Raw genomic sequence first — 104168 nt, 5'->3', positions numbered from 1 at the left:
ACTTAGGAAATCAGTAAATGCTTATTAATATGAGAAATCACCCAGTGCTTGTGTAAGAAATGCTTGTATAACAGCAAGCAATACTTTGTTCAGGGAGTTGTGCTGATGAAGTCTGTGTGGACACCATCAAAAGAAACCAAGGTGGGCACAACAATGATCAGAATCAAGGGAAACTGCGAGGCGGCTCTTTGGAAAACTGATCAAAGGGAGACAGTACACAACTCTAACCGAACGGTTGGCAACTCTGTATTGACATGTGCTTATACACTTTGACGTGGAGGGATTTAAAAAAAGATTCTGTTCTATCAATAGCAAATCAATTCTATCGCGAAAAATCTTCAAGCTGAGTTGAAAGGGATAACCATGTCCTGATTTCCTTTAAAATAATTTTTAACAAATGAATCACCAAACTGTGTAAACTTTTACGTATTTTAATTAAATGATCTTTTCAAGAAAATATATATTAATTCTGCACTGAGGAAGTAATTGTTCGCGAAATACGTGTTGGTAGGCTTGAAGATGACTTGTTAACTATATATTGATTTTGCTTTTGACAAAAAAGAATAATAAACAATTGATGACTGAACACTAACTTATGACTAAGGCCCCCAGTTTTCAGTTTTTACGGATTTTCACAGATAAATACAAACCGAAAGCAATGTTCTGTCTGCGTTTATTTTTAAAAAGAGGATAAATACAGAAAACTGGGCTTCTTTTAACCCCTTGCATGCTTGTGACGGAACCATTCCGTCACGAGCCACGGTGGTGCTGTGCTGGGGACCGAATGGTTCCGTCACGGCCCGGCCACCGCGCCTGCGTGGTGCTGAATACGCACCTGCGCTGAGCGTTCTATTAGGCGGGCGGGCCGTGACGGAACCATTCAGTCACAAGCACAGCGCCAACGCGGCTCGTGACGGAGCGGTTCCCTAACGAGCATGGAGGCGCCACACGGCCCCCCCCTAGCGCTGCGGCAGAATTACCGCCGCGGCCAAGGGGTTAAGTGACTTTCCGTGCTGTCTTTCATGTATCATAGCCCAACAGCTGAGCAGAAGTACATCATGGAAAGTAAAAAAAAGTGATGACATTTCTGTAAATAACGGCATTTGTCAACATACATTTGTAGTGTAATGCTAATATTTACCTGTTGATGTATTGTTATGTAATATTTGGCGGCTTAAGTAGCTAAAAGTATGACTGCGTTGCTATCGATTAAATATGGAAATGTACAGTTTTACAACTTCATTTCTCCGCAAAACACTAAATAAATATGGATAAATACAGATAAAATGGGCCAAAAATAAATATGGATAAATACAGACAGAAAGGTTAAAAAATAAATGCCATAAAACCTGGGAGCCCTACTTATGATACACCTAATGATTAAGGCACTACAAGGGCGTCAACTTTGAGTATGAGACTATAGGGGTAGTCTTAAAGGAGGAAACTGTGACTGCCAATGTGCAAGGCAGGGTTTGACGGCAGTAGTCTCTGAAGTAGACATGGTACTCTTATTTATGTAGAACATTACTGTTACACTACAGCAACCTATTAAACTTCGGTCAATCAAAATAGATTAACACTGAATAAACAGCAGTGTAATCGCAGATCGTGAAAAAACGTAAAAGACCCACATGGCGGTATAATGTTCACCAATGCTCGTGCACTGGAAGCTGAATGTGGAGAAAGCATCAAGGAAAAGCAAATACAAAAAGTAAGACGTGTACATGGAATTGTGAAATAGCAACTGTACCCGAGCCACATGTAAAGTACAACACACTACACATCTATGAATAGTGAATAGACCACTAAAGGCATGTGAATAATTTTAGCAGAAAAACAAGTATTCTATAAAACGGAAAGAAGGAAAAGCAGTTTAATGAACTTATAAAGATTTTAAAGTAAGCGAAATAACTTTAAGCGGTAAACCACAAATACAACTAGGCAACAAAACATGAGAAACAGTGTGTTGTTCAAAATCATCCACATCCAACAGTCAATGGCCAGTAGGTTTAGCAAAAGCACGTTCAGGCTAACACCGTGCTCTGCACAAATGAACTGAAATAACAAATCTACGATACAACAGGACATGTACAGGGCATACGCACAGTCACGTAAATAAAAGGGTGTGACAGACAAAATAAACTTGAGTAAAGAACTAACTGTTGGAAAATGAGGAATGTTGATGACTGTGTCACTTGTCATCTCATCAGGTTGTCTCTGTCTAGATCTTTGATTGACTTCTGTGATGAGGTCTCGTAGGCGCTCGGTTGTTTCTGGGTCTTCGCAGTGACTAACATCAACTATGGTAATCCTCGTAGGGTCCCAAACACAATCCTCCTCTCGCCCGCTCCTTATAGTTGTAATGTTACTGTTGGGAGGTACCCAAGCAGTGTCGTACCCATTCTGATGCCAAGTCTTCTGCATTGGGTGGTTGTCGCAGTCAATCTTCTTGACTTTGCCGATCTTTACCCTAACCTTGAATACTACCCTGTCCTGGTCGCTGGTATTCAGTGGGTAACACATAGCCTTCTTCTTATCCCTACTCACATAGATCCCTGGACCCAGAAGACCATCTGCAGATTGTTGAAAACCAGATGTAATGATGCCCCGAGCTTTACTCCTGTGAGTTCCGTGATACATAGTATATTCCCTGCCACTTTCAGGTTCCTGGTTTGTCCTTAAACTTTGGCAAATGTGTGCCGCCCCATCCATAATCACACAAAAAAGGTGTAACACAGACGTGAGTATCCTGTGAAAACAAAAGTACAATAATGTCAATACCACTGGATTTTAATATACAAGGGAACACACTTCTGGCCTACAAACACAACTCAACCACAAACATGAATTGTTGCATCGTACTGCTCTCGGTACTTATGGTTCTCATGTTATGATACACTGAACTATGTGCTTATAACTATTTGTGTAACCTGTATTCCAAAATGCGTGTGCAACCCTGATCCACGTTTTAAGTGGCATGAGGTCTCCTGTACCTGGGGATCAAATGACGGAAGTTAAGCTCTTTCTGTCAGATAAACATTTACTAGGACTACTAAATTCAACCAAATAATCCCATATAAGACCTCATGACACTGAAAACAGTGGGTCAAGAGCACATATACATATGCGCATACAGGGTAGCATGTGAACTGTATATTGAATTTATATGAAGATGGTGTGGAGTACAAACCTACAACTTAATTAAACATATACTAGGAGTTAGTAAGGTGAAGCAAGTGCTTATACATGTAAGGAAAATTACACCATTGGAATTTTGGGAGCTCCATTGAAAACAATGGAGTGCTCAGGACTTCTAACACCCGGCAGAGGCCCAGAGCTCCAACATTCCAATGTTGTAGTTCACAGCTGTTGCTGTGAACAAAGGCCTCATGGAGCCTGAGGGGATTTCAATCCTCTCGGACTCAGTTGAGGTCTTTGTTTTATTTGATGGAACAATCTGCTTTCTAGTGGCATAATGTTCTAATAGCCTTATTGCCCTCCATAGCTGGGTTAAACCAGCATTAAAGTCCTGTTCCCTTGTTAAATGCCCGAGCTGAGGTATCGACCACTGAGGCAGGCTATAAGGCCATTGTACTTTACTTCTAGCACACAAAGCAATAAAGTCAAAGAATTCATATATTGGAAATATGGTGCACCATCAGTAACTGGAGGGAGCAAGCAGGATTATCTTAGGCTGCTATCCCAATGGCAAAGTAGTGCATCAAACTACAGTCAGTAGAGGATTAGGCACACTACCCTCTGTGGGAATGGATGTTCTATCAATGCCCCTCTGGGTTCCCACATTCCTTCCACAAGGTTAATTATGGTCACATTCTTGGTAGGGCGTAAAATGGTCCCAGAGATTCTTGGTGCAACCTGCAAAGCCACACTATACCTTTGTTACATGGAACGTAGCCAGTAGGTCCACTTCTGCCAGTTAAAGGTAATGCTGGTGCCCAGTGGTGTGCAGTCCTGCATGGCCCACCAAGAACAACTGCACTCACTCACTGTCTGTGTTTCCAAAAACTTGAAGCCAACTTCCATCACAGACACTTTCATGTCTGATCCTTCTTCTAGTCACTGTTTAAAACGTCGGATATCCTTTGTCCATGATGCAAGTCTGCTCAAGTTTCCACAAACACGTTTTCTTTATAAACACTCTTCTTTCCGCATAATAGACACCAGGATTGGTGGACCATCTGCGTAATGGTCATACAAGAGATAACTGACTGTTGGGGGTTTGAGGTTTTGGAAACAATAAAAATTCTTTTAAAAAAAACCACTTCTTTCCACCACTTATTGTTCTTGTCTCCATCCTCGCTTTCCTCATCTGGCTTATTCCTGTGTTTCTAAAACCATCCCCATGTTCTTTGATTTCTTTAATTCGATCTGCCCACATTTCCACCCCACACAATTTCACGCTATACAATTCCACTCTACATCACAATTCTGCAACACAATTCCACTCCATGACACAAAATTCCACACGTAATTGTACTTACGGCTACATAATTCCACTCTACTCAATGCAACACATTTCCATGCTCCACATACTTTCACTCCATGCCACAGGATTTCACTAAACTTCACACAATTTCATGCCAGACAATTCCACTACACACTACATAATTCCATTCCATGCCACTTCCACTCCATGCTACAAAACACATTGCCACAATTCCAGGCCATGCCACATAATTCCACTCCATGCCACATAATTCCACTCAAAGCCTGACAGTTCCACTCCACACAATTCCAGAGCACGCCACATAATTCCACAACACATTTTTCTACTCCATGCTACACCACACAATGCCAGTCAACAACAAAAAATCTAATAGATCTCATATATGCGAGACCTACTGGCATTGACAATTAGTCTATCATGTGAGAGCTATGTTTTGTAGCCATACTGTACAGCAGCACAAATGCTTTGAAGCATGGCTAAAACTAATGAAAAAAAGCGCTAGGACTAATGCGCTTTTTAAAAATTAAAAGTACATTACCGCTGGATGCATTATGGTTCGTTTTTATTATTATTATTAGTCATACTGCTATACAGCATGGATACAAAACAATGCCCATGCTGTACAGCAGGAACAAAAGGCAATGTCAGAGGCAATAGTCTCAAAGGTACAACCTATTGGCTTTGCCAATGGTTGTCTAACTAGTGTGTTGTTCATGATAGGGCACATTCAGCACCCCTTCTCCGCAGTCTGTCGGCTCCTTGGCTGAAGCAGGTTGAAGGCAGATCTTCCTAGCACTTTGCAGAGCTTCTATGCAGTGAGTAACTCTTAGCATCGAGCACCCAAGTGCTTCTTGGTTTTCAGCAGCTTGGGACGTCCGATTCTGGTAAGGACCTCTCGGCACCCTAAGCTGTACTTTACGACCCATACACTTGCACTGAGCTTGCAGCCAGGTTGTGTATTCTGGGAGGCTGGTTTGACAGTTCCCGATTTTGAAAATTCTTGAAAGGTTCAGCCATATCCTGTGTCTCACAATGTCAGCAGGAAGGTGGGTGGCGTTTAGAGACTCCGGTCAAGGGAGATACAAAACAAAGACACAAGAGAGGGTCTTTCCTACTTAACCACCTCTCTAGTTCTTGCACTGTGCCACAGGTCTATGAGCACACACATACACACATAATTGTCTTGCATACGGATGCAAAAAGCATAAACAAACAAACTTGCTAAGGGGAACTTGAGGTAAGGGTGAACACTCTCCAGAACTATGCAAGGGACCGTATCCTTCCCAAAGAACTCTACAGAAACATAATTTTGTGCCAGAGAGCCACATACTAAATTCGGCTCTGTTGAGATAGGTCCCACTTGTAAAAAGATGAGTTCTTCTTCCCTATCTGTGAGTTCACCAAGAGTTCTCACAGTTAAAGGTTTTCATTACTGTTGTGATGATATGATCTGAAGGGTAGAATGACATCCCTCTTCAAATCTAACCTTGACAATCACAGGTAACTAGTAGTGTATGAGTTGCCTCCAGGGCTCATTGGGCAGTTGATTAAAGTTTCATATTCCTGTACACGTTTATCAAGCTGATCAGCTCTCCATCTGCTCAAATCTTTTCTGGAAAATAGGACACAATTTGTAGCCATGGATTCCTATAAGTCCACACCTTTTCAGCTCCCTTGTGGAGAACCACACAGCTCTTCAATAAGCCAAACCCTCTTTAAAATACATATTGCAGCTCTAGCTCCAGTTGTAAGATCTTTTGGTTTTTCCCTAACCTCTTACACTGATGATTCACAAATAGTCATAGCAGTTACAAATCAACCCTACGCTATTGGAAACAATTTAACGATTGCATGTCAGAACTAAGCTCATGGATGAGTTTTAACTGTCTTAAGCTAACTTTCAATAAAACGGAGGTTATGCTTTTTGGTAATGATCCATCTTTCTGGTCCCCTAGTTGGTGGCCAACGGATTTAGGCCTGAGCCAGTCGAAAAAGCGAAAAACCTTGGGATAATTGAAAACAACAAGCTCTCTTTTGCCAACCAGATCAATGCCTTGATGTCATCTATTTTGTCCTAAGAAAAATCTGAAAGATTTTGGCTGATATTCCTGAAAACCTTCAAAAATTGGCCACATTGGCTTTGGTACTGGCAAGACTAGACTATTGCAATGACCTATACCTTAATCTCCGGGGTCAGCATCTTAGGAAGCTTTAGATATTACAGAATACAACAGCTAGAGTTGTAACTCGTACCCCTAAACATGTTTCAGTCAGTAAAACTATCAAGCAGCTGCACTGGCTACCAAAGCCTTGCAAGAACTAGGACCACAATATTTAGGCCAGAAACTCAGATGGTACACACCTATTAAAACTCTTAGATCGTCCAACTCCAACACCAAGTTGGTACCAAAATATAATGGAAATACCAGGGACGGCAGAAGTTTCAATCTAGGAACTTCAACAATCTGGAACAAACTTCTGCTACACATTCGATCTGCTCCTTCTCTTCTTAAATACAGACGTGAGCTGAAAACTTGGCTTTTCGGCCTATCAGACTTTTGGTAAGATACTGGTTCTCCTGTCCGATCACTGGTTAGCACCAGAACACCATTTGGTAAAAGTGCACTTTACAAATCTCCCACATTAACATCCTCACTAGTAGCTATGACTAGCCACTTCCCTTATGCTAACTCTAGCCTATAACCGAAATGTAGTAAAACAGATTGTCTCTGAACTACACCACTTATGTAGAATATACCTATATTACATATATATATACATATATACACACACACACACACACACACACACACGTCGCTCCTTAACACTCACCCTATCTTACCCTTACCACATATTCTAACCCATTATTCACCTGACCTTCACATAAATTACTTAGTTATGGTACACAGTGTAATGCCACACAAGGTTATGTTATGGCTTGAAGCAACAATAGAGGTGAAAAAACCCCAAGGTAAACTAATCCCGATACGACGAGCCTCCTCCTTCCCTCCAAATTGCAGCAATTTCACACATTATTTGCTCATGCAGTGTTTCTTTTTAGGTCTTGCCTACTAGGCAGTGCTGTCTGTTGCAAGACATTGTTAACTTAAAGTTGACTTCGAGACCACTCATTGGTTGGCTTTATTGTCACTTTCATTTGCTTGCAACTTATTTGATAGTTTATGTTGGATTTTCTTCCTCTTATTGTGTTTTCCTTTCAATTGAGCATGGACACATTAGCTGTGTCCTTCTCTTCTACGTTTTTTCAAGCACTACTTTTTTTGGGGGGGGAATTTCTTCAGGAGCACGTTTTCCAGCTGTCTCCCTCGTATTCTACACCCCGCACTGCAAAGATCAGTGTTCCTCTCTTCTCTGGTTGGTTCTCTACCGCTACCTCTGCGTTGCTTTCTTACCCATGTGCTTCTTCCTGCCAGCTCTACATTGCTCTCTTGACTGTCTGCTCGCCCCACTTTACTTTCTGCCCACGCTGTGCCCTACCCCCACGTCCCATGTGCCCCCTTCCCCATGTTGCTTCTGGCTCCCTATGTTGCCTCCTTCCCTCCTACCGCTTTGCTCACCCCACCCACTCTAAAAACGCCATCACATATTTATTTTAGTTTCCGATCCAAACAAATCGGTAACTAAAAGATATATATTTTTTTTACTAAAACACAGGTGTATCATTTTGTAGCCGCACACTTGCACCTATAAAATACTGTAGCTTGCTGTGTCAAAGCTTTAAAAAATATATTTTGGCATAGTACAATACATCAGAGATGATGTGCAGGAAGGCTAAAGGCTCTGCCAATGCTGGTTTATAAGATGCAGTTTTCTGTAGTTTATGTGATGGCACAGTTAGCGATTCTTTTCTGCGACCAGTGGTCACAGTAGGACCAGGAAACATGTGTTACACATGCTCCTGCTTCATATGTTGCTGCACTTTGCTCTCTGTGTCAAACATAAATCTTCTTTAAAATATGAACAAGGGCCTATGTGCATGACAGGCCTTTGAGATGTTTGCTGCCTGGACCAATCTTAAGCGTGTCTTCACTTCAAAATGTTTATTTTTAGGATGGATGGTAAAGCTGTAGACATTATAGATGATACTTTGCACACCAACAGGAATATGGCGAAGGGGGGAATTGTCATCCCCTTCTCTGTGCCACAACCTGGACTGATTCAGAGGACCTAATTTAGAGGCCGGCGGATGCGATACCCGCCCGCCATATCCCAAGTGCCATAGGATACAACGCAATTGTAATACTGTGGACGGAATATCTGTCATGTTCGTGGCTGTGTATCCCATCTGCCAAGCTCTAAATCAGGCCCAGAGTCTAGAGTCACACCTTTCAATCCTTCATGGGATTGATAATATACACACCCTGAAGATGAATGTGCCTCAAAAGGAAAAGGGGGTGGCGGGGGCCAGCGTGGAGAATTTTTATTTTATTTTTAAAACATGCACTTACCTTTCACTGCCGTCTGCCGCGTTCTTCTGCTGACGCGCCTTGCTGCTCCAAAGAATAGCCTGGAGATATCGAAGAGCGCAGATCGAGTTGGCCGGCCATGGTCAGACGGCCAAACCGACATGCAAACTTTCAGTGCCTACCACCACTCCCCCTCACAGCGGAGGAGCCGCCCCTGCCACAAACATAAAATTCCACTTGGGGTACTCCATCTCATATAACCTCTCAACTCCACTTGTATTGCTCAACAGGCAGATTCACACTGAATAAAAATCATGTATGCAAACATATAAAGGTCTCTATATTTAAAAGATCTGTACTATATCCCGGCAAAAGTGTATACACACCAGAGACAGAGAGAGAGAGGGTGATGGGCTCACTACTACACATTGAGGAACCGGAGAAGTCACTGCTAGAAAAAGAATAGCTATAACTGGCAAGCCACCAAGCAAAATAGGTACATATAGGATAAATAGCTGTCATGGCCGTGCAGTTGGATATTGCAGATTTTATAAACACTGAAAGCAATTAATCTAATCTCCAGAACACTAAAATGAGCATGTCACTGATACGTCTCACCACTGCCACATGCCTTTTTCTGCTAACCTTCTCAAAAACTCAATGAGTAGCTGCTTAATTTCCTGATAAAGAGAGAGCAAGAGCTGTAACAGCCCAGAGGACATTGGAAGGAGGAGGAGGTATTGATTAGAACATGAGCAGGTCCTCAAGCAAAATAGCTCAAAGTTCCAATATGCAGATATTACGTTGTAATAGTCTTAGTACATGCTCTATATATTTACAATAATTTTTGCTGAACACCCATTTGACACTTGCCTCCATGGCAGAGGTTCATGAAGAATTCTTCTTGCTGTTCTGTCACGGGGTAAACTTTGATTACGTCTCACACAAGAAAGGGGAAAGGGTCAAATCACAACTCTACCACCCCGATCCCCCAAAAAGTCTACTCATGAACACAAAGAGTGGCGGAGAGGAAACAACCACAATTTAAGATTTAAGATGAAACATGCAGTGGCACACATAAATGTGTTGGAAAACTGCCCTCACTCACACGCAAAAGTGTGTGAAATGCTTCATCATCGGGTCTGCGTACAGAACGCCCTGGCGGAGCCACGCACAGGGCGGAGCATAGGGAGGGGGAACACTTAGAACACAGAACACACAAACGAAAACAAAAAGAAGGACGTGACAACAGTGTTCACAACCCAAATAGTGTTAACCCCGGACTGGGTAACGTGATAGAAAAAAAGTGCAGTCAGGTTAGTGAAGTAAAACTGGCTTATGGATACCCCTCATACCTTTATTCTTGGGTTCCAAGGTCAGGATTAAAAAATTGAATGAAGGATGGTGGTGTTGAGTGCGGAGATCAGGATCCTATAACACCCCTCCTTAAACTTCTATAGTCAACATGTTTCGACCTAAAGGTGCCCCCATTCAGCAGGTCACGTCGGTCTTCTTCAGGACATCTACCAGTCCCAGTCTTTTAAAAAAAAAAAACTTACCTTAATCAGGCGCTAAAGAGGTAACAGATATTCTAATCGAGCTCGCCCATGTGGAGGGAGTTCCGCCAACACGGTATCAACATACAGTGGAGAGATAAGCAAAATTCCATAGGAATGATCCAACAAAGAACCTATCTTTGTAAGAACGCTGAATCAGCGTATCCTCTATCCACATGTAATTTCCATACATGGAACCATATTCCTGAATAATTAGTCAGTATGCCCCCAACCATATTATGGTTTCAACTAATAAAAATAAAAATAGATGTGTTTCCTTAATCCCATTACAACTGTTATGGTATGATCTGCATCACTACAGCAGGCATACATAGCGTAAGACATACGCAACAAATATTTTAAAAGATCCACCGTCAAATACCCATGTAAAATATCATGCCAGCCCCTTTTACCCATCCCTGAAGAAACTCACCGAGTTTATTGGAAAATTAAACTCGAATTGGCGTCAGGTGGGACGCCACTTCGAAGCATACACGTCTTACGCTATGTATGCCTGCTGTAGTGATGCAGATCATACCATAACAGTGTGGATAGAGGATACGCTGATTCAACGTTCTTACAAAGATAGGTTCTTTGTTGGATCATTCCTCTGGAATTTTGCTTATCTCTCCACAGTATGAGTAAGGTATGAGGGGTATCCATGAGCCAGTTTTACTTCACTAGCCTGACTGCACTTTTTTCTATCACTTTACCCAGTCCGGGGTTAACACTATTTGGGTTGTGAACACTGTTGTGATGTCCTTTTTTGTTTTCGTTTGTGTGTTCTGTGTGTTCCCCCTCCCTATGCTCTGCCCTGTGCGTGGCTACGCCAGGGCGTTCTGTAAGCAGACCCAATGATGAAGCATGTCGCACACTTTTTTGTGTGAGTGAGGGCAGTTTTCCAAAACATTTATGTGTGCCACTGCATGTTTCATCTTAAATTGTGTTCGTAAACTTTGATCTACCATGTAAAACAGTGGAGGCAACCACCGAAAGGATAATGTCCCTATTGCATGACCCAGCAAGAATGGCTAAAGATAACATTGTTATTATAATTATCATTACATCACTAATTTTTAACCTATTAGACACACTGGGACTTTTTCTGCCTCTATGTCTCATTGTAGAGTAAATGAGTAATCAGTTACGCCTCTCCATTTTATTGCCATGAAATAGCGATCCATTACATCTACAATAAATCAGCAAAACTTAATTTCCAGCCATTTTCTTCTCAACTAATCTTGGATGACATGTGGTACTGGAACAGATTGAGTGATGGGGAAACCTTGTCAACCCCCTGGCAGATGTGGCAGCATAGAATGGGTAGGTAGGAAGCAGACTGCTCAGTTGTGGGAAGCCGATTTTCTGAAACACCACAGTTGAGGAGATTGGGGCAGGGGAAAGACACACATCTCAGGTTTTTAAGGTACCAGCGTGGCATCTGCCGCCATGACGGTAACACCAAGTAAGAAAGCGGATGGATTTGTAAAAGTGGAAGGATTAAAGGAGAGGACAGGCTCTTCCCCAAGCCCCTTGTAGGATTGGGAAGACCTTGAGGTGCAATAATAAGGAATTTATTCTATATGACAATTTAGAGCTCCCTACAAGGGGGCAAGATCTGTATAAAGTCCACATGTTTATCTGATCCACAGGTAAAGTGATATTGGAGATGGTGGAACTCGTTTGGTTAAGGGCAGGAAAAATGAAGGGGGGGCACCTCTTGGCAGGAAGGCATGAAATAATGCCCTACCTGGAAACTGCAACCAGTATGAGAGAAGGTACTCAAACCCCACTATTACCTCACTCAATGAGGTTTATCACACGGCGTAATAAAGGGCACTTGTAAGGCAGATTACAAAATCAAGAGCATTCTGGAGCAACCTGTGTGCATGCAAATATCCATATAGAAAGAAATGCAAAGAAAAGGGTTGAAAGAATGAATGAACGAATAGCAGATTTTACCAATGCAAATATACCCAAAGAGAACTGATTTTTCAGACATCTCACTTCGAGAGAAATTATGTTCTAAATTTTGGCACTGACCCTTTCAAAGCGGTACAAAAGGGGGTGGTGATGGACGGGGCATCTGAACCAATCAAACACTCACAACCAGTCACAGATCTGGGTTTAATCCATCACCGTTCTTTAGCCCACTCTGCCACCCCAGTTCAGACATGGCCATATGTAAATCAGTCTGACCCTGTGCCTCATGGGAACAGTCCAGCCCGAACTGCCAAGCCATGCCTTCCCTGGACCGGAAACAAGCTTCCTCGGATGGGTTTCTGGCATTACAGCCGTCTTCAGCCAGGCTTGCTTGAATCCAGTGGACGGAGCATCTGAACCAATCAAACAAGTTGGCAGGGTATGCTCAGACACGAGTCCCTTGCTCACTTTGGGCCCGATTCACAGAACTAACTTAAGACAAAATCCTTAACTTACTACCATTTTGGTATTCACAGAAGGCACTTACTCATTTTGGTATTCACAGAAGGCACTTACTCATTTCGGTATTCACAGAAGTTAGGAGTCCTAACTTTAGGACTCTTAAATGCCTTCTGTGAATACCGAAAGTCTTAAAGTTAGGATTTTTCTCAATTTAGTAGTAGTAAAGTTAGGACTCCTAACTTTAGGAATCCTAAATGCATTCTGTGAATACCGAAAGTCTTAAAATTAGGATTTTTCTCAATTTAGTGGTAGTAAAGTTAGGACTCCTAACTTTAGGAATCCTAAATGCATTCTGTGAATACCGAAAGTCTTAAAATTTGGATTTTTCTCAACTTAACTACTACTAAACTGGGAAAAATCCTAATGTTAAGACTTTCGGTATTCACAGAAGGCATTTAGGAGTCCTAAAGTTAGGAGTCCTAACTTTACTACTACTAAATTGAGAAAAATCCTAATTTTAAGACTTTCGGTATTCACAGAAGGCATTTAGGAGCCCTAAAGTTAGGACTCCTAACTTCTGTGAATACCGAAATGAGTAAGTGTTTTCTGTGAATACCAAAATGAGTGCCTTCTGTGAATACGAAAATGGTAGTAAGTTTAGGATTTTGTCTTAAGTTAGTTCTGTGAATCGGGCCCCTTTGCCACTGGATTCAAGCAAGCCTGGCTGAAGACGGCTGTAATGCCAGAAACCGGTCCTAGGAAGCTTGAATCCGGTCCGGGGAAGGCATGGCTTGGCAGTTCGGGCTGGACTGTTCCCATGAGGCACAGGGTCAGACTGATTTGCATATGGTATTGTCTGAACAGGGGTGGGAGAGTGGGCTAAAGAACGGTGATGGATTAAACCCAGATCTGTTGACTGGGTGTGAGTGTTTGATTGGTTCAGATGCTCCGTCCATCACCACCCCCTTTTGCACCGCTTTGTTCGCCATAAGTTGGCAGGGTATGCTCAGACGTGAGTCCCTTGCTCACTTTGCCACTGGATTCAAGCAAGCCTGGCTGAAGACGGCTGTAATGCCAGAAACCGGTCCTAGGAAGTTTGAAGCCGGTCCGGGGAAGGCATGGCTTGGCAGTTCGGGCTGTACTGTTCCCATGATGCACAGTGTCAGACTGATTTGCATATGGCCATGTCTGAACTGGGGTGGCAGAGTGGGCTAAAGAATGGTGATGGATTAAACCCAGATCTGTTGACTGGGTGTGAGCGTTTGATTGGTTCAGATGCTCCGTGCATCCCCACCCCCTTTTGTACCGCTTTGTTCGCCATAAGTTGGCAGGGTATGCTCAGACGTGAGTCCCTTGCTCACTTTGCCACTGGATTCAAGCAAGCCTGGCTGAAGACGGCTGTAATGCCAGAAACCGGTCCTAGGAAGCTTGAATCCGGTCCGGGGAAGGCATGGCTTGGCAGTTCCGGCTGGACTGTTCCTATGAGGCACAGGGTCAGACTGATTTGCATATGGCCATGTCTGAACTGGGGTGGCAGAGTGGGCTAAAGAACGGTGATGGATTAAACCCAGATCTGTTGACTGGGTGTGAGTGTTTGATTGGTTCAGATGCTCCGTCCACCACCACGCCCTTTTGTACTGACCCTTTCAAAGGCACGGCCTCTTGCTCGCACACACTTGACTCTTTTAATAGCAAAGGATTAGCCTTTGTTGACTGAATATGGCAAACTGGGTTATAGCAGGTAAACGTTCTTTACACACAGGCGAACAAAGTGTGACCATAACGTGCTTTGTGAAAAAGATAAAACACTTTCAAAGTGCAGCAGTTCTGCACCAGTAACCAATTAATTGCTTTAACGTGGACAGAACGTTGGTGTCTAGGTCTTTGCAGAGACCTTCTTTATGGGCATCTCCATGGCTGGTTTTAGACCACAGGAGGGCATCACTTTAGTCCACGGTTGATTTGTATTTATAGTTCAGGATTCTTACAAAATTATGGTCAGGAGGAACACTGTTTGTCATAAATAAAGCAGGTCATGCACACTGCATCTTTTTTACAGGTGGCAAGAGAAACCATGTCAGCTTACTGTTCACCATCCTGAGGTTGAGCATCGTACAAGGACCGCATTCTCAATAAGGGTTGGCCAAATTTTCATTCTTCTATAAAGCTTGGGAACAAAATGTCATCTGTGGTTGCAATACTTTGCAAAAATTATTTGACTTGTATTAGGAGCTGCCACTAATTATAAGGACACTGGCAAAGAGCTTGGATTTGCATGGAAATTGGCAAGCCTCAATAACCTTCAACAGATACTGCTGTCCTTGAGTGGTGGTTCAAACTTTGAAAAAAGTCAGAGGGTGCTTTATTCCCTGCCGAATGAATCCCACAAGGTGGCGCGAGGCATGCTACATTTCAACCTCTTTGCACCAGCTTCCCTCACCTTCTAACATAGAGACTACAATAGCACCATAATGCAGCCTCTGGGCCCACATTCAAGCTTAGGAACTAGGATCCCATCTCTCGCCTTACGATAGCCTTATACTGGCTTTTTTTGCATGGCAGAACTCTTTACAGACATGTTATTCAATCATTTACTAGGGCTTGGACCAGTTTATCAAGCCAATAGATTCAGCTGGTACATTATCTCTACATTCCTGTACACAAATCCTGCTCAGTAAACTATGAACAAAATGTACATTTTGTGGAAATAGTAGGTACTCAGTCTTGGGTTCCTAGACTGTGTTTCCGACCCATATTTAATCCTTAAGTTTATTACATAAATCCTATGTGTTTTAATCTTGTGTGAGGATCCACACTGACACTTCCTTAAAAAAAATAACCACACTCTCTCCTGTAAGAAATAGGTCCGGGAAAATAATTTAATTACTTTAGTAACCATCAGGTTCAACAGCGAATTGCCTAAACCCTTCAAGAACATTCACGACAAAAAACCTGCTTGCATCGTGTAGGATCTTTGGAGACATTATTCACGACTTTTTATGTTTCCTTGTGACCCCAGAAACAAAGACTCATGTCGAGTTTACGTATGGATAACCTTTATTAGTCCAAGTTCTGGTCTTCTTCGACACAATCCTCTTCCCTCCTTTATCTAATTTTCAGAATAATCTTGGAGGCAGTACTTGTTTTTTCAGCATTTGCAAGGTGATGTCCTGGATAAGTAAGGGGGTTATAAAGGGGAACTTGTGGGACAAAACGTTAGTATGTAAAATAAAAAATGATTTCTTTCAAACTATATCTATTGGTGGTAACCTGCCTCAAGGTGGACCATGAAGTAAGGATTGAGAAGAGGAATATCGATAGGGAGATATTTTAGCCTTATAGCCCGCCGTAGAGGGCTATAGCGGCTTTTTAAGGCCCGAGACGAAGGCGAGGGACTTTAACAAGGGACGGGACTTTAATAGCCGGTATAGCCCTGCTACAAAGGGCTATAAGCTATTAGAACATTCTGGCACTAGAGTGCAGAATATTCTAACAAATTAAACAAAGACTTCTCGAAGCTCGAGGGGATTTAAATCCCCTCAAGCTCCGAGAGGCCTTTGTAACACATTGGAACGTTGCTCTGCGGGCCTTTACCAGCCCGTAGAAGCATGGAGCACTCCATTGTCTACAATGGAGCTCCCAACCTTCCAATGCTCTAATTGTGAATGCATAGATGATTTGAATTTTTGATGAAGACAGAGGACATTCCCACCAGATTTTCTACTGTTCCTAGGTAGGAACACCTATTGTTAAATATCCTAAACTATGGAACCTGCTACCACTGAAAATTAGTCAAGAATAATCCTTGGTTGGCCTTTCAAATAGCAGCCAAAAATGGCTACTTCGCCTATTAGCGGGATGATGTGTCATTGATGGCATTCCCTCTCCTTTGCTGTATTACATCTTCATACTATTCAGAATGTTTTGTGCATAAAGCAGATAAATAGAAATCCATACAACAAAGACATTTCCTGTAGAAACCATTCTGCCAGATCTATATCTCTGCTACTGTAATTTCACTGAATATTCTTTCTTACATTTTTTAAAAACTTTACAGACTTTGTGAAGTATGCTTTAAGGAAAACGTCCAAACGTTCAAAGGGGAAAAACATTGCGACTCCAATAGCACTTACTACTCACCCAGAAGGGAGAATTGCTATCTCCATCTCGATATGACCGCGTCCTTGCTGGTTTACAGGTTGTGTTATCCCAGATCATTGAAACCTCTTCACATTCCATCTGTCTTTCATTTGCTGATCAGCTTTGTAGAGTTTCTACCTTAGTAGATTTCTCGTCAATAGAACAAGTCAATATAAATGTTGCTGAAAAGAAAGAATGATAGTTAATCGACTGGGGCATAACATCCGTCTTTGCTAGGTTCACCAACATCAACGGGCATAACATCCGTCTTTGCTAGGTTCACCAACATCAACATATCTTGTAAGCATGATGAATGGGGAAGGGGGACTTTAGAAAGTTGTTTATAGTAGAAAACCGTGGTGGAAATTTCAGTTGTACTGCTGCAAATTCTTGTACTGGATAGAGTTGCAGCTTATTTATTTCTTGCCACTGTACTACATGTTTCTAGTAGCAAAAACACAGATTTTATTAGTTTGAAATAAATAGCAACAGAAAACCAACAGACAACTTTGAGCACCAAAACCATATTATGTCAAAATACTGACCAACTTCTTATTGGACCCAATAAAAACCCTCTAGAACTGGTCAACTGTAATTTCTAACAGAGACAAGGGCCATATATGAGTTATGTTTCTGTTGTAAGCTCACATCCGGTGCATAGTTCCATCTCACCTCATGAAAAAAGCATTTAGCCAGTTCTGGATTTTCATCCAAGAGCAATGAGGAGGCCGAGACTTGCAGTCACCTTTCCCATTCAGGGCATGGGTGGGTAAATAAATCAGAAATGCCTGAAAGTAACAGTGGGCGCATCACTTTATGTGAAAGGGGCGTGCAATGGGTGTTGCTGTGGGTGTTCCACCACAACACCCATTTCTTTTTGACGCTGCTCCAGATTTACAAGGATGTGTAAATCTGAGGCAGTGCCAAAAAACGAATGCCATTGAAAAGCAGGCATTAGAGTGGGGCAACGAGGAGAAACACTTATTTCTCCTCGTTTTTTGCTCTTTCGATGTGTGCTGCATTCTGCAGCACACATAGAAGGAGCAAATCACCTTTAATAATTGTTTATGTGCAGGGAGGTGTCCCTTTGTGAGAGTTCCTGATTTTGTTGTGGGTGAGTGGGTCAAGATCAAGAAACCTGGGTTCACTCTCAAAGGTCTCTCTAAGTTCAGCAATCCCATTAAGATTGTTAAAGTCTTCAGAAACTCTGTCATTACTCAAGATGGTAGAGCCTGGAACATTAGGAAGGTTGCCAAGTGTAAGTCTGTTCCTCCTGGTCCTGTTCAGATACTTCCTCATGACAAATGTTCTGCTCAGAGTCCTACTCATCATGACAGCAACAGCGTTCTACCTTCTCAGTCTGTGGCTCATAGAGTCAAAACCAATGCCAGACCTGTTGTTTTACCTTCTAGGTTCCTGTCCTAACACTTCCCTTCCCTTTACAGTTCTGTTTGTTTTATAGGAGGGAGATGTGTTGCATTCTATTATTTTCCTTCTGTGCTGTTCCTGGTTATTTATTTATTTCCTTGTTGGAACTAGAACCTGGCTCCTGCGTGAGCCTCCCTGGTTCTATGTTCCAGATTCCCTGTTTGGCAGTTTGATTCTGCTCTCCTCCTTTCTGGATGCTCTGTGCCTTCTCTTCACCAATTAAACCTTTTTATTGGATTTCAACGTGTATATTCGTACTTTACTAACCTAAACAGTGGAGAAAAATATTTTTTTTTCTTTCAGCAGACATACGTTCACCATCAATGGCCTTTAAATAGGTAATAAATTCTTCTTTCCATCGTGACCATGGAATAGATGGTTCACCTTTAGTCTGTAGAAACTTGCTAGGAGGATCAAATTGCATGGTAAAATAGTATGGTTACACTAACTTAATACAGTAACTGTATACTATAGAATAGTATGAGTAACTCTTAAAACAGTAAAGAATAGTCTCAAAAAAAATAATAAAAATAAAAATAACACAAAGAGAAAATGTTTTCTGAAAAATGTGAAAAATATCAAAATTGAGAAAGTTTAAGTGATGTTGATGTCCAAAAAAACGTGAAATGCTGCTTAAAGTTAAGTTGAGCAAGGGTTTCACAGTCTAGTAAAATTTTCTCGAAGACACGAGTCTTTCCTGAAAGCTGATAAAGTAAATACGAATTTCACAATGCAAAAGTACCAACCAGTTTGTAGAGATGCTGCTCGCTGAGTGCGTTGACATCCAGAGAAGAACAGTATAGCTGCCGTATGGTTCAGAGCAACAACAGCTGAAGCGTGTTAGGTATCAAACGCTCCCAGCTTACAATAGCGCGGACTTCCTCTTGCACGTCAAGCATCAAGCACACACAGCGCGGAAAGCTTGATTGGCGTCATACAGGGCCGACGCTTCAAGGCTCTGGACGCTTTGTGACGTGGGAGACAAGAAGAAAACAAGGCGCATCAGCGTTGGAAACAAGGTGACGCGTTGAGCGCGCTGAGTTGGCTGATAGAATGCTGGTTGGTGGTTATGGCAACCGGACGCGCGTGACGTTGTCGAAGAAATGGTGGCTATGGCAACAGCAGTAGAAGATCTCGGCAATTTAGAAAAAACGTAGGAAATCGATAAAATCCGAAAAGTACATACCAGGAGGCTGCCGATCGGACGCTTGAGTAGAGAACTTTTTAAACAGCGCTCCGAAAACGTTGAAAACGAAGAGGTAGGCGGGTTCGTTTTTTTGAAGAGGAATTTTCGCACCTGTGCCTTGTAATGCCGCAGAAAATGTTCCTCAGGTTCTCCAATCGTCGCCAATTTGTAAAGTACGAATATACACGTTGAAATCCAATAAAAAGGTTTAATTGGTGAAGAGAAGGCACAGAATTGGTGAAGAGAAGGCACAGAGCATCCAGAAAGGAGGAGAGCAAAATCAAACTGCCAAACAGGGAATCTGGAACATAGAACCAGGGAGGCTCACGCAGGAGCCAGGTTCTAGTTCCAACAAGGAAATAAATAAATAACCAGGAACAGCACAGAAGGAAAATAATAGAATGCAACAATAGTTCCATCTCACCTCATGAAAAAAGCATTTAGCCAGTTCTGGATTTTCATCCAAGAGCAATGAGGAGGCCGAGACTTGCAGTCACCTTTCCCATTCAGGGCATGGGTGGGTAAATAAATCAGAAATGCCTGAAAGTAACATTGGGCGCATCACTTTATGTGAAAGGGGCGTGCAATGGGTGTTGCTGTGGGTGTTCCACCACAACACCCATTTCTTTTTGACGCTGCTCCAGATTTACAAGGATGTGTAAATCTGAGGCAGTGCCAAAAAACGAATGCCATTGAAAAGTAGGCATTAGAGTGGGGCAACGAGGAGAAACACTTATTTCTCCTCGTTTTTTGCTCTTTCGATGTGTGCTGCATTCTGCAGCACACATAGAAGGAGCAAATCACCTTTAATAATTGTTTATGTGCAGGGAGGTGTCCCTTCCCGTACATAAACAATCATCCCTGTAACACAGGCACTCTTGCACTATGGCACAAGGGTGTCTGCGTTGGCGATAGCAGCTTTTTTAGCGTCGGCACTAGGAAAAACACAGGGGTGCGCCATATTCTTGTGAATACAGTGCAACCCTGCAATTTTTAAATGATGATGCACGGCGCTGCTAAATTGCTTGCAGTGGAGCGCTGAGTCTTATTTGGAAAAATGCCCCCAGGTTTGAGAGTAACAAAATTCTGTGATCTGAGCTTTTACTTACTTTAGACCACTTCCCCTTACAACAAAGCACAAAAAAGCACCTGTTCTTCAGGAAAGCCCTCAAATGCACTGACTGGACCATCACTGTTCTAATTAGGACAACCCCCCACTATCAACCATGAACTAGCATTGGGCACAATATTGTATGCAGAGATTAACAGAGATTTATGTGCAGGGTATTTATATATAAAAATAGTCTATTGAACATTTGTGCAGAGTGGCCCCAGCTCATGAAAGGTTACAAAAAAAGAAGAATTTCCCTTTTGAGGAATTACTATAGTTCGAGAGATACCCCAGGGATATTAGGTTGTCCTGTATTGTGCAATAGCCTACATCGTGTGACACCTTCAGCCGCTTCTGGCTGCTTAGCCTACAGCAGTGTCCGTGTTATGATTTTTAGCATTACAGACAAAAGTGCAAAGGCCAAAATGAAACGAAACTTTGGTGTAAAAACCCTAGACTGACTGAGGGCATCATACACAACTGAGAATCACCCTGCAACTGTGTGAGGAAAGGCTGCTGACAATATGGCTTGAATGATTACTTTGGGACGCAGCATCAGCCAATCTTTTGGGTGGATGTCGTATTGGATTCTGATTCTGAAAGCATGAACTGCATTAATGGTTTATTGTGCACGATTAATTCAAATTATTGCATACAAAAATAAAGAACAAAGAGCAAGGCAGCAGTACATAAAATTCAATACAGTTAAAACGTTAATTTGCGGATATATCTATAATAAATATTTATTAAAATTACAATTTACTATAGGGTCAGTTGGGTTAAAACAAACAAGAATTGCATGCCAACATGTGTAAATTACATACTAAATAGCCCCCTCAAGAGCTCCCTTCTGTCATTCATAAGGGGATGACATATGCAAACCATATGCACCATATACTCCTTGCAAGCTCTAGATAGGAGGTCAACAGCTTTGTTAGCAGGTCCTTAACCAAAGAAGTCTGTGCTGTAGGGCTGGTAAGCTGCCAAAGCTAAAAAAGCATACACTTCTGTTACAGGACAGTGAGTAACCGGAATTAAAGTAGGGCTGAGATTTTAGGAGCTTGACATTCTGTAACACTATCCAGGCAGAAGATCTTTCGGACTGTGTTGTCTTATCTGCCACTACCGATTGATCAGTTATTTTTGGGCAGTGTATGGTATAAAACAAAAATACAACAGAGTATTGGGGGGTCCTAGGGGAGTTAGTTTATAGACAATGTGAGTACCTTGTCCCCCAACTACTACTACAAAAAACAAGAGAGGTACTGAGAGTCTGTGAAATGAAGAAATGACAGGACCAGGTTGTGTCCAGTATAAGTGTTCAGATCAAACCATTGATCTTGAGCACATGACACTATTATGTCATAGAGGTGAGGATAGGAAGATACAGGGTTTAGAAAGTAAGAACATAGTACCCATCCGCCCACTCATCAGTGGAATTTCGTCATCTGGGTTGGTGAAAAGAAAGGTGTCCTATGGGCTTCTCCTCAGGGAGAGTCTGAGGTAGCCAGATGTTGGACCCTTAAGAACCACATCCAACCAGCAGAGGATAGTGTGTGAGTGGAAGGGGCAAATAAATTTGCAGTGCTCAGGAAAGAAAAAGGAAACTAATCCTAGTGATTAAAAATACCTACTTTGATGACATAAGAAGACTTTTATTCGGTGTGACCATCAAAGTGGTATCGTTAAAAACAGTAAGCTGATAGCATGTAAGGAATTGCTATCTATCACGTGTATTAATCGGTCGACATGTTTCAGCCTATACCGGCTTTCTTCAGGACCTATGATAAGCTACTGCAACATATACTTATCGTGAGTTGGAGCTTGAACATGAACAATCTCCAACAATTGAAGGTGTATCTCCTCCTGTGCATAGAAATGTGGGAAACAAAAAGACACTGTGTTAAATGTATACAAACTATGTAGTGTTTACCTCAACCTCTTGAAATGCAAAGAAAACAGTCTTCACTCACCCCAATTGTAGGGAGAAAAAACCTCACCTCGCCTGGCAACAGCTCAGGTTGGAAGGAGGCCACGCACTAAAAAGATAAGTGCGAGAAAAGGAATTAGTAATGCAGTAACTAGATAAGTCCTGCATTTTGTTGTAGACTTTTACAAACAGTGACACCAAAGGGCATAAGGAGGCGGCTGGATTGAGAAGCTGATGTGAAATTCATCTCTAAAAATTATATCAAACCCCTTAATGTTTCAAGGTTGTACTATCAGTAGAGTTATTCAAGGGTGGCAAAAACCGCCATATTATGTTGTTAGCGTTAAGTTAAATCAAAGGGAGATGGAGTCTTCCTATTCAGAGCCCTCTCAGAAAGAAGCGCAGCATAGAGCGCTAAAGAACTCACCTCTCCGTCGTTACCTCGGGTAGAATCCTGAGCCGAGGGGGAGGTGACTGGCTCACTGAGAATGGCTGTTAATAACAGCCGGTGGCGGACCTGAGTGTGAACTCTCAGTATATGCGTTGTGATAGGTTGTGAGAAATCGACCAATGGTGGCGATGCAAGTTAAGCCTGCAAAGGCACAGACCTCTTGGCGCGTTCTCATTGGTTGAGACTTAAACCAATGACAGCGGATGTAGGCTCTTTTGCGGAGCTGTGTAAAATGCGTACCGCTAGTCTTTTATCAGTCATTTATGGTGATCATAAGTCTGTTTTCATCTTAAGACTGCATGTAGAGCATTCAGCATGGAAAACGTATATCGCCCAATGACTCTGAGAATATCAGGGAAATGTCTAAATGGGCTTTGGCACAAGGTGCGTGATTGGTGAGCTTGCAACCAATCACGCACTGTTTAGTAAAAAAGGGGTTTTTGTTTGTTTACTTTACGTAATGCCAGTGTAATATGTTACAGACCAAGTCCGCTTTCAATAAGAGCTCCGCAGTTGCAGAGAAGTGATAGAAAGCAAGGTGATGTTGATCTGCACTCCGTGGTTACATCAGGTGGTGTGTAACAAAAGAAGTTATCATGTCTAACCGGTCGTATCCGAGTGTGAACAAATGAATAGACAGATCGACCGGTAAATTGCAACCAAGTCGTGTATACCAAAGGGAAGGCAGTATGTCGGAGGCTTGTCCAATATTATGTGCAATCCCTAGGTTACGGCTGCGTGTGACAGTAAAGTTGGGCAAGATTAAATTAACGTGGTGTCAATACCAAATGGGAAGTCAATTCTATGGACCAAAGAGAGCGGGCCTAGACGCTGACAACCTCCCGTGTGGGACCAATGAGGTGGAGGTGGTGTGCACCCATGTTTGAGATGTTAGCCCCAGGTGACCAAAAGCCAAGGTGAACTGTAAATCTGATGATGTTTAAGATGGATGCTCACAGTTGCATCCAGGGTATATCATCGTTGAGCCCTTGTGTGTCGCTTCGCAGTTTGTAGACCCACCTTTGCTCTTTTCTTAGAAGGAACAATGAAATGTCTGTGATGTGACTGGGTATGTGTGGTTGTTCCAGGATTAGCCACCTCAGTTCATCAGGATGATGTTTTTTCTCCAGAAAATGTGAGGTAAGGCGGGTAGCCTGTTTTGTGCGTCTGATTGTACTTTTGTGCTCTTGGATGCGCAGTTTGATTTTTCTTGCTGTCATCCCTATGTACCTTAAGCCACAAGGACAGGTGATCTGATAGATGACTTTGTCACTATTACAGTTTGTGTGACGTTTTAGTTTCCAGGGTGTAGTGGTGCCAATATCAACTTCCAGGATTTTGCTGGTTTGGGCACACACTGAGCAGTTGCCACAGGGATAATGGCCCTGCACTGGAGGAAGATTCCATAGGTTAGGAGTGGATTCTGCAATGTCATCACGAGGTCTTGTGTGTACAAGAGCATCTCTAAGATTAGCCCCTCTCTTAAAAGAGAACAGTGGTAGAGAAATGTGTTCACCAGAGCTATTTAAAATGCGCCATTTCTGTCTAATTATTTTCTGTATTTTAGACGAAGAGGTGTTGTATGTGGTGACACACACTATTCTGTCGAGGGGTGGTTTAGCAACTGGTGGTTCAAGAAAGGGCCTCACGATGATTGTTGGCAGCACGTTTGAAAGACTTGGGAACCAGAGATTTAGGATATCGTCGCATTCTCAGTTTGCTAGTAAGATCCTTAGCTTTTGCACGGAAGTCTGCAGTGTCAGAGCAGTTCCTCCGGACCCTGAGGAACTGGCCAAAAGGAAGGTTTTCCCTCAGGGAGCGGGGATGATGGCTGTCGAATCTGAGCAATGAGTTCCGTGCCATAGGTTTTCGATATAGAGAACTGGCCAAGTGCCCTTCTTGTGGAAAGATTGTCAAATCAAGAAAGGGTAGTTCGGTTTTACTATGCTCTACAGTGAACCGAAGGTAAGGATTTTGTCCATTCAACCAGTCTTGAAAAAGCAAAAGGGATTGTGTATCTCCTTGCCAGACCACTATGATGTCATCAATGTACCGTTTCCACATCCTTGCCAGTTATAATGGAACTGGCAAGGATTGCCATGACCGAAAACTTTTTCGCCTTCGAGGACTCTCTGTATTTACAGATCTCGGGGACATCTATGGGCAGCAAATTCGCACCCAGCTTAGCGAATCTTTATGTCCATCATTTTGAGACCCAACAGGTACTGAACAACATCAATCCACATCTTCATCATTTGAAGATGTGGAAACGGTACATTGATGACATCATAGTGGTCTGGCAAGGAGATACACAATCCCTTTTGCTTTTTCAAGACTGGTTGAATGGACAAAATCCTTACCTTCGGTTCACTGTAGAGCATAGTAAAACCGAACTACCCTTTCTTGATTTGACAATCTTTCCACAAGAAGGGCACTTGGCCAGTTCTCTATATCGAAAACCTATGGCACGGAACTCATTGCTCAGATTCGACAGCCATCATCCCCGCTCCCTGAGGGAAAACCTTCCTTTTGGCCAGTTCCTCAGGGTCCGGAGGAACTGCTCTGACACTGCAGACTTCCGTGCAAAAGCTAAGGATCTTACTAGCAAACTGAGAATGCGACGATATCCTAAATCTCTGGTTCACAAGTCTTTCAAACGTGCTGCCAACAATCATCGTGAGGCCCTACTTGAACCACCAGTTGCTAAACCACCCCTCGACAGAATAGTGTGTGTCACCACATACAACACCTCTTCGTCTAAAATACAGAAAATAATTAGACAGAAATGGCGCATTTTAAATAGCTCTGGTGAACACATTTCTCTACCACTGTTCTCTTTTAAGAGAGGGGCTAATCTTAGAGATGCTCTTGTACACACAAGACCTCGTGATGACATTGCAGAATCCACTCCTAACCTATGGAATCTTCCTCCAGTGCAGGGCCATTATCCCTGTGGCAACTGCTCAGTGTGTGCCCAAACCAGCAAAATCCTGGAAGTTGATATTGGCACCACTACACCCTGGAAACTAAAACGTCACACAAACTGTAATAGTGACAAAGTCATCTATCAGATCACCTGTCCTTGTGGCTTAAGGTACATAGGGATGACAGCAAGAAAAATCAAACTGCGCATCCAAGAGCACAAAAGTACAATCAGACGCACAAAACAGGCTACCCGCCTTACCTCACATTTTCTGGAGAAAAAACATCATCCTGATGAACTGAGGTGGCTAATCCTGGAACAACCACACATACCCAGTCACATCACAGACATTTCATTGTTCCTTCTAAGAAAAGAGCAAAGGTGGGTCTACAAACTGCGAAGCGACACACAAGGGCTCAACGATGATATACCCTGGATGCAACTGTGAGCATCCATCTTAAACATCATCAGATTTACAGTTCACCTTGGCTTTTGGGCACCTGGGGCTAACATCTCAAACATGGGTGCACACCACCTCCACCTCATTGGTCCCACACGGGAGGTTGTCAGCGTCTAGGCCCGCTCTCTTTGGTCCATAGAATTGACTTCCCATTTGGTATTGACACCACGTTAATTTAATCTTGCCCAACTTTACTGTCACACGCAGCCGTAACCTAGGGATTGCACATAATATTGGACAAGCCTCCGACATACTGCCTTCCCTTTGGTATACACGACTTGGTTGCAATTTACCGGTCGATCTGTCTATTCATTTGTTCACACTCGGATACGACCGGTTAGACATGATAACTTCTTTTGTTACACACCACCTGATGTAACCACGGAGTGCAGATCAACATCACCTTGCTTTCTATCACTTCTCTGCAACTGCGGAGCTCTTATTGAAAGCGGACTTGGTCTGTAACATATTACACTGGCATTACGTAAAGTAAACAAAACAAAAACCCCTTTTTTACTAAACAGTGCGTGATTGGTTGCAAGCTCACCAATCACGCACCTTGTGCCAAAGCCCATTTAGACATTTCCCTGATATTCTCAGAGTCATTGGGCGATATACGTTTTCCATGCTGAATGCTCTACATGCAGTCTTAAGATGAAAACAGACTTATGATCACCATAAATGACTGATAAAAGACTAGCGGTACGCATTTTACACAGCTCCGCAAAAGAGCCTACATCCGCTGTCATTGGTTTAAGTCTCAACCAATGAGAACGCGCCAAGAGGTCTGTGCCTTTGCAGGCTTAACTTGCATCGCCACCATTGGTCGATTTCTCACAACCTATCACAACGCATATACTGAGAGTTCACACTCAGGTCCGCCACCGGCTGTTATTAACAGCCATTCTCAGTGAGCCAGTCACCTCCCCCTCGGCTCAGGATTCTACCCGAGGTAACGACGGAGAGGTGAGTTCTTTAGCGCTCTATGCTGCGCTTCTTTCTGAGAGGGCTCTGAATAGGAAGACTCCATCTCCCTTTGATTTAACTTAACGCTAACAACATAATATGGCGGTTTTTGCCACCCTTGAATAACTCTACTGATAGTACAACCTTGAAACATTAAGGGGTTTGATATAATTTTTAGAGATGAATTTCACATCAGCTTCTCAATCCAGCCGCCTCCTTATGCCCTTTGGTGTCACTGTTTGTAAAAGTCTACAACAAAATGCAGGACTTATCTAGTTACTGCATTACTAATTCCTTTTCTCGCACTTATCTTTTTAGTGCGTGGCCTCCTTCCAACCTGAGCTGTTGCCAGGCGAGGTGAGGTTTTTTCTCCCTACAATTGGGGTGAGTGAAGACTATGTTTTCTTTGCATTTCAAGAGGTTGAGGTAAACACTACATAGTTTGTATACATTTAACACAGTGTCTTTTTGTTTCCCACATTTCTATGCACAGGAGGAGATACACCTTCAATTGTTGGAGATTGTTCATGTTCAAGCTCCAACTCACGATAAGTATATGTTGCAGTAGCTTATCATAGGTCCTGAAGAAAGCCGGTATAGGCTGAAACATGTCGACCGATTAATACACGTGATAGATAGCAATTCCTTACATGCTATCAGCTTACTGTTTTTAACGATACCACTTTGATGGTCACACCGAATAAAAGTCTTCTTATGTCATCAAAGTAGGTATTTTTAATCACTAGGATTAGTTTCCTTTTTCGTTCCTGAGCACTGCAAATTTATTTGCCCCTTCCACTCACACACTATCCTCTGCTGGTTGGATGTGGTTCTTAAGGGTCCAACATCTGGCTACCTCAGACTCTCCCTGAGGAGAAGCCCATAGGACACCTTTCTTTTCACCAACCCAGATGACGAAATTCCACTGATGAGTGGGCGGATGGGTACTATGTTCTTACTTTCTAAACCCTGTATCTTCCTATCCTCACCTCTATGACATAATAGTGTCATGTGCTCAAGATCAATGGTTTGATCTGAACACTTATACTGGACACAACCTGGTCCTGTCATTTCTTCATTTCACAGACTCTCAGTACCTCTCTTGTTTTTTGCAGTGTATGGTATACTCAGGTCCCAAAAGGAGTCCAAATCAAAAATGTTTGCATCATAACTCAGATACTCCCTGCCAGGCATTGAGGGGCAGTTAGCTCAAGTAGACCATAATATTGTGTTGACTGAATATCTGTCCGTAATTTTTTACTTTACAGCAAGTCTTAATATAGCCTCCTTGTCTGGTTAGGGACTGTTTAATAATAGCAACATTCTTAACAGATTTGTGCTGGTAAATAATTTTTTGGGCAAACTGAATATGTGCCTGTAAAGCCTTGAGATTATGGTGTCGAGCAGTACAGCGTCACGGCCATGCAGTGCCACACTACTGGGGGTCAATATTGAAAATAGTTTGGCATTATTAATCTGTAAGAAGGGGTCAATAGACGGGCCCTTCAGCATGCTGTACAGAGAGCAGATGCCTGAGCAGGAACATTGCTTTTCTGTAAGATTTGTTGCTTTTGTAGCCTTTTTTTATCAAATACTTCCCACAAATATTTATATTCAGACACAATGTCCAACATTGGCAGGGTGGTGACCAAGAGCCACCTCTCGGAGACAAGATGGACAGCAGGAGCCCCACCCGGACAGATGGAAAAAATTGAACAGGGCAAAGACACGACACACACGATAAAGAACCCCGCCAGCCCCACAAAATTAGACAAAGACAGACAAAGCTCAAACAACCGGGGCAGAAGGGGCTGTGACACCCCCATAACAGTCTCTCAGGAACACTACTTAAGAACAGTGGCTACATATGGAGCTAATTTATCAAGGAAAGCAAAAAAGAAGCTAAAAAAACAATAAAAAATGAAAAAAGACTAAGACAAAAGGCAAACACCTTCAGCTACTGAACATCGACCATTCACCTCAACAAGGTGCCTCCAGGGGGGCGTGGCTTGCAGCCGGTGAGTTTGGCCGCAGCTTAACCAAGCTCCTGCCTTCCCGCAATTAATCCTGGTCTATCCTGTGCCATCCACAAAGAAAAACGGCACAGCAGTGAAAGCGACTCACCCCCGGCCCCCCCTGGGAAGTTTTGACCTTCGGACGGAGGCGATGAGGCTCTAGTCTAGACCATCTCGCCTGACGACTGATCGGATCCCTCATGGCAGCTCCATTGCAGAGGACGGAGTGAGAGGAGGCTTCAGACCGCGGTGTGCATTGGACCCGGAGTGCTCTGTGGCCAGCTGCGAGGTATCCCGGTTACAGGGACGATAAGAGGAGTGCCTGTGGTTGTGACCTCGAGGGCCCGGCGTGGAGTGTGGCAGGTGAGCGCCCCAGCAGGGGGCGTGACTAACGGAGACCCCGGCTTCCTGGGGAAGAAGACTGTCTGTTGTGGACTCCGGGATCGGGTGTTCACGGTGCGGAGGCACCCTGCTATTGGGACAGACGTGTGCTGGATCGGAGGTGAGGCCCGCCCAGGGAACGGAGTACCTCTAGTTCCGGCGGCAGGAATGAGAGGCTCGATAAGGGAGGGGCACAGTGCGGCCGTGTGAACTTTGCCTGAGCCGCCCGAGGGGAAATTGAGGCCCCGGCTTGTGGCCTCCTCGTGGCAGACTGCGGCGATATAAGTACTGACTGGTGGCCTCCGGGTGCCTATAAAGGGACTGAATTCTGAGAGTTCCTTACGGAGTGTTGGGCCCTGGAGAGACGGTAAAGGGCTCAGTACGTGTAAAAGAGTGCTGCCCGGTGGACCGGTTGGACCTGTGGCCTGGTACATATGCAGGAGTAAACGCAGGGGAGTGTGTCGGAGACCTGGGCGGAATATTGTGAAGCTGTGGCAAGGACTGGATGGACCCCTTGGCGTTGGAGACACAACGTGGTGACCCGGAGGAGGTGCATTCGGATCAGCGGGATTGACACTAGGGGCCGCATGGCGAGCAGGTTTCCCTGAGGTGGCGACAATTGAAGGAGATGCAAGAGTCCTGAGAGGATGGAGGCAGGCCCTGATGACTTTACACCTCTTGCAGGGGCAGGTACAGGGGGTAGAGACAGATTTCTCCAGTGACAAAGAGGTGACGCAGAGGATGTGGCAGCTCTGAAGCGGGGGGGGCAGTGCTGTGCCGAATTGTCCCTCGCATAATTGGTCGCTGGATTTGTGCTGCGGTGTATGGAGTTTGGAGTAGCAAGGTGCTCTGCTGCCTGAACTCTGTAGTTTGTAGGGAGATCTGTGCCCTCTGGCCCTCGAAAAGCAGGTGCGCTAGAGTGGCCCGAACTGTGGGTGGTGAATCCCCACACAAAGGGTGTGGCAGAAGTATATGCCATACTGAGGATCGCTGCTATAATTGGAAGACTCTATCCAATATATTTCGTGCCTGGAGGCAGAGGTGAGGGGGTGACAGATCCGGTGATACCAAACGAGATACTACCCACTTTTACTGCCGCCCTACGGTTATCAGTGCGAGGGTGAACCGGGCTATCACCTAGGAGAACGTGTGCTCGGGCGAAGACATGGCAACGGGAGGGAAAGAGCCACCTCTCGGAGACAAGATGGACAGCAGGAGCCCCACCCGGACAGATGGAAAAAATTGAACAGGGCAAAGACACGACACACACGATAAAGAACCCCGCCAGCCCCACAAAATTAGACAAAGACAGACAAAGCTCAAACAACCGGGGCAGAGGGGGCTGTGACACCCCCATAACAGTCTCTCAGGAACACTACTTAAGAACAGTGGCTACATATGGAGCTAATTTATCAAGGAAAGCAAAAAAGAAGCTAAAAAAACAATAAAAAATGAAAAAAGACTAAGACAAAAGGCAAACACCTTCAGCTACTGAACATCGACCATTCACCTCAACAAGGTGCCTCCAGGGGGGCGTGGCTTGCAGCCGGTGAGTTTGGCCGCAGCTTAACCAAGCTCCTGCCTTCCCGCAATTAATCCTGGTCTATCCTGTGCCATCCACAAAGAAAAACGGCACAGCAGTGAAAGCGACTCACCCCCGGCCCCCCCTGGGAAGTTTTGACCTTCGGACGGAGGCGATGAGGCTCTAGTCTAGACCATCTCGCCTGACGACTGATCGGATCCCTCATGGCAGCTCCATTGCAGAGGACGGAGTGAGAGGAGGCTTCAGACCGCGGTGTGCATTGGACCCGGAGTGCTCTGTGGCCAGCTGCGAGGTATCCCGGTTACAGGGACGATAAGAGGAGTGCCTGTGGTTGTGACCTCGAGGGCCCGGCGTGGAGTGTGGCAGGTGAGCGCCCCAGCAGGGGGCGTGACTAACGGAGACCCCGGCTTCCTGGGGAAGAAGACTGTCTGTTGTGGACTCCGGGATCGGGTGTTCACGGTGCGGAGGCACCCTGCTATTGGGACAGACGTGTGCTGGATCGGAGGTGAGGCCCGCCCAGGGAACTGAGTACCTCTAGTTCCGGCGGCAGGAATGAGAGGCTCGATAAGGGAGGGGCACAGTGCGGCCGTGTGAACTTTGCCTGAGCCGCCCGAGGGGAAAATTGAGGCCCCGGCTTGTGGCCTCCTCGTGGCAGACTGCGGCGATATAAGTACTGACTGGTGGCCTCCGGGTGCCTATAAAGGGACTGAATTCTGAGAGTTCCTTACGGAGTGTTGGGCCCTGGAGAGACGGTAAAGGGCTCAGTACGTGTAAAAGAGTGCTGCCCGGTGGACCGGTTGGACCTGTGGCCTGGTACATATGCAGGAGTAAACGCAGGGGAGTGTGTCGGAGACCTGGGCGGAATATTGTGAAGCTGTGGCAAGGACTGGATGGACCCCTTGGCGTTGGAGACACAACGTGGTGACCCGGAGGAGGTGCATTCGGATCAGCGGGATTGACACTAGGGGCCGCATGGCGAGCAGGTTTCCCTGAGGTGGCGACAATTGAAGGAGATGCAAGAGTCCTGAGAGGATGGAGGCAGGCCCTGATGACTTTACACCTCTTGCAGGGGCAGGTACAGGGGATAGAGACAGATTTCTCCAGTGACAAAGAGGTGACGCAGAGGATGTGGCAGCTCTGAAGCGGGGGGGGCAGTGCTGTGCCGAATTGTCCCTCGCATAATTGGTCGCTGGATTTGTGCTGCGGTGTATGGAGTTTGGAGTAGCAAGGTGCTCTGCTGCCTGAACTCTGTAGTTTGTAGGGAGATCTGTGCCCTCTGGCCCTCGAAAAGCAGGTGCGCTAGAGTGGCCCGAACTGTGGGTGGTGAATCCCCACACAAAGGGTGTGGCAGAAGTATATGCCATACTGAGGATCGCTGCTATAATTGGAAGACTCTATCCAATATATTTCGTGCCTGGAGGCAGAGGTGAGGGGGTGACAGATCCGGTGATACCAAACGAGATACTACCCACTTTTACTGCCGCCCTACGGTTATCAGTGCGAGGGTGAACCGGGCTATCACCTAGGAGAACGTGTGCTCGGGCGAAGACAGTACACAGTTGCCCTCGACAAAAAGCATGGGTTGAAATACGTAACTGACACCGTGTGATGTAATGAATTGTTTACCATAAATGAAAACATGAAATGTTTATATGATATAAGAGCGGTGCGCTCAAAATATAGTAGTGGCTCATATGTAAAAAACGTAAAATTGTAAAAATACAAAATACACACAATTAATTGGTGCACATGATTTCTTTACAGAGGCCCCTGAGGAAGGGACGAGGGATCCCGAAATGCATCGGGCCAATCTTTTCAACGATAGTCGAAATTTAATGAGTTGTTTGTATGATGTTTAATACAACAAATGTATTCTTTAAAGCAATTGTTAAGTCAAAATGAAATACAAGCATATGTAAAAATGATTATCCACAATCTATGGGTAAATTCAAAAAGTGATTCAAAATAAAAGTAAGCATCAAATGAAATTCGTAATCAGTGTGAAGTAAATATATATTGTAATAACTTGAATAGGTGGAAATACTATAAAAAGCTGTGCGCCAGGTAGGGTCGTGATACCTTTATCACGCACCATTCCTTCAAAATAATCTTTATAACCTCAGGGACAGGCAGCCCTTAGTTACCTAGCAGCACGCCACAGAAGGACTAAAAATACGATTTAAAAATAACTTTTTCATACTGGAGATAATATTGATAAAAAGGAGTGCCACAGGCCAACTTTCGCCTCAGTTAATTTTAACTTTTGTCAATGATTATGCCATATGGGATTTTAATACAGGGACATAGAGATTGTATTTACTCAGGAAAAAAAGGTTTTTGCTCTCGAAACTGATATGCATATGTTTTTATTAGGTTTTTAATGTGTTTTAAATAAACAAGGGAGACTATTATTCGCTTTGTCTTGAAGAAGGTGGTGACTATCAAAGGAATACCACCGAAACGCGTCAACGCATTTGTTTATTCATCAGATTGTATGCAAGGAAAATGTTAATGCCCAATAGATGATTGCATTGATGGACATATGAACAGACAAATGAAATGAATTCCATGTGGAACAATCCAAACATGATGTGACCATTATATTGCACATTTTTCTGTGTCTCTCATTAATTATATGTGTATGGTATTTTGGTTTTTAGGTTTCGACTACAGCATTGCTTTAGCAATGCTTGTTTGTCGAGATTATAGTAAGGCTTTCAAAAGTTTACCCAAAACTGCGGATCGGGTGCAGTTCATGTGAGCCAGGCGCGTGCACATCGCCAGCCACATCGCACACCACCATTTGTCTGAGCCTCGGCATCAGACTTCAAAGCAAGCTGCTCCCAAGCTGATCCCCCGCCCCGCCACCCAATGCCGCTCCCCCGCGCCCCCCCCCCCCCACCGCGCAATGCTAAGAGCTTGTTTTTTTAACTTCAGCGCGATGCACGGGCTGGTTCTTTTTTGGATCCTTTATCTGCATTATAGAAAGAAATGGAACACCGGCGCCCTCTTGTGGCAACATGCGCGCGCACGCTTGTTTTTTAAATTTTGTTTCAGATAGAGCCATTGCGGGGTGGGTTTACTTAGCACGACTACCTCGTAGAAATATACATTTTTTGAAAGCCTAATAAATTCTTCATAAAATATTTCACTTTCCTGAAGTAGTTGCTTGCGCTAGTTTTACACCACTTTTGTTCGAGTGTGGTTAGGATGGGCCAAGAATGCACTCAGTCTGCTAAGCGAAGGCATATGGCTGGTGTCTCTAGCTGCATCGTCTTAAAACAATCTAGTCTGCTTTTGAGGCTACCCAATGAATATGCAGATATTTGCCATTTTAAATCGGGAGCATGTAAATGCATCTCATGCTTATGTAAATTAATCTCATGCATATTCAGTTTGGATTGTCTAAAAGACTGACCATTTTCTTGCTCAACTGAGCCGGATTTAGGAGCCCAGAAGTATGGCGAAATAAGGTAAACTGTTAAAATGCTTTAATTTGATTCCTTGGCCCTTGTGTTCTGAAATAACAGACGATTAAATTGCAGTCTCTGCGAAGCTGCATAATTAGGTAATTAATTTAAAACACTCTGCAGTAGTGAGCAAGTCTCAGTCAAAATATTGGGTCATCTTGGGGCAAGTGCCTCTATTTTATCCCTGGACAAATATCTTTGACTTTCGAAATATACTACAAATCATTTGCTGAGAACTGGCTACTTAAGTGTGTGTGTTTTTTAACGTTACATGTTATTGTCCAGTATATGAGCATGTGTGCTCTGATCGGTAAATAACAAAACCTTTTAATACCATCTCTTGCAATTGTATAATGAAATGCTATGTTCTCGCTTGACTTTTCATAATGCAAAAATTACATTGAGTTTAAAACTTTTACACTGCTTTAATTTTACTTCGGAATGGTAACCATTTTGATATTAAACTTTTAATAGCAATCTTGATTAAAGCAACCACTTTTCCTCACACTGCATATATTTTTAAAATGTGTCTAGTATTTGGTACTTAGTCACTTCGGATGATGAATGAAAAACTCAGATGAGAATACACCAGAGAGAAGACTTCAGTTGACAAGCATCTTACCCTGTTCCTCTGTTTGTTTAATGCTGTAATCAGAGTAACTAGGCTCTTCAGCGATTCCTTTACTGGTTCGAGCATGCCTCCTTTTTTGGTATATTTTATCAGGACACATCACTGGGAACTGCTTCACTTTAGGGTTGCTACGTCTTTTCATATTATCTGGACTCCATGGTTCTAGTTTAGGGTTTTCTGTTATAAAGCATTGTTTCCATTTCGAGTAGACGCACGTGAGATGAAACCTCCCAGATTTTATGTTGTCCAAGAACGGCCAGGACTGAAAACATAGTTTTCTCAATACTTGCAGCAAGATGGGAACAACGTTTTTTAAAGCATTTAGGATGATTTCAGGCTGCATTGTGTTGGTGAAGTTCTCTTCTGCACTTGTTGCCGGTCTCTGATAAATGCCCCGTATTTTATCCACCCTAAATAAGTCTCCTTTGGAAACATGTAAATTGCCAGAGAAGACGTTTTAGAACCACATTTAATCCATTATTCTGTAACATCTTGGAGTTCTGAATTGAAGGAAAAGCTTAGCAAGCAAGCAAAAATGCCTGCTCGTTCCAGGCTCACTTCCACCATACCCACAGCAAGTATCAATTAATTTCTTCAAACTAAATGTTGGTAGAGATGACCATATAGTCTAACGTTCAAAATAATATATCTGAGCCTGGAGACTGTGACAACGGGACAATTCTACCCCACTCGCATCTATCCACCCCTCAACAGCTCGACCCCCCATTCTCCCCACTCTCCACCCCCACACATTCGCCCCCCTCCCTCCTTCGTGACAGTTGGTGAACACAAAAGTGTCTCCAGCTGGAATCTGACATTATTCCGCATTTGCAAATAACACTGCATTCCGTTTATTTTAGATTGTAGAGCGCATCTGGCCTCTGTTCTGGCCCGTGTGTGACCTTTCTGAAATTTGACATGGTGCCAGGGATCAGTTGCGCAACCCCTTCCACACCCCAGATCATGTCCCAAGGTGGTGCAGTCCTGAATTTGACATTAAATTCATTTTCGTGATTGACCACAATTCAAACCTTTGTCTCCATGCATTTTAGGTGGAGCAAGTGCTAGGGTGGTCAGCTGCAAAAAACAATAATGTATGCCTAGTGTTGCTAGGTATGCATAAGTAGCCTTTGATGGCCCACTGCTGGCAGTACCCATTTCCCTCTTGTTGTCATTCCGGGTTCCAGTTATGCTCAGTACATCCGACCTGCTCAGTTAAACACTATCCTTTCTTGAGGGACAGTGTCCTGGAGATATCTTATCAAATTCTTCTAGAGTAACCAAGGGTCATTATGCTTCTTCTACCCCTAGTGACATTACGCGGTTGACTCATACCATTCGCTTCTTATCAGACCATTAGTTCTTGCTTAAGGGCTAAACTAGCTATATAGGCGACAAGCGCTGAAAATCACAGAAGTAAATGTTGCTCTGGGAGCCTGCTTTACTTATTGTTCCTACTGCTGCATCTCGACACATGAGTGCTGTGGTAGTAATGGCAGCTTTCACTGGGCACAAACAACACCAGCCGTCAGTGCACGCTTCCACAAGGCACACACCACCAGACGTCAGTACATGCTTTTACCAGGCACACACACACACCACCAGCCGTCAGTGCATGCTTTCACCAGGCACACACACACCACCAGCCGTCAGTGCACACTTTCACCAGGCACAGAAACCATCAGTCGTCAGTGCACGCTTTCACCGGGCACAAACACTTCCAGCCGTCAGTACACGCTTTCACCGTATTTAAGCATTAAAGTGGATTCCTGTCACACACACAACCACAAATACAACCACACACACAACCACACGCTCAGTGCACACTTTCACCAGGCACAGACACCATCAGTCGTCAGTGCACCCTTTCACTGGGCACAAACACCACCAGCCGTCCGTGCACGCTTCCACCAGGCACACACCACCAGACGTCAGTACACGCTTTTACCAGGCACACACACACACCACCAGCCGTCAGTGCACGCTTCCACCAGGCACCCACACAACACCAGCCGTCAGTGCACGCTTTCACCAGGCACCCACACATCACCAGCCATCAGTGCACGCTTTCACCAGGCACACACCACCAACTGTCAGTGCACATTTCCACCAGTCACACACACCACCAGCCATCAGTGCACGCTTTCACCAGGCACACACACCACCAGGCACACACACCACCAGCCGGCAGTGCACATTTCCACCAGTCACACACACCACCAGCCATCAGTGCACACATCAATTGTTAACCCATCCACAATTAACTATTGTAGCAATCGCAGTATGGTGCACTTTACTTTTAAACATATTCATCTAAAGCGCAGCATGACACCATTACTACAAAAATAAATACACATTTTTTTGGCCTACAATTTATAGACTTTTGTTGCAATTGGTGTTGCAATATTTAGCAATGCCAATAGCTCAAACGTAATTAATGCGAGACCTATTGCATTGCAAATGCTTGTTTACGTTGTTATGCTTTTTATAAAGCTATGACTCTTTTTCTCTTTAAAAAAAAATGTTTTAATAAATCCACATATATTCTGTATACACTTTGGTAGTGACTAGTATCTGTACTATATTTGCCTAAGTGGGTCCTTCTGCTGATTGTGTATGTGAGGATTGTGTAATTTGTCCCATTTAGGCTAGATATCTATATGAATGAAATGAACATTGAAAACCTTTTGGTGATCCCAAGAGTACTCTGAACTTTTACTTACCTGTTTAATTACCGAGACAGGGATGCTATCTTGCAGACTGCCCGCTCCATTACACCCCTAAAGATTGATAACTATGACGTGGCTTTCTTCCCGGACTTCACGGCCAGGGTTCAGGCTCAACATCGCAGCTTTCAGGCGGTGAAGAGGGAACAACGAGATCGGGAAGTAAAGTACGCCATGCTCTTTCCGGCGAGGCTGAGAGTGGAGTCGGACGGCAAGTCGTGTTTTATTTACTCTCCTGAGGCCGTGTGGGAAAGGATGGAGGGCCGGAGCACAGTGGGGAGCCAGAGACCAGACAGAGTGGATAGACTTGGTCAACACAGATGGTACCGGAAGGAAACGGATACCAATGGATCGGCAGGGAAAGGCGGCCAGCTGCTGGTGCAGGACTGACCGACCGAGGCGGACTGGAGGAGTGCTCATGTCCAACTGAAAGCGCAAGTAGGGGGTAGGGGGGAGGGACGGGTATACCTATCATGAAGAGACTTCCTAAACAAGGAGACTTATTGTTATACAGCAGGCTGATGGGATTTATAGCTGTGACGTGCACAGGTGTAGGAAATATTTACAGGTGGATGGCTAAAATACGAGTTAACTGTGATGTGTAAATGCGGGGAGGGAGGCCGGTTCACCCCGCGCTTTTTTCAGCATTTTAGGGGGGATAGAGGCACGCTGCCATGTTTGGGAGTGGGTAGTTTTAAATTCAAGGGCAGGGAGGGGATGGAGAGACTGGGCTGTGGGGAGGGGGGGTTTGAAGATGCAAAATTTCATTGTGCAGCTGGGAAGTTTTCTACTGGACAGGATGTTTACAATTCTCTTGCTGACCTCACTGATCCGCTTAATTGTTGATCCTTTTGTTACTTGGGATGGGGGGGGGGGAGGGGATAGAGATAAGACACTTTCTGTACTGACGTGGAATGTTAATGGGGTGGGGGACAAGATTAGGAGGGGGATAGTGCAACAATATCTGAAACAACATTCTGCTGATGCGGTACTGTTACGGGAAACACACTCGGTGGGACAGAAGACAAAGGCCCTCACTAGGTGGGGGTATAAACTCCTGGTCCATGCTGATTACACTTCAGGGTCTAGGGGAACGGCTATCCTGGTAAAGAGGTCTGTCCCCCTCATGGTTCATAAAGTGTGGGCGGATTCAGCAATGACACGATAGACCGCCATCCACCGAGGTCAAAGGAGAAAACCAGTACCCTAATGGCCGAATTTACGGAGGTGCTGGGATAGGTAGATGTGGGTCGGGCGCTCCAGCCCGCGGATAAGCAGTTTACCTTTTTCTCAAATATGCACCAAAGCTTATCGTGTATAGATTATTTCCTCCCACACTTAGCTGCGGTAGGAAATTTTGTTACTTCCCGGGTTTTCATCAAAAACTTTATTGCAGCTATTCCAGCCATAAAAGCATTTCCAATACAATAAAATACCTTAAAATATATCAATAGCAGCAATAGAGAATACATTTTCATTATTAAACTGGCATTTACAGGTTCAGTGAGGGTCAGGGCAGAACAACAAGTGAGGCAGTTTCATGTTAAAACATTAATTAAAAAAAACAATAATTTAAAGGATAAAAACATTTTAAAAATGTTAAAAAACCTTAAAAATTAAACGTCCGTGTTCAGTGGGGCTACCAGCTTACAAGCAGTCTGTCTCTCACACAGAGGCAATTTCCAAAGTATTGCTGTTACATTAATTAAACTCTCAAAAGAACAGTCACAAGTAACTAAGTGCCGTTCTTTAGCAGATACCTTAGTTTTAGCCACATAGCAAGGAGAAATTTGGAACTTGCAACAATGTAAAACTGGGTTTGTGTCAGATTTTAGGATCCTAAAAAATTCACAATGGTTCCTAATACCCAAGTTTCTGCACAATTGAATGATCCATTTGGACCTGGGCTGCTTATATGCAGAGCAGAAGAGCATTACGTGGGTCGCTGTTTCCTACTCCATCAAGCATCCAGGGCAGAGGGACTTTGTAGCGCCCGCTTGTAAGTTACTGCAAAGAGCGGGAGCGACCCATATCTGAATTGCAGATACAACTTCCTTGCTAAGGGAGGCTGTATTGAATCTAACACCTGCTCAAATCGATAATAATGTTTAAAATCCAAGAACCCATATGTTAAACTAGTGGTTTTAACTGCCTGTATCATACTGGTGTATTTATAATCTTTCACTGCTTGAGCAAGTTGTTTTTTAGAAGTGGCTACACACGATTCCTCAGGGGTAGCCCATAGATCCTCCCTGCCCCTAGCGCGAAAGGAGTCTCTGACAAAAGACAACCAAGGTATACTACACACCGCCCCCAATACCGACATTACCGCTTTTAATTCCTCCCTATAATGTCTAAGCTCTGGTGTATTCCTCAACCTTCGCCAATATAGCATCAGTGTCGAGATTAGATCCACCTTAGGGAGGATATCTAAGTCCATCCGTAGTGGTACTAGGGGTGTATTTGTTGGTAGAGCCAAGATTTGTCTGATGAACTTGTTTTCAGTAAGTGTCAGGGCATTAGATGAACAATGTCCCCAGAGTCCGGCTCCATATAGGGAAGCAGACCTGGCTTGTACTTTATAAATCTCAAGCAGTGGGCTTATACCCCTCATAACACAGGTCTTTTGGACTTTCATTATTCCCCCTATTGCCTGGGCTAATTTCAAGTTGGACTTGTCCATTTGGGGTCCCCATCCCATCTTATCATTTAAGGATAAGCCAAGATAATCAAAGATATGAACCCGCTCAAGTAGCCTATCATCCATCAAAGGGTGAGGGCAATTGGTGGAGTTAGCATTGAAGACCATGTATTTTGTTTTATTAATGTTAGCAATGAGGTTCTTTTTTTTACATAACTGGTTGAACTCCTTTAACACTCGCTGAATCCTCATTGATGACTTCGAGAGGAGCAGGGTGTCATCCGCAAACATTAGTGCGGGCAATTTACATGATGCTATTCTTGGGGAGTCCAGATCCTTTGCGGCAAGCAGATCTCCAATAAGACCATTTAAAAATAATGAGAAGAGGGTTGGGGCAAGGACACAACCTTGCCTTACCCCCTTTCCAACAGGGAAGGGCGCTGTTAGTTGACCATTCTTGCCGTATCTCACTCTGGCATATGTGCCCTCGTGGAGGCGTTTGAGTTGGAAACATAGATATGGTGGAACTCCCACGTCTAGCAAAATACTCCACAGCGGATCACGGTCTACCATATCAAACGCGGACTTCAAATCCACAAAAGTGAGATACAGGCTCCCACCTTCCAAGACCACATGCTTCCAATAAATTAACTGGAGCCTAAACAATTGGTCTACAATTGAGATTTTGGCTCTGAATCCTGCTTGCAGCGGGGTTAATACCTCTCGGTCTTCCATCCAATCTTGGAGCCTACCTAGTAGTACCCTCCCATAAATTTTCTGTGTGACGTCAATAAGGCTGATTGGCCTTTAATTCGCGGGCTCAATCGGGGACCCTTTTTTGAAAATAGGGACAATCTCAGCGCCTGCCCAAGTGGGTGGCGCTGCAAGGGCATGAAGAATAGCATTAAAAAGCGACAATAGATATGGGGCCCACACGGTCTGCTCATTTTTTAACAAATCTCCCGGGATTTTGTCCAGTCCCGGGGCTTTGTTAGGTTGTAGCTTTGCTAAAGCTGATACTACCTCACCCATTGTACACAGCGGTATATCCCGTAAAGGTTCGAAATTAAAATCACATTGCAGAGCCTTACTGACGCTTAAGCCAGTGCACGGGCTTGAATATAGTTCTTTAAAATATAGATGCCAGGATTCTTCATCAATATTTGGGTCAAAAGTGGTCCTACCCTCAGCTTTCCCAGAGTGGACCAAATTCCAAAATGTTCTGCTGTCCTTTTGATCTAGAGCATTCTTAATAGCCTGCCATCTATCTGCTTCCCAATCTGTTTTAGCATTTGTGATTGTCTTCTTGAATACTGCTCTGGCTTCCCGAATACAATCCTTGTCACCCCCCTTCAGTGAGAGCAACAAAGCTTGTTTAGTTTCACTACAATCCCTGTTATACCAGGATTTTCTATCACTGCCTTGTTTAAAATTATTGGGCCCGCTCTTAAAAAAGAAACCTCCCAAAGTCTGGACCATTTCCAAGTAGATTTTTCCTAGCTCGCTGTTAGGGCCCAGACTCGGTCTATCAACCATTATAAGACTAGCTTTCTCCAGCAAAGGTATAATGCTTGTATATAGTTCTGACATGGTTTCCGGTGATTGGTTAATTTTAGCCCACCGGATCCGTCTCCCTCCTTGTACAAAAACCAAATTATTTTGCTGCGGAGTATCTCTGGTATAACCTAAGCCCCCATCTGGAAGTCCAACACAGTAATCAAGGGATTGTGATCACTTTCACAGCGTGCTTCAATGCTGAAATCAACCACATTGTGCCAGATCCCCACACTTAGCATTAGGTAATCAATTGTTGATGCTCGGCCAGCTGTTCCAAAAGTGGGGGGCCCCGGGTTAATTCCCGGGAAGTGTCCATTACATGCACTTAGGGAGTGAGTCAGGGTTAATGTTGTTAACTGGAGGACTAAGGGTGTCCACCCCCTGGTTGGATAAATGTTAGGGGGAGGGTTTTACCGAGGGGTATATCCGACCACACCCACTAGGAAAGACAGACACGCACCACCATAGTCCTTAATCCATGGCTTTTACACATACCGGACATCAGAGAGGAACTTTGTACGCAAAAGGAGAATTATTTCGCTGAAAATGTGGGCTCGGTCACATCCGCCCAGACGATATGGGAGGCATAAAAGCTGGTCTTGCAGGGGCAGGCCCTATCCTTGAAGATGTAATCTATCGCTAAGAAACGCAAGCTTTTGGTGCAGGCAGAAACAGACCTTCTTGACCCCGGATGGGAACTTGCACAGAACCCCTCGCCTGATACCGCTCATAAGCTCCAGTTGAAGCAGGATGAGTATCGGATGAAAACCAGAGAGCACATGCTGGCTAAGTATGGTCATACCCAGCATACAATATATGAAATGGGGGACAGGGCGGGCAGGACACTGGCTTGGCTGGAGAGGTGAGAACAGGGATCGAGGTTGGTACATCAGTTGACGACGTCGAATGGGGGCTCTGTGTCGCATCCACGGGAAATAGCTATAGCTGAAGAATTTGCTGCTCACCTAGAACGGGTATACTCCCCCTCTACTCTTTACAGAGCAGAGGACTCACGTCAGCTCCTCAGAGATAGTGATGTTCCGACCCTCTTGGAGGAAGATAGGGATGCTGGATAAAGATCTCTCTAATGAGGAAATTGGTAAAGCTATAGGGTGGATTAAATCGGGGAAGGCGATGGAACCCAATGGTATCCCAGTTTAATTTTTAAAAGCCACTGCCTCTCGAACGATAGTGCATTTGAAGGCGGTGTATGAGGAGAGCTTGGAGGTGGGTCGGCTGCCTGTGGATCACAGGCTGGCCACGATAGTGGTGATTCACAAGCTGGGCAAACCGACAGACGTGTGGCTCATACAGGCCCATCTCATTGATCAACACAGAGGCAAAAATTCTAGCAAAAGTCCTCGCTAATAGGCTGGGGGAGGTTATAACTACGTTAGTTCACCCAGATCAATCTGGGTTTATGCATGGGAGAAACACAGCCCTCAATCTATGATGCCTACATAAAGTGATGGCCCGGAGGCCATACACTGAGGAGGATGCTGCGCTGTTGTCTATTGATGCCTCAATGGCGTTTGATTCCATAGAATGGCCATACATGTTTGAAGTTCTAGAGAGGGTGGGTCTAGGCCATACAAATGGTTTGCATGGGTTCTTCTGCTGTACACAGATGTTTTGGGTCAGGTGCGGGTGAATGCATATACTTCCAGGTTGTTTAGATTGAGGCGGGGTACCAGACAGGGATGCCCATTGTCCCCATTGATATTCGCCTTTCAGCTGGAACCCCTCGCAGCATGGATACGCCGGGATGTTATGGTACGTGAGATGAGGTGAGCGAATGACTTGGAAGACCGCATATTTTTATATGCGGATGATATACTGCTGTACCTGGCTTCCCCATACAAATTTATATCTGCAGTGCTCGACATCTTCACGAATTTCGGTAGGTATTCAGGTTATGCGATTAACTGGCATAAGTCAGTGTTGTATATGTTGTGGGGACAGGTCCCCAGGCTTCCGGCAGGGTGCTCCATCGTGGTGGCGGAAGATGGGTTTAGATACTTGGGGGTTTATATCACGTTGGATCCCAATCTGTTCTACAATTCCAATCTTGCCCCTCCGCTGGTTAGACTGCGAGCGGACGTGAAACATTGGCGGTCCGCTCTCACTGATCGGTCGGGCGGCGCTTTTTAAGATACTGGCCCTGCCTCGATTTTTGTATATCCTTCAAAATTGCCAATACGAAATTCTGGATTTATATTTCAGAATGGTGAAAGGGGAGGTCGTACACTATTGTGGGATGGGAGGGCCCCAAGGGTAGCATTAAAGAAGCTGACGAAGAGTTGGTATGATGGAGGCATTGGGCTTCCCGACCTACAGGTCTAATATTGGGCGGCACAGCTAGTGACTGTCAGTAGATGGATGTATCGCCCTCCGGACGACCCCGCATATGCTTTTGACCAATCCCAAATGAATCGCTCCGGATATTTGGGGGCTCTATATGTCAGTAACAAGAAAAATAAGAGGCGATTCTTTGGACCCACCTTACACACGTTAAAGATTTGGCGGACAGTGAACTCGCACCTGGGATGGGTGGGCGTACTTACATAGGTCACTCCACTTTGGAGTGCGAAAAAACTGGGTATGCTATGTTATCAGCCCGGGTTTGACAAGTGGGACCTTATAGGTATCTCGGTGGTAAAAGATTTGGTCAAACAGGGGGAGATACTCACATTTGTGGAACTCCAGAAACAATATCAACTGGCTCAGGGGGAGACATATATTATTATTATTATTTGACATTTATTAAGCACACGGCTACCCCCAACGGGGGTGTCCCGGCGCTGAGGACTGCAAGTGGGAGGAACCCAGAAATTAGCAGCTGGAAAATAGAAATGTCTTCAGTTTGCCCCTAAATTGTGATTCGGTGGCAATAAGACGAAGACTGACGGGTAGGGAATTCCAAAGTTTAGATACCACCACCGCAAATGCTCTCCCACCCTTTCTTGCTAGACAGAATCTGGGAGGGAGCAGGAGACGGAGGTGGTTAGATCTCAGAGCACGTGACGACTGGACTATCTTCAGCCTGTGTCTGAGGTATCTTGGGCCTTTACCATTCAGAGCCCTGAAGACAAGTACAAGGGCCTTAAATTTGATTGGCGCAGTGATAGGGAGCCAGTGAATCTTCCCTAGATAAGGTGAAATGGAATGTCGGTAGGGGACCTTACAAATCAGCCGGGCTGCAGCGTTCTGCATGATCTGCAGTCTGTGGAGGAGGTAGGCTGGAAGTCCTACATACAGACTGTTAGCGTAGTCCAAGTGTGAGGTAACAAGGGCGTGCGTCACTGTCTTCAGTGATTCAGTGGGGAGAAAGGGAGAGATCTTTCTAATCATATGAAGTTTGCCGAAGCAAGCAGAGGTGACTTTCAGGATCTGGGTTTTATAGGATAGTTCGCTATCAATTTGGACACCGAGATTACGTTCCAACTTAACCGGGGAAGGTGGAGGATTCAGTTCCGTCGGCCACCAGGTGGCGGGTGACAAGGGGGTCGCTTGATTAAAGAACAACACCTGCGTTTTATCGGTGTTGAGTTTTAGCGTGTTCAAAGTCATCCAAGCAACGATATTGGATAGGCAAGTTTTGACATTTTCTAATCCAAGAGGCGAGTGGTGTCTGAAAGAAAAAATGAGCTGAGTATCGCCAGCGTAACAGACCACTCTGACCCCAAAAGTCTCTATCACCTTTGCCAGGGGTGTGAGATAAACATTAAAAAAAGAGAACTAAGAGCATATCCTTGTGGCACGCCACAGTCGAGTGGTTTTTTATCTTTGGACCAGAATGGTCAGCACCAGACTTGTTGTGTGCGGTCCGTCAAAAAGGAAGTGATCCAGGCCAGCGGGGTATCGCAGATCCCCAACTCTAGGAGCCTGCCCAACACAATGGAGTGGGAGACCATGTCGAAAGCTGCGGACTGGTCGAGGAGCACAAGCATGGCTACCTCTCCCCTGTCCACACTCTCCCGCACGGTCTCCGTGACCTCCAATAATGCTGTCTCAGTGCTATACCCGGTCCTGAATCCGGATTGTGAGTCGTGGAGGAGTTCATTTTACTCTAAATAATCGGAAAGTTGTTCTTAGACAATATTTTCCAGGATTTTAGCTGGTTTAGGAAGCAAAGATATTGGGCGATAGTTGCTGAACACAGCTGGATCAGACTCAGGTTTTTTCAGGAGGGGGATGAGAATGGCCAGTTTCCATGTCTCCGGGAACTGACCCGCTAAGAGGGAGGCGTTCCATAGTGTAGTCAGGGGTTGTACAGTCGCTGGTGCCACTACTGTGAACCCCTGGGCGGGCATAGGATCTAGTGGCGAACCCGATTTATATAGCTGTATTTTTCTCAACGCCCGTCTGGAGAGATGGGTTTAAATGCTCACAGCCTCATGTCCTTGGCAGGCGAAGAATTGGGGGATACGGACTCTGTGTCGGATTTATACACCGCATCAAACGAGGCAAAGATGTCAGTGACTTTCCTGTGAAAGAAATCCGACAGTCCATCGCAGAGCTCTTGGCAGGGCTCTATCGGGGGCGTGAGGGACGCAGGGTTGGTGAAGTCTTTAACAATCTGAAAGAGCACTTTTGCAGAGTTGTCAGAGGATTTAATTTTGCATGCAAAATATTCTCTCATGATGCTTTGTTTAGTTTTGTGAATTTTTTTTAGCGCCGCTCTATATGTGGTTTTGGCCGCTGGATCGTAGGCGCGGCGCCAGAGGCGTCCTAACCTTTTACAATTACTTTTCTCTTCCCGTAATGACTGGGAAAACCAGGGTGCTGAAGGCTTAGTTCTGGTCGAAGAGAGTGTGATTAAGGGGGCGATGCTCTCAATGGCCGTGGTTAAGTATTGGTTAAGGTTCGCTGCATCGATATTTAGAGGGTTGCCATTTGAGCTCGGCTAGTGCAGGGTTCAAGCGCTTCCAGCGTTACTTTGAACCATTTTCTTCCTACTTTCTCTGTCCTGCACATGGGGGCCGTGGTAGGGACAATTTTAAAATTAAAAGGGATAATAAAGTGGTACGACCAAGTCAGAGGGAGGGGGGCGAAAGTAGAGAGATCTGGTAGGTTCGAAAAAATGAGATCAAGGGTTTGGCCCGCTATATGGGTGGGGCCCTGAACTTTCTGGATGAGATTGATACCCGCCATAGTATCTACTAGGCAACATGCTTTTGCACAATTGTTATCGTCGATATGTAGACTGAAGTCACCAAGAGCAATAAAGTGGGGATGTTTTGAGGAGAGACCAACTATGGTCGTAAGTAGATCTGTAATATGGGTAGGGGAGGTATTGGGTGGATTATAAATCAGCACCCCGCACAGATGAGACGAGAGGCCTCGGAAATGCTGAAGTGCATAGCTTCGATGGGTCCAAGTTTTACTCATTTCCTGGAGGATATCTTCCAATGGGCTCTAAGAATTATAGCTATGCCTCCTCCAATTTTTGATCCAGGTCTATTGAACCCTGTAAATTGGTAGTCTGGGGGGACAGCCAAAGAGATATCGGGGTTAGAGGCATCTTCAGTCCATGTTTCCATGAGAAACATCAGATCCCAGGCGTTAGACATAAGGGAAAGCCAAATGTCACTTGCATGTTTAGGTAGGGACCGGCAGTTGAGTAAACATGCCTTAAGTTCTCGTGGGGGTGGAGGGCAAAGTCCATCTCTGATGTCCCAGCGTGGGCATGACGGGGGGGACAAGGGAAAAGGAGCAATCTGTGCAAGTAAACCGATCCTTAAGTAGTGCAGGGTTGTACCTGGTGTGGTTGCAAACCGATCCTTAATCCTTAAGTAGCGCAGGGTTGTAACTGGTGTGGTTGCCTTCTACAGGGGGTCTAAGTTCAAGGAGGCTCTTTCTGGTCCACCTACAGCGCTCTGTAGGGTGGAATTGGGCAGCGTGGCTGGTGCTGGGTACGACATAGGCGCGGACGGGCGCAGACAGGCTTGCTTTTGGCGCGCCATAGGCGCGCCCACTGCGCTCGCCCGCTGCGCGCACGCTAACACATAGGGGTTTATAGTTTAGTAGTGAGCGAAGCTCGCAATCAGCTCCGCCCCCTCTGCTGCCGGGAACGCCCTGCGTGTTCCAGTGCCTGGTCTCCACGCCCTCCATACAAACAGCACACAGCTGTGGGGACCGAGGCGGGAGCCAAAAGGTACAATAGTTAGAACAGGCAATTTAGGCGTTATTCACAATTTTAAAATCGCTACTCAGATTTTTAAAAAACGCTACTCAGTTTTAAAAGGAAGCTCATCCAAACGCTGCTAAATTCTAAAAGGACATCAAAAGTATAGTCTTAGTGGATGTTGGCTATGCCCTTAAAGCGCCCTTCTCGTCTTTCACAGACATACCAGACTCTTCACCACTCGAGGATAGGTTATTGAACGGTCCTTTAAATTCGAAAGCTATTTCACTCACATATAGGAAATTATGCAATAACCTTCCACATACTTTTCCAAGACTCAGGGAGAGATGGCAGGACGACTTGGGGGTGATTAGTGACGAGGACTTGCAGGAGGCACTGATGTCCCCTCGGGAGGCATCCATCACGCAAAAACTTAGGTTGATAAAACTTAGGATACTGCACCGCTCGTATATGACGGGACCAACTTTGGTGAAAGTAGGTTCGCGATCAGACGATCTCTGTCTGAGGGGATGCGGCCAACAGGCCTCATTTTACCACATGCTGTGGAGCTGCCCGAGGTTGCGGGTCCTGTGGGAGGGGGCCACAGAACACATGCATAAGGCCTTACGTAAGGAGATGATCCTAACGCCACGAATGGGGTTGTTGAATATTTGGGAGGCAACAACCTGACGGAAGTGGAAAAGCAATTTGCGACGCTAGGTTATACCCTGGTTAAAAGGGAGATAGCGAAAGGGTGGGGTGGAGCAACTGTACCGAGCGTTCATATGTGGGCGAAAGAGTAGGACAGATGCATGTTGCCAGAAACGGAAGTGTTCATGGCAAGGGGGTGCCCCAAGAAATGGGACCGAAAGTGTTCGAACTGGAATAAATACCGGGGGGATATTGTGATGTCTCCAATGGTGGAATTGGAAATGCGTCACAGTACAGGAGGTACAGAAACTCTGTAATGTATAAATGCTATCTGATAACTGTCCAGATTCAGAATTTGTGTAACTTCTGCAGTGATGTCATTGTATGCACATGCTTTGCTTTTATGAATAAAAACAATAAAAAAAAAAAAGGAGCCTCCAAATTTACTCGACCATACCCAATTTTTTCATCCAAAAACTGGGGGAGAAATGACCCTGTGGGCCTTCGGATTCTGGGAAACCAGTCACCGCACACACCATCCGCCTCAGTGAGACGGGCCAAAAGCCACCTGCAAGGCCAAATCAGCACACAGACCACAACACAACTGTAGGAACAAGCCCAGTACTTCCTGATACACTCCCTCAGTTAAAGCCGGTAACAGCTTAATTGTGGCCGGACGCTACAAATACACCACAGATACATCTCAGGCATCAGTCTGGCTCTAGGGACAAGCAAGGATACAGCAATCGGCCCCAAGCAGGATCAGTCGCAATCAGCCAAGTAAGCATGAGAACAGGAACAACTGTGGCAGAGCCTGCCTTGGGTAGGGGAAAAGAGGCCCAACCATCAGGGGCAACAACAGTAGCCTACAAGGTAGTCCTCATTGCGAGATTCTACAGCAAGGGTCAGCATGATATCCTGAACAGGAACAACATGCTATGCCTCTTTAAACACCTGGCCAACCTAGAAAAGACCCAAACGGGGGAGGTAGACGGGGGTTGCATTTCAGAGCATGAATGGGGACACACATGGCGATTCAACAGTGGTAGGCCTGAAGTACAAAGAGACTCAACAATCCACCTTGAATAACATGACACGACTCACCAAGTGGGGCACAGACGTCCAGCTGGTGCTGCACCCAAAATACCCACAGGTCTTAGCATCAATCAACAGTGGCAAGTCACCCTGGTCGCTCCTGCACGGAACAAACAGTGCAGGCTCCCGGGGCTGAAGTCAGTTGGGCCTCAAGGATCCAATGAGCATTAGGATTTTATGCAAGAAGATATTCGTGTAGCCCCCCCACACCTGGCTGCACGGATTGTCAGGAAGGACACCGCAACATTCCTAACAGCTGAGAACGTCGGCCCAGCAGGGGAGAGGTCGGGAGAGGAGTGTCCAGAAAGCAGAAACTCACCATAATTTCCTGGAATTTAGCAGGGACTGGCAAAATCAATGGAAACAAAAACCTAAAGCAGTTCCTGGAAACCGGGGTCATACTCCGCTTCCAAGAGACATGGGACTGTCCAGTGCTCCACTGGCTTGATTCCATGAGCACTTTGTCCCAGCTATAAAGAGGAACCTCTTTGGCAGACCGGCAGATGGACTATCAGTTTTCATTAAACACGAAAGCGCCCTCGAAGCCAAAGACATCAACCTGAACCCACAAGGGCTGCAAGGTCTACAGATCGGAGGCCTGGCTCAGAACTCACAAACAATGCGCCTGCTGATAATAAACTGTTATATTAATCCCACGCATATCACCCTGAAAAATCAGCTGGGGATACTGACATGGAAAATTGTTGACCTACTATTCAAGCATCCATCACACTAGGTCATTCTAGTCGGGGACTTTAACCTGAAGGACCTCGACAACGCGGACTCCTCTCTTCAGGGACGAGGCAGAGCAGCACCCCTCCAAGTCCTTCTTAATCACAAACTGACCTCAACCTACACATGGGAAAAAGCCTGTCCAAACACATGGGAACCTTTACCCACTTTCCGGGATTCCTCAAGGATCGACTACATCATGGTTAGCGAAGGGATGGCGGCCAGATTGAAATATTTTGTAGTTGAAGATCGGGTGGACAGTGATCATAGGCCACTGAGAGCGGTGGTCACGCTGGAAGTTCCGTCAGCCAACAGACTCCAATCTATTGGCGAATCACTAGGGGATGAAAGATACATCGTCCTGAGGAGGATAAAATGGTCCGACAGGATAGAGCACACTCTCCAAACATGGCTTGAATAAAAAAAAAGATGGAAATCTGTCCCCTACAATTACCCCCATAAAAGGCTGGGAAAACATGGCCAAGGAATTACTAGCAAAGTTTAGGAACCCCCAGCCCCATTGCACCAGGGCCAACGGGCAAATAAGATCTGGAAGCATCTGGTCAAACAAAGGCATACAAGAACAGCAAAAGGCTACTGCATAAGGCGCTCGCAACAAAGAAAAGAGGGGGCGTACAATCACAGGGCCGATCCGTGGCTTCATTGAGGGTAGCCCTAAGAAAAAAAATATGGAAACATTAAAAAAAAAACATAGAAAGGGAATGGCTCAGAACTTTCTCCCTTCTCAAGCAAAAGAACCTTGCAGGACTATGGAGACACAGAAACCAGCTGAGCAGTCGAGGGGCCCCAAGAGAAAATAGCGAAGCCGAAAAAGACTGGATAATTTACATGAAGCAGCTATATGTAATCATACCCACTAACATGGCCAGTACAGAGGGGACCAGACGCGGAGAAGAACGAGCCGGGCTAGCCAGTGCAAAGTCAGGCGACATGACTCTCAGCGCAGGCAACTCACCAATGGAAGCTAGATTCCAGGTGGCAGCAAGCGGTACTCAAGTTGTATGGTCAAACCTGCAAATGGTCATTAAGTAAGAAAGTAAGTAAGTTATATTTTATTTGTACATGATTAATTAAAATCTTTACAAAAATATAAAATACTAGTAGCGACATTAAAAACCAATCTGTAGTTAAGATTAAAAAGAACACAGCGTGCTGTGAACAAATTAAAGTTGTCCTCAGGTGCTGGTGAAGAACGATATCAAGTCTTTTTCTTATTGATTCAAAGAACTTCACGACCTGGCAGTTAAATTTTGTGTTGCTAGAGGTAAAGCATAATATAACTGCCTGCCTACAGGTCCGAACAGCGTGTGACTTAAAGGATGGAAGCAGGAGGCTGCGTCTCAAGCCCCTCAGTCTAGGGCATATACATATCACGTGGACAATATCCTCTATGCCAGACTTGCACAGGCAACACTGTTGCTAAACGGGTGGTCTCACCCAAGGGGGCAGGTGTGGCAGTATCGGGATAACGCCAAGGCGTAGTTTTAAAAACTTTTCTTTAACTTGTATTTTCATCCCGATATTAAGGTATGCTTGTGGCTGTATTTTGCCATATCCACCCAGGGTTGGCCATCCGTGCGCTCTGTTGCTAAGTCTTTCTTATCTTCAATCGCAGAGATAATGCATGCTGATTTTTTGGCCTGTTTTTTAAAGGACTGGAGGTCTGTAGACGTTTCTCAAATGTCAGACAAACCTAGGACTTCAATTGATTCAAAAAGATAAGCTCTATGCAACGACGTGGGGTGCCGTAGTAGCTCAACCCATATGTTGGCATTTAGGGAGTCGGCCTCTGCATTGCGGATTTTGCGCCAGCTTGCTACGTACGCACTCCGCCTTCCTAGAGTTTGTCTCATAATACCGAATTCCAAACGAATCTGGGCAGGGGAGACATATGTAGGAAGGTTGAAGATGGCCCTATAGGAGTGGGCTATGACTGTGTCCAGCAGTACGGCATCCTTCCCATGAAGTGATTCACTCCCATACGTGAGCGTTGGTTGTTGTTTCCCACCCAAGATTTCAAGGAATGGTTTTAGTGTGAGCTCAGGGAGTTTTGCCTTTAGAGATTTTAGTGCCAGGTAATTCATTGTGGCTTTCCCTCGGATGGAGTGGAGTTGAGGTCTAGAGTTGTTGTTTGAGTCCAAGAGGACACCCAGATATTTGTATGAGGCTACCCTATCAAGTTTTTCTCCATTCAGGTACCAGCAAGGATTCCGTTTTTTCCTGTGATTGACCGTCATGGACTTTGACTTATGAAGATTTATTTGGAGGGCGTTCTTTGCTGAGAAGGCATAGGTTGCATTCAGGAGGTGCTGGAGATCTACTTGAGAGCGGCTTATCAGCACTAGGTCGTCGGCATATAACAGATTTGAGAGGGTGATTTTCCCTAACTTGGGTGCATGATTGCGGCATTTGTCTGATTCTGCAGGCAGATTCGCTAGAAAGAGATTAAATAAGATGGGCGCTTGTAGGCAACCCTGTTTTAATCCCTTTGTCGTCCTGATCGGCTTTGAGACGTGTGTGCCTGCCCCAAGCTTGATTTTAATCCAGGTATTGGAGTGGAGCAGTATTAGGACATCTAAGAGGCACTTCGGAATGCCCCAACTGTAGAGTTTCTGCCAAAGTTTGTTGCGATCCACGTGATCGAAGGCGGCGGTGTAAGGAATAAGGGTGACTTGGCTGCTTTTGCTGCACTCATCAGGAGAGCCAGAGCCATGATGTTGGTTGTGGTCCCTTGGCCTTTACAGAAACCCGTTTGATTGAGAGGGATGATGGCATTTTCGGAGGCCCATGATGATAATTCCTCCAGAATAAGTCCTGCAAAGTATTTTGCTTCAACGTCAAGTGAAGCAATAAGACAGTAACTATTTGGATGGCTTTTGTTCCTGTGTTTATAGATACAACTTATGACGGACCCATGCCATGAGTCAGGAAGCGTCAAAGTGAAGTTTATTTTGGTGAATATTGGGGCCAGAGATGCACTCCAAAAATATGCATCTGATTTGTACAGCATAGATGGTATTCCGTTTGGCCCTGGCGCTCCATTGGGTCTCTCTTTTTTTATTTGCCGACTGATGTCTGCTGGGATAATTTTCATTTGCTCTTGCTCAACGTCCTTTACTGGTCTTTCTTCCTTTTTTGGATGGTCAGATTTTGTTAGCCTTATTCCTTCACACTCCCATGTTTCTTGTATGCTCGCGACCTTGTGATAATTGAGTTGTTCCTCGTTTCCAGGCCTTAATGGTGTTATGCCAGGAGACATTGTTGCCATGGCACCTGTAGTGTCATCATCATTGAAGTGTGATAATAGGTATTTTGTCCATACTGCCTCTGATATATGAGAATTTTGCCCTAAGTGGTCAGGGTTCTGCAACCTTTTTACCATTTGCCAAAACCTGAAGCTATTTTTCTGCTTCCCCTCATGGACAAGTTTTACCCAGAAATCGCCATTTCTTTGCTTTTGACTTTGCCATTTCATCCGTTTGAGCTGTTGTTTAGCTTCCCGCAGAACTGTTTGCAAGCTGCAGTTTGCCTGCTCCTTTCTCATTAGTCTCAAGGTTTGATTTATTATTCGTGTTTGTGCTTTCATGTCCGTGGTTAGATGTTTCCAGACCGAAGACCCCTTTGTTTGGCCTGGATTTTTGGACACCATACCTCTCATTTTCCCCATCATGGCATCGGTGAAGTTTTGCCAGACGTCCGACAGCTTGGTTGAGGACCCAGAGATTTGGGAGAAAAGGGTTTTCGCGGTGAGGCTGATGGAATCAATGTTGCCGGAGTTACACCGTAGCCGCTTTAAGTTTGAACTAACATCTGTGTCTGGGCCAATAAGGGGCACAATTTCCAGTTTCGAGCTAGATCTTATTTCGGCCACTAGAGGCAAGTGGTCACAGAAGTCACTTGCTCCTATTTTGAAGGAAGAAACCCAACAAAACATGTTCAGAGAAACGAACATGTAGTCGAGGTGCAAGGTATGCAAGTTGGAGTGGAAGGTCGCTACTGGGGGGTCGTCTTCGGCGTAACGACCGTTTAAGGCCCTTAGATTGAGTTGTTCCAGATGGAGAAGGAGTTTTTTCGAGAGCTTCGTTTGGGTGTTATTTTTTATGGCGCCTTGAGGCGGCACGCCCCATGCTGTGTTTAGTTCTTGAATGAGGTCGCTGTCTTGATCTTTGCTGATGAGGAGCATATTGAAGTCACCAGCCATGATGAATAGATCAGACACTCTGGCTTCCCTTATTTTTTCTAAAACTTTCGCCAGCTCTTCTACCGCCTTATGTTTCTGTTTGGGCTGAATATAGGTATTCTTTATGATTGCTTCTTGGGGCTGCCTTTTTAGCCCAAATGAGAGCTTTACCACCTGGATGGCACTTGGTGGAGAAATATGAAAGTCCATTGCCTTGATTTTGCCTATTGTTGATATAGAGGCGAGGACCGTCAACCCTCCCGATCTACGTCCAAAGATTGAATTTTTGTTTGCCGTATGGAGCAGGACGTGAACCCCTGAAGATCGAATGCTTTGTCTTCCCAGGTTTCTTGTAATAATAGGTGGTCAAATGTGAGTAGATATTGTACAAATTCAGGGTCGGTCTTTTTGCTTTCTAGGTCATTGATATTCCAGGAACAGATTCTTATATCCCTGCCCCTGGCTGAGTGATTGGAGAGAGCTTGCCCTTTTTAGGTCGAGGTAATCAGACCGGAAGTCCGAGATTTATTGTCAGTAAGAGGGCTGCTTTATCCCTCCCTCTTTTTGGCTCTCCCTCCATTGGCTGGCTTCCTAAACGGAGGCCAGCCATTGGAGGAGAGAGCCGTCCCTCCGAATAGGCTCCGTCTTTTTCGGATTTGGGGGCGTAAGTTTTGCTGTTCTTTAGACAGTGACGTAGTCTGTCACTCAGAACCACAAAACCACGCCCCTAATTCCGAAAAATTCAGAAGCTTGCAGCCGCCATTTTGCAGCTGTCCCTCCGAGCACCTACAGGCTTGCACGCAAGTCCGCTTCTCAAAAACTATGGTGTTCTGGTGTAATGTGACTTGTTTCGGACCTCCTGCCTGCTTCAGTGACACAGGAAGGGAGGGGTTAGGAGTGGCGGAAGAGGAGATTTCCAATTCCTTCTGAGCTGCTGCCTGGACGGAGATGCCGCGCTCGTGGCTCAGAGTTCCTCGCGCTGCAGGCACGGCTCGCGAGCAGTGTCTCTGGACTCGAGGGATGAGAGGGACTCCTGTCTGCCACGGTAAGTCCACACTCTCGTAACTGCGACGTTAGAGGAGAGCTCGCATAGGGGCGCTTATGGGCACGGCGGGATTTTGCAGATATGTTATCTGGTGGCGCGGGGCGTTTGAGGGGATTGGTGGATGGGTTGGGGCTGTGAGCGATGGTCTGGGATTGTAGTAATGAGGGGCTCACCTGTGTGACTTCTCTGTCTCTCTACGCGCACCTCCATGTATGTGCCTCTGAACTTTATACACAACACTGGTGTGTGTTTGCTACTTCAGATTCAGCATTCTCTCATTTGAGACCGCACAGTACTTAAATGTACACCGAGCGGGGTTAGGCTTCGGAGACATGCAGTGGGGGAGTTCTTAGATATCCACTAGCCCTCAGCTGCCCTTTGAATCACTTCCGCCGAGTCACTCTCTGACATGGCTGCAGTAGGAAAGAACGCAGCCACAGACTTAACTCAAGTGGAATATGTCCCTACCCCCTCGGCAAACCTTATTTTCTTTTGTTTTAGTAGTTTTATATAGCGCCAACTCGATCCAGAGGTATTGGGAGTGCTTGACATGTGCACCGTTTACATTGCAGAAAAAACACATTTATTGATATAGCCTGGCTTCACAGCGTCCAAGCGGGGTTAGGCTCCTCATGTGAGACCGCACTGAGTACTTTAATGTACACCGAGTGGGACTAGGCTTCGGAGGCATGCAGTGGAGGAGATCTTAGATAGTCACTATCCCTCAACTGCCCTTTGAATTAGTTCCGCCAAGTCACTCACTGACATGGCTGCAGCAGGAAAGAACGCAGCCACAGACTTAACTCAAGTGTAATGCGTCCCTACCCCCTCCACAAGCCTTATTTTCTTTTGTTTAGCAGTTTCATATAGCGCCAAATCGACTTGGAGGTATTGGAGCGCTTGACATGCACATCAGTTACATTACACAAAAACACATTAATTTATACAGCCTGGCTCTACAGTGCTCATGTGCCATCGTCTGTTCCTTTTATTTCAATCGATCGAAAATAGCTGTTAGTCCCACCCTCCCCTCACTTTCCTTCTATTCAACCCCCTCCACAGGCTGAGCTGCAGCTCAAGGCTGACAAGACGCATTGCAGTATGCTGCTTATGAATGGCGGTGTATTTAATAAGATGTATTTAGCACTGCTTAGAGGGTCGGGTGGGAGAGATATAATTTATCTTAGAGGGGCAGAGGGTGAGCTCATTACAGGCTATCTCTGCACTATATCTTGTGAGGGGCAGCGTGCACGGAATGATAAATGTGCCTGCTAATTACGCGGGACTTCTGCACTCTGCCCGCGTGCCCGTAATCCATACAATTTAGGGAAACGTGATATTCCTCATGTTTGCACACACATAAAATCGTGCCTAATTGAATCGCTAGAGCGTTGGTCCTGCTGCAATAAAGCTTGCATGCAGATGTGAGGAGGAGAAGGGACGCAGTGCTGCTTCGTCGCCTGCTCTTGGCTTGCTTGGGAGGGATGGGTGGAGGAGAGGATGCGACTCCCCGTGGAGGTGGGAGCTGTGAGGAGAATTCTGCCAGGCACCTTCGAGTTTCTTTTCGGCCTGCGCTTCCGGGAGGCTCGCTGCTTGTAGCAGCCCGTGGCCCAAGGAGGACCCGAAGCCTACGGTCAAGGCAGGCGTTGCGTGAAGGCAGCTCCCGCCTTCAGAGGCGCTGGCTCCAAGGAAACTTTCACGATACCTGTTGTGGAGATGGCACATTGAAATGCAGAAGCAGAACGGAAACCCAGCCAGATCCGGCGAAATAAACAATTCAGCAAGCCCTGCATGTGCCCTAAGAACCGTGGCGCCTCGTACACTATTCTGCAAACAGTTATCAAATCTTTATGTATAACCAGTATTGTTTGAACTAGGGCGGTGCGTTCACTCCTGCGCCAGAGAGCCAAGAAACCCCGCAGGCCACAAATGTGAATCCTGCACTGACACCCAGGCCTTCCTCCCTAGGGGTCGTGGAGATGAGTACTTTCGAGCGGAGAGACAATGTGTTTATTAGTCAAATGTCAATATATAATTTAGCGTACGTCTGCTATAATATGGTGCATGTCATTAATGCTTTCTGCAAACATTGACATTGCCATGGTGAAATTCGAGGCTGCTCTCCATGTTTCTGAAAACTTTGGCAGGTGCATAATCCCCTGATGACAGAGAGGGAAGCTGTTAGCAGAGAGAGGTGGCGGCGTTCACACATGCCTCCAAGGCCGAATACCAGGAGAGCTCTCTCCATACAGAAGACGTGCCCAAAGGGCCTAATGCGGCCCACTGGAGGGTGGCTTAGAGATAAACAGGCAAACAGGAGGACAGAAAGTTGCAGGGACGGAATGCCATGCGTTCCCCATCATTGTGCAACATCCATGGAAAGAAGGCATGTGTTTTTCTTGTTGCATGCGGGTTTTTATGGGCGGTGTCATTTTAAGGGACACACATGGGTGAAAGGTACGATACGGCAGCATGTGATGAAAATATATAGTAGAGGGTGCCTGTGGGGAAAAATAGGTTTACGTTCCTCTAGTCCCACACTTGCAGCAGATTTTCAGTGATTTATGGCCCGGCAATTTTGTCCGTTAATGCAGATGATCCCTTAGTAAGAATGTGGCAGAAAACAGGTATTGCTAATATGTTAAGTATAGTCTCAGGGAGAACCCATTTTTAAAATGTCCGTTAACTGATACAAAGGTAATCTGTGCATCAGCGCTGAGCATGGGAAAGGGATTGTGATGAAGGGCATACATTACGGGCATGCACCAGCAGAAAACTAATGTGTTGCAGGCTCGCATTGTTCATGATAGAACCTTAGTTGCTCTCTTTACCCCGCTCATATCTCTTTCTCAGACACATACAATGCTTTGAAGCCATCATTAGGTACAGGAGGAGCGCCAATGATCTGAGATGCAACATGTCTGGGTATGACAGTCAGCAGTTAGACACATGCTAGGCTGGTGAATAAGGGTGGAATTCAACTGTCTTCAGATAAAGTAGTCAGCAGCCTGCACACTGTAATCAGGTACAGTTCTGATGTATGAGCAAAGTATAATGCAATCGGTCATGCATTTGCGAGCGATTAAGCTATTGGCATTGTAAATGACAATGCCATTTATTTAACGATTAAGCAATTGGCAATGTAAATGACAATGCCATTTATTTAGGATTTTTAAAAAAAAAAAGTCATGAGCAATGCCAATAGCTCTACCTTTAATAATGCCGAGACCATTGCATTGTGAATGCTTGTTGTCAGTTGTCTGCAGTCGTGATGCAGATTGTGCGCTGAATTGACTTCCAATTGAGGTCGGTTTTAAACAAGAGTTGACTTCCATGGTTTTTGTTTTGTGCAAGTCGAGGACTTTTTGTGGTTCCGGTGAGAGACCCAGGTGAACTGCTCCTGGCTCCCTTTAGTATTGAACTGATGTTTTTTTGAGATTGTGACCAGGTAGGGGGGTAGAAGAGGAGTCGGGTAACGGGGTAGCTTTTCGAGCTGCAGGGTAATCCCCCATTGTTGGAACATTGCTTCTTCTTTCATTATTTTATGCGCTGTCTCCGCAGAGTTCCAAGTTGTTTTTGTTATGTCTGGGCATTGAGGGGCGGTGTTGGACTGAAACCCTACTTGCAGGAGGTCAGTGGAACTGATTATGCAAGGTTTGTTATTGAGTGCATGAGTTTTATTATATTGCCCCTGTTCAGTATATCGTCCTTGCCTCTAGATCTATATTCAGGAATTAAAAAGATTGAAGTTGGGATGCTCAGTTGCTTCGTTGTTGCTGAGACTATTGCTGGACTCTTAATCGCCTGTTGCACCTGTTCAGTTTGGGAACTTGAGGATGTTGTATCTGAGGCAGGGGAGAGCCCACTTTGGTCGTTGCCTAACCTCGTTGACCCCAATGTGCTGTTTAGTTTTGATGTAGGCTGTTGGGGTGTCTCCGTGACTGTGGCCATGGGGGTGTCATCGTAGCCTGTTATTAAGGTCTCTTCAGCTGGTTTGGGTTTTGTGGAGGCAGTGTTTTGGCCTAGTTGTATTGGTTTGAATTGTAAAAGTTTCTGTTTGTATTTTATAGGTGACAATTTCTTTGTAGGTTTGGGTCCTGATTTTGCACTCGGTGATAGAGACACCAAAGAGGTAATACGTGGGACCTCGTGCAGTGGAGATGGCTGGACATTGGTTGTCAGGCTCCGGGTATCGGTGACTGATGAGGGAGAGGAACTCGAATGTTCTTCAACCTTATGCATGGCGCATGTTAGTGCCCGATACCTGCCTTTCCTTTTATTCTTTCTCCGGGACTTAGCATTGGAGTGTGAAGGGGGATCAGCTATGATCCAAGTGGTAAGCGTTGACTCTGTTTCCTGTGATCCGGGAGATAGTGATTGAATTGAGGGTAAGATGGTGGCAGGGGGCTTGGTCACTGGACATGTTGTCATCACAGAAGGTGCTGGAATTGGGTCAGGGGTTTGTGGCTATAGGGTTTGGAGGGCTGTTGATTTTAAGTCACTTGTCAAGACCCCTAGGATCGATGGAAGAGATGAGAGCTTGTCTAGAAGAGGGTCATAGGGTGACAGTTTTGACGGAGACGGTTGAGCTGCAAAGACGGCGCCTTGGCCTCGCCTTATGAGGCCGTTCAATTCCGAGATTTTCTGATCAATCCCAGAAATGGAGCCAGCTATTGATTGCAGGACGGAAAGTTGTAAGGTAATTTTTTGTGACTGGAAGTCCAGAGCGGTGGCCGAGTATTGCAGGGTATTTAAGATTGTTATCCATGGAGTGTCGAGGGCTGGTTTGTCTAAGCTGGTCTGCCCTTCTTTTTTAGGCGAAGCGGTGATAGTCAGTTTCCCTTCAGGAGGGTTGAGGTTATATGTAGCAACTAATTCCTCCCACTCCTGGACTGCTATTGAGGACATGTCATCGTTGATGGAATTGTTTATGGAATGGGAATCATTAAACAGCAATAAAGTGCGGCGTTGAGATGCCGTTGGTAATGCCGTTGGTATTGCTGGCCTAGTATTTGGAGATGTTTGTACACTGATGCTACTCAGGTTCAAGTGAAGTATTTTGGTCGGGGACGGAGATCTCAGGTGGTGGAGGGATGGAGGTTCACCTCCTTGTCCTTTGGCGTCCTTTTGAGAAACCGTGCACTCATCTCGGGTAAACTTCGCTGCAATTGGTGAACTGCTGACAGACTGGAGATTGGGCGCATCGTCTCTTGCCTCCTCTCTGTGTATCATGGCCTCGATTGCCATTGAAGCGTTTTGCTTCCTAATGACAGTGGACTGAGATTTCTGCGTTGGATCTCGCTCTGCTTGACCAGATGTCCATCGGTAACCGGTTCAAGGAGAATGGCATTCAATGGTGGGCTCCAAACTCTCGCGGAAGTTTTACTATCCGAATCCGTTGCCAGGGGGTTGAGCGTGAGAGGATCATGATCAGCTAGAATGGAATAGGCAGCTGTTTTCTTTAGATCAGGTGATTTTGGTGAGTATTTACCCGCTGTGGCCCCGTTCCTAGATGGAAAGAAGATGTTGGCCGGTTGGGGTGACCAGTCGTTGCTCATCACCGTGTGGCTACAGGGAGATTCAGCTTGTAGGAGCGGAGTTTCAAGGCCACGAATATTCCAGGTCTTGGAATAGATTGCGGTCCCCGGGTCTTTAAGGAAGGAAAATTTGGTGTAAATCTTGGGCTGAAAAGTACATGACCTTTTCTTTGCTGAGAGACCGTCGATGGTTATAAGATTATCCGGAGTTGTTGGTGAGGCCTTTGGTGAGGTCTTTGATGTTATCGATGATTCAATTTGTGCAGGCCTATTTGAGCGCTGGGAGGCCAAAGTTGGCCGGAGTGATCCCAGGGGGATGTTTGCCTGATCATTTTTATTTGTCGTCTGAATTGGAAGTGAAGTTGAAATTTGATTTGACGATGATGTTTCCATAACAGACATAAGTGGACCCTCCTGAGTTTTTTCATTGTGTATATATGGATTGACGGCTTGAGAGTTATTTAGATTTAGTGGGGACGTGGATTCTAGGTTTCCAAGTTTCCTTTTCCGTGCTTTAGGCTTATCATTTGATTTAGGCTTTAGTTGTAGCCTGACTCTGCCTGAACTCATTGCTCTGATTGGTTGACGCCTCTCTGTTTTGACCTTATCTGCTTGTACTTAGGCTTATACACGACCCTAACAGGAGTTATAGTTGTAGTTGTAGTTTTGCGCCGATGGTGTGGCTGTGCCTTCTATTGAGACCTACTAGAGACCAGTTGGTCAGTTAGCTGGGGTTTCCTGGATTGGTCACAGATGTAGCCAGTGATTGCTAGTTGCTGGCAGCTAGGTGCAACTGGCGGGTGGTGGTTGATGGCTCACATGAGGAGTGGCAGGTATTTTCTAGGTGGTGGCTGTTTTGTAGTTGCAGGCTGTCGGATGGTCTAAAACAGGCTGGCGCACTAAGGGGTCGAAGGGAAATCGCTGCTGTTACGAGCCTTGCACGTGGGGAGGACCACAGGTCAGCACGACCTAGTCGAGCAGCCTTCCGGCCACCCCCCAGGCTCTTACTCAGCGGCCGCCTCTATTGGCAGCCGCGCTCGCATATGCTGGAATGCCTTGTGGAACCCTGTGATGCCTTATACCTTATGCCACCGCCGTAAGATGTCGTAAGAATAGGTATGTGCTGCCGACCGCAGGCGCCGCTGCTGCGCACCCCCGGCTTACCGACTCGCCGGGTACCGGCTGCTGCGGCTTGGAGGCTTGCCTTGCGGCTTTTCCGCTTTTCCTGACGTGAAGTTCCTCCCTGCAGCTGAGGGCTAGCGGCGGTGTTGTTCTCACAGCGCTGGACTCAGCGCTCACACCTGCACGCGGCTCGCAGCCGGACTCCTCTGGTCTCCTCTGGCGGACTGACGAGCTTCTAGGTGAGCTGCAAGACCTGGCGTTGACGTTGGAACTAGTTGGAACTAGTTCTCCTCCAGGAACTCCAGCAATTCCCAACACTCCCAAAGCCACATGAGCTTAGCTTGGCTTGGCGGGGTGGAGGGGGCGGACTTGCCGAGCGTGCAGGAACACAGCTCTACCTCGGCATCAGCCCCAGCTCCGGGCACCGGCAGTGCCCCTGCATCAGCACCGCTCCGTGCTCTTGTGCTGTACTGTACTGTGCTGTACTGCCACAGATTCCCCAGGCTCAGCCGCCCCTCCTGCCGGTGCCTCGCTCCACTCGCGCCCCTCCCTCCTCTCTTTTCCGCGGAGGATTGCTCCTTGTTGCTCAGGAGCACACAAAGCACGCAGAGCAGCCCGTGTGCCTCCCCTGCACCGCCGCCAGAATCGGGGTCAGCACAAGGATGGCGACGGTAAACGGCACCTTTGGGGGGGCAGCGTGGCTCACAGCTCGCGGTTCGCGGCTCGCTCCGTAGCTCCGTAGCTCCGTTACACTGCTCTGCTCTGCCTGCTCGCGTCTCACGTGACCGGAAACAGGATCCCCGAGGAAGGAAAGAAATACATTACCGGATGGTGTCTGAAGTGGTGCTAAGTGCAAGAGGATGCAAATGGTCATTAAGACTATTCAAAATATGAGGCACGACGGGGCGCCAGGGCCCAACGGGATCGCAGCTCCAGTTTTCAAACTGGCATCCGACTTCAGGGCAGCAATTCTAACTCTGCTCTTTAAGCATACCTTCTTAACAACTACAACCCCTGATTCCTGGAAGGGTTCAATATTGGTACCGATTTTCAAAAAAGGGGATCGACTCAAGCCATCCAACTACAGGCTTATAGCCCTGCTTGACCTGGAATATAAGGCATATGCCCGTGTACTATTGAAGGATTTGGAGAAGTGGGCCGAAGAGAAAAGCATAATACCCTTCTACCAGACAGCTTTAGGTCCCAGTCATCAACTTTGGACAACATACTGGTACTGACTTATTTATCATCTCGGGCAACCCTGAAGAATCACCCACCACTTTTCTGCTGTTTTGTCGATGATAGTACAGTCTTCGATAAAGTGGTCTGCAAACGATTATGGTGGAAGCTAGAAAATTGGGGCATTCCACAAAACCTTTTACAAGGCAATAAATTCCCTTTATGAAGATACTTGGGTGCGGGTTAAAACCAGCGGCCGCACAGTGTCCCCTAAATTACAATTGTGGAACGGGTTGAAGCAAGGATGCGTGCTGGCCCCCATCTATACACAGCAGACCTGGGGGAGGCCCAAAAAGGAGCTAGCCTAGTAGTTCCTAGACTTGGAAGTGAGAGACTGCTGGTGCTACAATACGTCGATGACACAGCTATACTGGATCATACAAGGGTGGGCCTGCAAAGAGCCCTAAATGCATTAAACTGTTTTAACAACATCAACAACTTGACAATCAATCAAGGAAAGACCAAGGTGGTAATTTTTGGAACATTTCATCGGAAGAAGAACATACAATGGCTAACGGGCAATCTACAAATCAACACGGTGGATGCATATAATTATTTAGGAGTTTTGTTGACAGAGCGGGCCTAGGAGAAGACCCACCTGGAACAACTGAGCTCCAAGGCCAGCAAGGTTACACATCTACTAAAACAATTAAGCCATCATTTGATCAGCCCGTCAGCTGGTCCAATACTAACTTTCCTAAAAGCGAAATTATTACCAGCAATTACCTACGGCCACCTGGCCTTCCCCGGGCTACTGTATGCCGCCCCCAACTCAGCCCAAGTTAAAGCATATAAAGCTGTGCTCTATATCCCAAGGTCAGCCAGGAACGCAAGGCTAAGACTGGAGCTAGACCTAGCAAGGCCAGATCTGACATGCCAGGGGGAGATTGTAAGTCGTAATTAAGGACACTGAGGGCCCTGGTCCACTATTTGAAACATCACCTGAGAATAATCTTGGAGGGATCAGCCTCGTCCTCGCACATTAGCCTAGGAAAATCGCTTAAAACATTGAAGCTCAAGAAGAAAGTATACCATGGCCGGACAGACCCTTGAATGCCTGGAAAAGGTCCATAAACCAGCAAGTTCACGTAACATCCTTTGATCTGGACATTAAATCTCTCTGTTCAAGCGCCCACCTAGATCCAATGAATAACTCCTAAAAAGGCACAACCATACCGATGTGAGGCTCTCACTCCACTGGTCCAAAGGAAAATACTCTACATGAGGCTAACCACACTAGGAATTACCGACTTCAACCCCGCATAGGCCCACAAGGGGGACTCTACAAACTGCAGACTATGCCCCTACATGAGGGAATACTGGCTGCATCTCCTATGCTGCTGCCCGCACATTAACATCGATCACTGGCGACTCCTGCATCCAATCTGCTTTACGAACTGAATAGAGACCTGCAGCGAAGCGTCAGCATTGTGCCTATCTACGCTGCTATTAAGCGTTAAAGGCCGATTTTAGTTTGGCTCAGCAGAATCATAATATCAGCCTGTAGCAAATGAGATCAAAGTCTCGGAGCTGAGGCGGATGAGAATTGGCTTGGTGTCAGGTTCCATCAGGGAAGATACTGACATTGCCTTCGCTTGTGACTGGAACCACAATGCCCCGGCTTCCATGCGATGATCACGTCGATGAAGTCACTGCGCTTCTGGAAGGGCGTTACTCAGACTCTGCAGAGTGAACAGCAGGTGCTGGTTACTCTTCCTATTGAGACGCGAGTCCTCGAGGTCTGGTAAGGGTGCCCCAGCACCGCTTTTCCTTGTTTCTTATTTCCTAGCCGCTCAGCGGATGCAGCACGCTTTTAGTTTCCTCATTGAAGATAACGCTATCCAGTTGGCGAACCTCATTCCGGGTTCTTGCGAGAGAGCGGAAAGAGCCCCGTTTGCTCAGGAAAGCAAGCTGGGGTTTTGATTGCTTAAACATTGTATTTACCAAACAGAAGGGAGGCGGCTGCCTTTCTCATTCCTTGATGGCGTTCTCTCATTGAGGAGTGGTTTTATCTTGGGGGTTCGTATGTTTACTTTGTCCAAACTGTGATACGGAAATAGAGGTGTTTCTATAGTATCCTTGAGATTTGCTTTATATCTTACCTTCACGGGGAGTCTACGGCACATGGGAATATAGAGCATTGGTACTTGCTATAATTTGCTTGTTTTTGTACTCACGTGGTATGTGAGACGGATGCATACAAACTGTTCTACATCAATATTCTGAGAGGTATCAGAAATTGGAGTTCAGAATTTTCACTTATAAAAGCTTGACTAACTGAGGTAATATAAATTTTATGGTCATGTTGTGTTCCCTAGCGAGTACCCCACCGACTCCATGTACGAGTTAAAAGTGCATGTAACTTCCCTCCTGTACCAGCTATGAAGACGCAAATACATTTGCGTCCAACGTTAACTTGTCCTCTTTCAGACCCACCATGAATGGGTTTGATGGTCCGTTCCTAAGTATGCTATGCCAACGTCTTTTTGAAGTGTACTCCTACGTTTTTCAGCCTGGCTGAAAGTAGGCCCTGAATCTCTGCCACCGAGCCTCTTTTCTGGCTTCTGACTGCGAGGGCCTCTGCCCAAGCAGCCCCCGTACCCGTGAACTCTGACTTACTTCTAGCGCGGCCCTCCGTGCTCAGCTCAGCCTGCTGCCTGCCAAGATTGACTATAACCTTCGAGTTATCTGTTTTCCTCCCCGAAGATACATTCCGGCCTGCTAGCTTCAGTAAACATCCTTCCTCAGCTACAGGGCTAAAGGGCCGACCTGTCTTTATGCAAGTAATTCATAGCCTCTGTTGCCATGCTTCCATGGAAGGCCCCATGCCCCCACGCTTCTCATACAGACATTCAGGCGCTTATACACGCACTCACAGCAAGTATAGAATAGCTTCTGCTCTAGAGACCTTTCTGCCCAGATAGCTTAGTTCCTAAACATCAGATATCAGATATGATAGAAGCACAAGTTGATCTGACATGCCAGACTTCTGTCTCTTTCCGCCAGTGTAAATGTCAAGTCCCCTGCACCCCGTCTATCACACGTCATGCAGCTGCGCGCGCATCCAAGCTTCCGATTTCCGCTGACATTGCAACATTCTGTTAGCACCACCCCTTGGTGCCACCCACTTGCGTCACCTATCAGTGACGTTTCTAGCACACACGCCTAGTTACGCCTAGTTTACGCCTCTTGATGATGTACTAGCACCACGTGTATACTGTTATCTTGTCTTCTCTCAGCTGTTACGCCTCTTACATTGAACATTATGATGTAAATCAAGTATATAAGCTATGTATTGTCAATAAACGACGGCGCGCTCATCTATCCCTTCTGACATCCTGTGTGGTGGTCAGAACATGATATCCTGATTCCTTTATGAGGAATAAAACCCTTAGAAACTCTTACACCACGGACTCTGTTTTCCTTCTTTCCGATTGAGTTATTATTGATTAAGTACTTACCTGCATAGAAATTAAGAGAGTAAATTAATTATTTACATCATTTTGGCGCCCGAATAGGGACCCCTCCCCCACCTCACGCGCCGGAAGGTGCGTTGCAATCCGTGTCCCCTGCCATCAGTTAGACGGACAACACGTGTACTGGCAGGATTTCCTGCATCCCCCTCTGACACACGGAGGTGACGAAGACTGCGATCAGTGCCCAGACGAGGCGGTGAGGAGTGCGGAGGATCCCGACCAGAGCCCAGCCGAAGGAAGCAAGGTCCGAGGTGTGAAGAGGCCCACCAGTTTTCCGAAGTTTTCCGAAGTTTTCCGAAGCTTTCCGAAGTTTTCCGAAGTTCCGAGTCGAGTCCAGTCGAGTTTTCCGAGGCCTTCTGTTTTCCGTGCTTCCCGGTGAGTACCATTGCTGGGTCGTATCTAGACGGGTTTGGGTACGCAAGTCCGGTCTGCACTGTTTTTAGGCAGTGTATCTGTACTGTTTAGCAGTATATAAAGTATTCCGAATTTCTGCACTGTTACAGCAGTGTATCTGTATCGTTGAGCGGTACATTCAGAGTAGGGGGAAGTTAGCTATGTCTTTAAATGTTTCATGTGATTAATGTCGTGGTATGAATGTGATTGTTCTTGTGTATTATTGTGTTTTTTTGTTTAAATAGTTACAGGCGAAATTAAGTATTAAGGATCAAGCATTTCAGTATCAAGTAGGCACAATGCCGTTTTTTAACAAATTAAAGCAGATAGGAACTAGGAAAGGGATGTTAGAGGAAGAGATTCCAATCCCCCCTAGGGACACTCCAGGTAATTTCATGTACAATAAACATGGCATAGACGCCATCCTGTATCTAGAGTTATGGACCGATTATACCAAGCACTTAGAGGAAAGATACCGATGGCCAGTTAACGGAACATGGGATGCCGAGTGCATCATAAAGGTAGAAGAAATATTACGGAAAAAGAAAGCTAGACAATCTCAGAAAGACGCCATAGAATTTTGGCGTAAGGAATCACGTAAGCGTGCTGATAGAGCACTCCGTAGAGAAGACAGGCTTAAAGAATCAGAAAAGGCCCAAGAAAACGAATTAGTTACTGAGGGAATTCGAGTAAAAGTAGAACAAATAGATCGTATCCTAAATGGCAAAGTGAACAACATGTATCTTTTGGCCGATGGTACCCCTGACGCCATTTCAGAAATACCGAAAAATTTGCCGTCACCATTAGTTCCAACTAAAGTAATGCATAAGACTACTAAAGACATATTCCTAAATTCATATCTCGAAGATGTAGCGCCAGCTTACACCAATCTGCCTGTTCGTGCCCTGCCTACTGACAGGGCCGGGGGTGGTACTGCCCCCCAAGATCACTCTCAGCCGACACCGAAAAAGACTAGTCCCGTTCCGCCAGCTCCGCCACTTCCCTCACCTAAAACTGATCTGCCGAAACCACTTCAATCAGATCCTACTAAAAGACAAATTCAGATACTGACTACACACAGAGATAATGCCCAAGTTTCCGCTTCAGGAGGTGCGACCGCGGGTCTCCAGACCCCGCCACCGACTCACAGATTAAATCTCAGAGGTATGCAGAGTCCTTTTACGCACAGATCCCCCCGTTCTTCTAATTCATCCCGTCTTGATGCACTAAAAGAAAATATGTCAGTTTGTAGATATGATCCAGAACCTGGACAGGACGACTTAATGATATTAGCGTCTTTACGGTTAAGATCTGCTACTGATAGTTTGTTATGTTATGCAGGAATGAAGGAGCACCTAGATAGAATATATGAGTTCGTTCAAACGGGAAAGGACCCCGACAGTATTAAGGATGCCCTGGAGAAACAGAAAGTTACCATGCAAGCACTGATACTACGATTTTTCATAAATTGTCTAATAAGAGAACGAGACAGGCCCGGAACAGAGCAGAGTGAATTGGATGCATTGAACAAGTGGGGTCAAAATATAGCCGATGGAAAACATGACAGACAAAATTGCATAGAGGCCATGTATAAAAAGATTAAGAAAGCAGTGATAGCAGTACACGAGAAAGAGAAAGAAAAGGCTCCCTCCGAGGAGGAAGAAGAATCTGAAGAACTAGAACCGACTACAAGCACTATAGCATATGTAGGTAGGGGAAACTACCTTAGGAAGGGTATCCGTCCAGAAAGCAAGAGAGTTTTCTTCTCTGCCTTAACGAATCCGAATTCTGCTGAACATCAGTTCCAGGAAACTGATAAACGGCTTCGAGATCGAGTTGGGTACCATGTACTCAATTCTATGGATGAACAAGAATTAGCCCGATCAGCGGTATCATGGGCCGAAAATGCAGACATATATAATGATGACACCGTAGCACAGACATTTCTGAACCTCTCCCCCGACGAACAGAAATTAGCAGGTATATATATGATTCAGCACCTTCTCATTAAGTACAGAAAACATTATTCCGATCCAGGTCCCTTACATGAGACACTAGAAGCACTACTGATGGATAGATGGAGAGGCCTAAGCACTAAATTAGTTCAAATAATTCTAGAACAACGACGCAGATATGACACCTTTGTAAGTCCTGAATATGTTCCCGCCCCACCTCCAGAAAGGAAAATGTACCATATGCAGTGCGGGGGTGGTATTGAAAGTCAGAACCCCTTGCGAGAAGTGCACCCTGTTATGGGTGAGGATAAAATTTTGAAACGCGTGTATGTACACACGCCTCTAACTAAATTAGAACTGTTAGAAATGAAGAAATTAGTACCGTGCCATGATAAAGACCCTGCAGGTTTTCATAGAGAGCTCAAAGACATGTTACTGATGGGGGACTACACATATGATGATATCATGAAAATGTTGAAAGTATTATTGCCTACGGGTATATTCGAGAAATTAAAGGAAAAGGACTGGGAGGTGGGAGACGCAAAGATTGCCTGGGCAGAAATAGAGGATGAAGAAAAGAAACGGGTTCCAGGGTTAGGCCTTGGGGACAAAACTAAAGCATTACCAGGTTTAATAGTACAGGTCCTGCCCAGATTATTGACAACTAGAAAGGAGGATTGGGATGCAATCTCGTCCTGTAAACAGAAACATGATGAAGATACTAGCGACTTTTATTCAAGATTCGAGAAATGTTTTATTATCAATAGTGGCCTCCAGCCAAGTAGCGAGTCGTACCCACATCTTTTTGTATCAAAGTTAGTCGAGAATTCCCTACCGTTAGTTAAAAATAGAGTGTATAAAGTCGAGAGTACATGGCAAGCAAATACGCCATCCCAGATGTTACAAATGTTACAATATCACCAGAATAGAATTAGGGAAGAACAAGATCAGGAACAGAAGCGCATGAAAGACACGAAAATGAAAATGTTAGTAGCCCAGACGGTCCCATCCGACAGTCACAGGAAAGGTACGACCCAGACAAGTCACGCTGCAGCTCCTGTTAAAGGGACATGCAATTATTGCAAGCAGCCAGGTCACTACGTACACGAATGTGCAGTTCTGAAACATAACATAGCGACAGGTAAAACTAAAGAGAGACCGCATCCGCCTAGACAAGACCATAACCAGCATCAGTCTACACAGAATACACAGCCCATGCATGCATCCGCACAGACAGCACAGACCGTAGCAGTACCACAGCCACAGCCCATTGCTGCAACTCAGCAAGTCTCACAACAGATGTACCAGTATGCCCAGTCTGCTTACCCCGAATATTCCCGATATACATGAAACAGCCTAGAGAGGGAAGGTGGCTTGCCTCTTATCGAGATTCCTGTAGATCAAGAAGGTCCTTATGTACACAGTCAAGTATTGGGGAAAGATAGAAAGTTTTTAATTGACACAGGGGCAAGTCGCACTACAATAAGTCATGACGAAGTTCCAGGGGCACCCCTCTCAGGCTCACAAAATGTTTCCCTTGGTTTTTCAGGACAACCTATTGTAAATGAAGTCTCAGAACCAGTTCCCCTGGCTGTGGGTCCATTATCACGCGTTACAGACCTGTTACTAACAAAATCATGTCCGGAAAATCTGTTAGGAATTAAAACACTGAAAGCTCTAGGAGCTATAATATGCTGTTCCCCGGAGGGGGTTAGACTCTTTCTGCGGGATTTCAAGGGCCATTACGTCCTTCGTGAGTTTGACGTCAGATTGAAAAATGTACCTGATTACTTGTGGGCAAAAGGCCCAACTGATGTAGGATGTATGCACATTACACCATACCGCGTTACCCTCAAGGCAGGTGTTGTATTACCCAGAATCAGACAATACAAGTTACCACCCGATGCTGTAGCGGCTTTACTGAAAATCATTGAAGAGCTCATTGCCCAAGGAGTGGTCGTCGAGACCGACTCCAATATCTGTAATTCACCCATCATTCCGATTCTTAAACGTACTGATCCCAATGCACCGCCAGTATATCGGCTGGTGATTGATCTTCGAGAATTGAATAAATGCATTATCCCACAGTATCCTGTGGTCCCCGATATATCATCTCTCTTGACTGCTATTGATTCAGAAGCAACGTTCTTTACTGTAATTGATCTCAAGAACGCCTTCTTCAGCGTGCCTATTGATCCAGAGAGCCAATATCTCTTCGGATTCTGTTTAAATGGACGCAGTTTCAAATTTTCGCGCGCACCTCAAGGATTCACAGAAAGCCCCAGCATCTATAGTCAAGCACTGAAAAGACAACTAGATTGTATTCAAATGCCAGTTAACACCGCTTTACTACAATACGTCGATGATCTGCTGATCACCGCACGAAGTGAGCCCGAATGTGAAAAAGCATCACTGACAGTTTTACATTTCCTGGCCGACAAGGGACACAAGGTGTCTCCTTCGAAGCTACAATTCTGTGTTCAGCAAGTTGTGTACTTGGGTCACTTGCTGTCCAAAGTGGGGAGACAGCTCACTCCCGATCGCATTCAGTTAATTGTGAACATGCCGCAACCCAAGACACAAAAGGAAGTACGGGCCTTCATAGGCCTCACCTCGTACTGCAGACAATGGATTCCCCAGTATGCATTTCTAGCTAAACCACTCATCCAGTTAACGACACAGGAGGCAGCGACTTCGACTGTCCTCCCTTGGACTCAGGAACACACACAAGCTTTTGAAGAATTAAAGAAAGTTTTATGCCAAGCACCAGTTTTAGCGACACCATGTTACAGCAAACCGTTTACACTTTTTGTTACAGAACGTGATGGCACAGCGTTGTCTGTCCTCACTCAAGACCAAGCAGGTTCACATAAGCCTTGTGCTTATTTTTCTAGTACATTGGATTCAGTAGCTCAAGCACTCCCTGCGTGCTTAAAGTCAGTAGCAGCAACAGCGTTAGCAATAAGACAAAGTGATTCAATTGTTTTAGGTCATCAGTTAACAGTTCAAGTACCACATTCTGTAGAGGTTTTGTTAAACAGAACCCAGACTCAACACTTAACTATAGCACGACTGACAGGTTATGAATTAACACTATTCCAGCCACACATAGAAATCAGACGTTGCAGCATCCTGAACCCCGCAACACTGTTACCTACAGTTATGACAGATCCAGCTCCGCATGATTGTATAGAAATAATTAATGCAGTAACTAAGCCTAGACGAGACTTAACAGATGTCCCATTGACAAATCCAGACCTGACACTTTATGTGGACGGTTCATGCATGAGAACAAGTACAGGAGAATTAGTGGCCGCGTACGCCGTGACCACTGAAACTGAAATTAAAGAAACACATCGTATTGACACCCTGTCTGCTCAAGCAGCAGAGCTCATCGCTCTGACCCGAGCTTGTATTCTAGCCAAGAACAGAAATGTTAACATATACACAGATTCCCGCTATGCCTTCGGAGTTGTACACGACTTCGGAGTCCTCTGGCAAGAACGAGGTTTTCTGACTTCCCATGGGGCCAAGATACAACATGGCCCCCTCATTCAAGCACTGTTAGAAGCAATACATTTGCCCTCGGGCATATCAGTCATGAAGTGTAAGGCACATACTAAAGTCACAGATTCTGTTTCCCAGGGTAACGACCTGGCAGACCAGACAGCAAAACATACAGCATTGACTTACACCCAGACTACTGACGTGACAAAGACAACAGTCCAGACCCAGTGTATGGCAGTTAGAGATCCCGCCCTAGATGTAATTGATATCCAGACACATGCTACTCCAGAGGAGATAAAGAAATGGACTGAACTAGGAGGGATTCAGACAGATCAAGGTTGGGTGACGAAGGGAAAATCTATATGGTTTCTCCCCGACTCAATGGTTCAAGTCATGATAAATACAGCACATAGTCCTGCCCATCTTGGAGAGAAAGCCATGTTAGACAGTTTACAGAATCTCTGGTACAACAAACACTTACGAGCAGCAGCAAAACAGAAAGTGCGTACTTGCATGATCTGTTGTCAGTTCAATCCAGGTAAAAGCGTCCCTGTTGAGCAAGGTGGATTTCATCCTCCCGATCACCCTTTTGAAGTCCTCCAGATGGATTATATCCAGATGAATAGCTGTAGAGGATTTAAGTATGTCCTTGTAATTGTTTGTGCTCTGTCCCGCTGGACCGAAGCATACCCAGTCCCAGACTACACTGCTCCGACCACTGCCAGACAGTTGGTTCGTGAATTCTTCCCACGGTACGGTTTGCCCCGTGTCGTGTATTCAGACAACGGACAGCCGTTCTCGTCCGAGCTGATGAGACAAGTTTCCCTCTTGCTAGGATATCAGTGGAGGTTCCACTGTGTCCGACATCCCGAAGCAGCTGGCCTTGTAGAAAGGCATAATCAGACACTAAAGATCCGTCTTGCCAAGATCTGTCAGGAAAAAGGGGTCGACTGGATAGTCGCCCTGCCCGTGGCACTATTCTACATGAGGATGGTCGCCCACTCGAGATCAGGGCTATCCCCGTACGAAGTGGTCTTTGGCAGACCGCCGAATATGTGGGGGACGCCCGTTCCGAAAAAGATCACTGATATTGATTGTAACATGTTGACAGATTACCTTGCCTCCTTGATGTCTGCACTCCAATCATGTCGTTCACAGGTTGCCGCAGCCTTCCCTGACAACACCGATGTAAAGGCGCATGAGGTCCGCCCAGGTGACCTGGTAGTCGTCCGGAATTTCGACCGGAAAAGTCCGCTGGAGCCCCGCTGGAAGTCTCCAAAGACCGTTCTGCTTACCACCAGGACCGCCGTGAAAATCGAGGGGAGAAAGGGGTGGGTCCACACGAGTCACATCAAACTATGCAATGAACTAAAAAACGGACTGAAACAGGACTCTGACTCGTCCACCCCCACCAAAGACTGTGTTGAAGCACAAGACGTTACTGTGCCTAAAAGAGAAAAGACTCCTCAAGAACTTTACCGAATGAAGCTTCGATCTAGCAAGTCAGACAGTTTAATTGTTTAAGTCCTCCCCTAGGTGAATCGGTTAAATAGTTTCTGACATGTATCCCCTAGATCGAGTTAGAGAGAGAGAGGAAAAGAGAAGAACATATTGCAAATCACTTCGTAGTCACTGCATAGTGACACTAATAATCATGTTTATTCTGAGTATTCTAATTATTATTGCCAGCATTCTGCTTCCTATGTACTGGCCTATTTTCAGGCGTGAACAATCTGCTTACAATGTCTCTGCTGAACACACTTTTAGTGAACTTCCTGCACATGAACTCTCTTACAGACTTGCGCTGCGCAACAATACATTCATTAGTATGTTACACCATTCCCATCAGACAAATAATGCTACAGACTGTTGGATATGTGGCCGACTCCCTCCCTACCAGAATTACAAGGGAGCTCTGCCTCTCTTTCCGTACCCATTCACTCACAATGGCTCCTGTGGAGCATGGTTTAAAATAATTAATTCTTTAGATCCTGATATTGCTGTTTTCGATGGGGGCTGGGTTTGGGGAAACTTGAACTTAGTCCTGCTCAACGTCTGTTATCCTGATCAAGAAGGACTTCCCACTCGAATAGGAACTGATCTAGAAAATGAAGTATATGGATTAGGTAATTACACAATTAGCCTTATGATCCTCACTGTTGAATCTGAAACTGCTCCAGTTCTGCCCCATATGTTAGTACTACCAGTCACAGGTGAATTATGTGTTAGCAAGAAAGGTTCAGTACACGTAGGTCATAGTAAATGCACTACTGTGGTCGAGTTCAGTGACCATGGTAAATCGTCCTTTAAAGCTATCAGTCATTCCTACTTTGTTTGTGGTCATACCGCATACATACGTTTGCCTCCAGATTGGGATGGTACCTGTTACATTGCCTTCCTTCTGCCACCTGTTTTCCTAGCTCCTCCTGATTACCATAGAAATACGAATCTAGCACCGAATAGACCCAAAAGAGATATTCCCCTTGTCGACTACACAGAAACGGCATGGGAACAGTACACTGATTTCAATAAAGGATTCTTTTTCTTCCTAGGACCTGTCCAAAACAGTAAATTAATACGCAGATTAACGAGAACACTCGAAGCAGTAGTGAACGAAACTGCCTCCGCTCTAGGTAACTTAACAGAGGAGCAGTCTGCTATACGGACTGTTGTCCTTCAAAATCGTCTTGTGATTGACGTCATCTTGGCAGATAGAGGTGGAGCTTGTAAGGTCATCGGGTCAAGTTGCTGTGTTTTCATTCCACAAAACGCACCATCTGTCTATCAAGCTATCACCCGTTTACATAAAATTGCAAATCAGATACATCAGAATCCAGGCACCTGGACTTGGTCCGGTTGGTTCTGGACTACGTTGACAGCTTGGGGATGGAAGATCTTATCGTTCCTAGGCATTGGCCTTGTTATAGTATTCAGTTGTTGCCTGTGCCTGCAGTGTGGGCCAGCGATATGTGGACTGTGTGCCACATCCTGCATTGAGCATTCCAGTTGCCTCTCAAACAGTCAAAGAAAGAAAGACGAACATATAATGTTACAAGAACAAACTGATCGATTTATGAGGATCGATATATCATGAAGGGTCCGTAGGGAACAAGGAGGGAATGAGGTAATATAAATTTTATGGTCATGTTGTGTTCCCTAGCGAGTACCCCACCGACTCCATGTACGAGTTAAAAGTGCATGTAACTTCCCTCCTGTACCAGCTATGAAGACGCAAATACATTTGCGTCCAACGTTAACTTGTCCTCTTTCAGACCCACCATGAATGGGTTTGATGGTCCGTTCCTAAGTATGCTATGCCAACGTCTTTTTGAAGTGTACTCCTACGTTTTTCAGCCTGGCTGAAAGTAGGCCCTGAATCTCTGCCACCGAGCCTCTTTTCTGGCTTCTGACTGCGAGGGCCTCTGCCCAAGCAGCCCCCGTACCCGTGAACTCTGACTTACTTCTAGCGCGGCCCTCCGTGCTCAGCTCAGCCTGCTGCCTGCCAAGATTGACTATAACCTTCGAGTTATCTGTTTTCCTCCCCGAAGATACATTCCGGCCTGCTAGCTTCAGTAAACATCCTTCCTCAGCTACAGGGCTAAAGGGCCGACCTGTCTTTATGCAAGTAATTCATAGCCTCTGTTGCCATGCTTCCATGGAAGGCCCCATGCCCCCACGCTTCTCATACAGACATTCAGGCGCTTATACACGCACTCACAGCAAGTATAGAATAGCTTCTGCTCTAGAGACCTTTCTGCCCAGATAGCTTAGTTCCTAAACATCAGATATCAGATATGATAGAAGCACAAGTTGATCTGACATGCCAGACTTCTGTCTCTTTCCGCCAGTGTAAATGTCAAGTCCCCTGCACCCCGTCTATCACACGTCATGCAGCTGCGCGCGCATCCAAGCTTCCGATTTCCGCTGACATTGCAACATTCTGTTAGCACCACCCCTTGGTGCCACCCACTTGCGTCACCTATCAGTGACGTTTCTAGCACACACGCCTAGTTACGCCTAGTTTACGCCTCTTGATGATGTACTAGCACCACGTGTATACTGTTATCTTGTCTTCTCTCAGCTGTTACGCCTCTTACATTGAACATTATGATGTAAATCAAGTATATAAGCTATGTATTGTCAATAAACGACGGCGCGCTCATCTATCCCTTCTGACATCCTGTGTGGTGGTCAGAACATGATATCCTGATTCCTTTATGAGGAATAAAACCCTTAGAAACTCTTACACCACGGACTCTGTTTTCCTTCTTTCCGATTGAGTTATTATTGATTAAGTACTTACCTGCATAGAAATTAAGAGAGTAAATTAATTATTTACACGGGGAGTCTACGGCACATGGGAATATAGAGCATTGGTACTTGCTATAATTTGCTTGTTTTTGTACTCACGTGGTATGTGAGACGGATGCATACAAACTGTTCTACATCAATATTCTGAGAGGTATCAGAAATTGGAGTTCAGAATTTTCACTTATAAAAGCTTGACTAACTTTAGAGTTGGAAATCTAATCTGTCCTGAATTTAAGGATCATCATATTTTCATGCTCAGTATGTTTACATGCCTATGCCTGGGGCCCTCTTTATATTGTCTTGCTACAGGGGAACCTGAAATTACTCACGTCAGCTCTGCACCCCTGTAAGGCCCTGCACAGCATATCTTTGGGTAGGTTCCTAGAGATCATAAGAGAGGTACAAGTGAATCAGCGCAATCGTATGGTTAATGTGTTGTTTCATTTCTTTAGATATGTACAGCACCATGATAACTACTATATGCTGACTACAAAAGGAAGAGATATTTTTTCTTTACAGGTATATAGACAAGGCACTAACATTCTGTGGACTTATAGTAGAATCCAGGTTGTGTGGAATTACTGTGCGTTACCTGATTTTTAAAAAAAAAACCTTTATTGTAGCATTCAGTAAAAATACAAGTATGGGCCTACAACCGCAGGGGGCGGCCGCTAAGAAAATTAAAATCTCCAATATCACCGTACAACACGGCTCATCAGCCGACAATCCCGAGGTCCGGCAGCGATTCAGGATAAGGCTTGTATTTAGAATGCACAGATGGGTTCCAGGATGAGACAGAAGTTTCATTTTATATTTTATATGAGAGGATCAGGTTCTATACAATCAAACAGAATGCGGGGGACAGGGTAAAATCAGGATTTGCATGAAGTAACCACTATAATGGAAAATTGGCACCAGAGCATGGAGATCTGTACGAAAGAAAACAAAATATACATTCCATATTGCTCCGGCACTCAGAGCCCGCCCACCCAGGAATTAGGATATCATAAGAGCATAAGCACGAAATACAAGCACACAATAAGAGTCCAGTTGATTCATAGCTATGCTGATCCTTAAAAAGGGAAAGGAAGAAAGAGAGAAAGGCCATAGAAAATAAAAAAGGCAAAAAAAAAAACTCCAGCCCCCCACCCTACACCCCTGCAAATGGCTATAGCCTGACCCCACTAGCAGCGTGCCTGTCGCCCCTAATAACTAAAACCCCAAAGGTAGGAGAAAGAACGGAGGAGGGCATGTCCGTGTGAGCTCCCGGCCCCTTTAGACCTCCCCCAGAGACAGCCACCCCCCATCATTAAAAACAAGTTTAAGACAACAATATAGATGAAAGTAGGGTACCGTGCGACACCGCCCAGCCTCTCAGAGCAAACAATTACAAGTCCAACATTTATAAACGCCATGCCAACCATTCCCGACCCAGTCTATCTCAACCTTGGCCTTTCCGAACAAGAACACGAACCCCTCCCAGCAAGACCCAAAGGCAAACAAAGAAGCAATAAAGAGGCAGAGTCATCAGAAAGCAGTCCATGGCTACCGGCAGGCAGTGAGTCCACAGGAACTGTGGACGCAAACGGACTCTCCCTCCTAGTTGAACAGTCCCAATGGGTCTTGCACAGGAGTCGCAGCGTCACCAGGAAAGGAGAAGATGACCACAAAAGAAATAGAAAGTCACAAACAAAAGTCTCCGGGGGGGGGGCGCGCCTGACGTTATCTCCAAAGCCGATGGTGGTGGAAGGTTCAGCAATACCATGACATCCTCGGGAACACAATCTCCCAGGGCACCATCCGATGGATCCAACGCTTGTTTCCGCACGGGGCTCTCGCACGGAATCAAAATGGCGGCGGTGTGAATGGCTGTAGATTCCGGTTCCAACGATAGGGCCGGGCCCGGGTCCACCCGGATCATCGCAGATAAGCGCGTGTCCAATTTGCTCACCAAAGTATCCCTATGTGAGCGAAATGCCCAAAGTTCTGTCAGTATTGACCTCAGTGATGGCTCATGCACCGCTCGATTCATAGTTTCATGCCCGACATCAGTCAAAATCACCTCCCCGGGTGAATCGGGCATCCTCGGGGGGGGGGACAGACAGGACCACGAACGTGCAATTGCGAGGGGTGACCAGTCTTCGTCCGCAGCCACGGTAAACCCAGTGAAGGCCGCAGGCCAGAGACCCCGAAACCCGGGGACCGTGAACCGGGGCCGCGGGACGGGCCCCCCCACCTGCAGCCGGCAGCAAGCAGACTCACCCCTCGGTCGATGCTGATCGATGAAAATGATCGCTGCAAACTTCGGGCTGAATTAAAGCCTCCAATCCCGTCGACCGGACCCAACCCGATCGTCCCAGCCGATGTTGTTGCACTACAGCCCGGCTGTGAAAGTACTCCAGGGTCTAAGATGAGATTAAAGTCTCCTCCTAGGATTACTGGAGTGTTAGCTAGTAACAAATGTGTATACAATTTCTGTAAGGGCTCAGGGTCATCAAGGTTGGGGCCATAATAACCTGCTATTGTAAAAACGGTGTTCCCCAATTTAATTCTTGCTAGTGCCCTTCTTCCTTTACTATCCACTTCCGAAAATTCCATAATTGCATTTAAGGATTTTTTTAGAACAATGGCTACACCTTTGATATTGCACCCTTGATTTGTGCAAATATGCGTATCCACCCATCCTAGATTTTTCATTATCTGATCCCATTCCTCTTTCAATAGGTGTCTCCTGCAAGATAATAATTTCACTTTCAGATGCTTTAAGATATTCTAGGATTTTGTTTCTTCTACTTTTCGTTCTCATGCCATTAACATTCCAGCTCAGTATTTTTATGTTTCTACTGGTGTCTCCCATTATTTTTGCTTATTTTTATTGTCTTTAGTTTGCCGGTTTCAATATCTTTGGTAGTGAATTGTTAGTTTTCCATTCTTTTCCAATTTTTTTTCAATATTGAGGATTTATTTTTTTGTTTTTTTTCCCCCATTTTGCTCCCCACCCATTTTTTTATCTTGTGGGTTTTTTTACTTTTCTGATTTTGTGTTTTGTTCTTACCCTCCCTGGGGAAGCCTCCTTCTTCTTTTCTTGGGGTTTCCATCTTAACCCCTTTTGGCTCCTCGAAACTGGACCTGGAGTGTCTGTTTTATTTACTTTGCGCCGTCACCTTTTCACGGATGTTTACGAATATTTTTTTTAAATTTTTATTTTTTCCCGGCCTTTGAATCCATTTCAGATTGTGGAGTTTTCCATTTGGACAGTGTCTTTCATTAGACTGAGCAGATTTTTTTACTTCTTCAGGGTCTCTGATGTTCCTCATTTTGTTGCGCCACATAATTCGTAAAGAGGGTGGGAACTTCATTTGTACTGTGGCCCCTAGAGATTGTAATTCTGGCATGAGTTTTCCCAACTCCCATTGTCTGTCCTGAGATGCTTTGGACATATCAGATCTAATTCTGAAAGACCAAGAGTCTTTACTAAAATTTCCCTTTTTCAAGGCCTCGCTAAGGATCTTCTCTTTTAATGTATAAGTCTTGAAGTTTATAAGGATTTTCCTGGGTGTTTTTCTATCTTTGGCCTTTCCAAACGGGAACTCTGTATGTGGACTCTCTGTATGTCTTCTTCCAGGGTCTCAGTTTCGCTCCATGGAAAGTGTTCCACTACGAGTCCTACAATAAATTTCTTAATATCAGTACCTTCTTGATTTTCTGGAACACTTAAAATTCTTATATTATTTTTCCTTGCTTGATTTTCGAGAGATTCCAATTTCTCACTCATATATTTTCCCTCCTGTCTCAGTGAGTATAGTTCTTTCCTGTTACTTTCCACCCTGCTGTTCAATCCACTCACTTCCCCTTCCATAGCTGTGACTCTCTCTCCTAAAGCATTTAGGTTACAATCCAACTTTTCGCACACTTCTTGAATCTTATCTTGCTTTGCTTCAGATATGGCGAATTTGTCTCTCATTTCGGTCCATATGTTCTCCAGAAACTCGTCTGTCTGATTTTTAGAGCTTTTAGAACCAGATTTTCCAGCCTTCTCGGTTTCTTGTTTTTTCTGCGTCTCAACAGTATCTTTCTCCTTGCTTAGTTCCATCTCTTCGTTGTTACTGTTCTGGGCCTTTTTTGTAACTTCTGTTTCTCCTGTTGTGACTGTTGTGGCTGTTGTTGTGGCTACTTCAGCCATATCTTGAGGAGAGGGGTGAGATCTAGGTTTGTCAACTTCTTTGTTTTCTAGTCCGACTTTAATTATTGTTTTTGAAGGGATATTAGGACTTTTGCTCTGTAGATTGAGGAGCGGTTCTGCTTGCAGGGGTTGATCTTTTTTCTGCTGTGATAAGGCTAGTTCAGGCTTTTCCGCTAATATTACAGGTCGATTTATATCGTCCTTTACCTGGTTTGTTTGCTGCTTCTACACTTTAAAGAAGGTTCTCAGTGAGGGTGTGATCTTTATTTTCGGAGTTGAATCAAGTTTGTCTCCGGATAGTTTCACTTTATCCTTATATTTTTTTATGGGCTCAAGAGGTGTTTTTTTGCCTTCTTTCTATTAACTTCTCTAGGAGTAATATTCTTGGGGTACTGTTCTTGTTTGAGGAAGTTCCGGTTTCTGAGGCTATAACTAGAGACCACAGTCGCCGGGCCTCTTTTTTTCTCTGTATCTCTCTGGCTGGCTGATTTTTGTAATCCTTCCCTTCTCTGGTAACTGTCTGCGTCCTTGTCTTTGTCTTCCCTGCTTGTTCCAGTGTTTCCCCCCTCCTCTGGCGATATCTCACTCATGTGTTGCCCAAGTAAGATATTTTCCTCTTTTTTTAGCCAATCTGTGTTTATTTCTGACTTCACCGAGTCTCTGACTTCTAGCCAGCAGAAGCGCCCCTCTCTCTTGCCTTGGCTTCCTTTGCTAGTCACAACCTCCCAAAGAGCTTTTCCACGGGTCCCATAGCAAACTGTAATCGGACCCCGCTAACCTCCGCAGCTGCCGCTGCCGCCGCAGCCAATGCCCCGGAACAGGAAGCCGAGCTTTCCGAATGCCCTCCTGTGGGCCGCTCTCGCCTTTCCAGCCTCCTCCCAAACTCCGGGGAAACTCGCGCTGCGGTCCGATGCCTCTCCCAAAGCCCGCACACCTCGCTCGTCGGACCTCCCCTGTGCCGACAATCCTTCACAGAACAGGTAACCGACCATCCCTGTTTCCTCTTGCTAGTCAGTTTTTCTCACTCAGATCATCGAAAATTTTGCAGGGGGTACTCTGCAGAGGGTCTTTGCTCCGCTATAGTCTGCTCATGTTCACACTCCGTACCTCCATAGCTGGATTCGCAAGCTCAGACCGCTCCTCTGCCCTCTCTGGAAACCTCCATGAAACCCTCTATGGTGTGTTAGCGCTGATTATGCCGTGCATCGTGTTCTCCAGGTCCCTTGATCGAGGCGCTCACCGACCGAGCTTCCTACTTTGCCGCCATCTTCCCCCTCAAGGCAACCAAAAGAAATCTTAATCTACCTAACTTACCAAAAATGAGGGAGTGGATTGGTATTTATAAGAGAGACGTAGAGCTCATAGATATATGGAAAGAAAAAGGAGATAAGAGCCAACCCTTCACACTACATAATAAAAAACTAGGACACAGATCTAGAATCGATTTTTTCTTAGTAGATAGAAGCCTACTGGAAAATGTAACAAACCTAATCCACATTCCAGCCCACCTATCAGACCATTCCGCCGTACAGTTAACGTTACAAACTAAGGTAACCCAGACACATAAAAGGTTTACGGTGGAAAGAGCCATGTTTTTAGATCAGGAAATTGTACAAGCACTTAAAGAAGAAACAGAAGCCTTTTTTGAAAATAATAAAACAGGAACATCAAAACAAATTGTATGGGACACGTATAAGGCCGTACTAAGGGGCAAGCTACTTAGCCTTGGAACACATAAATCAAAGAAAGCGAAACAGGAAATAACAGATTTAGAAAAAACCATAAACACCCTAGACACCCAAATACTAATGGAAAGAGATCCGGACAAGAAAGAAAGCTTGCAAAAAGATAGACAAAGGCAGAAGGACTCCCTAAGTGATATTCTTGAAGAAAGAGTAAAAACTAAGTGGGAAGCAAGCAAACTTGCAAACCACGAATATGGGGAGGGATGGGGAAAATGGCTTGCATGGAAACTAAAGACTGACACAGTAAGAAATAAAGTAAAAACCTTAATAAAACAAGACCAAGCAAGCCTGACCTCAGCGGAAGAGGAAATCAGAAATGAATTTGCGACTTTCTTCTCGGAACTATATACTGAAGATGTCAACCCATCTGAGTAACAGATAGAGGAATATTTAAGAGACATGCCAGTATTAAAATTATCTGAGGAGGAGAAAAAGAACTAAATATGGAAATTTCAACAACCGAGGTTAAAAACATAATAAAAACCCTGAAAAAAGGAAAAGCTGCAGGTCCAGAGGCACTGCCGAATGAGTTGTACCCGACTTTAATGGATACTTTAGTCCCACATATAACAGAGCTGGTAAATTTGTCCTTTAAACAAAAGGAAAGGCTGCCGGACACATGTAATGACACAGTGATAACAATTATTTTAAAGCCAGGAAAAGACCCCAAAAAATGTGAATCATACCGGCCGATATCTCTGCTCAATGCAGATTATAAAATATTTACTAAAATAATGGCAACAAGATTGGGAAAGCTTACACCTCAACTTATACACCCAGACCAAAAAGGTTTCACAAAAGGAAGACAATCACATGAACTAACACATGAACTCATGAGCGCTATAGACATAGCTACGTCAATAAATACCCCCCTCACAATACTAACTGTCGATGCCGCTAAGGCATTCGATAGAGTAAACTGGGCATTCCTGAATAGTATAATGATTAAAAATAACCTAGGGGACTCCTTCCTACACGCAGTAGGAGAAATTTACAAAAATCCTAGATCATGAATTCTGGTTAATGGCAGCCTTACGAGTAATATCAAAATTGGCAGAGGCACTAGACAGGGGTGCCCTCTCTCACCCCTGCTTTTTAACCTTTATATAGAACCCTTAGCAAACAAACTCAAAAGCTGTAAGGAAATAACTTCCTTTAAATACCAGGGTTGGGAGAAAAAGTTAGCACTTTACGCAGACGATCTGATGCTATTCACAGATAAATATGTAAAATCTAAACCAGCTATTGAAAAAATCATTAGTAATTTTGGTCAAGTTTCAGGATACTCAGTCAACCACACAAAAACAGAAATAATGACATGGAACACACACTTCAATAGCCCCAGCATAAAGCAAGAGATAAAATACTTGGGCATCTTGGTAAACCAAAATTTAGATAAAATACCACAAATCAATTTAAACAGAGTAGCCCGAGAGGTGAGAAAATTGCTTAAAGTGTGGTCTAGCCTACCTTTAAGCTTTATAGGGAGGTCTAACATTATAAAAATGACTATACTCCCAAAATATACCATTCTGTTCAACACTATCCCATTGGAATTTAAAAAAGTTGAATTAAAAAAACTGCAGGGAGAGCTAGCAAGTTTTATATGGGCCTCCAAGGGAACCAGAATATCGTGGAAAAAACTCAGGAGGTAAAAAGAGAAAGGAGGGATAGCAAGTCAGGACTTAATAGAATACTACAGGGCTTTTCAATTTAAAAATATACGGGCTCTTCTAAGAATACACCAATATTACCTGGAATATCTGCAAGTAATGACAGAATCTGAGGACCACTTTCTCTTTAAATTTGGTCACCAAAAATACTTCAAGAAAATCAAGCTAAAAGTACTGAAGGAGGCAGTTAAACTTTGGATACAAATTAGAACGATTCTAAAAATCCCTTATTACAGTGCAATGGCACCGATATGGAACTCTCCCGGAACTCCGGATTGTTTAAAAGATGCCATGGCCACCCCCTTAAAACAAAATATTATCAAATATTGGGGTCAACTCCTAAATGGGTCAACATTAATCTCATGGGAAGAAATGCATAAGATCTCCAATGGAACAATATCAAAATTCAAGTTTTATCAACTAAGCAGCTGGGCAAAAACAATACCAACACATGATGAAGATAGCAAGACCTTAGAAAAAGAAATAATAAAAATCCTACCCATAAACAAGGAGGTAGCAAAATGGTATTGGACCCTTATAACGGAAGAAGATGAAACTTCCCAGATGGTAGACCAAATCTGGGGGAGAGACCTGACTATAGAAGACCTAGTAAATATATGGGAAGATTCAATAGAAAAATGTTGGTCAACATTAAAATCCGCGGCATTGAAAAGGAACCATCTTTATACTTTGTATAGAGCCTATTGGACACAGAAAAAACTCTCAAAATTCAAAAACGCAGGTATCAAAAAATGCCCTAAATGTGGGGAAGAAAGGGCAGACGATGTCCATATGTTCTGGAGCTGCCCATCCCTGAGAATATTTTGGGAAGAAGTTGGTAGGACGCTAAATTTGATATTTCGAAAACACCTAAAAGTAAGTACAACTCTTATTCTCTTTGGGATTGGTAACACAGCAGAGAAAGTTAAATTAACAGTAATGGAAGCAAAGTTACTTTTTGTATTAATGGTGATAGCTAGAAGGGAGATCTGCATTAAGTGGATTGGTCCATCACCCAGACGCATAGAGAGTGGATGAACTCAGTCATTAAGATAAATAAACTAGATAGAAGGGGGAAAACTAGCAAGAGGTTGAAATATTGGGAAATCATGGAAAAACATCTGACATCTGAGGAAAGGGCAGAACACACCGTCCTATGATTAAAGCGAAAGCATAATCTGGTTAATGAGTATGATACGCATAGAGTAGCCAAGGTGGCTAGCTCTCCTCCTTTCGACTACAGATATGTTTATATGTAAATGGCAAAGGAACTCCTCTGACCGAGCAAGACAAGGGAAAACTCCCAAGACAAGAGAGACCATTGGGCAGTGACGGTACAAAAAAGCTCCAGAGGCAGAAACCAAATTTTCCATATACATAAGATTTTCGCAATATGAGGATTAAAAAAAAAAAAGAAAGTACTCCAGGCCCCGGCTTCACCGCTGGAGTAGGCCGCAAACTTCAACTCGACGGTACTTCGTCAAACAAGCCGATAAAAGTATCCAGATTTCACCATCAGAGTGTGGAACAGTTCATGCACACAGAGACTAGGCGTAAAGTCAGGATAGCGTACAGGATATCGTGGCGGGTTACGGAGGTCGGCGGAGCCGGGAGCCTAAGCAGCCATCTTGCTTGCTGACGTAGCTCCTCCCCCCGTTACCTGATTGTTATTGTTTTGCAGGTCTCCCTCCCCGCTGGCCGCATCCTTCCCTTGCCCCGCTTGATCACTCCATGGAGTCTGTATTCTAAATCAGACCGCGGTGGTATCGAGAGGTGGACCATAATGAGCAACATACGACCCTGAGGATCCAAGGCTGCGACAGAGTAACCGGCCTACATATTTAAATCCCCCCGGTCGCAAGTTGAATATGGCCACTTTGGAAGACGTTATGGCCGCGCTAGTCTTAGTGCAGACAGAACTCATGGCCTTTAGGGCCAAAACAGCCACTTTAAAGGCCGTAGTAGAGAGAATGCAAAGGAACCCTTTTAATACAGGCACAGTGCAGGCAACACACACAGCACCTTTGGTAGTGGAGGTACCTACACCCATTCCCTTGGCCCCCCCAGAGAGATTTCACTGGGAAAGCTGTAAGGACCAGGTATTCATGACGCAGGTGATGCTGCATTTCTCCTGCAAGGTCAAGGTGTTTACAACCAACCATGCTAGGGTCGCTTTTCTCATCTCTTACCTGGCAGGGGATGATGCACAATGGGCTGTGCCTTTAGTGAAAAGAGAAGACCCGTTATTATATGACTGGGATTCCTTTATTAGGTAATTTGAAAGACTTTCAACAGCAGATCTGCCACGCTATCAGCTGACAGGGATTTGTTACAACTAAGATAAGGAAACCGGGACCTTATCGTGTATCTTAATGACTTTCGTAGACTCATTACAGAGACGGAGTAGCTAAACAAGCTGCTATCTTTCATCAAGGACTGAGAGAAGAGATGGCACCAATAGACTCCCAAGCTGTGTCTTGTGAAGATTTGATAAGCCTAGTGTTAAGACTGGATCATACGCTCAATGAACGCAAAGGAAAACACAAAAGAAGAGAGAGTATGCCAGCTCGGTTCGAGGCATCCCGTCAACCCAAAGGCCAAACAACCACCAAAGCCGAGCCCATGGAAATAGGTGCCGTGCGTTCAGCACTTACCTTGGAAGAGAGAGATTACAGAAGGAAGAAGGGGTTGTGTGTTTATTGTGGCAAGAAGGGACATTTCATTCGAGAGTGTAACTTGAGATCAAAGTATCCTCGTGTAGAAAATAAAAGGGCGTTGCCAGTAGCCTCCACGTCCTCTGCGGAAAACGGCAGAGCTTGAGGATCACCAAAAGGGCTTCTTCAAGCTATTCTTACATCCCTTCTTTAGAAAAGGCCCCTATGTAAAAATGACCATTTCTTCTTGGACATTAAGTTCCTTATCCACTACCAATGGTGTCTGGTACAAGCGATGTTGGATTCTGGAGCAACAGGCTGCTTCATAGATCAGGAACAAGCAATTGCCCTGGGACTTAATTTGCGAGTGAAAGAACACCCTGAAGCTGTATATGCGGTAGTTGGAAGAGGTTTGGATGCTGGTCCTATTCGGTTTTGCACGGAAGACCTGGATGTTCTACACAGCCCTGACCATCAGGAAAAGTTAGTATTCAACGTCATACAAGCACCACAATACAGTATCATTTTGGGATTACCCTGGCTGAGAAAACATAATCCCCAGGTGGATTGTGTGGAAAGAACTGTTTCCTTCTTATCGGAGTATTGCATACAACACTGCCTTCAAGAAAGGAATAATCTAGCTATGACCTTGGCGGGAAGAAATCATATCGCTACAGCACCTAAACACCCTATATTCCTACCTGGGGTATTCAAAGAATTTGCAGATGTCTTCAACGAAACAATGGCAGAAACATTACCAGCACACAGGCAATATGATTGCCATATTGACCTACTACCCGGAGCTGTCATACCATCAGGCAGAGTGTATGCGTTAACCGAACCGGAAAACCTCCATCTTCGTGAATATTTGGATAAATACCTAGTTCTGGGCTACATCGGGGTTTCCAAATGGCCGGCTGCCTCTCCATTATTATTCATACGTAAAGCCAACGGAAAGCTGCGCGCTTGTGTGGACTTTCGTTCACTCAATGCCATCACTGTAAAAAAAAAAAAAAAAAAATCGGTATCCGTTGCCACTCATTAATGTTTTACTACAACAGGTAAAAAGGGCAGTTATCTACACCCGTCTGGACTTAAAAGGGGCCAACTATCTGGTACGGAGAAGACTGGGCGACGAGTGGAATACGGCATTCAAAACACGCTTTGGCCTCTATGGATATCTAGTGATGCCTTTCGGCCTATGCAATGCACCGGCGGCCTTCCAGTACTTCCTCAATGATGTGCTAAGAGAGTTTTTGGACCATTTTGTGGTGGGATATATTGACGATGGATCTTATCCACTCGTCTAACACAGAGATCCATGGCACATATGTACGCACCATTCTACAAACATTGAGAAGACATCAATTATACTGTAAAGTCAGTAAATGTGAATTCAGCGTCACCACAGTGGAATTTCTAAGTGTAATGCTGACACCTTGGGGACAGGAAATGTCCGAACGCAAAGTACAGGCAGTGAAGGAATGGCATATTCCCACGACGGTTCGCGATATCCAATCCTACCTGGGATTCGCAAACTTTTATCGCAGGTTTATTGATAGTTTTGCCAAGCTGGCCGCTCCACTTACACGCCTATTACAGAAGAAAGTGGGGTTTTGTTGGACGGAGGAGGCTCAAAAAGGCTTTGAGGCACTAAAGAATCCGTTTGTATCCGCCCCTGTATTGCGACATGCTGATCCACACCAGCCATACATAGTGGAGGCAGACGCATCCAAATATGCGGTAGGGGCTGTACTTCAGGCCAACTCCACCCAGTGGAGTTTATGCCCAGGAAACTCAATTCCACGGAGAGCAATTATACCACTGCAGAGAAGGAGTTGTTGGCCATAAAGAATGCATTCCAAGAGTGGAGACAGTATTTAATAGGATCCAAACACATAGTCACTGTTTTCACCGACCACCGCAACCTATAGTTCATGACAGTTGCCAGACATCTAACACCTCGACAGCTGCACTGGATGCTGTTCTTTGCGGAGTACAACTTTCTTGTGACTTTTTCGCCCAGGGAGCGAAAACAAAAAGGCCGATGCACTGAGTCATCAAACAACTTCGACTACCCCTGAAGTCCTCCCAGTGAATGCCATTGTGACACCGCGGAATGTGATATGTGCCACAGTCACAGGAGCATTAAACATAACCCGACTCTTGACAAATGGAAGGTATGGTTAGAGAAGAACAAAGACTGGACAGTGAAGGATGGTCTTCCAGTTCATGGGAGCCAGTTGATGTTGCCCATCTCTTCCTTAAGGAAACAAGTGTTCTACTGATGTTACAAATTACCCAGTGCTGGGCACAATGGCGTTGAGAAAACCACTGAATGGGTACTCCGTCAATTTTGGTGGCCCACTATCAAACAAGCACTGGCGTTGCCAATAGGTCTCGCAGTAGGAAAGTTTGAGCTATTGGTTGTGTAAATGACAAAGCCCTTTATTTATTCTAAATGATAACAACAGTGAAAGGCATTGTTATTTGCCATTGTAATAGTTCCACCTGTCGTACTGCGCGATCTATTGGCAACGTGAGTGTTGTTCGTGTGTGAGTGGCGTTGCATGTGTGAGTGGCGTTGCGTGTGTGAGTGGCGTTGCGTGTGTGAGTGGCGCTGCGTGGATGAGTGGTGTTGCATGTGTGAGTGGCGTTGCATGTGTGAGTGGCGTTGCATGTGTGAGTGGCGTTGCGTGGGTGAGTGGCGTTGCGTGGGTGAGTGGCGTTGCGTGGGTGAGTGGCGTTGCGTGGGTGAGTGGCGTTGCGTGGGTGAGTGGCGTTGCGTGGGTGAGTGGCGTTGCGTGTGTGAGTGGCGTTGCGTGTGTGAGTGGCGTTGCGTGGGTGAGTGGCGTTGCGTGGGTGAGTGGCGTTGCGTGTGTGAGTGGCGTTGCATGTGTGAGTGGCGTTGCATGTGTGAGTGGCGTTGCATGTGTGAGTGGCGTTGCATGTGTGAGTGGCGTTGCGTGTGTGAGTGGCGTTGCGTGTGTGAGTGGCGTTGCGTGTGTGAGTGGCGTTGCGTGTGTGAGTGGCATTGCGTGTGTGAGTGGCATTGCGTGTGTGAGAGTGGGCTTGCGTGTGTGAGAGTGGGCTTGCGTGTGTGTGAGTGGCGTTGCGTGTGTGAGTGGCGTTGCGTGTGTGAGTGGCGTTGCGTGTGTGAGTGGCGTTGCGTGTGTGAGTGGCGTTGCGTGTGTGAGTGGCGTTGCGTGTGCTGCCTTCATTGAAAGGGATAATCTAACTCCTGAAATGTTCTTGATTATATAACCCAAGATCAAACAAAAACTAATTAACTATTGGAAGAAAAGCACGAGACCTTTAAAAAACACTTTCCTCCTTCACTAAAACATGAAGGTATACACCAAATTCAATAAACTGGGTTCTAGAATATTAATTTAATGTAAATATAACTGGTGTGGCTCTGATTTTTTACTTTGCTTATACTTTTTTGTTAAACAACTGTGTAAACTAAGTGTTCTGGCATCTAGATGCGACGGACCACACTGTAGAAAACCTCAAATCCAAAACCGTGGCATAATGTAAAGAACAGGAATTATTACCACGATAGCCCATTTTATTGGCTTTATAGCTAAAACAAGCAACTGTAAGATCAGTCAAAGCTAAAAACACATTGGGATTTTGACGAGAACAAAACATTAAGTGCCCACATTTTGAAAATCACTGGGATTGTTCTCGCTATACTAATGTTTAAGAGGAAAAAAGGTCAATGAAACTCAACTGCGTGTACCAGAGATGAGGAAGAACAACTGTTAAACTAAAGTCATGTAAATAATTACAAGGAAGGACGGGTGAGAGACGCACGGAGAGCAGCAGCCTTTGATGTGCTGGCCGGCCGACAAGTGAATAATTAGGGGAGGAGAAATGCTGGCATGAGGCCGAGCGCACGCTGGGGTTTTAGGAAAAAAACAGAGGAGGTGGTCTTAGGATACGTGAAAGGAGAGACTGAGGTGGAGTGGACTGGAGGGGAAGGAGACCTGGCCCGGAAGTTGCTTAAAGAAGAGACACGTGAACACTATAAAAGGCCTAGTTATTTATTATAGATTTTACATTTTAAAATATTAAAATCAAACATAAGAGAGGTTTTTGAACAGCGCACACCCCGAACTCACACATTCAAAGGTTCTGTCATATGTGATGTACACAAAGGCGGCTTGGTGAAAAAGATTTTGCCCAGGATCACACACATTAGTGAAGCAGGGATGCCGGGATTAATCTTAGACGTTTCAAATTCACGCTGCATTTCAGCCATCTTTCATTTATAACGTGGTTTCACTTCAATAAAAGACCATAAACAATTAAGAAAACGTTGTTATAATAATAATCTACAACTTAAATTAAACACATTACTGAAGCTTCCTAACAGTTTGTGCCGATCAAAGATGATTTTCTTTGGAAGAGTGAGGTGTATGGAAGCCGATGGGCAATGAAAGTCGGTGTGCTTACTGCCCTGGTGCGGGTGCAGCATGCAGTATTGTTGTAGGGCTCCACATCATATATAACACCACACACCCTGAAAATGGCGAGGAGGGGGGGCAAGGGAGGTGGTGAACTCAGACAACGGGAGGGGGCGGGAGCAAAGTTAACTTGGACAATGGTGGCGCACAGAGAAGACCTTGAAACGCAAGCAGGAGGACGGGACGGGCTGAACAAGAAGTAAAAGCAAACTTCCAGATTAATACTTTCTTCCCCCAACACGTGTCCCTATCAAAACGAATGTAACCCACTTACTCGGGATACATCCTCATCCATGGACGTCCACAGAAACTGAACAGATCGCACAAGAATGAGATTCCAAAGGCAGGGGAGAGGGGCTGCCCCAGGACCAGGGGAGCCTAAGATAGCAGGGGGAAGGAGAGCGAGCTGTGAGGAGAGGGTAGAACGAAACCAAATTAAACAGACAAGCGGAAAACGAAAGCCGTGCAAAACTAGATGGGCCGGCCAGCAGTGAAAAAAGTAATGTTTCGGGAGAGCCTGGTGCGGGAATGCGAGCGAGGGGAGGCAGGCAGATTACGAGGGAAGCCGGATGGGGGCGGGAAAGCCTGGTGGGAGGCGTGAACGCCGGATGGGGGCGGGAAAGCCTGGTGGGAGGCGTGAATGCGCGAGGGGAGGCAGGCGGGAGGCAGGCGGATTGGGAGAGAAGCCTGATGGGGGCGGGAGAGCCTGGTGGGTGGGCGTGAATGAGGGGAGGACTGGGCTGGGCTTGCATGCGATGCGCGTGCATGTACACGGGCACTGCATGAAAACCGCGGGGCTGAAAGCCCTTTGGTTTGAAGATGTTTTCGCCACATGAATTCTCGCTACGCTCGATGCGCTTGCGCGCATCGATAGGTCGCGAGACCTAAAAAGACATAAAAGCGTGGGTTGGTGAATGTACGGTATGTTGCCAGATGAAGACGACACACACCAGACCAGTAGGGTTTTTGCAGCCTCTCCCCACTCGGGCCCAACCGTGGGAACGGATTTCACTTGATTTTGTGGTAGGGCTGCCTCCAGATAAGTAACATACAGTCATTTGTTTGGTGATTTTCCTAATGTTCTCAGAGCTTGGTTGAGCTTCTTTTTTGCTAGTTAGCAAGCTGGTGATATCTTCACTGTTCTTGACTGAGGGTATAGCAATCTCCGTTCACCAAATCTAAAACACTGTGGTATAGAATTAATGAGCTTATTTAACTTTACAACTTGCACCACTGTAGTGTCTATAGAAATAACTGAATTATCAGATCATTTGATTTTCTTGAAATTAACTTTGCACAGAGTGCCAGGAATCTCACTTACTGGACGGTGTATGGAGGGTTACTGAAATTGGCGACTGTAGCAAGGGGTGATATACAGTGTGACAGATGGAAATTGCATTCTGGATTCTCGTCAATTGAATCCACAGATCACACTAGATTATGATATATAGAAGGAAAACCAGGTACTCCATACATGGTGTACGGATATCATGGTGCCATCTTGTCACACAAACATATGGTACATAGTAGTGAAAAGTTTAAAACTGTACTATGTGGAAGTAATCAGCTTTGAAGGTTATGAGACTGTGCTAGTTGTATGTTATAACAAATGAAAAGGAGCGTCATTCTATACAGGATTATCTGTTCCAAAATCAACAGATGGTTAAACTGTTCTCCAGCAACAGATCAAGTAGTCATGATGTGATGAATCCAATTTTATTTTAAAAATGCCAGTTTGACAGAAGCAATCCATTCAGTTCAGCCAACGTGTTTCGTACCAGTGCATCAAGTCCATCTGGTGCCAGGCGCCACATAAAATCAAGTGACCCCTTACACGCTTTACATTTTCCAACCCGATATCGCCATTATAAGCCAGGGTGGTCACCTCCTTCTCCACTCGAATAATACCGCCCTAAAATGAATACCACGTTGCTGTGCATACCGCGGCTACCTACAGAAGGTGCGATTGCGCTGTTGATACTTGTACGAGCCCAATGCAGCGATCACTGAATGCATAAACACACATATTCGGAGCCACTCTCTCAAGTGTGTGGATTAAGCCATGAACACAAGATCGAACATAAACATTGCGAGGTTTCTGAGACCATGACAAAGCTGGCAAGGGTGGCAGCGGGCTCTAATAGGGAAGGATTGACACCCCACCCCCTTCTTTTCAATCAGTCCAATTGTGCCACGGAGACGCTATGGTTAAGTGTGTGAAATCCAGTGTGGGAGACAGAGCCACTGCTCGTGCCTGTACTGAATGGTGCTGTGCGCAAGCACAATATCTAGTCTGGGGACTGAAAGCCAACAGAGAGCCACTAGGACCGCACACCAAGACGGAAGAGGCGCAGCAAGCAAAAGAGACGCGGTGCGCATGCACAGTCTCCAGTCCCGGTGGGCAAGGCAAACAGGAGACAGGGAGGGAACAAACATGCCTCCCTTGCAATGAAAAGCAAACATTCCTCCCTTGCAATGAAAAGCGAGCATTTATAACGTGCGCCAATCAAAATCATGGGTGGAGCTTCCATCCCACTTCCGAAGCAAACCCGATGACAATAGATCTTGCAAGTAAGCAGCGCATGTGCTGCTTCACTAGGCGGACCTAAAAAGCACTACAATGCTATGATAAAAGCTCTCATTCCAGAGCCCTTCCGGGTAGGAGTGTCAGTAGCTCATTCAGTCAGGAATTTTCTTTACAATCAGGGACTCGAAGTTGAGTCATGATTTTATAAGAGGCGCCTGAACTTCAAATCTCAAAAATAGGGAAAAAAACAGACTAGGAGAGCTACAAACGCATGAAACTGGGAAACCCAAGAGCTTTGAAAGTTATTATGCTAATGCCTAGAACATAACATGCACTGCACTGGACTGCTACGGGCGCTACATGCAACAGAACCCTCAGGTTTTTCAAGTCCATGCCAGAATCATTCATCCATACCAAGTTTTTTGCTTTACATTTATTTTGGGACCTGTATTCGTGTTGATCCCATTATAAAATGAAAACTACAAGACCCAAAAACGTAAAGCTTAAGACTTGTACTGGAGGAGTGGATCTGGCAAACGAAGAGAAAGGGCTCTTCTGAGATCTGAGCACAGAATAATGTGATTGTGATGTGATTGTGAATCCGCTGCGTTTTTGCATTATTATAGATTTGTGTCATTTTCCACATAATTAACAATCTGCTGAATAATCTTCAGATTTTAAGGGATAAAAATGTTTTTAGCTCAAAGGGGTCAAGTAACACTATCACAAAATGTGCCACAATATGCCACAAAATGTGCATTTTCTTGCCGCACAGTCTACTCAACCCTGCCACAGAACTTGGCCCTCACCTGCCGCATAATTTCAGTTGCCCTAAGAATTACCCATCAAACCCCAAAACTATTTACTCACTACTCATCGAAGTTGACACTCACTTACATAGAAATATACACTTTCACACTAGGTGTAGCACATCTTTATAAGCTCAACTAATCTGTGACAGTAGCAGCAGAGCGGCTGGGAAACTCATCACAGCACTGCAACAAGCATTTGCAATGCAACAGGTCTCGCATGAGTTAGAGTTAGAGCTTTTGGCGTTGCAAATAATAATGGAACACCAATAGCTCTAATTTTCAGTAATGCGAGACCTAACTATGACACTATGGCACAAAATGCATACACAGATGACAGAACAATGGGAGTACGTATTTGGTAAACAAAAGATATGTGATTACAAACTAGGCCATAGAGACAACAAATAAAAAAATACAATATAATGAAGGATCGGAGTGTACTTAATTATTAAAGAGAATCGAAATGTCAATATGCTTAAGGCAGACAGACTGCAGAAAAAATCTGAATACATTTAATGTGTAAGCAGATGTGAATGTGTGTTCACACAAACAAATATGTATAAAAGAGGCGAACATTGCTCTCTTGTTTTCAAAATAATGAGACCAGTGGCACAACACAAAACCATGGGTCATCCCTGCCTAATATGTGGGTTCCCATAGCATCCCATATCTCAGATATTCATAGGCCTTCAAAGGAATCGGGGCTCCCTGAATATTGGGAGCTTCTTGCACCATGCCTCCAATTGGAATATATGGATTAAATGTATAGGTTTTCCCGGGACAGCTCTGCCCTTTCTTATTGTTACGAATGTGCCAGGGGCGTAACAAACGCCCCCGCAGCCCCCGCGGTGCGGGGGGGCCCCACTCTCTTCAGTAAATGAAGGGGGCCCCGGCCCCCCGCAGCTCTTCGGTGAGAGCTGTGAGAGAGGCTTGCGCTGAAGCAAGCCTCTTTCCCTCTAAAGCAGGTGCAGGCTGTCTGCATCCTGCTCTGAGCCCCTCGCTCTGAGCCCCTCCCGCTGACTGAAGAGAAACAATGTTTCAACTGACTTTGTTTCTCTTCAGTCATAGCCAGGCCCGGAGCAAGCGTCTGGGTGGGGGCCCCAGAGACTGCATTCTCCACAGGGCTCTGTTCCTCTGAGACGTATTAGCTACTCCCACTTCCCACCAGTGCCAGTCTCACACTGTCACCAGTGCTAGCTCCTCCCACTTCCCACCAGTGCCAGCCACTCACTCTGCCACCAGTGCCAGCCTCTCACTCTGACACCAGTGCCAGCCGCTCACTCTGCCACCAGTAACAGCCGCTCACTCCGCCACCAGTAACAGCCGCTCACTCCGCCACCAGTGCCAGCCACTCACTCCGCCACCAGAGCCTGCCGCTCACACTGCCACCAGTGCCAGCCTCTCACACTGCCACCAGTGCCTGCCGCTCACTCTGCCACCAGTGCCTGCCGCTCACTCTGCCACCAGTGCCAGCCTCTCACACATTCCCACCAGTGCCAGCATCAGCCACTGCCCACCTATGCCAGCTTCTCACACTGCCACCAGTGCCAGCTTCTCACACTGCCACCAGTGCCAGCCTCTCACATTCCCACCATTGGCAGCCACTCACTCTGCCACCAGTGGCAGCTTCTCACACTGCCACTGGTATCAGCTACTCCAACTTCCCACCAGTGCCAGCCTCTCACACTCCCACCATTGGCAGTCTCTCACTCTACCACCAGTGCCAGCCTCTGACACTTCCCACCAGTGCCAACCTCTCACTCAGTCACCAGTGCCAGCCTCTCATACTGCCACCAGTGTCAGCCCCTCGCACTTCCCACCAGTGCCAGCCGCTCACTCTGCACCAGTGCCAGCCTCTCACTCTGCCGCCAGTGCCAGCCTCTCACACTGCCACCAGTGCCAGCCTCTCACACTGCCACCAGTGCCTGCCACTCAGTCTGCCACCAGTGCCAGACTCTCACTCTGCCACCAGTGCCAGCCCCTCACACTGTCACCAGTGCCAGCTGCTCACACTGCCACCAGTGCCAGCCGCTCACACTGCCACCAGTGCCAGCCTCTCACACTGCCACCAGTACCAGCCTCTCACACTGCCACCAGTGCCAGCTGTTCACTCTGCACCAGTGCCAGCCTCTCACTCTACCACCAGTGCCACCCTCTCATTCTGCCACCAGTGCCTGCCGCTCACTCTGCCACCAGTGCCAGCCACTCACTCTACCACCAGTGCCACCCTCTCATTCTGCCACCAGTGCCAGCCTCTCACTCTGCTACCAGTGTCAGATTCAGCCACTACCCACCAGTGCCAGGCTCTCACACTTCCACCTGTGGCAGCTGAGCTCCTCCGACTACCCACCAGTGCCAGCTTCAGTCACTACCCACCTGTACCAGCCTCACACTCTGCCACAAGTGACAGCCTATTACACCACCAGTACCAGCTGCTCACACTGCCCATGTTTGCTACACTCCTGCCCAGTGCCAGTTCCTGTACAGTGATGCCACCTATACCACACTGTGCACCAATGACCAGCAGTGCCAGCTCCGTGCTCGGCCCTCATGTGTACGTCAGTCCCCCTCAGGTAGTTGATGGAAAGGTTTAGACTCCTTGGCCAGCACTAATATTTGTTCACTGTCTCACAGCTTATCTTTTTTAGCCTACATTTTCACATGAAATCCCCTTAACTTCGTGGCCAGAATGCATTTGAGAAGGTACAGTCAAAGCGCTATAACTTAAGATGCCTACTTCATTCCATAAACTTCTCACTACACAAAAGCCAAAGCAATTATCTCCATCAAGTAGGCACAATTAGGCACACAGCTGTGAAATTCATTGGGGCCTCTTCGCAAAGGTAAGTGTACACATGTACATTTACTCAGGGCACAAGTCCTAAAAAAAGTAGTGGGGGGGTGCTGTCGTCACGACCGGAAGCGACGTCACGAAAGGTGGCTTGCACCATCAGACTCATTGCCTCGCCTCCCTCACCCCTTAGATGCGATTGCATCAGAGAAGCCAGTGCGTGGGCAGTGTTCTGAATGAGCTCTGATCTCGCCCTAGAGAGGCCAAAAAGGGAATGTGTGGCTCCATTTGCTCCAGTTATCAAGATCCCGGTAAAATAAGTGGGGGGACGCCGTCCACCCGTGTGGTACCCCGACTCGAGCCCTGCATTTACTCCTGTAAACCCCTGCACCTAGGTGTAAATCTAAACCTTTTTGCCGTCCATCATTTCCTACTGTAGATCTACACCTAAGTGTATACTTACATGTTTCCACCCACTAGTGGACTTTCCTACAATAGGATTTATGAGTCTAAAATAACTACTAGTAACTTTTCATTCGTAGGTAGTGATTTCCACCACTGTAGTGGAGATCTCCCTGTGAGGAAGTATAGGGAAATTATTTAAGCTTATTTTTAATTTTTAAAAAAATGAAAATTTTGAAATATAAAATATAAATGTAAATTCATTTAGGATATTTATAATAAATCTAGATGTAATAAAATAAAATGTTGCAGCTGGAGAGACAGTGGAGAGAGAGAGTAGAGAGAGAGAAGAGAGAGAGAGTGGAGAGAGACAGTGGAGAGAGAGTGGAGAGAACGTGGAGAGACAGTGGAGCGAGTGAGCGAGAGAGAGTGGAGAGAGAGAGAGTAGAGAGAGACAGTGGAGAGAGAGAGTGGAGAGAGAGAGTGGAGAGAGAGAGTGGAGAGAGAGTGGAGAGAGAGAGAGTGGATAGAGAGTGGAGGGAGACAGTGGAGAGAGATTGGAGAGAGAGAGATTGGAGAGAGAGACAGTGGAGAGAGAGTAGAGAGAGAGAGAGTGGAAAGAGTGGAGAGAGAGAGACATTGGAGAGAGATTAGAGAGAGAGAGGGTGGAGAGAGAGAGTGGAGAGAGAGAGTGGAGAGAGAGAGTGGAGAGAGAGGGTGGAGAGAGAGTAGAGAGAGAGAGAGAAGGAGTGGGGAGAGAGGGTGGAGAGAGACGGTGGAGAGAGAGACAGTGGAGAAAGACAGTATAGAGAGAGACAGTGGAGAGAGAGACAGTGGAGAGAGAGACAATGGAGAGAGAGACAGTGGAGAGAGAGAGACAGTGGAGAGAGAGAGACAGTGGAGAGAGAGACAGTGGAGAGAGAGACAGTGGAGAGAGAGAAAGTGGGGAGAGAGAAAGTGGAGAGAGAGAAAGTGGAGAGAGAGAAAGTGGAGATAGACAGTGGAGAGAGAGAGAGAGAGCGCTGAGAGAGAGAGGGAGACAGTGGAGAGAGTGGAGAGAGAGTGGAGGGAGACAGTGGAGAGAGAGAGATTGGAGGGAGACAGTGGAGAGAGAGAGATTGGAGAGAGAGAGAGAGAGTGAGAGAGAGTGGAGGGAGACAGTGGAGAGAGATTGGAGAGAGAGAGACAGTGGAAAGAGATTGGAGAGAGAGAGACAGTGGAGAGAGAATAGAGAGAGTGGAGAGAGACAATATCCAGTCCGGGGACTGAAAGCCTACAGAGAGAGCCACTAGGACCGCACACCAAGGCGGAAGAGACGCAGCGAGCAAAAGAGACGCTGTGCACGTGCACAGTCTCCAGTCCCGGTGGGCAAGTCAAACAAGAGACAGGGAGGGAATAAACATGCCTCCCTTGCAATGAAAAGGGAGCATGTATAACATGCTTCAATCAAAAGCATGGGTGGCGCTTCCATCCCACTTCCGAAGCAAACCCGACGACAATAGATCTTGCAAGTGAGCAGCGCATGTGCTGCTTCACTAGGCGAGACCTAAAAAGCACTACAATGCCACGCTAAAAGCTCTCATTGCAGAGCCCTTCCGGGTAGGAAGGTCAGTAGCTCATTCAGTCAGGAGTTTTCTTTACATTGGTGACTCGAAGTTGAGTCATGATTTTATAATAGAGGCGCCTGAACTACAAATCTAAAAAATAAATAGGAAAAAAAACAGACTAGAAGAGCTACAAATGCATGGAACTTGGAAACCCGAGAGCTTTGAAAGTTATTATGCTAATGCCTAGAACATAACATGCACTGCACTGGACTGCTACGGGCGCTACATGCAACAGAAGTTTTTCAAGTCCATGCCAGTCATTCATCCATACCAGGTTTTTTGCCTTACATGTATTTTGGGACCTGTATTCCTGTTGATCCCATTATAAAATGAAAACTACAAGACCCAAAAACGTAAAGCTTAAGACTTGTACTAGATGAGTGGATCTGGGAAGCTTAAAAGTTCTGGAATAGAAGGAAGTGTATGGGGGGGGGGGGGGGGGTCTGTCTGGTTAATCAGGAAACGAAGAAGAGAAAGGGCTCGTCTGAGATCTGCGCACAGAAAAGCGAACGAGGATGTAATGCGCACTTTTATCCAGCTCTGTTTATTTATCTTTGCACAACTGGAATTCGGTAAAAAAAAATAACTCACCGTTTGAGCACACTCATATCCTCGTACATGAACCCGTCGCAGCTCTGAAACGTCATTGTTACGTCCTTCTTTCTCCCAATCCCGCCTTTGTTTCGGTTTCTGAACTGAAAAAAAGCATTTATATCACTTCCTGTTCATGGACTGTAAGCGCCAGAAACTTAAAATATTCACCAAAAATATTTAAAATGTACATAAAAAATCGTTTTTACCCATATTCGCTCTGGTCAACTCACAAAACAACAAACATTTTTATAGAAATGTAGCTTTTCGAAAGTTTGGAAATCCCTTTGGAAACAAATAAAAGCGCCCAGCCGACTGCTAAAAGCCACAAGGTGGCGGCAGAGGGCAACTAACGGTCACATCTGTTTTAAATGTTTAGTAATTGCAAGAATGATGTGGCATTGATGGTGTGTTATTATGCAATAGTATATGAATATCGATGGTGATAAAATATATCATTTTTATTTATCTGGGAGCTTTAGAAAGTGCTGCACACCCCCTAGACTTCAGGCCGGAGGTCCAGGCTGCACCTAGCTCTGGCATACCACTGTACTTCACAATGTCAGATGTACGCGCTTGCCTACATGGGGGGGGGGGGGGGGGGGGGGCGCACACTACATTCTAGAGGGGGCGTGGTTGGAAGTGTGTTGTCTTTCTTTTGATCCTGTTTGTGAAGTATTTCCATGTTGTGTGTGAGCAGGGATGGCACTGGGCATACATGGGCAGTGTGTGGGCAGCTGCCCATGGTGATCCCGCTCATAACTAATGGGCCTCATCCAGTCTAGCTCTGTCTTTTAAAAGGAATTGATTTAGAGTAGGTGGTTATGGAATGAAATGCTAACAATTTGTTCTGTGACTAATAGTTCGCCAATACCTAAAAAACATCTGACAATGTCTTAGGGTGTGCAGAGTGTCCTGCAAAGCAGTCCACCTTGCAAAACACAAGTCCTGTATGGCCCAAATATGGGGAAAAATTCAGGTAGTAAAGGCAGAGATTCCTCAGTTGCCTGGCAGACCTATGGCCGGGCCAACGAGTGAGACGTTTATTTTATTACTGTGGATAAACTCGGCTCCTTGCTTGAGCCGGCTTGGCCGTTGGTGCACAACCCTAAAGGCTGCTATTACCTTAAGGCTGAAGTGCACACAGTTAGTCTGACGGCGCTCGTAAAGCCAGCTGGCTCATTGTCATTAGCAAAACATATTCCAGCCCTTGTTGCTTCGGGCTGCCAATATATTAGCCACTCCCCCTGTTGATGATATTTGTGCTGTTGCCTCTTCTTATATTTTGGAACCTGAGCAGTCTTCCATTGGCTGTAGCCCTTGCAGATCCTCACGCGATGTAGCATGTCTCTTTTGTGTAGAGCCTCCATGTCTGCTAAAAACCAAATGTCGGATCTTCAAGTGACTCTCTAGCCCTCCCTTTTCACTAGTGAAGTTGAAGTCCCACTGTATAGTCCTGGGACAATCTGACTTGAAATTGTAATCATGCTCTAACCTGGAAACAATTTGTGAACATCAAAGCTATCATATCAGTTTTGGAGAGACTTAATCCTAGCTTTTTCAGCCACATAATACAGCTTTAAAATATACATAGTTATTTTATTAGAATTATTTTTTTATTATGATTATTAGTTATATTTGTAGCCATTCTAGTGATGTCCACACTAGGTAAGTAGGGGCATATTATCAAGAACGGCGTTAGAATTATTTCCACTTTAGCGGCAGAAAACTGCTGTTAAAGTGGCAATAATGGGATTGATAATATGGCCTTGAGAATTCCAATAGAAGCCCATGATCACATCAGAACATGGGCTTCTATGGGAATTCACAAGGGCATATTATCAAGCCCATTATCGCCGCTTTAGCGGCAGTTTCCTGCCGCTAAAGTTGCGATAATTTTAATGCTGTTTCTTGATAATATGGCCTGTAGTTTCTTGCAAAGCTGCTTCAACAATTCCAGTAAATTGATGTTTAGTTGATGTCACATCGTAGAGGGGCCTTGCATGTTCCTATTCTACCCATAGCCCCGCAAACTCTAGAACCGTGGTCATGTGTAAGGACCACCGAGGTGCGGTTAGTGTTATGGAACGCAGCACTTAGCAATGTAGGAGGAAGAAGCATCAGTTTATAGGTTTCAGTAAGATGGCCACTTTGAGTAGCTCTGCAAGTCCCTTTTTGGTATTTCTTATATTCATAGTCCACTTAGCTGGTTACTGCGCTGTTGTCCACTGTGAAATATTTTTTTAACATTTTATGGTCCTGAACAGTCATGGGATAAAAGGGAGAAATGGAGGAGCAATAGACTTCATTAATATCATCAGAAATCTGATTGTCATTGTGAGATGCTGGCCGTAGTATGTAGCTAGTCGGGATCTGCAGTGGTGGACTAAATTAGAGTACTCCATTGCCCAGCAGCATATGGCAGATCTCATTAGTCATTCCACGCCTGTTTAGATGGCAAGGGGTGGTTTATTGTGTTGGACTTGTACACTACCGTGTTATGGATATGACCCATAGTAGTTTTGTCTTATGTGTACGCATGTCAAGCAGTAAAGGGAATTATTAGGCAGTCTGTATGAACTACAATCGATTATCTGACTGTTGACTGTTATGGTAATAGTTTTAGTGTGGAATATATATTGTATTGTGATTGCAGTGTACAGCACTTACCGACCCCTAAGAAAGCATTGTTGTGCTTTAAGCTGGGCAGCATGCTTCTCTGGGTCCCAGGCTGTGGCATAGCTAGACCTTAGACCGCCCAGGGCGGGAGCATTGAGGAGCGGGGAGGGAATGCTTGGTGTTACCGCCTGAGACGGCAGGAACAAGCTGGGGGGGGGCACCGCCCCCAAAACTCTTGCTGGTGGGGCGAACCACCCACCCTCCCCTTACGCCACTGGTCATAGGTTTAGTGTTTTTTGTAGTTAT

The 104168-nt window shown here is 45.4% G+C and overlaps 1 protein-coding gene across 1 annotated transcript; it reads right to left on the bottom strand.

The window, feature by feature from the left end:
- Nucleotides 1–1859: 1859 nt before the first annotated feature.
- LOC147732459 (uncharacterized) lies at nucleotides 1860–101336 on the bottom strand. Its single transcript, XM_086956977.1, has 3 exons — nucleotides 101244–101336; nucleotides 16977–17158; nucleotides 1860–2749 (listed from the first exon to the last, which is right to left on the bottom strand). The coding sequence occupies exons 2-3, from the start codon at nucleotides 17000–17002 to the stop codon at nucleotides 1894–1896; spliced, it is 882 nt and encodes a 293-aa protein (XP_086813103.1). The 5' UTR covers nucleotides 17003–17158; nucleotides 101244–101336; the 3' UTR covers nucleotides 1860–1893.
- Nucleotides 101337–104168: the final 2832 nt, after the last annotated feature.

The sequence above is a fragment of the Lissotriton vulgaris genome, chromosome 2_1, assembly GCF_964263255.1.
Source record: "Lissotriton vulgaris chromosome 2_1, aLisVul1.2, whole genome shotgun sequence".
Lineage (NCBI taxonomy): Eukaryota > Metazoa > Chordata > Amphibia > Caudata > Salamandridae > Lissotriton > Lissotriton vulgaris.
This window is presented reverse-complemented; position numbering and strand designations above follow the sequence as displayed.

Coding starts and splice junctions, on each gene's coding strand:
- LOC147732459 (XM_086956977.1), bottom strand. CDS start 17,002: ATGGAGATAGCAATTCTCCCTTCTGG. Junction 2,750..16,976: donor ATAGCAATTCTCCCTTCTGG/GTGAGTAGTAAG, acceptor TTGTTTTCACAG/GATACTCACGTCTGTGTTAC.